The sequence below is a fragment of the Leptopilina heterotoma genome, unplaced genomic scaffold (genome assembly GCF_015476425.1).
Source record: "Leptopilina heterotoma isolate Lh14 unplaced genomic scaffold, ASM1547642v1 Lhet_184, whole genome shotgun sequence".
In the NCBI taxonomy this organism is placed as follows: Eukaryota; Metazoa; Arthropoda; class Insecta; order Hymenoptera; family Figitidae; genus Leptopilina; species Leptopilina heterotoma.
In genome coordinates this window covers 313,210-457,388 of record NW_025110903.1, presented here as the reverse complement: position 1 = coordinate 457,388, position 144,179 = coordinate 313,210, and the positions used below count along the sequence as shown (strand labels likewise).

At 29.3% G+C, this 144,179-nt stretch overlaps 2 protein-coding genes across 4 annotated transcripts; one reads left to right on the top strand and one right to left on the bottom strand.

Annotated features, from left to right (window-relative positions):
• Positions 1-69,761: 69,761 nt before the first annotated feature.
• On the bottom strand, positions 69,762-141,681 carry LOC122500414 (protein deltex). 2 transcript variants are annotated; one of them, XM_043609334.1, is made up of 6 exons: positions 141,220-141,681; positions 99,369-99,561; positions 98,930-99,196; positions 98,296-98,578; positions 94,332-94,668; positions 69,762-72,905 (listed from the first exon to the last, which is right to left on the bottom strand). In XM_043609334.1, exons 1-6 carry the CDS (start codon positions 141,399-141,401, stop codon positions 72,551-72,553), a joined length of 1,617 nt encoding a protein of 538 aa, XP_043465269.1. In that variant the 5' UTR covers positions 141,402-141,681; the 3' UTR covers positions 69,762-72,550. The 2 variants fall into 2 exon arrangements, with proteins under 2 accessions (XP_043465269.1, XP_043465270.1); XM_043609335.1 differs by having other exon boundaries at positions 94,332-94,650.
• LOC122500415 lies at positions 119,790-120,860 on the top strand. Of its 2 annotated transcripts, XM_043609336.1 has the most exons (3): positions 119,790-119,920; positions 120,004-120,166; positions 120,276-120,860. In XM_043609336.1, exons 1-3 carry the CDS (start codon positions 119,870-119,872, stop codon positions 120,548-120,550), a joined length of 489 nt encoding a protein of 162 aa, XP_043465271.1. In that variant the 5' UTR covers positions 119,790-119,869; the 3' UTR covers positions 120,551-120,860. The 2 variants fall into 2 exon arrangements, with proteins under 2 accessions (XP_043465271.1, XP_043465272.1); XM_043609337.1 differs by having other exon boundaries at positions 120,004-120,860.
• Positions 141,682-144,179: the final 2,498 nt, after the last annotated feature.

Below are 144,179 nucleotides of genomic sequence, written 5' to 3'. Positions count from 1 at the left end.
TTCTAATTTCCAAGTTCAAGTTCCAAGTTCAAAAAATATCTAAACATACGAATCCAATTCAAAAGTCTCAAGTCTATTCGAAAAGTAATACGTGTTTTAAATACAAAGTCTCAAGTCTATTTCACAAGTGTTAAAAATAATCAAATTAAAATTCAAGTCTATTCATTATTCTATTGAATCAAAAATCGATATATCGATATCCATTCTCGATATATCTAAAATCGATCTATCGATACAAATAATCAATATTATACAAAAATTCAAATTATTTTACGTTTTGGGAAAAAACAACAACCTTGACATAACTATAAAATAAAAAGTGAGTAAAATTCAAAATGATAATTTATTCTTTAAAATCATCTTTCTCTTTAAAACTATCTGTCTCCTAAAATATTTTTACCCGTGTTACAGAAAACTGCTAGTTGAAGAGACTAGGTTCAAATCACACATAATTCTATTTATTAAATATTAATTTATTTAATAAATTGAATTCAAAATAATTATGTTTAGTCCATAGGACGTAACATCTAATGAAATATGTATCAAATGGATATCATATTAAATGCCATTTATGCAATATAAATTGTATGTTTAATGAAATGTATGTCAAATAAATTTCAAATTAAGTATTTTTTATACCAAATAGTTTTATTGTCAAATGAAATTTATGGTAAATGGTTTTATGTCAAATGACTATTAAGTAAAAATTCCTGAAGTATAACAGCAAATTTTAAGATTCACTGTATTTACTTAGTAATACACGAAAATCAAACTTAATTATGAGATAATTAAATGCCTAGAAGGATTTTTCAAAAAAGTTAAATTTCACTTAGTTATAAACAATTGAAGTTTTTTGTAGTGTTTTACTAAAACATTAATATCTCGGAACAGAATGAACGAATCGTTATAAAATTTGGTATGTATACTCAGAAAATAATGTAATTTCAAATGAAATAATTAAAAAATTAAATTGTTTAATTTTTGTAATTGTTATTGCAAATTTAATTGTTTATTTATAAAATAAACAATGTTCTTAACGTTGTAGGAAGTTTGTTCAAATTTCATCCTAAAGGATATTTTATAACGATTCCATAACCGTTTGAAAATTTAATGTAATTAGAAGCAAAGTTATTAATTTTTTTCTGCCGAGCGGCACGTTTGTTTACCGCGCGACACACTGTAGCAGTGGTATGAATCTGCAATTTGTTGTTCAAAGAAGTGTACAACCCAGAAAATTTGTCGAAAACTCGCAAATTATTTTTTAACACACTCAAAAATAAATGTTTAAGAAACTTAAGAAAGCACTTTTTATAATTTCGATTTTTTATTATTATTATTTTAATGCAAATAACAAATAAGTGATGACTTTAATTGCTTTTCGTCTCATGTATTAGAAAAAAAATTTGTTTTTTCTCGTTATTGCATAAATCTTTTTAGTATTAACATATGAAAGACAAAAAATAATATTTGGACAATAAAATTGGTTTTTTATAATTTTGAACAACTTTTAATTTTCTAAGCTAAATTAACAAATGAATAGCTCGCTTGTTTTTAGTAGAACAAAATTTATTTCTTTTCTACTGGTTTTAGAATTACGTCACTATTAACAGCTCTACATAAATATTGTTCAAAAATTTATGTACAGCTGTTAATAGTGACGTAATTCTAAAGCCAGTAGAAAATAAAATTTTAGTAGTAAAAAGAAGAATTTTAGCCAGTAGAAAAGAAACAAATTTTGTTCTACAAATTAACTTAACAAATGAATTGTTCATTTGTTTATAGTCGAAATGGTATTTTTTTCTAAAAGTTTTAAAATTATGTTACCAATAATATTTTCATAGACATTTATTTTTTATAGCCATTTTTCTTATAATCAAGTGAAAAGTTTATTTTAAGTTAACTTTATTTGTTTATATCCTAATCAAATAATAAACTAATAATAATAATAATATTTTTGAACAATATTTATGTACTACTGTTAATAGTGACGTAATTTTAAAGCCAGTAGAAAAGAAACAATTTTGTTTTACTACAAACAAGCGAGCTATTTATTTGTTAATTTAGCTTAGTTGTTCAAAATTATAAAAAAAAAATTTAGTAGTAAAATAAATGATCATGGGAAGGTGAAGAACTGAAAAATTCAATGTATCGTCAAAATTGTGACGTTTCGTTGGCTAAGGTTTGCCAACCTCATCAGGCTAAATTTATTTAAACAGAAAAACACTTCAATATTTATAAAGGTCTAAAAACAATATTAAACACTATACTGAAAATATGTTTAAGAATATTCTTCCAGATTCGTTAAAACATAAAAATCGCGTTCTAACTCGTCAATATAAAAAAGATGTCATTGAAAAAAAATTATAACAATTTCCACATATATCAAAATTAAAAATAAAAAATTTCTTTATATGCAAGGAAGACATTTCAGCACACTATTTAAGTGTCAACTGAAATAAATTAAAATTTGCTATTTCAAGAAAGTCAAAAGAATCAAACCTTAGCAAACGAAACGTCGCAATTTTGACGATACATTGAATTTTTCAATTCTTTACCTTCCTATGATCATTTATTTTACTACTAACAATTAAGCTATGGAAGGATTTAACTCTTATCACTCAAAAAAATTTTATTGTCGAAATATTATTTTTTGTCTTTCATATGTTAATACTCAAAAGATTTATGCAATATCGAAAAAAAACAAATTTTTTTTCTAATATATGAGACGAAAAGCAATTAAAGTCATCACTTATTTGTTATTTGCATTAAAATAATAATAATAAAAAATCGAAATTATAAAAAGTGCTTCCTTAAGTTTCTTAAACATTTATTTTTAAGTGTGCACAGTGGGCCAGGATCGTCGAATTTTGGCCAAAAATACAATTTTTCAACTTTCAAATATGCACAAAAGAATTTATCCACAGTATTTAATAGTAAATAAGGAATTTATTGCATAAAGGATTTGTTAAATAATAAAAAATTGTGTCTTCTAGAACTATTTAAAGTTTAACATCACCAAACTTAAAAACTCCCAAGCAACAAATTGTAGGCGAATCTCATCCAATCTAAAATCCACTTAAATTCTTACATTAGATTCGTAATCAGCGACCGAAAAAACCCATAGATACCTATGTTTAATTCAAATTTATTGATTTTAAAATTTTAAGTCCGCCATATTGGAACCGCCATTTTGAATTTTTGAAATCTGATTCAAGATTCGTAATCAGCGACCCAAAAAACCTTTAGATACTTATGCTTCATTAAAATTGATGCATATAAAAAAATTTATGTCCGCTATATTGGAACCGCCATTTTGAATTTTTGAAATCTGACATCAGATTCGTAATCAGCGACCCAAAAAACCCATAGATACCTATGTTTATTTCAAATTTATTGATTTTAAAATTTTATGTCCGCCATATTGGAACCGCCATTTTGAATTTTTGAAATCTGACATCAGATTCGTAATCAGCGACAAAAAAACCCATAGATACCTATGTTTATTTCAAATTTATTGATTTTAAAATTTTATGTCAGCGATATTGGATCCGACATTTTGAATTTTTGAAATCTGACTTAAGATTCGTAATCAGCGACCCAAAAAACCTTTAGATACTTATGCTTCATTAAAATTGATTCATATAAAAAATTTACGTCCGCCATATTGGATCCGCCATTTTAAATTTTTGAAATTTGACTTCAGATTCGTAATCAGCGACCCTAAAAACTGTAGGTAGCATACTTTTTATTCGTAAATATCTTGTATTTTTTAAAATAATGATTTTTGGCCAAAAACACTGGGTAACAAAAAAATGATCATGTCGTGTTTATTTCAAAATTTTTATGTTTATTGAAAGTTTGGGTGTCAATGAACAAGAAAATACCAAAAAAAAATTTTTTTAATTTATTCAGACCCCTAAAAAGGGGGGTTAAATTATTAAAAAACGGTGTTTTTTGCACTTTTTGAAGTTCTGTAAAAAGAAAATGGGAAGACATAAAAAGCTCTAATATGGCTTAAAAGAAAGCTCAAACCTTTATCTTTAAGAACCAAAACTGAAAAGTAATGTAAAAATTGCAGGGAACCTGTATTTACCGAGTACCCCCCTAATGTATCATACATTCTGGTAAAAATGACTGGGAATCTAAGCATTGGGGCATATCAATTTTTTATAATCGGATTGGCTTCAAATTTGTTACTCGGGGGTTTTTGGGGTCGCTGATTACGAATCCGAAGTCAGATTTCAAAAATTCAAAATGGTGGCTTCAACATGGCGGATAAAATGTTGAAAATCGTTCGGATTCGCTCGAGACTTGGTTGAATCCGCCATGTTAAAGCCTCCATTTTTAATTTTTGAAATCTGACTTCGGATTTGTAATCAGCGACCCCAAAAACCCCCGAGTAACAGATTTGAAGCCAATCCGATTATGAAAAATTGATACGCTTAGAGTCCCAGTCATTTTTATCAGAATGTATGATACATTAGGGGGGTACTCGGTAAATGCAGGTTCCCTGCAATTTTTACATTACTTTTTAGTTTTGGTTCTTAAAGATAAAGGTTTGAGCTTTCTTTTAAGCCATATTAGAGCTTTTTATGTCTTCCCATTTTCTTTTTACAGGACTTCAAAAAGTGCAAAAAACACCGTTTTTTAATAATTCAACCCCCCTTTTTAGGGGTCTGAATAAATTAAAAAAATTTTTTTTGGTATTTTCTTGTTCATTGACACCCAAACCTTCAATAAACACAAAAATTTTGAAATAAACACGACATGATGATTTTTTTGTTACCCAGTGAAATCGACGATCCTGGCCCACTGTGACGTGTGTCAAAAAAAATTTGCGAGTTTTCGACAAAATTTCTGGGTTGTACACTTCTTTGAACAACAAATTGCAGATTCATACCACAGCTACAATGTGTCGCGCGGTAAACAAACGTGCCGCTCGGCAGAAAAAAATTAATAACTTTGCTTCTAATTGCGAGACACTAAATTTTGAAACGGTTATGGAATCGTTATAAAATATGCTTTACGATGAAAATTGTACAAACTTCCTACAACGTTAAGAACATTGTTTATTTTATAAATAAACAATTAAATTTGCAATAGCAATTACAAAAATTAAACAATTGAATTTTTTAATTATTTCATTTGAAACTACATCATTTTCTAAATATACATACCAAATTTTATAACGACTCGTTCATTCTGTTCCGAGATATTAATTTTTCAATAAAACACTGCAAAAAACTTTAATTGTTTATAACTAAATGAAATTTAATTTTTTTGAAAAATCCTTCTAGGCATTTAATTATCTCATAATTATGTTTCATTTTCATGTATTACCAAGTAAATACATTGAATCTCAAAATTTGCTGTTACACTTTAGGACTTTTTACTCATTTATTATCGTTTTTAAGTAATTATTTTCAACTAAGCAATTATTTAAAAAACTTTTGATCAGTTTACAAACGATAAACTTAAATATATTTATCAAAAGTGATTTAAACGATTGCTGAGTTAAAAGTATTTAAAATAATTAAATAAATACGAAAATAAATTTGTTTGTTGTGGTGAGTAAAAGGTTGCGAATTTCTACAATTAAAACTTAAAAATATAAAAAATGCAAAAAAAAATTTCAAAAAATATGTTAAACAAATTTGTTTCTAAGAAAAATTTTGTATATTTTTTTCTGATTCTATATTTAAAAATGAACAATGTATATTCTTAAACATTTTTTTTTAAACGAACTGTTTTTGAGTTATCCACATTTGAAAAAATGGCTAATTTTTTAAACAAATGATCATATTATACTTAACACTTACACAGCCACACAAAAAAAAAGTTCTGATCTGGGGGTCTCACTATGTAGACTTTATGGTTTTTGGGTCGCTGAATCCGAATCCGAGGTCCATTTAACCCCATCAGATCAGGATTTTGACATAACCTCAAAAAACCAATATGGCGGACACATTTTTGAAAAGTTTATCGGATTCGCTTGAAATTCGTTACTCGGGGGTTTTTGGGGTCGCTGATTACGAATTTAAAGTCTGATTTCAAAAATTCAAAATGGCAGACACGTTTTTGAAAAATTCATCGGATTCGCTTGAAATTCGTTACTCTGGGGTTTTTGGGGTCGCTGATTACGAATCTGATGTCGGTTTTTCAAAATTCAAAATGGCGGATCCAATATGGCTGACACAGACATATTGGATCCGCCATTTTGAATTCTGACTTCAAATTCGTAATCAGCGACCCAAAAAACCCCCCGAGTAACGAGTTTGAAGCAAATCCGATGAATTTTTTTAAAACGTGTCCGCCATATTGGATGCGTTATTTTGAATTTTTGAAATCTGACTTCAAATTCGTAATCAGCGACCCAAAAAACCCCCGAGTAACGAATTTCAAGCGAATCCGATGAATTTTTCAAAAACATGTCCGCCATATTGGATCCGCCATTTTGAATTTTTAAAATCAGACTTCAAATTTGTAATCAGCGACCCCAAAAACCCCCGAGTAACGAATTTCAAGCGAATCCAATGAACTTTTCAAAAATGTGTCCGCCATATTGGTTTTTTGAGGTTATTTCAAAATCCTGATCTGATGAGGTTAAATGGACCTCGGATTCGGATTCAGCGACCCAAAAAACATAAAGTCTACATAGTGAGACCCCCAGATCAGAACTTTTTTTTTGTGTGGCTGTGTTATCGTAAAAAAATTTAAAAAATGCGTTTTAAAGGTGATGAAACTAGCTTTAAAATGATACAAGTGTGATTCACATGCAATGATTTTCTAAATAAACTGTATCGCTTTAAAAAAAACAAAAAAAAAATTGAAAAATTTTATGTTGCAATAACATTTTTTAAACTTTAAGAAATTAATTTTTTTAATTTCTGTTTTATATAGTGTTAAAGGTCAGGAAAAGAGCTTTAAAAAGAGAACTTTTTGAGCTTTTTATCTTTAATAATAAACAAAATACAAAACTTTTTGTAAAGTGTTTTATTGATGTGGGGTGGGCAAAAGTTATTGAGCGGTACTGCATGTTTACAGATCGAAGTGAATAAATCTTTGAAAGCGTGAGGATTCAAATTACGAAAATGGTCATCGAACACTCCGAATTTTTTAAGTGATCTTCAGGTTGATAAGGGTAGTGATTCGAATTTTGTAATTAATATGAACGAAGAATTTTAAACTTTAGGACTTTTACGGAATCCTAAACAAGACATTTTTTTACTGTAAATCTTAAATTAAAAGGTCAATTGATTACTAAGCGACAGATTATATCTTGCATGACTCAAATTTTCAACCCCCTGGATTCTATCACGTCATTTGCCACGGTTGTAAAACTATCCTTCAAAAATTGTGGCAGTTAATGGGACGAGTCAATCCCTTTAGTTTTGCGCGAACTCGATGGTCGGACTTATGTATAAATTTACCTGCACTCGATGAAATTAAAATACCGCGACATGCATTGTGTGTGAATCCTTTAAATGTGCAGCTGCATGCATTTTGTGACACGTCTGAATCCGCTTACGGAGCTTGCATTTATACAAGGGCTTGCGATGAATTTGACAATGTGTCGGTGAGTCTTTTAACTTTGAACTTTCGAGTAGCTTCTTTGAAAAAATCTCAATTCCTCGCCTTGAACGGAAATATCTCGGGATTTTTCATAATAAAATCGAGTCCGTTCCTCATGGTGTCGAATATAGCCCACTTGACAGAATTGCCGGATCATGCTTTCTCGATGAATGCGCCCGCAGCGAGGACAGTTACAAAGAGTAACACTCCGCCAACCGCAATTCTTGCAAAATAAGGTCTTATGTTTGGAATAATTCCTAGCACGATGTTCTTGTTGCCAACAATTGTGGCATGCTCCGGGCGGGGGGTCCAAAAACTGTCCGTGGGAATAGGGTCCAGATTCGAGAACATGGTCCCGGATAAACACAAGGGCATCACTTTCTGAACAAGTGGAGTTGCAGTCAGGCCCGACAAGAGGGGGCGACAGCAGGAGTAAATGCCCCGGGGCCCTGTCGCTCTAGGTTTAGACAAAATTTAGTATAAACCAAATTGTAGGGTTAAGTCCCATGTTAGCAGAAAACGTAAAATCGAAAATAGAATTTAATAAATGGGAAAAGGATAGTAAAAGTAAAGTAAGATTTCATCAAGATTCGCGGTAGAGAATCGCCGCCAAGTAAAAAGTAAAAACCGCGAATATATATTCTCGAAGTATCGACTGTTCATCGATAAAATGGAATAACTCGAACAAATCTTAACCGATTTTGCTCAATTTTTTTTGCTGGATAACGAATGATAAAAGACAGAATTCTGATAAGTTTATTCCATATTTCGGATACTTTTATAGAATTTAAGCAAAGAAAACTGAAAAAATAGCGACTTTTCGAGATTTAGACAAACCTAGAGACTAAACTTCTAAACGGATATGTAAAATATTGTAGAAAATTATTAATTGGGTTAAATCTTTATGTAAATTTCAGGAAATTTAATACATTTCGTATTTTTTAAAATATTTAGATTTTTCTCAAAAAGTTGGTTTTTTTACATTTAGATAAACCTAGAGCGTTCGGCGCCCTTGACCTCCACTCGTGTCACAAAAATCACCTTAAAAATATGGCTGCCTTTATCCTCTTGTTGCTTAATATAGGTACTATTTTTTTATTTAGAAGATAGGAATACGTAATTTAAAAAACATTACAATAGTAAGCCAGTTTCTACATTTATTTTAAGAAATAACACAAAAATCGCAAAGAAACAAGATTTTTTGAGAATTTTTTAAAATTTTACCACAATTAATAATAAAAATAAATCTTCATCTATGGGAAATTGTTCACGAGACCTTAACCCCTTCACATTGTTTGACGTCTATAGAGGCAAAAATAATTCGTGCCCCCAGTGTGTATGACCGCTATAGCGGCATCGAAAGAAAAGATATATAAAATTTAACGAATCTTGCTAAAAATGTCTACTCGGGGGTTTTCGGGGTCGCTCAATCCAAATCCGTTATTGAAAATTTTAAATTCAAAATGGCAGCTTCAAAATGGCGACCAAAAATTTTTTTAAGTTTACGAATTTGGCTGAAAATGCTCATTCGGGAGTTTTTGAGGTCTCTAAATCCAAATATTTAATCAAAAATTTAAAATTCAAAATGGCGGCTCTAAAATGGCGACCAAAAAAATTTAAAGTTCTCAAATTAGTTCTTAAAACTTAAAGCAGAGGAATTAATATGTCCGATGTTTTAAAACCTTGTGAAATATTCAAAATCAATCTATATTAAAAAAATTTAATAATAGTAATTAATCTAAATAATCATAAATAATTAATAGATATTAATTAATTATCAAAAAATTTAAATAAATAATAAATTAAATAATAACTAACAATAAATATTATATTTTTATTACATAATATTTAAATAACGTTAAATAACTTTTTTCTAAGTTAATTAAACTTAGTGAAGATTTCACTATTTTTAAAAAATTCGCGCATTTTTAGCCAAATTCGGAAACTTTAAAAAATTTTCGGTCGCCATTTTGAAGCCGCCATTTTGAATTTTAAAATTTTAACCAGATATTCGAAATCAGCGACCCCAAAAACTCCCCAAGTGAGCATTTTTAGTCAAATCAGGAAACTTTTAAATTTTTAAAGCCGCCATTTTGAAGCCGCCATTTTAAATTATTAAATTTTAACCAAATATTCGAAATCAGCGACCCCAAAAACCCCTAAGTGAGTATATTTAGTCAAATACGGAAACTTTTAAATTTTTAAGCCGCTATTTTGAAGCCGCCATTTTGAATTTTTAAATTTTGATCAAATATTCGGATTCAGCGACCCCGAAAACATAAAATATAATAATATCAAGTAATTAAAAAAAAAATTTTTGCACATTTGTGGCACGAAAAGCTTATTTTGAGTACACTGCTAAGGGGTTAAAGGAGAGAAATAAAAAAAAAATTTAATATCTTAATTTTTAATGAAATAACAGCAACTAACCTACAAAAAAACGAGAAAAATCGAGTTCATTTAAAAACCCTCGACAGATGATTTTCATTTTAGGCGAGAAATATTCTAATTTCACGTGTGAACAAATATCTGTAAAACAATTTTTAGTGACAAGACTTTTGGGTTGAACTTTATCGAGACTCACCGTGAAGGTGGTGAAGTCTGAGAAATTTTTTTGCCTGGAAATTTATTTACTTTTAAGGGTTCCGTACACCTACGGTGTATCGGCGGAACCCTATTGGTGAGACTCTTGTGTCCGTAGCCAAATGGACATGGACTCGAATATTACAGGAAAAATATAGAGAACTTGATATGTAATAATGTTCATAGCGTTGTCAAAAAAAAACTAAAAAATTTTTGAAAAAAAATTTTTTTTCTAACTTTTACATTATTATTTGATCTAATTAGCTGAAAATTGGTATACTAATGTAAAATAAAAAAAAATTGGACAAGTGCGAGTTGTACTCGCACTGCAATAGCGGGTTCCACACAAAAATATATTAAAACAATACTTGAAACATTTATCGGTAATTGGTAGAATTAAAATAAACAAAAAAAATATATTAAAATTATTTGATAAAAAAATAACTAAAAAAATTAAAGTATTGTATATCTAATATTGTAAACAATAATAAATTAAATACATAAAAGAAATTAAAAATGGCGGCATTTCTAAAAAAATTGTTCGGATTTCCTTAAAAATCCATGCTCGGGGATTTTCGGGGTCGCTAATTATGAATTTGAAGTTGGTTGTTAAACATTAAAAATGGCGGACCCAATATGGCGGCCAAAATGTCAAAAATTTATCGGATTCACTTGATAACACAGGTCAACAAAAGAAGACTTACTTTTTTATGAGATAGCGGAATGGTTTCCTATGAATTTTTGGACGCTGAACACGATCCTTACTTCTAAAATTGCCCATCACGTCAGGATTTTCAGAAAAGTGGGGGTAATCCCCACAAACGCTTTTTTTGGGATTTTCAAAATTTTTTTTCTCTTTAACCTGACGTGTTAGAGACTTCCACAAGGTCTTAAATTAAAGCTTTTAATGTGCACTACAAGACTCATATCAATGAAATAAAAAAAAAATTTTTTTTTAAATGGGGTTGAAGACACCAAAAATGTGTGTTTTCGGATTGCTTTAATAGATTTTTTGCAATTCCTTGGATTCGCTTAAAAATGGTTACTGGGGGTCTTGGGGTCACTGATTACGAATCCAATATTAGTTTTCAAAAATATAAAATGGCGGATTTGTAATCAGTGACCCGAAAAACCCCGAGTAACCATTTTCAAGCGAATCAGGTTAAAGAGAAAAAAAATTTAGAAAATCCCCAAAAAAGCGTTTTTGGGGATTTCCTCCACTTTTCTGAAAATCCTGACGTGATGGGCAATTTTGGAAGTTGGGATCGTGTTCAGCGTCCAAAAATACATAGGAAACCATTCCGCTATCTCATAGAAAAGTAAGTCTTTTTTTGTTGACCTGTGTTATCGAGTGAATCTGATAAATTTTTGACATTTTGGCCGCCATACCCAGTGGGCACAGGGACTTCTAAAAGACGTCTTAAAGGCGTCCCTTTTTGTCCGCGGACGATTCGGGGACAATGATGGCAATGTCTCTGAGTCATCCAAAAGACAACTAAAAGACGTCTAAAAGACGTTCTATGTCTGGTCCAGAAGACGTCTAAAAGACATAAAAAAGGATGTCTAAAGTACGTCTAAAAGACGTCTTTTGGACGTCTAAAAGACATAAAAGGGACGTCTAGAAGACGTCTTTTGGACGTCCTTTTTACATTCTTTCAGATCTTAAATAATCATTTCTTTTATTACATTTTTTAAGTTGAAATTCAGTAATATTGTATTAAATATATTTTAAGTTTAATTTTATTTATTCTAAAATGTGGAGAAATAATGAAAAAAATTCCTACGAAGCTGGGATCGAACTCGGATACCTTGGGCTTGAAACACTGCGCCTTAAGCACCTCAGCCGTTCAAGACAGATATGAACCTCTACAAAGTTAACGATCTCACTTGTCAATGAAATGAATTTAACTTAGAAAAATTCCAATGAATTTCACATTCATAAATTTCTAAGTCCAAGTTGAACTTAGAAAATAATATTTTCTATTTATGAAAATTTTTCTATTTTCAAATGTTGAATGAAAAAAACGTCTTTTAAACACCGTAAAGACATCTAATGACCAAGACATAGAACATGTCTTAAAGACGTCTTTTTGTTCAAGTCCAAAAGACGTCCGCAAAAAGACATCCTTAGGACGTCTTTTGAACAAGTGTGCCCACTGGGTATTGGGTGCGCTATTTTTAATGTTTAACAACCAACTTCAAATTCGTAATTAGCGACCCCGAAAATCCCCGAGTATAGATTTTTAAGGAAATCCGAACAATTTTTTTAGAAAACCCGCCATTTTGTATCCTCCATTTTTAATTTCTTTTATGTATTCAATTTTTATGTAATTAGAGTCACGGAATTAAAATCAATAGTAAAAATATGCGAAAAGCATATTAAATATTAAATAAGTAAATAAATTCCCATGCAAATAAATTTCTCAGACTTCACCACCTTACGAGGCGTGTAAAAAATACCAGCACCAAACTTTTGGTCCGACAACTTTTTTCTCTTTAGATACACTTTAAGGGAGAGAATCCACCATATGGCACTCTTCGCAATCGAAATTTTTTATTTTGTGCCTGTGTGATTCTTTCATAAATAACAAATTCTTTTTCTTCTGTAGTGACAATTCGTTGTCCGGGTGATTAAATTTAAAATGTCATTTTCATGTCCTGCCCAAAAATCTGGAATACTAGTTCATATATAAAAGTTTTTGAAGTCAATTAATTTTCTTAATCACTCCTTCTACTTAAATTAATAATTCTTAGTCGCTAGAAATTCTCTGAAAAAATTTGGCACAAGAATTAGAAGCAAAATGTCAGTGGTGTCCCTTGTCTACACTTAAGAAATCAGAACTTTACCTAATAATAAAAATTTTAATTCTCACATTTTTAGTACCAGAAAAATTATTTTGTACAGCTAAGAGTCTATATTTTTATATAGTAATTGTGCTAGCAGAATAATTTTGATCCAGTGCTAGAAAAAAATCAAATTCGCCTGTCCGTAAGTTTCATATTTTTAAGTAATTATCGCAAATTTTGAATATCATGCTTGATATTTAAATAACCTAGTGCACATAATTGCCTTGTTAAGCGTTAATAGTATTGGTGATATGTATAGCTTCTTAAAGAAAAAACATTACAACATTCTATAACATCTATAACTTGTACGGTTGGTGGCAGAAAGCAAGTAACACTTTGTCGAGCACACCATGTCAGTGGTGTCCCCATCAAAAAATTGTTCATAATATTAATATTTTTTAAATATTATTGTATCTTATTTTTAGTTATTACACGTACTTTAAAAACCGCAACGACTTTAACTTAAAAATAAAGTCTTTCTTTTTCGAAAATAAGAAATGAAGCAAAATGTCAGTGGTGTCCCCTCAAAATTCTGTTTCTTGCAGCTTATTATTTTATTTTTAATAAATTTGTGTTAAATTTACTCCTTATATGCAGTTAATGAAGATTTGATACTAGATTGTAATTTATAAGCTGATTTTATTCTCACTATTCAAAAAAAATTATCAGTGAAATCTTTCAAAAATGTCAGTGGTGTCCCTCAATGTTCATATGTCTTTTTGGTCTTCAAAAGTATATTAATTTATGGCAGAACTCATTACAAATATTTTTTAAGCCATTTGAAACATTCATTATTGTAATTTGAAATATTTTAACTTTTTAAAGTTGTAAGAATTTATTTGAGAAAAGAATAAACGAAAACAGAAAATTTCTTATCATTTCTGCCTATCGTTTTTCACCTGGTGAAAATTAAAATTTGCTTCCACCTGCTCGACCACTATTATTTTTGTCCATCATATATTCTAGTCAACCAAAATAGAGTATCGTTAAGTTCAAAATCCAACATCGAAAAATAAAAGTTAGTAGGATCAAAAATGACATTTTAAATTTAATCACCCGTATATGGGGAGTCCTATATGCATTGCCACTGATTGCGTAACGTTTGCCAATAATACCTGATACAGTAACACCTTCATATGTGTATTCAAAAAGTTTTTCTATTAAGTAGAAGGTAGATTCTTCGGAGAAAGCAAGGAGGTTGCAGAACTTTCTGACGATCGCGTCTTTTGCACAATATTCGCTGCCATGGATCATTGCGCTCTTGAAGAAAGTGATTTCTGTTCTATGATGTATTGTCTGCCCTGCTTCTCTCAGAAGATTTATTTGTTCCGCTTCTGGGAATCAAATTTTTTTTTACTGACATTTCTCGAAAGTAGTGTCCTTCGTGCATATTTGGCGGATGTTCTTCTACAATGGAAACCAAACGGTATAATTGCCTTTTCACCTCTTCTGAAATAGCTAATTCCATTGCTGCAACAATGACGAATTGATGATTGTAATATGGTTGCTGTAATATTTCATCTAGGCATGGTAGACAATAATACAGCAACCAATTTCTCCATTCGGAGGCCTTCCACATTCTGTATAAAAGGATGCTTCGTGGTGTTCTAGAAATCCTCGTTGGTGTTTTGATGCTAAATAATCTATTATCAATAACCGAAGTGTCGTTTAGAACGCGACGCGAAACTAAAACATTTTTACACGGAGGTATCGAGATAATAAATTTATTTACATAAAGAGCACTTACTTGAAAAAAAAATCAGCAAACACCTCCTCAAGTTCCGCCGTCCATCCCTAGTAAAAAAGCCTCATAGAAAACATTAGAAAACACTTAAAAACCTTGTAGGTACACAATGGAGGATAAACTAGGTTCTACTATTTTCCTAATAGGTTTTTATAGCAATGATGAATTTACAAGGTTTTAATGTGTTCCTAATAGGTTGTAAAAATAATAATTCAGAATGTTCTTAATGTTTTCTACAAGGTTCCTATGAGTGTAAAATAATTAAAAAATTGTCTACGAGGTTGAACAATGTTTCTAATGCGATATGAAAATAATATTATGAAATTAGAAAAAATGTCTTCTAAGATGATTAAAAAGGTTTCTAACAGTTTTTTTCAAACAAATTTGTATTGATTTTCTACGAACTTTTATGACATTCTATATTTAAGCAATTCTGGATTCGTAATATTGCTTTTCCTAATGTTAAGAAATATTTCAAAGCTATGTTGGACCCTAAAAATTTAATGTTTTATGTTTTTAACGTTTCAAATATATATATATATATATATACCTATATGTCGAAGTTCATTTTCTTGTACACATGGTTAATTTTATGAAAATGCATAAGTTTCAAATTACCTACTTTACAAAGAAGAGAGAATAATTAAAGCCAAACTACAATTTGAGTACTTTATTTATAAAAAAGTAATTTTTATGATTTGTCAAATATTTAAGTAAAACATTGTTTTCTTACCCAGATAGCACAACATTTTGCAGAAAGTTTGCAACAAGTTTGCATTACAAACTTCGCAAATTTGCATTGCAAGTTTGCAGCAAACTTGAGGCAAATAACAAAATATCCGCCTTGTGTATATAAAGTTTGCGGAGCAAACTTGCAGAAAACTTGCGTGACAAGGTAAACTAAAATGTCTGCGCAGTAGTTTTCTGTGACATATAGAGCTGCGCACTACATTTTGTCACCTTCTCTAAGAGGGAAGGCAACAATTCACAAAATACATACATTTTGAATACAAAAAGGTTTTTTTAAAAATTTTTAAAGTTTTCAGAAAGTTTGCTGCAAGTTTGTTACAAGTTTGCTCCGCAAAATTTACACCAGGCGGACGTTTTGGTATTTGCCTCAAGTTTGCTGCAAACTTGCAATACAAATTTGCGAAGTTTGTAATGCAAACTTTCTGCAAAATGTTGTGCTATCTGGGTATAGTCAGTAATTAAAAAAATTTTATAAATTTATTATGAACGTAAAAATAACTTTTTTATAAATTACAAAAAGGTTATTATTTTCATTCCACGTCAAAAAGTAACACAGGTTTTAATATTTTAATTTGTAGTAAAGTAACGGTCATAATTTTTTTTAAATAATCAATTATGGTTACTGTATTTCAATCGTGTTTGGCATTGTAGAAATATATGTCTTTTCTAAAACAATTAGAATACACTTTTCTTTCAGCTCTCTAACAGAAATGAGTTTAGTAGTATTAATTCGTTCTTCAACTTCAAACAAGTGTAATATTGTGATATTATCAATTTGTGGAAGATTAACGTTTAAAACTTGGTTAGAATACCTGTACAAATTCATTGTTGTCAAGGTGAAATACAGAATTATTGGTTTTAAGCGATTTATCATAATTTTCTGTATTTATTGTCATTTTTGAATAAATACACCGTTTGAATGTCATAACCTGTTCTCAATAAGAAGTATCCAGTTTTCCTGGCCCAATTGATACCACATCATTAACTCGAGAAACGGATTTTACTTTGTTTCTACAGAAAAGTGAATCACAAAACTCTGAGTATGTAATTTCACAAACAATGCTTTGAAAACTAATTTTCTGTAACGACTTTTTAGACATTTGATCATAAAGACCTTTTGGCCCGTAAACACATTGTTTTAAGAAATATATTGCATTTTCTGACGGAAAAGTTGATGTGGCCCAAGCGAGGCCACAGTAGTATTCAATACATTTTACAAAGTGTTTAACGCTATGCACATTGAAAGTTACGAAACTTTCTTTCTAAACAATTTTAAATACGTTGACAAACTTTATCAAGTCTTCTTCAACTCTACGCAATTCTTCTCGAGTAATAGATGTTTGTAACAAGGTGTAAAGACTTTTAACGTATTTAAAGATAAGTGATGTAACGCGTAATCATCTAGAATTCTATTTAGACAAGGAATGGAATAAAATAATGTCTAACTACGCCATTCTGATGCCTTCCACTTTCCTTTTTCTGTTGTTATCGGTCGTACGAGTCTATGGATTTATAGGCCTGTGCGGTTATTGAATTCTGTAACCGGTTTCCGGTTATTAAAATAACCGGTTATAAACCCGGTTAACCGGTTACAGATAAATAACCGGTTATTCGGTTTTAACCATATAACCGATTAACCGGTTATTATGAAATAACCGATTAACCGTTTATTCGGTTATTATAAAATATCCAGTTAACCGTTTTTTCGGTTTTTTTGAAGTAACGACCCAGATAACAATTTGAGATTTATATGCTTCTCATATTATCGCTCGCATGTCCCAGATAACAAAATGCGCGTTGTGTGCTACTAATATCATCTGCACGCGTGCCGATTTATCCGCACTATGCGCGTTCACTGGACCACTCAGATGCGTCATCATATGCGATCCATAACTGTCGCATATTGTGATGGGCACATGCGTGACGGTATAATGCGAATAAATTATATTTATACTTCAGCCTTATTTGAATTAAATAAAAAGAAAAGATTATTGACATTAGTAATTTTTTTTAAATTAAAATGTTATTTATAAAAACGATTTTAATTTAATATTTCAGTACAATTTTGGAATTGAAATTGTTAAAAACTTCCAAATTCTTTTTTTGAGGTTATATCTAATACAACAAAAATATATATGTACTTTAAACAAATTAAATTTAACTTTCTTATTTTGCTGCAGTACTAAAAATTAAATCCACAATAATTCCTCACAATAATATCGCAATAAAAAACAATAAAAAATGAAATCACAATAAAAACTTATTTTGATAACACACCACAAACAATGCTGTCGCCATTATAAAATGTGTGATTGCCGATACGGGTGGTTGCGCATCATTAATTGCGTGCGTATTAAGTGCAGTTCACTGCACACGCATTCACAGCATTCGCACTGTGGATGGTAAAATGCGTATGGATTGACTCTTCTAGCAAGTCGCACTTGTGAACGGAACATGCTTATCATTTTGTATCACAGGCGCTTACGAAATGCAGTTCACAACACTCGCATTATTACCAGCGTCACAGACGATAGTAAGATGCGTATATGAACCGACTCATCTGGTAAGTCGCAGTTAGTGCAAGAAACATGCGTTTAAATGCGACGCACGATTGTTATCTGGGTGTACGAGGTTTCTTTTCGCACTCGTGCCTTCACTGATGCAGACAGATGCGTCTTCATATGAGACGCATTATGCTCGCATGTCATAAAGGTGCATGATTCATGAGAGTGAAATGCGAGTCTCGTGCGTTTTTAAGGATTATTTACGATAAATATATTGTAAAAAATTAAATACAAAAAGCTAAGGTTAAATTTAAAAATATTTCATTAAAATTTTTTATTTCAATAATATAAACATGGCATTAATACTGAACATTTTTCTCTTTAGTCTTGAACACACATAACCTCCTAAATAACCTATAATAAACATTAGCTGAGATCATAATTCGTAATAAATATAAACTTTTCAACACAAATTCAACAAAAGTCAACTGTATAATATAATAAATTAACAATTTGGACTGCGTCTAAGAGCCTTTCTATTTGAAGCAAATCCACTTTAAATGCTCTTATTCGATATGATCGTTATAGTTTTTAATTTTTTAATTTTTCAATTTAAAAACGAGTTTAAACAAAAACAAATATTTATAAAACATAAAAGAAACCAAACTGTTATTCGCACACGCACTTTTTATAAATAACAAACAATCACGACATTCACCCAACGATAAAAACACATGCTCAGAGCGAAACTGGACGTCATGTGACACGAGACGAACATCAACAAGTACATTTTCGGCCATATTGGGAAAATTGGCTGCGCACCCTGCGCACATGTGCATCGGTGAGACCGCGAATATTAAAAAATTATAAAGTCAAACATTTTTCTACCTTTATTGTCAACTTTAGATAAATAAATAAAAATAACGTTCTACAGTAAAGTTTTATTTTTTTAAGTAAACATTTTTGTAGTAATTTCAAAACATTTAGTAATTTATTATTATTTAAATTAAATTATAAATTACAATCTATAATAAATATTATATATATAAGTCATTCCATTATATTTCGACTAAAGTCTTTGCCGACTAATTTAAAAAAATTATAATATTTTGCAGGAATGATATTTTAAAGATATTAGGATCATCGAACAAAAAGAATTTCTTAAATATTTTTTATATTTATTGTAAAATAAGCATCTAAAGTATATATAAAGTCGTGAAAACTGTGTATTAGAAAATATTAAAGAAAACACATAATTTACTATGAAAACGTAAAAAAATTATTAGAATTTATTATAAATTAATTATTTTATTATTATAAATTGATAGAAACAATTATTATTAAGAAATATTAAATAAAAAATTATGTTAAAGTTCACCTGGCAAATAACCTATTTTTGCAAATTTCATTCGCTAAATGTGAGAAAGAGAAATCATTAAATTGAATAAAACCTTATGAAATATAAAGAAACTTTTAATAACTTTTAGTGTTTCTTATCACATTCTTCCTTTTTTCTTCACAAATGCTAAAAAATAAGCAATTAAAACTGGCACTTTGCTTATTTTCACGATTTTAAAATGTAAATAACTTCTGCCCAAAAAAATGAAAAATTACGAAAATTGGGCAATAATAATAAAATGCTTATTTTACAATAAATATAAAAAATATTTAAAAAATTCTTTTTGTTCGATGATCCTAATATCTTTAAAATCATTCCTGCAAAATATTATACTTTTTTAAAATTAGTCGGCAACGACTTTAGTCTAAATATAATGGAATTGCTTATATGCATATTATATAAATTAATAAAATTTAAATTTTATATTAAATTTTAAATTGTAAATTATTAAATAATTCAATTTTAAAAATTTCTACAAGTTATCATTAAAGTAATTTTCATAAATTCATAAATTTTATTGATTTAATGTAATACAGTCGAACCTGGATAAGAGAGAACTGGATAAGCGAGAAAACTCTATAAGCGAGAGTTATTTGCTGGTCCCGTGACTTAGACTTCTGTAGTTAAGAAACTGGATAAGCGAGAAACCTCTATATGCGAGAGAAAATTGCCGGTCCCTTGAACTCTCGCTTATCCAGGTTCGACTGTATAAGATTATTTAAGGGGCTGATATAAAGTGGTTTAAAAAAACATTGGGAGAAAAAGTAGGATAAGTGACTTGGTAGCAAAAATGGTTTAAAACAATTCAAATATTTATCAATAAGTTTATTACACGAATGACTTGCAAAATATTAAAGTTTTTCCTTACTATTTTAAATATTTTTTGATTATTAATTATAATTAATTTATCCATGAATTACAAAATCATTTTAGCCCGTATTTGCGCCCAAGTCACTTATCCCACTTTTGCTCCTTATTACCACTTTTACTATCAACCCCTCATTTCAAAGTACTGTCGAACCTGGATAAGCGAGAGTTCAAGGGACCGGTAATTTTCTCTCGCTTATAGAGGTTTCTCGCTTATCCAGTTTCTTAACTACAGAAGTCTAAGTCACGGGACCAGCAAATAACTCTCGCTTATAGAGGTTTCTCGCTTATCCATTTCTCTCTTATCCAGGTTCGACTGTATTACGTTTATGTCCTCACGCATGCTACAAAATTAGCACGAGCTACAGCAAAATGTGTCTCATTGAGCAAGCACGGTGTGACTAAAGTGCAACAAAATCAGAACGAGTGACTGCTAAATGCGTCTCATTATGCACGCACCGCGTGACTCGCGTGTCCTGCGCCCGAAGTGCGACAAAGTGGGAATTACAGGGAAAGAGAAGCATTATTTTTATTTGTGTAGATAAAATTTTTTCTTAAACATCTAATTTGCAAAACGGAAGGCAAAATTTTCAAATCTAAATTTAAATATTTTAATAGTTTCTTAGATTTTTTAATGTAATTTTTCAAAAATGAATTTTTCTTTAAGGGGACCGTACAACACTTTTGCGTGTTTTATTTTACATTTTTATGTATCAAAACACTGGGCTATTTTCACACATATAACCACACATATTGAGAATTAAGAAAAAAATATTTTTTTTATTTATTTTGACCTTCATGGCGACAAAATGGCGGTTAAAGTGGTTGTCCGGAAAAAACTGGTTGACACGTTATCTCTGCTTCAAAATGTCGAAAACAAAAAATCAAAAGAATTTCTTAAAATATATATCAGTGGCTATGGCCTGAACCACAACCAACATTCTATATCCATTTTTAACCCCATTTTTTACCGTTTTAGGGGTGGAAAGGGGTAAAAAAATTTAAACCGCCGCCATTTTCTCATTTTTTATTCAAATTCATTTTTTTGGTTTACTGACATATATTTTAAGAAATTCTTTTGATTTTTTGTTTCCGACATTTTGAAGCAGAGATATCGTGTCAACCAGTTTTTCCGGACAATCACTTCAGCCGCCTTTTTGTCGCCATCAAGGGCAGAATAAATAAAAAAATATTTTTTTCTTAATCCTCAATATGTATGTTAATATGTGTGAAAAGAGCCCAGTGTTTCGATACATTTTACTATGAAAAAATAAATGTTGAAAAAACACGCAAAAGTGGTGTACGGTCCCCTTAAGCACATAGAGTTTAATTGCACACACTAATTTTATGTTTTTTGAAAATAGAAAATAAATAAACAATTGGTTATTCTAAAATAACCGGTTATTCCAAAATAACTGGTTATTCCTAAATAACCGGTTATTTCAAAATAACCGAAAAAAGGTTAACCGTTTGCTCAAAAATTTTATAACCGGTTAACCGGTTATGACAATAACCGGTTTGATAACCAGTTAACCGCACAGGCCTAAACGATTGTTTACTTCAATTTGTTGTTTTTTTGAAAGACGAATAGGGCTGTTTGGATTGATCCAAATTTTCCACAAATGTTGTACAACTCCAATCAAGTCTCCATGAAGGTAATCTCGTGGAAATGACCATACCATATCTAGATCCTTCAGTTCCAATAAAATAGCATATCCCTTCACACCTTTTACTGTTTCAATTATTTTTTTCTTTGACGTTTGTTTTTTTCTTCCTTCTTTCACTGTATTGGCTCTTTTCTTTATACTTTTGTTTTCATCATTACCATCTACATCATCTTCATTCTCTTCATCTTCTTGAGCACATTCGATATTACTTTCTTCATAATTAGTTTCCTCGTTATTTTCCACGATATTTAATTCCTTAACTTCTACATCATCCTTTGGTAGCTATACTTTGGTAGCTATACTTTGGTACTATACTTGGTAGCTATACTCTCTATAGCTTTTATATGTTTCATAAACGAATTATGATTTCTTAAACAAGATTATTTTTATTCCATTAAAAATCAAACACAGCCATGTATATGAATTCCGAAATTTTCGCACCACGCACATCCGAAGTATCCACTATATAATACACAATTTTTCAAAAGAGGTCGAGCGGCACTATCTTCAGTGCATAATAAAGGTTTTAAAAAAATGAATAATTTGATGTTCAATTTTTAAACTAAAGCCATTATTTTTTAAGTTATTAAGTTGTTATACAAAGGGTTTTATATAATAGTTCATAATCGCTGGACTTGGTTTTTTATTACCAATCCACAATGCTGCTAGTAATGGATATCGAAAACGCAACTGCGGAGATAACTCGTTTATAAATAAAAATATTGGCCTAAACTCATTTTTAGAACTTGCATTGACAGGTGCCCCATCTGTAGCAAAAGTAAATGGTAATAAGATGCTATCATTTCTTTTATTGGAACAAATTTTTTGATATAAGGATCCGTCATGAACATCTTTAAAAACTTCTTTTTATCGGACATGTAATTTTTCTAAATTACTTAGCAAATCTTCTTTGATAACTTTCATTTTCATAAGAGATGCAAGTTGGTATTTTAAGTCGATTGATATAAAATATTTAGATGAGCTCTTTGCGAGTGTATATTCGTGTAAGCACTTTTCACATACTACTTTGTGCCTCTTAAGTCCTTTTTTTATACTTGCCTTTTATAATTGCTTACAACAAACTTTACAATAATAATGATATAGAATAACATCTTGAGGAGGATCAAATATTTGATCCTCCTCAAGATGTGCCTTTTATAATTGCTTACAACAAACTTTACAATAATAATGATATAGAATAACATCTTGAGGAGGATCAAATATTTTAGATAAGAAATAATCGCTAATATCCCAGTTTGCAAATAAAGAACCAGCAAAAAGTTTTGTTGCTTCTATTAAAGCACGTCGCGCTTTATAAGTTAAACCAAATCTTGATGATAGTCCTAAAATTACAAGAATGACTTTAAATATTTTCAAACCAGATTCTGCGAACATAATTGTATCACCACCACTTAAAATAAATTCTTTTAATGCGTTTGCGTTAAAACCTTCTTTAGAATTAAAGTCACTTTGTGAAAACTGATGAGTTTCACTAAGATCGGCTGCAGGTGAGTTTGCAGTAAATTGTTTTCTAATTATTTCTGTTTCTTCATCCTCATCTTCTGAAGAATAAAAAGTATTCTCATTAAGAAAGGGATTATTCTGTTGAATTAATGTTTTGCCGCGTTTCTTGGAATACACTGACACAGTTTGACTGTTAGAAGATATTAAAAGAAGCTCTACAAAAAATATAATCTTGTTAAAGTAAACAATATAATCAATGTAATTAGAATCAGTAAAAGGAATATTAATTAGAAAAATTACCATTATTATTAAATTGTGCAGTAGAGGACAAGAAAGATGGTGAATCAATTACTGTATTTTCTGAATCTTCTAAAATTTTTTGTGGTGACAGAGAAAGATTTTGTTCTTCATGTGATGAAAAATCATTAGATGTTAACTATAATATTTCTGAAATAAAGAGAACGTTTCTTTACTAACATTTTGCATAAGCTTACCACATTAACAGTTGTGCCTCGAGATTTTCATGTTTTGCAAGTCTCATCCGCTTTGTTTTTTGAGTTGGTGTCACAGCGCCTGCAGCTATAGCTTGATACAACTTCTCCTTGTTACTTCAAATTGTTGACAAAGTCGATTTCGGTATTCCAAAGTCTTTAGCGATATTACTTTTTGATTTCGCGCCTTTCTCAACTTCTTCTAAAATTTTCAATTTTATAGACAAATCGATAGAAGTCTATTTACGCTTCATGTTGACGGCTAACTAACATAACGCTCATCTGCAAACCGGGGAAAATTTGAGCGTGGGGATTTGATAACACAAATTTTCTAAGCGTGCACGGAGAGAAAAAACAAGGCTTTTCCCCGTGACTTCAATTCATGCCTTTTTCAGGTAGCAGTTTCATCGGATTTCCTGATGAATTTCTTGCGTTTAGCGGTTAGGCCACGCCTTAGCCCTTATTGGTCTAAGCTCGTTGCAAGAATCTCACCGGGAAAACCCGTGAGCGTCCTGCATTTTTACTGTGATAATTTTCACGCGTTAAATGCATATTTTTTCATTGGGAAAAGCCTTGTTTTTTCTCTCCGTGTGGGGACTCGTAAATGTGTTCGAAGTACGTGTTAACCCCTTGACTGTGGATGACGTGTATACACGACATGAAAAAAACTGGCCCAAACAGTGGTTGACGTGTATACAAGTCATGGCCCAAACAAGAAAACATCTTAAAGTATATTCGCAAAAATTCTTACTCGAAGGTTTTTGGGGTCGCTGATCACGATTCTGAAGTCAGATTTTCAAAATAAATAATTTTTCATCCAAAATGGCCGCCAAAAAATTTAAAAAATTTTAAAAGTGGATAAATTCTTTTAGAAATTCTTACTCGGGGGTTTTTGGGGTCGCTGATCACGATTTTGAAGTCATGTTTTCAAAATACATAATTTTTCATCCAAAATGGCCGCCAAAAATTTTGAAAAATTTCAAAAGTGGATACATTCTTTTAAAAATTCTTACTCGGGGGTTTTTAGGGTCTTTGATCACGATTCTGAAGTCATATTTTCAAAACACATAATTTTTCATTTAAAATGTCCGACAAAATTTTTTAAAAATATTAAAAGTGATTAAATTCTTTTAAAAATTCTTACTCAAGGGTTTTTGGGGTCTCTGATCACGGTTCTGAAGTCATATTTTAAAAATACATAATTTTTCATTAAAAAGGCCGCCAAACATTTTGAAAAATTTCAAAAGTGGATAAATTCTTTTAAAAATTTTTACCATCTAAACTTTAAAAAACTAATAACAGATTCGTAATCAGCGACCCCAAAAACCCCCGAATAACGAATTTTAAGCATATCCAATAAATTTTTCAAAATTGTGACCGCTATTTTGGATCCGCCATTTTGAATTTTTGAAAACTAACACTGGAATCGTAATCAGCGACCACGAAAACCCCCGAGTAACGAATTTTAAGCGAATCCAAAGAATTTTTCAAAATCGTGTCCGCTATTTTGGATCCGCCATTTTGAATTTTTGAAAACTAGCACTGGAATCGTAATCAGCGACCCCAAAAACCCCTTAGTACCTAGTGTCATGAAAATTTATTTACAAGAAGGTCTTACACATTTTGGGACCATTTTGTTATATTTTAGCTACACACTGAAGGGGTTAATGAAAGAATTCGGATAACATGAATTTTCCCTATGGAATCTTATGTTATTTTCAAGGGACCGAAACTTTTGTTCGTGCTACAGCGAAATTCGTGTTATAAGAGTTCGTGTTAACGAGGTTTTACTGTATATAAATAGGCAAAAAAAAAAGAAATCTTTTCTAGAAAATTGAAAGATGTGACAAATGTTGTTAATGTTGATCAAATTTAATTTAAGTGCTATATAGTTATTTATTTATTATTATTATTTATTATTTATTTATTTATTATTATTTATTTATTTATTTAGTTATTTATTTTATTTAGTTATTTTTGCTATTTAGTTTTATATAGTTTCATTAATTATAAGGATTAATAGTTTATTAATAATTTGAAACTTGTTAGTTTTGTATTTATGAAATTTTAAACTATAGGTATGTATATTTACATTTCAAGGAAATAAACGATTTAAAAAAAATATTTAATAACATTTATTAAGGTGTATGATTTTATAAAGCTTCTTAAACACTGAAAAGGATTTATATGTATAATACAAAGATGAATTTGAATGACTTCTTTTCGTCTTACTAATAAGTTCAATCATAGAATATATGTATATGGGGAAATCTCACCAAGTGGGGACTTTTTCTTTTAAAAAAATTTTATTTTCAATTTAGTGGCACATTGTTTTTTACCATAAATTATTATTTTTCGACCATATAGAAGTATATTTTAACTGGCGTAACTTATATTTTTTAATTTAAAATATATTAAAATATATTAAATATAAAATATATTATTCATATTTGTGGTTAAGAGTGCAGGTTAAACTTACTTTTAAGAGAAAAAAGTTACAAATAAAGATTGTAATTTCACTACACTCTTGTTTTTAGATAAAACAACATGATCATGATTAAAATAGAATTTTATTTTAAGGAAAGAAATTAGTCTTATTTTAAGTAAAATCATTTTTAATACAGTTTTTATTGAATTTCATAATATATTCTAGTGAAATTCTTATAAATTTTTCTCATAAATTTCTTCATTCATGATTGATTATAATTATTTCATATAGTCAACGTAAATAAAAGATAATAATAATAATATTAATTTTACTGTACTGAAATAATTATTTAATGTTTTTCTTTGTACAGAGTCGAAAAGGACGGTTCGTTATTCTTGAAGTCTGATTTTCACATTTGGTCACTTTTTTTCTTTGAACTTCCTTTTGATTCATTTCAGATTTTTTTCTGTCCTTTTTTGCTTTTTTTCTCTTGGTGATAAATGCGACTCAGTTTTCTGTTTTCCAAAATGTTTAGCGTCTTCCTTTGTTGATTTTTTCTGTCCTTTTTTGCTTTTTTTTCTCTTGGTGATAAATTCGACTCAGTTTTCTTTTTTCCAAAATGTTTAGCGTCTTCCTTTGTTGTTTTTCCATCAGGATACCAAACATTAGGTGTTAGTGAAAAATGAGCACAGGGAAAGTTTCCTAATTTATTTATTATGCAATACGAGCAGGACAAGTAATTCAACCGCAAAATTTCATTTTGCTCTCTGGAATATGTCAGTTGTAATATTTTATTGGAGTGAGGTGCTGGTTTTAGGTCGCTCTTGTTCTTCACTATATTTTACAGTCTTTCATTTCGATTAATGCAATCCATTTTTATTTTACTTGATGTACAGGAAGTAACAACGTCTATGACATCTTTGGCTGATAAAATATCTTGCCCATGAGCAACAGCGCGATCACACAGTCCCTTAACATTTCCTCCGACTCCATCTGCCACACTTTTTCCATGACCAGACGTTGTGAAATTCCAAGAAGCATTCTGTAATTTTAAAAGTTGACAATGGTAATGAAACAAATAAAAGTTTGTCTTGTTTTTATATTGGGTACTTGGTCCATCACTTTGAAAGTAAATTGTAGTAACGTTTGATATCATCTCTTTGAGCAGTGTAAGTATGGGCTGCAAATGAGACCATACTGCAGCTGAATCATGATTCAGCCATTCAGAAACGGTGCAGAAAGTCACACAAGAGATGAGCCCAGAAGTATGTTCTTTATAATAAATTGCACCAGTGTGAAGAGACAATTGTTTCTTGGAAGCACCGAAGTGAACAGCCTGTATTTCCTCTGCATATTTGCATGTATAATTTTCAGAAAAATCCATGACAATACAAACGGAATTACTATCTAAATTTTCTCTTATTGCTTCAATAGCTTTATGCTGATGCCCAGTATTGTACGCATGTCTGAAGAACTCTGGAATTTCTAAATTTGTTGCGATAATTAGTTCCTTTACAGTGCAGTCGATTTTGTCTTTGCTAACAAGTTTCACGTCATACATTTTATTCTGAAGACCTTTCCTTGATTAACTTTTACGGACCCATTTAAAATAAGATGTTTTATCATTATTATCAACAACTTCTATTGCTTTATTTATACATTTGGGACAATCCCCGTAAGTACAATCCTTATTGTTGATATCGCAGACTCGAGATATCATAAAAGATTCTGTACTTGAGTTGTCAACGAGCTTTAAAAATGTTAATTGATTAAGCAAAAGCTTCATGTTTAAGTGAATTTTACACATGCAAGTGTCAAACGTGGCTCGAGAAATTTTAGATGACGTCGTTTCGGTAAATTTTTCATACAAATTGTGCATAGTATTAAGGAGAAATCTTTTTCTTTTTTCAATTTTATTTTTCGTAATTGTATCCTTTACTCGAGGTGCAATCGCTATCAATGGGATAACCTGTTTCATTTGTCTGTACTTTTTTATTATTTTTCCAGCTATTACTTGAACAAATAGTGACTTCTCTTTTTGTGTCTTCATTTCTTGCTTTTTATCCAATAAACTCTGATGTAAAACTTCACAATACAATAGTCGTTTTCTTACTGCACCTTTGCCTTCCGCCTCAATTTTTTTACGTTTTCTAATAGTGGATCAGAAACTTCTTTTTTTTTCAAACCTCTATAATACTTCGATTTCCAACGACCGATTTCGCGATTTTTTTGTTTCAAAGTAAAATTTAATTTTGCAGCTTCCCTCCGTAGCCTTGCTTCACGAGCCTTTACAGTTTTCAATTGTAATTTAGCTTTTATAAGCTTTTGATTGTCATCGTCGCATTTAGTTTATTTAGACCACATTATTTTATCTTCAACTGAGAGCTTTTCTTTTTCAAATGTCTCAATTTCATTCAAATCTGCTGTTGACGAATGAGGTATTTTTGTCGGTTTTTCGATTGAACTATCTCCAAGCAAATTATTAACGGTTCCACATTCCGAAGACGTGTTCAAGTAATCAAATCTAAAATAAAAAAAATTTCCATTAATAAGTACAGACCTTGATTAGGTAAAAAATGTAAAATTAATAATTATCACTAATTACTTACCGAGGAATAGTTTCTTTTCGAGTGGTTTTAATCTTTTTTCTCTCCGTATTATATAATTTTTCTCTCTCTATTTCGTTGAGTTTATGAACCGCGAGTTTTTCACGTTTTAGACGCATTTTATCTCGTTTTAGTGCAAGTTTTGCACTAAGCTCATCTGCAAATTCACATGAATCAATTTAATTTATTAAATTTTAATTAAATAGTTTCATATTATTTCAATGTATTTTTAAACGCGTTGACGATTTGAAAATCTAAGGTAATTAATTAAATGGAATTTGAATAAATAATAAATTAAAATAAATAAAAGATACATAATAAATTGAATTCAATTACTAATTTAATAATTAGGAATTTTGTTAACACTTATGTTTACTCACCCATTCTGATTTTTCAATATATGAAATAAACACGATATGTATTAAAAACTTTTCAGCATTCAAAACGAAAAAACTCACTAAAAAATAACACTTTACATTAAACTGTAATGAACTTAAAATGCTTTTTGAAAAATTAATCTATTATTCGCAGCTGTCATTTATAATTAAAAAATTATTGTTTACTTTATTCTCAAAACAAAATTTTTAGACAGTCATTTGTTAATGTGAAAATAATAACTTCATTACATTTCTAAAAATAATTCAAATGAAAAATAATTAATTTTCGATTATTTAAAATTTGTTTTCAAAATAGGGGTGGATACCACCCTATCAGTGGCTTCACAAATAAATCATTTTTAAATAATAAGTTCTTAAGAGAGATTTTATATTTATATTTTTTTATATATATATTTTTCTTTTAAATATAAAGAGATCAGAAACAAATTTTTAATTTTTTAGGAATTTTTACCTATCTCTTTTATTCTAAAAAATTTAAAATATTTTAAAACCCTTCAAAAAACATCTCCTTTTATTTACCTGAACTTACATTCATCAAAAATCCACCCGCAATATAGTTCAAATAAATTTTTTTCTGCAATGGCCCTATAAACAGAGTAACTAATATATTCAGGTGAAAAATTATTCAATATCAACCCCAAATATTATTTTTAAGGGTGAGCATTTTGCACATATATTTGTTTACACTAAAGCAAGATATTACGCGAAGGTGTATCCATTTTTTTAAAAGTGATTTCTTGTGCTCGTCGAAAAACCATTTTTTGACAACGAGTTACGCACTCGTTGCGCGTTTTCCAAGACCGATTTCATAGATGTATCAAGTGGCACAATGTTCTACCACCCAAAATTCTTTTTCTGAATACCTAAAATTACAAATAGTATATAAGCGAATGTTAAATGATGATCGCTCAACGAGTATTATAAGGAAATTAATGATTTTTAAAGTTTGGTGAAAATACAGTTACAGTTATTAAGAGCTCATTATCTCGAATATTATAACTGGCACACTTGTCCAATTTATATTTTTCTAATCTTCACAACCCATAGATGACTGACGAAAAACTCAAAACATAAAAAATAAATTGCTCAAAAAGTTATCGCTTAATAAAAATTCGATTAAATGCGAGTTACGCCAGGAATTTCTAAATTTCTACGATTTTAATCAAGAAATCAGTTGCACAAATCTTTAATTTCACCTAACAACAATTATTTTTATATCTCATACTCGTGAAAGAGAGTTAACAAAAATATATAAATGAGGCATTATTTCTCAAACGTCCCAGCCCAAAAAAAAAGTCTTGGGATTGGCTTCATATTTTGGGAAATTGTTATCCTATATGAAAGTAATAAATTTGCAAAATATTAGTTCTTTTAAAAAAAAATCTAGAAAGTAGTGTTGGTTGAAGTTTTGACATTTTCAGTAACACTGTGATTTTCAAAACCATATAACTTTTATAATACTTTACCGATTTTAATGTTTCTATAATGCATTTAGAGCATTTTTCATGTACTTTCTAAAAATTTTACAAAAAAATTTTTAAAAAAACTTTTAACCCTCTTTTTTTAAAAAATAAAGTTTATTTTTTAATTTTGACCCAAATGGGTATTTTTAAAAAAAAAATTTATTTTTATTTGAAAGCTGACGTTTTTTCCAAAAAAAACATATATGTTTCATAGTGGGATGGCCACAAGTTTAGAAGATATTTAAAAACAAACTAAGCGGCGCGCCCGCGTCACTGTATGTTACGCTGTCGCTGCGCCGTTGAACGACACAAATATTACTGTTTCCTCTTCATCTGCTTCAGTAAAAGCTCTCTGCATTCTACAGGGTTAAGACTGTCATAAAAATAATGCCTGCATTACTGTTACTAAAAAAAATTTTTAATAATTAATTTTGAAAACAGAAGGGTAAAGCTTAAAAAAATTTTTGACTGAACAATTTTGAATAAATAATAAAATTATAATTATAAATTTAATTGACGAGATAATAAATCATTTATTTTTATTTTTTACTCGGTTTTTTAGAAACTCCTGGAGTAATTCTTTTTACTTTTTTTACGAAAATTATCAAATTCAAAAATTCCATAGTCTTCAATATTCTCCAAATAATAAAATTTTGACTGCAAAAGTTCTTTTTGACTAGACGCAAAAATATTGTAAAGAAACCCAAACATTTTACAGTGGCAAAGACATCTACTTTGAGACAGCAAAAAATATTAAAGAACAAATTTGATAATGCTCAAACTGTACAAGGGATTTGATAATTTTCCTAAAAAAGTAAAATAAATTACACCACGAGTTTCTCAACAACAAAAACGGAGTAAAAAATGAAAAAAATTATGTACTATCTCGTCAATTAAATTAAAAAAAACTCTTTTAACTTTAAACCCAAGTTAACAATAATACTAACGCAGGCTTTTCAAAATTACATATACATATAAATCTTTATTTCGATTGAATCAGAAAAGTATTTGATTTTCAAGCATTAAGCTTTCTTTTTCAAAATTAATTTATTTATTAAAAATAATTTTCTTTATAATTATAATTTTATTATTTATTCAAAATTGTTCAGTCAAAAATTTTTTGAGCTTTACCCTTCTGTTTTCAAAATTAATTATTTAAAATTTTTTTTAGTAACAGTAATGCAGGCATTATTTTTATGACAGTCTCAACCCTGTAGAATGCAGAGAGCTTTTACTGAAGCAGATGAAGAGGAAACAGTAATATTTGTGTCGTTCAACGGCGCAGCGACAGCGTAACGTACAGCGACGCGGGCGCGCCGCTTAGTTTGTTTTTAAATATCTTCTAAACTTATGGCCATCCCACTATGAAACATATATGTTTTTTTTGGAAAAAATGTCAGCTTTCAAATAAAAATAAAAAAATTTTTTTTAAAAATACCCATTTGGGTCAAAATTAAAAAATAAACTTTATTTTTTAAAAAAAGAGGGTTAAAAGTTTTTTTAAAAATTTTTTTGTAAAATTTTTAGAAAGTACATGAAAAATGCTTTAAATGCATTATAGAAACATTAAAATCGGTAAAGTATTATAAAAGTTATATGGTTTTGAAAATCACAGTGTTACTGAAAATGTCAAAACTTCAACCCCCACTACTTTCTAGAATTTTTTTTAAAAGACCTAATATTTTGCAAATTTATTACTTTCATATAGGATAACAATTTCCCAAAATATGAAGCCAATCCCAAGACTTTTTTTTGGGCTGGGACGTTTGAGAAATAATGCCTCAAATGTGGATTGGCAATATGGAGGCTTTTTGTGGCACTGATATGTCAGTACCCAATTTGTCCCCATTTGGTGAGATTTCCCCATATATGTGACACTAAAAAAGGTACATTTGACAAAAAAATCTATTCTAATTTTTGGATATCATTTGATTGATTTCGAGTTGATAAATTACATAAAAAAACGAAAATTTAAAAACTTTAATAATTTTAATAAAATAAGCACATAAAAGAACCTAATCCAGTGTTTTTCCGGACGACTTGTACCTACGAAAACCAACCCCACCACTTTACTACTACTATACTCACTGTAGGCGAAGCTCACGAATATAAGTCTAATGATGTAGTCGTGAGACAGTGGGGAAAATTTTCATGAGCTCTGCCCCACAACCCGAGTTTCCGAATTGCATATAGCAGTCTCGCTTTGATTGATCTCTCTGTAATATTCACTGTTGACGCGATAAAAAAATTTTTTTTTAATTGATAAAACTGAAAGATTTACTTTAATAAATATTTTGCTCAAAGAAAACAAATAAATTACATGAACAAAATTGGTAAATAAATGAAATTTAAGATTGTCATTGCTAATTACTTTTTGGGGTGTTTTCTGTTTAATTTTGCAGTTATTAATGTGTATTTTGATTACATTACATCAGAAATCTGTGTAGATTCTTCTAATATTTTATGCTTTTTATGATTTTTACTCATTTCTAGAAAGTTACAGGGTCAAAATAAGTGAAGCCGGACACTTGAAAAATTTTTGTCTCCAATTTTCAAGTTATCTATGATTTTTGGTAGATATATGAGTACACTTTTTCCCCCTAAAATATTTTTAAAAAAAAAATTTTATTTTTGAAGTAATCAGGTACACTGAACTCTTGCTGTAATGGACGTTGCTGTAATGGACTAGTTTGTAGATGAAGTGGTGAGCGGGGAAACGGGGTCGCTGAGCTCGTCGACTAGCGCCACCTACAAAGTATTCTTTCCTAAATTTTGCGGGTGCACAGTCTCCCCACTAAAATCTTATTTTCAATTTTTTATTATTTTATGAGCTGTTCAGTCATTTTAAAGAAAATATTTTCTAAAATTATGTTCCCATTCCTTAATTACTTGCTTTTAGTAAAAAATTTGGGCATTTAAAAAAAATAAAAAAAAATAATTTAGAATCTATGCTTTAAATCTTCCTACGGCCCTGAATGTTTTGATGACCTTGCTTCAAGGGTACTCTTGCTGTAATGGACCACAGCACATTCGAGTCCATTACAGCAAGAGTTCAGTGTATTGAAGTTTTAGGTCATTTTATTTTCATTTTATTATTACTTTGAAACAAATAAAGATAATTAAGTAATTTTTTTTTAAATTAAGGCTTAAAGTCTATACTTTACACGGAGAAACTTTTAATACCACTAATTCTTAAAACTGGTGAGACATTTTAGTATGTTAGGTTAGATTCAAGGGAAAAACGACATAGGTTATAGAAATTGCTATTGACCCTGTTTAAAATCCAACATTGTATATGACATCGAAAATTACATAAGAAATGATGTCGTAAATGATATCATAAATGATGTCAAAAATGATATCGTAAATAATATTGGAAATGATGTTGTATTTTGGGACTATAAACGATGTCATTTATGATATCATTTCTTATGTAATTTTTTATCATTAATTATTTTGAAAAATTAAAACGTAATAATTTTTTAGGGATTTTGAAATTTTCTAATCGAAATAATGCAAAAAGACGTACATATATACAAGACTATTTAATATTGAATTTAAGTTTTATTCAATTTTAGAAAATACAAATCAGTTTTTCGTAATAATATTTACAGTGAAATATATCATTAATGGTAAATATTCATTTTGAAAGCCATATTTCACTGTTGAAATTAACTTTTATTTGAGTAAAATTTCTTTTCCCAATATTTTACTTTTTACTCCAACCGTTTTTTGGTTTCTGTAAAAAGAACTCGGGAAATCAACAAATCAACCTAATTTTATGAAAAATAAATTCCTTTTGATAAATAAGTGTACATTACAAGATGCAAAATTTATGCAATATTTAGTGAAAAGCAATGCTTATTGATCACATTATTAACATAATGCGAACCAAAACCCTTTGGTTCATTAAATCACCAGGGGACACATATAAAATATACAGCAAAACATCAAACCATAATACATTTACATTAACCACTTCACTGGCGGGGCGTTCCAAATGGCGTTCCACGCGCCGAGGCCCAGACTGGCAAAAACACCGAAATGGCGTTCCTAATAAAACATTATTTTTAAAGAGTGTACACTACTTTTAACTTATACAAAGCAATATTTCTATAGTTTAGACATCATGGAACAAGATTATCACAATAAAAATTTCAGTTTTTGGGATTTTCAATGTTTTTTCAAACAATGAAATAGTCAATTTTTACCACTTTTCACCAAATGGCGTTCCACTTTTTTTCAATTTTTACACAGTAAAACTCATATTTTTTATTTAAAAAATATATTTACATACAAAACATTATAATATAATAATGTAGTAAGTAAAAAATAAATATAAATAATTAATAAATAAAATTTAATAATTATTAATAATAACAAAAGTGGAACGCCATTTGTTAAAAAGTGTTAAAAATCGACTATTTCAACGTTCAAAGAAACATTGAAAATCTCAAAAACTGAAATTTTCATTGTGATAATCTTGTTCCCTGATGTCTAAACTATAGAAATATTGCTTTGTAGTAGTAAAAAGTAGTGTACACTCTTTAAAAATAAAGTTTTATTAGGAACGCCATTTCGGTGTTTTTGCCAGTCTGGGCCTCGGCGCGTGGAACGCCATTTGGAACGCCCCGCCAGTGAAGTGGTTAAACTTCGAAAATATAAAACTTAAACTTCAATAAACACTTAAAACCATCTAAACCACAACCAACGCTGCTTGATTTAATGACGCTATACGCCATGACACTTAACAGATGGGTAGATCAACGCATGCGCATATTGTGATTTTAGGTGTCATGGCGTATAGCGTCATTAAATCAAGCAGCGTTTGTTTGTGGTTTGGATGGTTTTAAGTGTTTATTGAAGTTTAAGTTTTATATTCTTGTAGTTTAATGTAAATGTATTATGGTTTGGTGTTTTGCTGTATATTTTATATGTATCCCCTGGTGATTTAATGAACCAAAGGGGATTTGGTTGAAATCACTTTTGGTTCCTGTAAAAATAATTTGGGAAGTGAAATTAATCTTATGAGAAAAGCTTTTGAAATAAATAAAAGCACATTTCAAGATGCAATTAATGCAATATTTAGTGTAAATCAATGCTTATTTATGTAATTCTTATCATTCTCACCCTAAATGTTAATAATGCGATCAGTACACGGAAAGAAAAAGTCCGTCAATCATTAATAGACTAGTATATTACTTTGAGACGGGACACAAAATCATTGAATGGATAACATACTTTGAGTCACAATCAGTGACGAGTTGCTTGCTAAAATTTAGAAAACTGTCATCAATATATAAAACTCGTTCACTAAAATTTAGAAAACTGTCTATTAAATTTTCTATGACTATCAAAAGCATTCAAAAAATTCAACTTCTTTCAGAATTATCCCTAATTTTAGACACTATTTGGTACAGAATGAACACATTTTTTTCGTTGCACAGTTCCGATATTTTATTTACACTCTTAGACGCTTAAGACCAACTCATTTTCGCACTTATAATAACTACACGTAGAAACGCACACTTATAACACTTTAAGTTTAGAAGCGAACTGTTCTTATATACCAAATAACAAAATTTTTCACAACTTGTGAGAAATGATTTTGCACTAATAACTACTTTTTAATTAGCGAGAAATATAAAAGAAAATATATTTTTATCGAGGTCAATTTCTAAACGCAATTCAACTGCAAATTATTAGTTAAGTTAACGGCGTTGGAGGTCGGGAACTGTCAAGTGTTGCCAACCCACTCTCCCCCAATGTCCAGTATGTTTCGTGTAATTTTCCACTTTGATCACTTTTTAAAAAAAAACAAAGAACTTAATCAAAAAAAGGGCTCTTTACCATAAAATAAAATTAAATAAAGAATTAGCAAAAATTTATTTGGTCTCGACACGATGTTTCTACGAGCCACAAAACGATTTCTACGATTACAATTTACAGATGTAGTTGGCTTGATATGGGGAAAAAATGGCCGCACAACAGAAGGTGGAGTAAGGCGGGGTTGCCTACGTAAAGGCATAACAGTATCATAATACAGGGCAGTAAGTTTTATCTTGTTGAAAATTATAAAAATAACATTTTGCAGTAATAAAAACTAATATAATTAATATAAATAAATGGGGTTTTGTTTATAATAATATACATAATATAAAATATGTTGAATTAAAACGAAAAATATGAAAAACATTTTTTTTAAATCTTGTTATTCATTAAAATAATTTTTTAAAGAGATTAAAAATAAAAATTGCTAATTAGTACCTCTAGAGGTACAATTTATTGAATTGTAATTAATAAAAATAATAAAAATGACAAATATACAGAATTTTGAAAAATCAAATTATTTATAAAAATTGAATTTTTTTTGTATTATTATATGTAAAAATTAATTAATTAGTAATTGGAAAATTATAAAAAATAAAAAATTATTTATTAATTAAAAAACCGTAAAAATATACGTATTATTTTTTTCCTTATATATTGGTTACATTATTAGTAATCATGTTTTCTAGTCTATAAAAATTTATTAATTTTAATCCTTTGTATAAAAATAACTAATGTAATTATGTTTTTTTATTCCTCAATTATATAAGATAATAAAAGAAATTTATCGCTAATAAATTTTCTATTCTAAAACAATAATTACTTATTCTACTATTTTGAAGCCCCTTTCAATAGGCAACCAATTTAGAAGTTTATTTTTGATGTTGAAACTGTCAATAATTTGTATAGCGAAAACAATATTGACGCTCGTTGAAAAATCGTATTATTAAAAACAAATTTTTTCTTAAATCGTTATTTCATATATAATTACAATAAAAAGCCCTCTTTTTTTATAAGTTTCTGCTTTTTCTCTTTCCATTTAAATTATTCAACACTTTCAACTGCTTCTTACAAAACTTTTTACTTTGATAATTTTTTATAAAATAATTTGACACTTTCTCAAAAAAAAGGCTCTTTACCCTAAAATAAAATTAAATAAAGAATTTGTAAAAATTTATTTGGTCTCAACACGATGTTTCTACGAGCCACAAAACGATTTCTACGATTACAATTTACAGATGTAGATGACTTGATTTGGGAAAAAAATGTCCGCACCGAAAGGTGCAGTAAGGCGGGGTTGCCTACGTAAAGGCATAACAGTATATCATAAAACAGGGCAGTAAGTTTTATTTTGTTGAAAATTATAAAAATAATATTTTGCAGTAATAAAAACTAATAGAATGAATATAAATAAAGAGATTTTTGTTTATAAAAATATACATAATATAAAATATGTTAAATTAAAACGAAAAATATGAAAAAAAAATTTTTTTAATTTTGTTATTCATTAAAATAATTTTTTGAAATGATTAAAAATTAAAATTGCTGATTTAGTACCTCTAAAAGTACAATTTAATAAATTGTATAATTAATAAAAATGACAAATATACAGAATTTTGAAAAAATTAAATTAATATATAATATTGACGCTCGTAGAAACATCGTATATTATTACAAACAGATTTTTACTTAAATCCTTATTTCATATATAGAATTTTAATAAAGAGCCCTTTTCTCTATAAGTATCTGCTTTTATTCTTTCTTTTTAAATTATCCAACACTTTCCACTGATTTTTATGAAACTTTTTACTTTGTCAATTTTTAAAAAATAATTTGACACTTTCTCAAAAAAAGAGCTCTTTACCGTAAAGCGAAAATAAATAAAGAATTACCTAATTAAAATTTATTTTGTTTTGATATGATGTTTTTATAAGCCACAATCTTATTTCCACCATAAAAATTGAGAGCTGAATGTGACTTGTGGAAGAAAGTGTCCAGAAATTTTGTGAAGGTTGCCTAAGTAAAAGACTAACAGCATCAAAAAATTAGGAATTAGTAAATTCAATTTGTCAAGTAATTTAAACGATATTTTGTAATAATGAAAGTTAAATATAAGAAACATAAATAAAGGGATTTTTATTATTATGAGAAATGTACATAATATAAACATGTCAAATTTAAAAAAAAAGATTTTGATAAATTTTTTATTTTTTCAATTTTGATATATTCATTAAAATAATTTTTTAAAATGATTGAAAATTAAAATTGCTAAATATTTTCTTTTAAGGTACAATTTATTAATTTGTAATTAATAAAAAATTTCGGAAAATTACATTTATTGTATTTTTACATTCTCATAAAAAATGAGAAAGTCTTGGATTTGTGCGATGTTGAGAAATTTCTAATTTTGATAAATCTTCATTTTTCATGACCCCCTGATGAAACGAAATTCCCCCCCGATGAAATTTTCAAAATTTTGTATTTTTTACAATTTTCAAAAAAAATATTTTTTTCTAATTTTTTTCTTAAATTTTGTACAAAAAAAAACAAATTTACCCTTGGACACTTTTTTGTAAATAAAAAATTAGGAATTTTTTTTTAAAATTTACTATTTAATGCTTTTGCTTCCTCATAAAGGAAGCTTTGTATTAGCAAAATTTTGGATGGTCATTTTTTGACATATTTATAAATTTTTTTTTATTATGCCTAATACTTTAGTACTTTATATATGCACAGGAACTCCCCGTATAAATGTTCTAAATAAATAAAAAAAAATTTCTACGTATTTTGATCTCCGATGTTCAAAAAACGGATTTTAAAAATTTGTCCGGATGTGTGTGTGTGTGTGTGTGTGTGTGTGTGTGTGTGTGTGTGTGTGTGTGTGTGTGTACTAACATTACATTTGCCTCAATATCTCAGAAAGAGAAAGAGCTAAAGGCCTCAATTTTTTTTTAAATTGTAGGTCTCCCCGGGGGACATAAAATGAGAGTATTTTCAGTCCGATTCATGAAGTTTAACTATTTTTTTTTTTGCATTTTTCATTTTGTAAAAAAACGTTTTTTGGACATAACTTAAAAAAATGTTAGGACACTTATAAATCTTTTTCTTTAGTTTTGTAGAGTTTTTTCAGACGCATCTTTTGAGCCCTAATTGAACATTTTTCGTCCATATTAACCGGAGATATTAAACTTTTAAAAATCAAAAATTTTGGAAAATTTTAAATTAATAAATTAATAAATTTTAATTTTAATTTTTTTTAGACTTTTTTAAAAAATTTTGTTAAAAAATGTAAAAGTTTTGTTTTGTTTTGTATTTAGTTTTGTAGAGTTTTTTCAGACGCATCTTTTGAGCCCTAATTGAACATTTTTCATCCATATTAACCGGAGATATTAAACTTTTAAAAATCTAAAATTTTGAAAAATAAGACTTTTATAAAAATTTTTTTAAATTATGTAAAAGTAACTTCAAAAAATTATTATCAACTTGAAGAGCATTAAAAAACGCTTCGATTGACCTATTTTTGAACCCGATTCGGGCAGAAATTATTGGTATTTGAAAAATCAAAAATTGTGGAAAATATCATTTTCAACATTTTTGTTTATTAAATTATCTGTAATTATTAAACAATTATTACCCTCTTATAGAATATATAAAAACACATTTTTTAGACCAAGATTTAATGATTTTTAACCCTTTTATATTTTTATAAAAGGTAATAAAGTAATTCTTATATTTCAATTATTATTATTTCTATGAGGAAGCAAAGTGTTCATGAAATGGACACCAAAATTACTTGGCAGCGGTTTTTAAATTTTATGTCAGCCATGTATAAAGTATAGAATATTTTTCCTAGGGGAGCCGTGTTTATAAAAATCAGTTCATATTATGTTAAAATACATCGCTGTTAAAATTAGAATCCACAATTAAATCGCTTATAACAATTTAAAAAATTTTTTCCAAAAAAGTGCAAAAAATGAACTAATAAAAAATTTTAAAATATTAAGATTTTGCTCCAAAATTACTAAATTGCGATTATCTCGAAAACTAGAACCGACAATATGGTCCCTTTTCATGCGGACGTCCACATAATTATATACATGTACTTGCGTAAATTCTATTCCTGGTATTTTTTCTAAATTTATTTTTTGGGTAGAAATATATTCTTGATCTTTTTATTTTAGCTGAATCTTGAGTTGTATGTGGAACATTCCAGGCCAAATCGGAAATTATTTTGCTTTTGCATCTCAAATTTTTTTTAAACTTTTTTTTCTTTTAGTACTCTTTGACATGAGCTACCTTGATTTTTTTCAAATTTTTTCATAAAGCGGTTCAAGAGATACGGATGTTTGAGAAATTTTTTTTTTTTTTTAAATTTTTTTTAACTCGGTCAAAAATTGATTCAATTGCAACCAAAATTTTTTACAGCAAATGCGTTTTCAGACTAAGTCTCTCCAAACTTAACCTATTTTCTGTGTAAAATTGTGTTTGCATACGATCGGACAAGACTTAAAAATTGTTAATTTAGTGTTAGTTTCTTACAAAAAAGTTTGAAAAAAAATCAACCGATACACACATTGTTAAAAATGAAATTTTATTTTAAAAATTTTAAAATCTTATTGTAAATTATTTGCAAATATTTTTATTGCAAGTTACGCGTGAAAACAAAACTTTTTATTATAAAAACATCCAATTTAATCAATTTTGATCGAGTTTTAAGCATTTAAAAAAAATTTAAGTAAAAAACGTCATTTCTCAAAAATCTATATCTCTTGAACCGCTTTATGAAAAAATTTGAAAAAATCAAGGTAGCTCATTTCAAAGAGTACTAAAAGAAAAAAAAGTCTAAAAAAAATTTGAGATGCAAAAGCAAAATAATTTCCGATTTGGCCTGGAATGTCCCACATACAACTCAAGATTCAGCTAAAATAAAAAGATCAAGAATATATTTCTACCCAAAACATAAATTTAGAAAAAATACCAGGAATAGATTTTACGCAAGTACATGTATATAATTATGTGGACGTCCATATGAAAAGGGCCCCCAGTAAAAAAAAAGTATTCAGAATAGAGAAAAAGTATTGGTGGAGACGTTCGGTGAATGCGTTTTCGCGACAAAACCGTATTGGTGGGTTACGGTGAATACATTTTGCTTACCGTGAATACTTTTTTTTTAAACTCTCGATTTAAAGATTCCTAAGCAAAGTTGAGAATATTTATAAAGAGCGTAAGTGACCTGAAGTATAAAAATGACGATTGCGAGAAGGAAATAAGAAATTTTGAGAAAAAACGAAAAATTAAATTTGACAAACCTACAACGTATGATGATGAAAAGGAACATTGACGATACCGACAGAAACTTGAGAAATCCAAGTAAATGTATGTGAAACAGTAAGTTCCGCCGGTAACGTCAAAGTTCCTTTTAATCATCATACCTTGTAGGCACAGAAAAGCATATGGTAATTGATCAACATTTGACAATCTGTTTGTCACATTTAATTTTTCATTTTTTCTCAAAATTTCTTATTTCCTTCTCGCAATAGTCATTTTTATACTTCAGGTCACTTACGCTCTTTATAAATATTCTCAACTTTGCTTAGGAATCTTTAAATCGATAGTTTTTAAAAAAAAGTATTCACGGTAAGCAAAATGTATTCACCGTAACCCACCAATACGGTTTTGTCGCGAAAACGCATTCACCGAACGTCTCCACCAATACTTTTTCTCTATTCTGAATACTTTTTTTTTACTGGGGCCCATATTGTCGGTCCTAAGTTTTCGAGATAATCGCAATTTAGTAATTTTGGAGCAAAATCTTAATTTTTTAAAATTTTTTATTATTAATCTACATGTTTTGACAACTCGAATCATGCGGTTTTCATTAATTTATAGATTATTTAACTATTTAATTTCATTTGTTCTTTAGAAAAAGGAAAATGGCCCATTTTGTCGGTCATTTGCAAAATTAAACAGTATTTTAAAAATGGAGGTGAGGAAAAATTTAAAACCTCTTGATTTTTCATCTTTAAGGTGTCCTGGACTATAAACAATTCTTATCTGAATAACTTCCCAGAAGAACCAGAGATATTGATATTAGAGTCTTTTTTTGTGATTGTCAAAATGAAAATTTGGATATTGCGTCAATTTTTTCATAATAGAGATTGTCAAAAAATTTTGAATAAGTTTAATATCTATTCTTTTTCTTTAAATGACACAATAAAATTGTACCTAATCATCGATCTTGTAAAAAAATGGTTTTTTAATAGAAAAACTGTCCTTTTTAGAAAAGGGCCCATATTATCGATTTTTCGTATTTTCAAAATTAAGAGAGGGGGATGGTTTTAAAAATTTAAAACCTATTGGTTCTTTATCTTCAAGGTGTCCTGAACTGAAAACAATTCTTATCTGAATAACTTCCAATAAGAGAACTAGAGATACAACAATTAGTTAGTATCGCAATCTTCAATTCCGTTTTTCTCGAAATGAGGTTTTTGACGTTCTAAACTTTGAAATTCCGTAACTCAGCGAATTTTTAACCAAAAAGGTTCTAAGACCACTCAAAATTTCCCAAATTTTGCCAGGAATACGCCCATATAGATAACTCCAATAGTGCCACAATGGGCCCTTTTCATGTCGACGTCCACAGATAATTATGATTCTTCCATGAACCTAAAAAAACGAAGTATCACTGACAATATAGATTAACTTCATTAACTAGCTCATATACACAAATTTGAATAATATATCATATATTCAGACATACATCCTTCAGACTAAGGAAAGACTTTTTATTTGAATGAATCTTAGTATCGAAACAGAAGGAGACTCATGCAATAGTAATATTAGTTCATTTTTTGCACTTTTTTGGAAAAAATTTTTTAAATTGTTATAAGCGATGTAATTGTGGATTCTAATTTTAACAGCGATGTATTTTAACATAATATGAACTGATTTTTATAAACACGGCTCCCCTAGGAAAAATATTCTATACTTTATACATGGCTGACATAAAATTTAAAAAAGCATTAAATAGTAAATTTTAAAAAAAAATTCCTAATTTTTTATTTACAAAAAAGTGTCCAAGGGTAAATTTGTTTTTTTTGTACAAAATTTAAGAAAAAAATTAGAAAAAAATATTTTTTTTGAAAATTGTAAAAAATACAAAATTTTGAAAATTTCATCGGGGGGGAATTTCGTTTCATCAGGGGGTCATGAAAAATGAAGATTTATCAAAATTAGAAATTTCTCAACATCGCACAAATCCAAGACTTTCTCATTTTTTATGAGAATGTAAAAATACAATAAATGTAATTTTCCGAAATTTTTTATTAATTACAAATTAATAAATTGTACCTTAAAAGAAAATATTTAGCAATTTTAATTTTCAATCATTTTAAAAAATTATTTTAATGAATATATCAAAATTGAAAAAATAAAAAATTTATCAAAATCTTTTTTTTTAAATTTGACATGTTTATATTATGTACATTTCTCATAATAATAAAAATCCCTTTATTTATGTTTCTTATATTTAACTTTCATTATTACAAAATATCGTTTAAATTACTTGACAAATTGAATTTACTAATTCCTAATTTTTTGATGCTGTTAGTCTTTTACTTAGGCAACCTTCACAAAATTTCTGGACACTTTCTTCCACAAGTCACATTCAGCTCTCAATTTTTATGGTGGAAATAAGATTGTGGCTTATAAAAACATCATATCAAAACAAAATAAATTTTAATTAGGTAATTCTTTATTTATTTTCGCTTTACGGTAAAGAGCTCTTTTTTTGAGAAAGTGTCAAATTATTTTTTAAAAATTGACAAAGTAAAAAGTTTCATAAAAATCAGTGGAAAGTGTTGGATAATTTAAAAAGAAAGAATAAAAGCAGATACTTATAGAGAAAAGGGCTCTTTATTAAAATTCTATATATGAAATAAGGATTTAAGTAAAAATCTGTTTGTAATAATATACGATGTTTCTACGAGCGTCAATATTATATATTAATTTAATTTTTTCAAAATTCTGTATATTTGTCATTTTTATTAATTATACAATTTATTAAATTGTACTTTTAGAGGTACTAAATCAGCAATTTTAATTTTTAATCATTTCAAAAAATTATTTTAATGAATAACAAAATTAAAAAAATTTTTTTTTCATATTTTTCGTTTTAATTTAACATATTTTATATTATGTATATTTTTATAAACAAAAATCTCTTTATTTATATTCATTCTATTAGTTTTTATTACTGCAAAATATTATTTTTATAATTTTCAACAAGATAAAACTTACTGCCCTGTATTATGATACTGTTATGCCTTTACGTAGGCAACCCCGCCTTACTCCACCTTCTGTTGTGCGGCCATTTTTTCCCCATATCAAGCCAACTACATCTGTAAATTGTAATCGTAGAAATCGTTTTGTGGCTCGTAGAAACATCGTGTCGAGACCAAATAAATTTTTGCTAATTCTTTATTTAATTTTATTTTATGGTAAAGAGCCCTTTTTTTGATTAAGTTCTTTGTTTTTTTTTAAAAAGTGATCAAAGTGGAAAATTACACGAAACATACTGGACATTGGGGGAGAGTGGGTTGGCAACACTTGACAGTTCCCGACCTCCAACGCCGTTAAATATTCACATTACACATAATAGTATATAGGGATATGTATAGCAGACAGCAAAAACACATGGACTATAGAGAAACCGGAAGAAATGCGCATCGGTACACTGCGCAACAATGCGCTAGTGAAGAGCGCCGATTTAGAATACGAGTCAACTAACGTTTCACAAACTTTCACTAATGATTCGTAAACATTCAAACAGCCATTGATAACAATTCAGCATTAAATCTAAAACAATTGGTCACATACTGGCCTTCTAATCAATCCATGACTCGTTTTCAATCGTTAAGTAAAGTTAAGTAACCATCAACGGAAAAAGAGTCCCGTCTCAAAGTAATATACTAATCCATTAATGGTTGACGGACTTTTTCTTTCCGTGTACCCTACTAAAAATAAAATCAAGAATCGTCATGAATGGTCAGAATTTCTGAACATTCCTGAACAGTCTCACCACTTCTGACGTTTTCGAACGTTTCTCACCATTCCTAACCAAAAACTTTCCAAGCTCCTCCCACTTTACTCCCACCATTTTCGAAGCTGTGACCATTTCTGAAATTCTTGACTATTTCTGAAATGTGTGAACACATAACCTATAAAAATTTTGGTACATCTTTCTAATTTTGGTAAAGTGTCATGAAAATTTATATATACATATAAAATCTTTCAAATTTATTTTTTACATTTCAGAATACATTATTCTATTATAAAAATTGTTCTTCTAACTTAACAAAAGTTCTCATTTTTCAAATTCATATAATTATTGAATTAATTATACAGCAAAAGTAGGTAAATAAATCAAAACGTTCGGTCTATTATTTTAACATTATTTAATATGTTTATTTAATGTATATTTATAATATATTAATTTAATATATGTATATTTACTTGTAATTATTTAATATAGTTAATTAATAATAAATTTTGTTTCATAATATTAGTAATTTACTATACCAGTCAGTACTTATTATGAGAAGTATTTGCATTATAATTGAAATACAGTTATATTTAAGTTATTATTAATCATTAATAGAATAATTTCTTACTATAATGATTATTAATAATTTAAATTTAAAATTTATAAAAATTTCAATATTGCATTAATAATTCATTATTATTATAAATTATAATGTTAAATTAAATTAATATTAAATACTAAATTCATTTTAAATGCAGATATAATAATAATGAATTGATAATCTGTATTCGTATTATAGTTTATGAAACATTCCAAATTGTAAAGTTAAGACTTAATTTATTACTGATTCAATTAATAATGTTAATTTTTATTAATTCACATAACCTATTATGACTAAATTAAAATATAATTAATTAATAAAAATTATTTAACAGTTTATTCTGATTTATTGATAATATTGGTAATTGAATTTTACTATTTTACAGTTGCTCTTTATATAGACAGTTGAATCCAGAAATATGTAAGTCGGTTCGGTAGTCGCAGTCGTTAGGGCAGTTAGTTTAGGCACTAGGTTAGGTCATGCGTCGGGGTTCGATCCCCGTAGGGTCCAAATTTTAATTTAATTCCGGGAATTAGTTTCAAGTTGTTCCGTATGTAAACAAACTGATATTAATTAATAAAATATATTTTTTAAAATTAATTTGTTGCAACTTTTTGCATATTGTTTAAGTAAATAAAACAGAAGTGGCTTATAAATATGATCAAAAATGAGATACAAATGGTCTCAAATAGTCACCAATTATGGGCGGGGTCAACAAAGAGGAGGGGATAGTAGCAAACTTGTGACCACTTTAAACTTCCTCCTGATCAGTTGTGATAGATTTCTGACGAGATCCATCCAGAATCGTAAGAAAACTGGATTAAAGTGGTCAGGCGGTCTGACCATTTGTCTGACTATTCCTGATTTTATTTTTAGTAGGGTAAGCATTGCTTTTCACTAAATATTGCATAAATTTTGCATTTTGGAATGTACACTTATTTATCAAAAGGAATTTATTTTTCATAAAATTAGGTTGATTTCCCGAGTTCTTTTTACAGAAACCAAAAAACGGTTGGAGTAAATAGTAAAATATTGGGAAAAGAAATTTTACTCAAATAAAAGTTAATTTCAACAGTGAAATATGGCTTTCAAAATGAATATTTACCATTAATGATATATTTTACTGTAAATATTATTACGAAAAACTGATTTGTATTTTCTAAAATTGAATAAAACTTAAATTCAATATTAAATAGTCTTGTATATATGTATGTCTTTTTGCATTATTTCGATTAGAAAATTTCAAAATTCCTAAAAAATTATTACGTTTTAATTTTTCAAAATAATTAATGATAAAAAATTACATAAGAAATGATATCATAAATGACATCGTTTATAGTCCCAAAATACAACATAATTTCCAATATTATTTACGATATCATTTTTGACATCATTTATGATATCATTCACGACATCATTTTTTATGTAATTTCCGATGTCATATCCAATGTTGTATTTTGAAACAGGGGAGACTATCAAAAACACTCATTCAGTATATATTTTACAGTTCTTCATAAGGAAACTAACGAAAATTAGTATGTTGTTTTAGAAAGAAAATAATAATTTTTGCAAAGTTGGGAAAGCCATGAATTAAAAAGAAACACAACAAATTAATTGTCTATAGATACTCATAGAGACGATAGTGATACTTGGATCTGATGGTAGATGGCATTAGTGTATGTCACTGTAACTGTAGGTAAATATATTTAACACGACCTAAGAACCTAACCTATATTATTAACGCACACACGCACACGCAAGTAAAGACACGACGATTGGTCACGGAAACCGAAAGATCGCACGATTCGTTAGAAGTACACAGCTGAATCGTCCTTATATATTAAACGAGTGGAAAAATATGTACCTTCGAGAGAGAGCATTTTTTTAAATAACTTTCTAATCAAATTATGTAAATAAGTAAAAGTCGTGAAAAAAATTATGTTATATTGAGGAACAGTTCTTGAATTTAATTTGGCATGAGGAGACATTCACGTTTATTAATAAAAGGTTTTTTCTTTCATACACGTGTGAATTTCAACTTCTTCTTCTTTAGAATTTCAACTTCGAAAACATTATAGGGTTAGTTCGCGACGTCAGGTGATGGACTCGGTGATGCTCGGGCGAAATCGGTTAAGTCCGCCCGCAGTCCTTCCAAAATTGGTATGTTACGTTAGAATGTCTGTTATATATTCTATCTATATGTGGAAAAAGGTTAGAATTACCGTATTATTTCACAAACAAAAACTAGCATTTTATTCTTTTCTAAAGAAAAATAAGACTATTTCTAATGCAGATAGTAATTTTTGTACACCGAAGGTTGCTTAATATATAACGAATTTATCATATTTTCGTATTAATGTTGAAATTATTAGCACAACGCACGAAAAATCCTCACATTCTAACGTACTTTTAGAATAAACATAACCAAATATATTTAATATTATAAGAAAAAGTTTCTCCGTGTAAAGATGAAATAAAGCGATTGCTAAAAAATGAAAATTTATAATTGTTATTAACAATTCTTTTAAACAATTGCAAATTGAAGAATGTTCTCAATGTTTTTGAAAGAATTAATTACGATATATTGATGCGCAAAGCTATAAGGATTTAATTAAAAAAAAAGAAAAATGAGTAACCTCCAATATTATAGAAATTATGTAAATTTTTCTGACAAAATGCAGGCGAAAATTGACTCAAGTTCCTGGAAAAAGATAAAATTACAAACGAATAAATAAGATCTTCTTTTGTTTTGTTAGAAACTTCACGCTTTCAAGCGGATTTTCAAGATTAAAAGTCGATTTTCACCTGCATTTTGGCAGAAAAATCTACATAATTTCTATAATATTGGAGGTTACTGATTTTTCTTTTTTTTAAATGAATCCTTATAGTTTTGCGCATCAATATATCGTAATTTAATCTTTCAAAAACATTGAGAACATTCTTCAATTTGCAATTGTTTAAAAAAATTGTTAATAACAATTATAAATTTTCATTTCTCACCAATCGCTTTATTTCATCTTTAAAGTATAGACTTTAAGCTTTAATTTAAAAAAAATTACTCAATTATATTTATTTGTTCCAAAGTGATAATAAAATGAAAATAAAATGACCAAATCTTCAACACCTGATTACTTCAAGAATAAATTTTTTTTTGAAAAATATTTTAGGGGGAAAAAGTGTACTCATATATCTACCAAAAATCATAGACAACTTGAAAATTGTAGACAAAAATTTTTCAAGTGGCCGGTTTCACTTATTTTGGCCCTACAATATTATCCTTTTATATTCTTTAAATAATTTTATGCTATTACATTATTTTGAATATTTTTTCAATTCTTTTTATGAATGCAACAGAATTCGAGTTTTGAAATAAAATAGGTTTAATATCATTTATAAGTATATATATATATATTTGTGACGTGATTTAAAAGACAAGAAGAAGAAAAAGAAGAAGACAGAACCATAATTATTTGGAGCGTAAATAAAGATATGTACATGATTAATTGAAGGGCTTCCTGTAATAATGTGATGAGCGTGTGATCAGCATGGGATAATACCAGACAGGTAGCAATGAACGAGTTTGCACCGGGCCGCTTACTTGTGTGGCGTGACGTAAAGTAAGCTTTTGTTAAGATTGGGTCAGTGAGAGTGAGAGAGACAGTTTTACGTATTCTACTAATTTGTAGTTGGCAAATTAATATTATAAAATGTTAATTACTTTATTATTTATTACTTCTTATTTAAATAATTTATTTTTATTTTAAAATAGTCAAGTTCATTCAAATATAGAGAAAATTAGCTTAAATTCAGCGGAAAGAGAATACTCTTTGTTTTCTTCTAGAGAATAAAGAGAATATAATATAACCGGACATTAAATTGGCGAGAATATTGAACAAAAATTTTCTTTGTAAAAACTTGCGCACGCAAGGTTGTATTCAAGCATGCGCTACGACGGTGAAGTTTACAACGTTTATTATCAACGATTGCAAAAAATAAAATATTTTTCTTGACAAAAATAATAATTTGTTTTGTTCAGAAATTTTTCTATTTCAAATTATTGATGAAAAAATTCACGAAAGTGTTTTTGTGCAAAAATATATGTAAAAATTTAGATAGAAAATATTTTTTCTTCTAAATCGTCGATTATAAACGTTGTGAACTTCACCAACGTCATGCCCTCTGCTCTCCATGAGGAACACGTTCAAATTGAGAATAAGTTGAAATTCGTTTGTTACCTCGTGCTCGTGTTTTCATTATTAGCAGTGTTTCGCCGGTATTAAAAGTTTTGTTTATTCGATATAAAAAATTCTATTGAATTTGAGTAATAGGATTTAAATAAAAAATGTGGATATATTATAAATATCTTGAAAGAATTTGCAGAGACATGTCGCAAGAGTGATGAAGGAGTGGAACACAGTATTACTAGTAAAATAGCCAGTGGAGAAAAATTACCAGTGGGTTACGAAGATCATGTTAATTGGAAAGTATATATATATATATATATATATAACAAAACCAATATGCATTATTATTTGTATGATAGTCAAGTTCCCCTCAACAAACATTTCTTTACAGGTTTCTGCGGGAAATGGTATTTGGATTGATAAAGACGATTTCGACTATGTCAATTTTTTATAATTTAGAATTAAATGAAAGAAGAATTATGTTTTCTAAATGTAACTGAATATTCAGTTATTATTACTACATACTGACTTACTAAACGTGTTGAGTAGAATTAACTACAACTTTTCTCTCCGTGTTTTTAAAGATTACAAAAATTTTTTTGTTGTTTTAAATTTCAGTTATTCTCAATGGAAGTCGATAATTATAAGGAAACAACTGAGAAAAACATGTCTAATGTTTAAATACTTTTAAAATTCCAAATTCTATTTCATATTACAAGAATCATAAATTGTGACGAAGAGTTCGCCACTTAATTCATTTTGTTCATGCAAACTGTTTATTATTTCTATTTTGTGAAGTTAAGTCGTTTATTGAATTTAAATATTGCCGGTTTTCGATGAGTCGCCAATTGCAAATTTTGGACAAGTTTGAGGAATTGCAGGTATGACCATAGGACCGACCGTAAGAGGGGAGCAGTGCTGAGTGCAGGCGAACTAAAGGCATTTACTGCAAAAAGAAGTATCTTAATTTAAGATGTTTTAGTAGTCATTTCTAAGATGTTTTGGTAGACACTTTTTAGTTACTTGAAACATCTTAATTTAAGATGTTAAAAGTATCTTCGTACACATTTTCTATGGTATTTTTGGGGCAAAAAGTTTTGAGGTTAACTATGGGCTCTTATGGAAAACACTTTATGCATCTTAGTTTTTAATAACTTACACTTATGGCGCATCTTACGATTCTCAAGTAACTTATCGCTAAACATCTTATTGCAACAGAAACATCTTAATTTAAGATACTTTAAAGAACTTACAAAAGTATCTTACTTTTCTAAGATGGAAGAAATTTCTTCATCACTGCTAAAACGTATAAAGCATCTTAAATATATATTAGTAAGATGCTTTAGAAAACATCTTATTTTAAGATGTAAGATACCATTTTTCCATCTTACATCTTATTTTAAGATATCAAAAAAGACACCTATTTTTGCAGTGTTCCAGTTTCCGAGCTGAGAGAAGACTCATTTTTCCCAATATCGTTTATTTTAATTATTAATTTTAGTTTGTTTGAGTGATTGAGTTATTGAATAAATATTATAGTTTAATTTAATTTCGTATTTGATTTCGTATTGTGTTGTGGAGTCTGTAGCTGAATTAATCGTACGAGATCTGAGAAGCAAGAGTGTTAATGTGAGTATTAAACCATTTTTTCCTGTCGCCGTCGATCCATCACGAACGTCGAAGGTATCCGACGTTAGTCTCCGGCTGGACCTCACCTGAGATGTGTTTTGTCGATTTCGTGTTTTTGAGTTGTTATTAATTGACCGACTGATACTGAATTCCCTGAGTTAAAGTCGCGTTACAAAATTATTCTTAATTATACTTGTTTTTTTAAAAACTTGAATATTTATATATTTTAGAATATAAATGTATGTGTATGCATAACATAAAGAAGCTTTACTGAAACAAATCTTTAAAATATTTCATTTCAAAGCATGGAAATTTCCCAAGTTCATTGATATTTAAAAAGTCGTAGAAACAACGTAGAATTATATTAAAAATTAAGTAGATAAAAATTACAGAAAAATGTAATTTAATTTAAAATGTTGTAGGAACTTCGCAAAAATAAAATAAACGTTACTTTTGTCGATTTCAGTTTTATTAAAAACATGTTAAAAAAAATTTGCAAAATATTAGAACATTATTAAAGTCTCAAAAATGATAGTTGGATATATGTTAATTCACATTAAAAACATCGTTGAAACATCTTTGAAACCTTGTAGAAAAAGAATAGGCAACCACTATAGTATCGCATATTAATAGTACATTATGCACCAAAGATCGTAAGTTCATCTTTATGAACGAGCCCGACGAGTTCTGTGATCACGCGAGTGTCATGAAGATGAATACGATCCGAGGTGCATACGACTGTTTATGCAACACAGACTGTAATAAAAAAAGCTTATATCGAAAACACTTTTTTATTTACAAACACCTGAAGAGAAAAACGAGATAATATGTGACATACTACTAGTGTACCGATATACATTCAAACTTACTAAAACGTTTTATCGCGCGGGGGGGTTCGGGGGGTCTCCCCCAGACGGGGTCCAGGGGCGGAGCCCCCCGACCACAAAAAACCAACTTAAAAGAATAATAATAATTTTTGGCATTTCAAAGAACCGCATTTAATAATACCCCAAGCCACCGGACGCGTCGTCGAAACCTAGTCGTGTGCTTCGACGTATTAATAAAAATAATATCATTAAAGAACAAAAACAGAATTTTTCACACGAGCGATCGCGAATCTTAGGTTAGGTAAGTTGACAGTAGAGTTGGTTGCCAGGGACCCTCACCAAGCGCGAATGCGCATGCATTTGGTAAGTCCCTGGGAACTGTGCGTCTGACAGCATCTAGTTACATTATATCCAACTTTTGTACAGAAATAGTAACATTATAACCCGGTTATTGGGTCTATAATGCAACTAGGGTCTATAATGTAACTAACACGAAATAAAGTGTACTCCCCTCCAGCATTATTCGCATCGGTCTATAATAAGTAACTTACAACCTGCAAAACAGGTGGCGTAAAGTGCGTATTACAGTGCTGTGTTGCATAAAAGAAACATTATAAAACCTATAGGAACTACAATCTCTCACAGAAACTACTAGAAACCTAAGTTCCTACAGTTTCTTTAAGGTGGTTTTTTAGCACTGCAGTGCAGTTTTTAAAAAGTTAAAATCACAGCCTACGAACATTCGAAATCACAGCCGACGTGGTCCATGCACATGGCTAGAATAAAGGAAAAGGAAACAGGAAACTGAGCAACCACCAGTGGTCAAAAAACCATCATTGCTTTAAAAACGTTCCAAAAACGTTTTTAGAACGTTTCATGTCTGCCAAATAATGTTCCAAAAACGTTCCATTGCTTTTAAAACGTTTTAGGAACATATAACGTTTTTGGGACGTTATTTGGCAGACATGAAACGTTCTAAAAACGTTTTTGAAACGTTTTTAAAACAATGATGGTTTTTTGCCCACTGGGCACTAGTTGCGTTGCAGTTAATTTTTTCGCCTATTGGCGGCGCTGTTATAAGACAAAAAGTTTACTGACCAAACAGTATTAATTTGATAAAATATTTTCATTTGATAAACACCTTTTCTCTTCTCTTATTATTATTATTAGGGACCGTCCATAAAGCATGTGATATTGTTAGGGGGGCTAGGGGTTAAGAAAATAGTCATGGTTTATCACGAGGGGGAGGGGGGGTATTGGCCTTCTTGTCATGTGATATAACTCTTGAATGTGGTTGGATGATTACCTAATTGATGAAAGTTTTGTGGACAATGAAAATTTAGGCTTTAAGGAGAAAGAAAACGTACAACTATTAAGCATCAACGATAACTGCAAAACCCTTGGTGTGAAGATAATGTATAATTCAGAGAAAAATAATAATATACACTACCGGTCAAAATTGAGAGACCACCCATTTTCAGACGAATGGAAAACGTTTTAAAACATAAAATTTATTGAAACTAAACTTTTTTTCTATTCATTTTTTTAAAGATGATAAAATTTTGAAAAGAACAAGATTAAAGGTCATTTGCTACACTATAAGAATAACTTATAGGCATTAACGTGTAATTTTTTTCTTAGAAAATGCAGGCCATCAAACTTAGACCAAAAAAATTCAAAAAATTTGGAATAATTTTTTTGTACTAAAAACTATTCTAGAAAATGTATAACATATCATACAGTGTAGATTTGTCAAGAAAATTTTATAAAAAAAATATTAAAAAATTTTTTTAAATAATTTTTTTGTTAAATAAGATTGTTTCAAGTTTTTTGAATTATTTTGGTTCAACTTTGACAACCTGCATTTTCTAAGAAAAAAATTACACGTTAATGCCTATAAGTAATTATTATAGTGTAGCAAATGACCTTTCAAATAACTCTAAGATCATTAAAAAGCGTTCATTATTTTAGAACTTATTCAAATTTTTGTAAAAAAATTAAAAATGACGATTTTTTAAAAATATCTAAATAAATTATTGGCCAAACGACTTCTAAAATATCTTGTTCTTTTCAAAATTTTATCATCTTTCAAAAAATGAACAGAAAAAAATTTTAATTTCAATAAATTTTATGTTTTAAAACGTTTTTCATTCGTCTGAAAATGGGTTATCTCACAATTTTGACCGGTAGTGTTTTTGAAATAATATATAATAAATTAAATAAATAATAAAATAAGTATTAATATTGAATAATAAATTAAAAAATATTCTTGCTGAAAAACGTTTGTTATTTTTATAATATTAAAATTTAAATTGATTTCTTTGACATTATAGAGGGGGGTGTAAGTAAATTATCACATGCTTTTTGAGGAGGGGTTTGTAAATATTATGACCTATCACAACCGGAGGGAGGGGGTCAAAAATCAGAAAAAAATATCACATGCTTTATGGATGGCCCCTTAATAAATTAAAAAAATTAAGAAATAAATTAATTAATCAATCAATAATAATAAAAAAATTAATAAATTTAATATTAACTAATTTCAATTTTATTTAATTAATAATACTACATAATCTACCTGTCAGATTTTATTTTTCTCACATTTTAACAAAATTTTATATTTCCTGTTCGTAATTTACATTTTTATACTTTAAAACAATCAGTCGTATTAATAATGAATAAAATTGGTGTTATTTATTTTTTAATTAAACAAGAAAAATGAAAATGAAAAGCAGAAAAAATATTTTTTCAAAAAATAAATAATTATTGCCCCTGTATATAGACCATCGGAAAAGCATTGGTGGTAAATCGGTACAAAATTAAATCATATACACTAAATATTGAGACACGGAAATCGAAAGTATTGCCACCTACCGTGTGTTGAGCGCGGCTATCTATTATTGTTATCGACACTTTACATAAAAAGAGAAAATTATTACTTTAATTAATGTTTGTATTATTAATATGCAATAATTAACAAAACTAAATAATAAATTAAATACTTTAAATATTAAAGAATATTTATTGGCTGCTATTTTTAACATTTCATACTAATTTGCATTAAAAATTAATAAATTTCACACACTACCCTGTAAAAAAAAAAGTATTGGGAGGTACGGGATTCCGTATTGCAAGTGCCAACCTGCCAATGCGGTATTCGCGAATTACCGCATTGGGTGTCGTGGTGAATACGGAAATCAAGGGGTCCCAATGCGGTGCCAGTTTTAAGCTTTAAAAAAACGAAAATACGTGACAGGAAGAAATAATTAGTGTCAGTGGAGAAATATGCGAGTTAAAGGAATGAGAAAATAATAATAGTGAGTGTGAAAATGAAATTTTAAGAAAAAAAGGTAAGTTGAACTGTCAAATATGGGCCCAATGCGGCATAGGCTGATTTCAATGCGCCACAGCAAAAGCAACTTTGACTGGTTTGAATGGCGTGAAATAGGTAAACAAACATTTTCTAACACATTTGTCTCCGTACACAGACACTTTTCACTAAATCTGCCAACGTACAATTGGTAAGCATCTTCTAAATTACAATAATCGAAAATATTGTTTAGATTCATGCAGAAACGTGGTTATAAAATAAAAAATTGGAAAGTAATGTAATGCAAATCATATGTCAGCTGGGCCACTGTGTTCGCTCGATTCGCTCTGCTTGCTTCTGCCCTCTACTGGCGACTTGCACTATGTACCGATTGTGTACCGCATTGAAAGCAGCCTACGCCGCATTGGACTCATATTTGACACACACTGTAAAAAATTCTGGTGTATTAAAACATACTGAATGTAATTTTACACAGCAATATTATAGGCTGGACGTAGTAAATTTACTAAGTTTCAAAGTAGTTTTACTATTTTTAATAATTTTACTTTATATGACTATGTAATTTAATAGTTTTGTGTAAATTTACTACGTCCGACGTAGGAAAATTTGATCACTATGTCCAGCATGTTGTATTACACTCGTCTGTTTTTTTACTTTATTCTGTGAATTTACAATGGTCATGTAAAGTTACCACGGATACGTAAATTTACGTTGTATTGCATGTAAGATTACATGCCGCGTGTATTTTTCCTTTAGCGCGGAGTTAAATATATTATATGGATGCTTGCACATGCTCAAAATAAAGTGAACTGCCAACACCGACATTTTGCCTTTTTTGTGTTTTTATTATTAGTATATATATTTTAGTGTTTTCAATTAGTATTATTTAACAGATTACGCATTAGTTAAATTACATGCGGCATGTTTTTGAACAGAACGCTATTTGAAGCAACCCATTTTAACATTGAGCATGTAAAATAACATGCAGGTTATGTCAAATGATCAGCCATTTGTAAAATTACACGCTTGACGTAGTGATTTTCTTTTCCTACGTCGGACGTAGTAAATTTACATGAGAATTTTTTACAGTGCAGTTCAACTTACCTTTTTTTCTTAAAATTTCATTTTTACACTCACTATTATTATTTTCTCATTCCTTTAACTCGCATATTTCTGCACTGACACTAATTATTTCCTCCTGTCACGTATTTTCGTTTTTTTAAAGCTTAAAACTTGCACCGCATTGGGACCCCTTGATTTCCGTATTCACCACGACACCCAATGCGGTATTTCGCGAATACCGCATTGGCAGGTTGGCACTTGCAATACGGAATCCCGTACCTCCCAATACTTTTTTTTTACAGGGTATGTCGACTGTCAGGTTAGCTCTTTCACACTTAACACATTAATATTTAATTATTCACAACATGATTTATCCTAATTATTGGATAAATTAACACTTTAACACTTTATTTCTTATTTTCAATGGTTTATTTCAACATTTTATGCTTTTTTATTTACATTTTCGACCAAAAACCGAACGTATACCGAACGTCTACCGAATTCAGTAGACGTTCGGTGAAAACCGTCCGACAGGGATAAAATTGTATTTTTTACAAGGTCGGGTAATTCGAAAGCAAAGCATTTTTAATCTTTTAAATATGGCAATGCTTGCGTTGGGTTTGAGGATGAATATCTTTATTCGTGTGTTCCATTTCACAAATCGTGCTTTTTTTTACCTGCAGCGAGAAAATTTATTGGATCTGCTAACACTGCAATCAGCTCAGTGCTGAGAATAATTTATTCAATGAAAACTAACTCATTGGAGTCATGTTTAGAGAAAGGTAGATTATGCGATTGCATAATTGCATAATTTTTTAAAATCAAGTAGAAACATTATAATATTATGTTAATTCATGTTTTAAACCTTCTACAACATGTTTCTAGAGCGCATAATATTGCATAATTTTTTACTTACTGCATAATTGTACTCTTTTTGCATAATGATCGCATAATAGGATCAAAATTTTCAAAATAGTGTTTTTTTAACTAAAAACCATGAAATTTTTTTCAGTTTCTTTATTTTTAAAATATTTTTTTAAATTAAATAATAAATAAGTTTTTAAACTGTTAACTAACTTGTTAAATGTTATTGAAAAATTAAATAAATCTTAAATTTTAAAAAGCAGTAAGTGCTATATATGATGAGTAACATCGTTTCCGGTCATTTTCCCGAATACATTTATACAAAATTTTGTATAAAGATGTTTCCGTTGTTAAATTTTTTTTCAGAATTTTAAAGAAACCACAGCAAAGATTTGTTTAGTGTTTGCCTCATTCAATTTCGTTTGGTCGTTTAAAAGTTATTTAATTATTATTTAATACCTGTTTTGTTTATAAAAATTTGTATAAACATAATATAAACAATTTTTTCGTTTTTTGATGAATTAAGTGTGGTGGAAACATTTCTTTTTATGCGTAGATTAAAATTTCTGAATTTTATTGCAAACACTTACTCCGAAAAAACTAAATTCTTACTTGGAGTCGCACATATATCCATTTTTTAATAAAAAACAAAAAAATTTTTGGGTACATAAATCTTCGGAAAATTAGATTCGGGAAAAAGGTATTTGGGATTTAGACATTCGGGTAGGGACGTAACAACCACACAGCAAAACCCCGCATTGCGGGGGGGCCTCTGGTTACAGGGGGCCTCGGCAACAATTTTTGTTTTAAATTTTAGACCGAATAATAAAATTATATATAATTATATATATATAAATTTTGCACTGAGCTCTCAGTACTTATTCCCCAGTACAATTTCAGTCCATTCTTCCGGCAGGGTTGCTGAAAATAACATAGTGACATACAAATAGTATAATCTGTGTAAATCTCTGGAATTTTTCTGTTATATATAATTACTTAAAATAAAATTATACTTGTTCAAAACTAGAAAAAATAACTGTCTAGCTTTTCGTCATGAAAGCATTTGTCTTGTCTCAAATGTTCTGATTTTTATAAAAGCGATTGCTTCAATAATAGAAAAACATTGTAAAATTTTTTACTAAAAAATGTAGAACGCTCTTTTACTTATTTCTCTAAAGTATAGGATTTAAGATTTTACTACAAATTTAAAGATGTCTGAACCAAAAAAAAGGTTCGAAAGCGGAGCTGCCAAACGAAAAAACAGAGAATTAGAGGACCAGAAAAAGAAACTGCCAAAATTGGATAATTTTACGATAAGAATTCAATCATCGGAGGCACCAGTCCAAAATAGTTCAAATGTTAGTAAAAATGTAGAAAAAATATAATTGAGATTCAAATTCCCAAACAACACTTAAAATTTAGTAATAATCAGAAACAAACCCACATAGCACAATAGTATGAGGTAAGGTTATGTTGAATACTAATCGTAAGGCACATAAGGTTACACGATATTGCTGTGGTAGACCTAAGGTGAACTAAAAACTTCCGCCATAGAGGTGAGGTTACATGTTAGGGTGTGGTGACTATATATGATAAGGCCATGGTAACCTTACACGTTGAGGTTGAGGTAACGTTACATGTTAAGGTTGAGGTAAGGTTACATGTAAAGGTTGAGGTAACGTTACATGTTAAGGTTGAGGTAAGTTTACATGTCAAGGCTGAGGTAAGGTAATTATTAAGTTGTAAGGTTGTGATAAGTTTACCAGTTATAGAAAATATTGAAAAAATAATTAATAAATAAATATTCAATTAAAATGTTAAGTTTGTTGCTCTTCTCTATTTTGGAAACCTGACATGAAGCAGAAAATTTTGAAAACAAATTTGGGGGGACTGGGATTCGAACCCGGGATCGACGCGCATAAACCTATCATTCTAACTAACTGAGCTAAGTAGAGAACTGGCAGAAGGAAAATTAATGTTGCCTTTAAGGTAAACCAAGAAGATGATTAACTCCTTGCAACATTAATTTTCCTTCTGCCAGTTCTCTACTTAGCTCAGTTAGTTAGAATGATAGGTTTATGCGCGTCGATCCCGGGTTCGAATCCCAGTCCCCCCAAATTTGTTTTCAAAATTTTCTGCTTCATGTCAGGTTTCCAAAATAGAGAAGAGCAACAAACTTAACATTTTAATTGAATATTTATTTATTAATTATTTTTTCAATATTTTCTATAACTGGTAAACTTATCACAACCTTACAACTTAATAATTACCTTACCTCAGCCTTGACATGTAAACTTACCTCAACCTTAACATGTAACGTTACCTCAACCTTTACATGTAACCTTACCTCAACCTTTACATGTAACCTTACCTCAACCTTAACATGTAACGTTACCTCAACCTCAACGTGTAAGGTTACCATGGCCTTATCATATATAGTCACCACACCCTAACATGTAACCTCACCTCTATGGCGGAAGTTTTTAGTTCACCTTAGGTCTACCACAGCAATATCGTGTAACCTTATGAGCCTTACGATTAGTACTCAACATAACCTTACCTCATACTATTGTGCTATGTGGGAAGTGTTAAACAGGTTTAGTATTATAAGCTTATCTGTTTTTTCAATTTAAAAATGTATTGCAAACTTCATAAAATGTTTAAGTTAATTAACTATTTTAATCTAAAATATGAGAAATCTACATAAATTTTAGAATTCTTATTTTAGTTTTTTACTTGTTCAAGAATTATATCAGAGTACCAGGTAAATATAACTTAAGTTAATAATAGCGTTGGAAGCTAATAATGAAATGATTTTACTAATTGAAATTATTTATAATTATTATATATAATACGCAGGATGAAATTGTATTTCTCGAAGAAGAGACGAAAATTTCTGAAGAAAGTGGAATCAATTTAAATAATATTAAATCAGGATCGGAATAACTTAATACTGTTGATATATGTTCGAAAGTTTAAAAAAAATTCCCAACTGACGTAGGTCATTTTAAAGACAGGGATTTAACAGATTCTGTTAAACAATTCATATTATCATATAGGCCTTGTCGGTCACAAGGGCCATTTGTGAAAGATCTACTCAAGGAAACAGACATTTTTCTGAAACGTATTATGCAGTTACAAACAATTCTGGCCAAACAATTCAAAGATTTTGGTTATGCTATTCGCCAATTCTAGATGCAACCTACTGCGAATCATGTTGGCTTTTATCTACATCATCAGACAAGTGGCGATCAGGAATTCGAAATTGGAAGGGCTTGGCAAAGAGAATTTAAATGACAATTTCAATTGAAACTTCCTGATGATGGTACATTTTCTTGCTAAGTATGATGATATACTTAAACAAGTAGTCAGTTTGCCGAAAGGCTCAACAAAATACTTGAGTCCACTGATACAAAATTAAATGATAGAATGTTTAGGACAAGAGTTACACCAAAACTTAATTTCTGACATTAAAAACAGTTCATTTTTTTCATGTATGTTTGACACAACTCAAGATATAACTAAAACAGATCAATTAAGTTTAGTACTTAGATGTTAAAATTGATCGAAATGAAAACGGCGAAGCTAATAATTTCGAAATTAAGGAAACTTTTCTTGGATTTTATGCGATAGTAGATCACACTGCAACAGGCATGACTGATAAAGTTCTAAAGCTTTTTTCGAAAAATTCGATTGATATACCTACACAAATGTCGTGGTCAAGGTTATTATGGAGCAAGCGTTATGAGTGGTATTTACAACAGAGTTCAAAGTAAAATAAAATCAATTGAACCAAATGCTCCATTCGTTCATTGTTGCAGTCACAATACCAATTTAATTATAAATTATGCTGTCAATGGAGTAGTTGAAGTTAAAAATTTTTTTTTGGTTATACAAAGTATATACCTCTTTTTTGGAGCTAGTATAAAAAGGTGGGAACTTTTATCACAATTCACAGGTGAATCATAGATTACATTAAAAAAGTTAAATCCTACAAGATGGTCTGGCAGAATATCTTCCTTAATGGCCGTAAAACTCAGATTCGTGGATATAATAAAGGATTTAACACAAATTCAGTTAACTGGTTCCAAAAGTGATGAACGCCAAGAAGCTACTAGAATTAAAAAAAATATGGAAAATTTTGAATTTACAGAGAAGACTACAATCAATGTAAAGAGGAAGCTACGCTTATTTCTAAAAAATAGAGAATGGAACCATTTTTCAAAGAAAAAAGAAGGCCTAAACGCAAGAGATTTTTTGATGAATTAGCAGATGATCACCACCTTTACGACAGTGAAGAAGCTTTTAAAATCAACGTGTTTTATCGCATTTTAGACATAATTAATGCACAGTTAATTAACAGATTCAAAGGAATGTACGAAATTGCTAATCTATTTTCTATTCTCGAACCAAAAATTTTTTTTAAACTAACCGAGGATCAAATCTTTGATTTGGCAAACAAATTACAATCACAATATTCTACAGATTTAACAAAAAAATTTCCAATTCAACTCATTAATGCAATTGCATTTTTTAAAAATGACGAAATCAACGAAAAATCAACAGTGGTTGATACTTTCAATACTTTATTGATTAAACATAGCTTTATGGAATGCGAATTTTCAGAAGTAATTACAGCTTTAAGAGTCTATTTGACTCTTTCAGTAACAGTAGCTTCGTGTGAACGAAATTTTAGCAAATTAAAGATTATAAAAAGTTATTTACGAAATAGAATTGGAGAAAGTCGTTTGAAAAATCTTTCATTATTAGCTATAGAGGAAGAAAACGCAAAAAAAGTAACAATAATGTTTTGATTGATAGATTTGCCAAATGTAAAGCAAGACGTGAAAAAATCTAATAAGTTATACCTTTTATAAATAAGTCTAAGCTTCATTTTTAAAATGTAATTCTTAAATTGTTGAAACAATTCAACGAAAATTTCTTCATAAAAATGTGAGTATAAATATTTAATTTTTGAATGCTTTTCTCAATTACATAAGTTAAAATAATTTTTGCATATTCAAATATAATTACTTTTATATTTTTAGTGCATTGAATTAAATAATATTAGAAATATTTCAAAAATTACGTTTCATTTTTTCATTAATAATTGTAAATTTGAAATGTTTGTCGCCTTAAGAGGGCCTCAAGAGGAATGTTGCGGGGGGGGCCTATTCGTTCCTTGTTACGTCCCTGATTCGGTTTCGGGAAATTGGTTTCAAAAAATAGCCAGTAACCGTTTCAAATCAAAAATTTTTTTTAAATGCAACATAATTTTGTAAAATGAACATTTTTAGCGCATAATTGAAGCAGAATTCTTTTTAATTGCATAATTCTGCATAATCGTGCTCATTTTAACGCAGAATTCATCTTTTTAGTCGCATGATTCCGCATAATTATACACAATTTAAGCGCATAATTCCGCATAATTAGAGGGACTCAAAATGCATAATCTACCTTTCTCTAGTCATGTTCTAATCTGTTTCAGAGCCTAGCTCTTAGCGTTTTGTTTTACTGGTGTCTAGTTTGGGGACTGAATTTCCTGGAAAACATTGAAAAAGTTCAATTGTCTTTTTTCAAAAAATTACTTGGTCTCCCTTATGCACTCCTAACTACGCTGTAAGGGTAAAGTCCCAAGCCACCGTTTTGAGTTGCGTTTTGTAACTAGGCCATGAGTGCAAATATAGCCAACATATATCTCTATCTCTCTCATACTCATGGCCTAGTTACAAAACGCAGAGCAAAACGCTGCCATTGGACTCCACCCTGAGACTATAGAAACGGGTAGCTTACATCTAGCTTACAAAGTTTTTAAACTCAACCTTTTCTGGCTAAATAAAATTTTTTTAATGGATGATTCGCGGTACCCCAGGATATATTTTGTTAAATTACTTAAACTATCAAGAAACAAACCGAATAATAAATACCACTCTTTAATAAAAGAATTCTCGCTCAATGTCGCTTACCCTGTAAAAAAAAAGTATTGGGAGGTACGGGATTCCGTATTGCAAGTGCCAACCTGCCATGCCAATGCGGTATTCGCGAAATACCGCATTGGGTGTCGTGGTGAATACGGAAATCAAGGGGTCCCAATGCGGTGCAAGTTTTAAGCTTTAAAAAAACGAAAATACGTGACAGGAGGAAATAATTAGTGTCAGTGAAGAAATATGCCCTACTAAAAATAAAATCAGGAATAGTCAGACAAATGGTCAGGCCGCCTGACCACTTTAATCCAGTTTTCTTACGATTCTGGATGGATCTCGTCAGAAATCTATCACAACTGATCAGGAGGAAGTTTAAAGTGGTCACAAGTTTGCTTCTATCCCCTCCTCTTTGTTGACCCCGCCCATAATTGGTGACTATTTGAGACCATTTGTATCTCATTTTTGACCATATTTTTAAGCCACTTCTGTTTTATTTATTTAAACAATATGCAAAAAGTTGCAACAAATTAATTTTAAAAAATATATTTTATTAATTAATATCAGTTTGTTTACATACGGAAGTTGTTCCAACTTGAAACTAATTCCCGGAATTAAATTAAGGTACTAGTACCGGTTAGAATTTTCAAAAAATCGAAATTTTTTTTTACGTATTCTTATTCCAAATCATCTCAAAAATACCTCTGTAAAGTATTAAGACGAAATTACAACTCAGTAAAAAAATATAACGTTATTTATAACTGTTTGCATGCGCGTCGCAAACTTTGAACCGGTTTTTCTCAAAATGAACTTTTTTCGCGCTGCGGACAGTTAATCTCTGGAACCGCTGAACCGATTTTGAAAATTCTTGGTGCGTTTTGTTTGTTAACATGTCGTGCATGAAAATTTACCACAATTTGACTAAAACATCAAAAAATAAAAATTTGGCAACGCAAAAATGGTGAAAAAACAGGCCATTTTTCCATCTAATTTTTAAAAACTTGAGCCAAAATTTTTTTTATCGATTTTTTGATAACGGTGGTAAAATGTCACGTAAGAAACCTTCCTCTTTAAGACCCAATTTGATTTTTTTGTTTCAGACTTGCCAATCCGGAGATTAACTGTCCGCAGTGAGATAATGCGTTTTTGACGTCGCTACTTCAGCGCCATCTACAATTTATCTCAAAGATGAAAACTAAAAGGACTAATTTTTTTTTTATTCTAGAATAATACAGCAATATGTAGAAAAAAGTTTTAATTGATAACTAATAAAGAGACTGAGAAATTTCGTTTTGAAATATCGCGTTTTGTAGCCTTCTAACCGGTACTAGTACCTTAAAATTTGGACCCTACGGGGATCGAACACCGACGCATGACCTAACCTAGTGCCTAAACTAACTGCCCTAACGACTGCGACTACCGAACCGACTTACATATTTCTGGATTCAACTGTCTATATAAAGAGCAACTGTAAAATAGTAAAATTCAATTACCAATATTACCAATAAATCAGAATAAACTGTTAAATAATTTTTATTAATTAATTATATTTCAATTTAGTCATAATAGGTTATGTGAATTAATAAAAATTAACATTATTAATTGAATCAATAATAAATTAAGTCTTAACTTTATAATTTGGAATGTTTCATAAACTATAACACTGTGTGACAAAATAAAAAAAGTTGCCAGCACTTTTATAGAGACCTAATACAAGTCGTAGGTCTAGTAAAACTATGAACAATGATGTGTGAGAAATTCCCCCAACACCCCCAAAATTTAATTTTAGGGGCAAAAAACCGTTTTTTGTGTTTTTATGTAGAGAATTATACGTAACTTCCGTAATTTTCAACCGATTTTCAAAATTGTTCTTTTGTTTGAAAGGGGAAAAGCACACCTTTTCAACCGTGTCTTGCTCGTTTAGTCAAAATAAAAATTGACAAAACCGCGGTTAAAATATTTGCGATTTAACGATTTTCATTACATTTTTTCAACTTTAACGAGCTTTTTAGAATAATATTAGAATTTACACATTTTTTTCATGATAATTTCTTAAAAGTATACTTAATTCTGCGTAAAATGAGCATTTTTTTAAAAAAATTTAATACAAATTGAGGGAGATACGTGAATTTTAAGATTTTAAAATTTTTTCGCTAAATTTACAAATATTTCAATTTTGTTGTGGAATTTACATCAGGGCACTTTAAATTTTGTATTCAGTAAATTTAATTGATTAACTAAAATGGCATGCATGTCAAACTTGTTTTTGATAGATTTAAATAAAGACAGAGTCCGTATTTAGAGGGGGTCCGGTTAAATTTTAACTTTTCTATAATTTATATTGTTTAAGTGTGTCAATGTTTTCAAACATTATTTAGGATTAAAATCTATTCTATAATCTTCAAATAAAGAATAACAGATAATTATTTGACAATTTATATAAGAATGCCTTAAAATTTCGTAAAATATAAATTTGAACTTCTACCACATTTTTTAATTATTTTTTATTGTCGAACTTTTCATATGCTTTTTTCGCAATACTGAAAAATTTTATTAATTTTGATAACATAGAATAGATTTGAATCCTAAATAATGTTTGAAAAACATTGACACACTTAAACAATATAAATTATAGAAAAGTTAAAATTTAACCGGACCCCCTCTAAATACGGACTCTGTCTTTATTTAAATCTATCAAAAACAAGTTTGACATGCATGCCGTTTTAGTTAATCAATTAAATTTACTGAATACAAAATTTAAAGTGCCCTGATGTAAATTCCACAACAAAATTGAAATATTTGTAAATTTAGCGAAAAAATTTTAAAATCTTAAAATTCACGTATCTCCCTCAATTTGTATTAAATTTTTTTTAAAAAATGCTTATTTTACGCAGAATTAAGTATACTTTTAAGAAATTATCATGAAAAAAATGTGTAAATTCTAATATTATTCTAAAAAGCTCGTTAAAGTTGAAAAAATGTAATGAAAATCGTTAAATCGCAAATATTTTAACCGCGGTTTTGTCAATTTTTATTTTGACTAAACGAGCAAGACACGGTTGAAAGGGTGTGCTTTTCCCCTTTCAAACAAAAGAACAATTTTGAAAATCGGTTGAAAATTACGGAAGTTACGTATAATTCTCTACATAAAAACACAAAAAACGGGTTTTTGCCCCTAAAATTAAATTTTGGGGGTGTTTGGGATATTTCAAACATACTACTTTTTTCAGTTTTTCAACACGAACAAGTTATTTAAAGTGCCATTTTACTGTCACACAGTGTAATACGAATACAGATTAATAATAATTATTATATCTGCATTTAAAATGAATTTAGTATTTAATATTAATTTAATTTAACATTATAATTTATAATAATAATGAATTATTAATGCAATATTGAAATTTTTATAAATTTTAAATTTAAATTATTAATAAAATCATTATAGTAAGAAATTATTCTATTAATGATTAATAATAATTTAAATATAACTGTATTTCAATTATAATGCAAATACTTCTCATAATAAGTACTGACTGGTATAGTAAATTACTAATATTATGAAACAAAATTTATTATTAATTAACTATATTAAATAATTACAAGTAAATATACATATATTAAATTAATATATTATAAATATACATTAAATAAATATATTAAATAATGTTAAAAGAATGGACCGAATGTTTTGATTTATTTACCTACTTTTGCTGTATAATTAATTCAATAATTATATGAATTTGAAAAATGAGAACTTTTGTTAAGTTAGAAGAACAATTTTTATAATAGAATAATGTATTCTGAAATGTAAAAAATAAATTTGAAAGATTTTATATGTATATATAAATTTTCATGAGACTACCAAAATTAGAAAGATGTACCAAAATTTTTATAGGTTTTGTGTTCACACATTTCAGAAATAGTCAAGAATTTCAGAAATGGTCAGGAATTTCAGAAATGGTCACAGCTTCGAAAATGGTGGGAGTAAAGTGGGAGGAGCTTGGAAAGTTTTTGGTTAGGAATGGTGAGAAACGTTCGAAAACGTCAGAAGTGGTGAGACTGTTCAGGAATGTTCAGAAATTCTGATCATTCATGACGATTCCTGATTTTATTTTTAGTAGGGTGCGAGTTAAAGGAATGAGAAAATAATAATAGTGAGTGTAAAAATGAAACTTTAAGAAAAAAAGGTAAGTTGAACTGTCAAATATGCGAGTCCAATGCGGCGTAGGCTGCTTTCAATGCGGTACACAATCGGTACATAGTGCAAGTCGCCAGTAGAGGGCAGAAGCAAGCAGAGCGAATCGAGCGAACACAGTGGCCCAGCTGACATATGATTTGCATTACATTACTTTCCAATTTTTTATTTTATAACCACGTTTCTGCATGAATCTAAACAATATTTTCGATTATTGTAATTTAGAAGATGCTTACCAATTGTACGTTGGCAGATTTAGTGAAAAGTGTCTGTGTACGGAGACAAATGTGTTAGAAAATGTTTGTTTACCTATTTCACGCCATTCAAACCAGTCAAAGTTGCTTTTGCTGTGGCGCATTGAAATCAGCCTATGCCGCATTGGGCCCATATTTGACAGTTCAACTTACCTTTTTTTCTTAAAATTTCATTTTCACACTCACTATTATTATTTTCTCATTCCTTTAACTCGCATATTTCTCCACTGACACTAATTATTTCCTCCTGTCACGTATTTTTGTTTTTTAAAGCTTAAAACTGGCACCGCATTGGGACCCCTTCATTTCCGTATTCACCACGACACCCAATGCGGTAATTCGCGAATACCGCATTGGCAGGTTGGCACTTGCAATACGGAATCCCGTACCTCCCAATACTTTTTTTTACAGGGTACTTAACACCCACATTCCTAGAATTATTTTCAATAAAAAAAAGTTTATTTTTCACCCTGACGCAACTTGTGCTTTTTGCAAACTTGAAAACGAATGTATGTATCACATTCTGCCCACGTGACCTTCCTGTTTGCTACTATTACTTGTACTGAAGTTAGTAACCTTCCGCCTAAGGATAAGTGGCTTTATGTTTTGTTATCTAGCAGTTGTGCATTAGTTAAGCAATTTGTTAACAAGCTCATTAAAGTCTTGAACACACGTTTAAGTCGTGAATAATTTAGCAATTTTTTGTTTTTTATTTTAAAACGAAATAGATTTATTATTTTTAAGAAAGCAAATTACAGGTCTTTACATTTTGGCTCCTTGAGCAACACTGACTCCTCTACAATTTTCTTATCGGAAGTCCTCCCCTTTTCCCTTCCCCTACCATTTACTTCCTACTACTTAACCCCTTCGCAGTCATGACTAAAATCTCATAAGTGGGCTAAAAATGTCGACAACTTTTTAGAAAACTAAAATTTGCGCACACGGGCATACTATTAATGAGTGTAAGACAAATATTATATAAACAATTACTAATTTTTGTGCCCGTTTCGGAAATAATAATTTTAACAACTAGTAAAATGAGTGCTCAATGTTTACTCCGATATTTCAGATAAAATTTTTCATTGACGCATAAAAACACTTAGCAACTAAATAAACAAATGAATAGATTTGATTATCTTCAAAAACTCCCTAGTTCTACGTTTGTAGTTGGATCTTGAACGCTGTTGTGTGCAGGAAAAGAGTAAATGAACAAAAATAATAAATCAATGACAACATTGAGTAAATATATATGATTTATTATAAGGTGCAACAAGAAGATATACCCTCAAATTAAAATTGACGTTGAAATATATGTACATAGAGTAAATGCACCAGTGGTAAATTAATTAAGCTCATTAAATATCTTGCTTTGACTTTAAAGACCTATGAATTTTTCAAACAAAAAAATAGGTAAAAATTTACTACTGGCTGGGCTAAAAATGACGTCATAAATATCTTGTATTTTTTAATTCTCTGTAACTCTCACATAGTCTCCATCCACTTTAAAAAATAAGTGTCTTTGTTTAGTGCTTTAATCCACTTCAGGTGCACTTACCCTATTGTACACTTACATCATAATCTTAAAACAATTAATTCAATTTTTATAAAACAATTCTTATTTTGTAAAAAAAATAACATTTTTTAAATTTTTATATTTGTTAAAGCTCACTAAATAAAATTGGAAAAAATTTAAAATATTTAGGGTTCCGTTGTACTTACAGTGGGTTTTCAGTTAGTAGTGGCAAGACTGACATTGTAATGTTAGAAAAACACTATAAAATAAATATTTTGAAACAGATAAAGAGAAATCTTCGTAATTTATCGACTAAAAATAAGTACACTAACATGTATTTTATAGCCAATTTATAACCCATTTACTCCCAAACCATTTTTAAAAGATTTAGAATTAAAACTTAAGCTACCCAAACCAGTAATTTCCCTGAATTCTCTAATAATTTTGACATGTTTCGTGTTTATGTATATTATCAACTTTATAAAATTGTGAATTAATAATGTAGGACATAATTTACTGTAATTTCATTTAGATTTCTCTTTAAACAGTTTCAACTAAATTGACTCGAATAAAATAAATTGTATTGCACATTTGTAAAGTATTAAAAAACTTACTTAAATTTGAGCGAACTTCAGTTTTTCAGCACATGTATGGAATGTTCCTTTTCAGTTAACTACATGTTTACAACATAAGTAAATATTGATATAATAAAAATTATAAATAAAACATGATATAAGTTTTGCTGCTTAAATTTGAACAAATATAGTGTCAAACATATTGAAGAATGTTCACAAACTAGACCACGAAATTTTGGACTGATTTTACACTCAATCCGTATAAGGTCACTTCTTTGTGTTAGCCTTTTCCATATCAGGCTAACTAACACTATATTACTTTAATAAATCCAAATTACTAACTCTACACCGGGTATAAGATGGAGAAAATTTTATATTTTCTTTTTAGAAATCTTGATTCTCCTCTTTTATGAATGTGACGTAGTTTGTGAATAACCCCACATTAACTATCAAACACACAACAAATTTTTTTAATTTGGGCTTCTCACTATGAATACTATATATGGGCAATTCTCCACGAAGTGGTAACTTTTGACTACGGCTACTTTTTTATTAAAACTTTCTATTCAGAAAATTAATTTTTTTGGAAATTACCAATGTAGATCTTTTTAATAAAGCTTGAAAATAATTATTTTGTTGATATTTGAGCTTAAACTCTTTTTTTAATCTTTTATAAACAATTTCAAAATTTTTAGTTTAGAGATTAAAAAATAAATTTAAGAAAGTCAAGTTTTGTCCATTAATAATAAAAATAATGTAAAAACAGATAAAATCGAAGAAAAAAATCCACGAAACCCGTTAAAATTAATAAAATCATTATTCTTTACATAATATTAAAGAGATTTGCTTACTCTAAACCACTATTATTTTTATTTTTGTAATTATGTATTAAGAATTCAGTTATTTTCGCGGAACTGGAGTTTACATATACCTACCATTAAAATGCGCAGTAAAATACTATTAATTTTTGTAGTTTTAAAACTAAAAATGCTATTTCTTTATGCAAATTTAACATAAATAGGTACAACTTGTTAGCTTGATAATATAAATAGTAGGTAAAATCGCATTAAAAATTTCAATAAAAATAATGAAAATCCATAAAAATGTAAACTCCGGTTCCGAATAACAAAATAGCATCTCCACTTGAAGAAAGTATTAAAAAAAATATTTTTACACAAATTTATCATTGAAAATTGGAAATAACATATAGAAACTTAATTTTGGAGATGAACTTTCGAATGGTGTTTTTATTTATATAAAAACACGATTAAAATAAGCTTTGTGTAAAATAAACCATATTAGACTTCATGATTTCTGTGTGGAGAATGGAGAAAAGTTTAGCCAATTCCAATTAAATCATAACTTTTGTTTCGAAAAAGAAATTTTTTCGATTATGATATTACTAAAAAACATAGTAAAGATTAATTGTCTAAAAGTTCGAAGCAGATTTGAAAATAATTTTTAAAGTTTTATTAAATAGGTAACAGTTAGGAATAAAAAGTGATCATTGAGTTAAGAATCACCCATTTTGGAGTTGTTGAATCCGAATCCCAGGTTGCGTACATTTTTAAAAAGAAAAATGTCCCAATATGGACTTTTGGGGTTGCAAATTACGAATATAAGGACATTTTTCTTTTTACTCAATTTTTTTAAAAAATTATGCAGCCTCGAATTCGGATTCATCAATCCCGAAAACATAGATGCCCAGATCATAAAAAGGATTTTTTGTGTGTCTGTGATTTACCTTTACAGTAGTTTATTATATAAATGATACGAGTTTTTGTACTACGCATACACGAACTCAAACAACTCTATCTCCATTCCAACCATATTGTGAAAATAAACACAAAATTTCTAATCAAAATCGAAACGAAAGAAAAATCTAAATATTTGTACTATAGTTTCGTAGGATTCTTTGAATTCGATCGATAAGAAATTAGTGAAGTTCCTGATAAAGAGTGGAATATGGTTGAAAGTCAGTTACACCTTGAGCAGCTAACTCTGCTATGGTACGCTCTAAATAATTTTTATCCGGATATCCGTGTCTGGAAATCGAGGGTCCTAATTCTGTTTTGTGATGAATTTTATTCCACGTAACAACGTCTTCTCGTCCTGTTGTTACGGATCGTCCAATAGTGAAAATCAGTCTTCGATCAAATGCAACCTGAAGCAGTCTTAATACTTTTCGTCCCAATTCATTGTCTGGAAGATAACAAACTCTTGGAAATCCCACTGCGTAATACATTTCACCTGGATTAGGATGTTCTGGACCTTGGATTCCTGATGGAATGCTATTATCAAAATAAAAACATATTATGTACAACCTGATACTAATTTTAATATAAAATTATAATATTTATATTATTATTATAATATAAAATCTAATACAATTATAATATTTAAGGGATAACATGACAAAATTTTTTATCATCCTAGATGAATAAGTTTTCATCAAATATTTCAGTTTTATAACCTTCTTTCGAATTTTTCTTTAGTGATATGATTAAAAATTATTAAATGCTATGGTATGGCTGTCATAAATTTTAATAGTTTAAATGGTATTGAGTCAAAAGTTCCAATTCCGAAGGACCCAAATTATTATTTTTCCAACAGTCGTATTTCCAAACATTGTTTTTTTTATTTTTCAAATTTCAAAGTGCAATTTCAAATCAGGAAACTTTCAGTTATTATCGTTGTTATTTTTATAAATTGTCATTCGACGTTTGCTCCTTCCAAAATTATGTAATGTAATTAAAAATTTTATTCAAATTTAAAAATAGTAAACAGTGAAATTATATTAAATTGTAAATTAGTGGAAATACAAATTTTATTTGAATTATAAAATAGTGAACAGTGAAATTATATTAAATTGTAAATTTTAATTATGGCAGAATTAATACAAGTCGGAAGAAAATTATTTACATATCGAAGGATTTCTGTACTACAATCATTCAGATAGAAAAAATAATGTGAAATATTGGAGATGCCTTATTTTTTCAAACAACTCCAATGCTTTTTCACTTATTTAACAATTCAACACTTTTTATTTTTAAATTTCATACTTTGGTAAATTTATATTTTGGGCTTTGGAACTTTTGTACTTGTGGAAAAATAAATTTTGGATCTTTTCATTTTGGAAATTTTTTCTTGTAACTTTTCGATTGGAACTTCTGTTTTGGAACTTTTGTACAGTTGAGGTAAATCCGGACAGGGGGTAAATGCGGACAAGAGGGTTTGGAGCTTGAGGTAACTTTTTTTAAAACCTTCCTTAGAAACTAAGCTGTCCGGATTTACCCCAACTTTTAGGAAATTTTCTAAATCGTGGAGTGAATCCGGACAGTTAGTTTTATGCGATTAAAGCTTATCTAAATTTTTTTCTGCACCATAAAATTAATCTAGGGAACTCAAGGAAGAAATTAATGCAATTTTATTAATATAAAACCGAAGAATAGGTATTTTGTCCAGATTTACCCCAACTGACCCTAATTGAATTTTGTGATAAGAATTTTATTACTTATCAAAATAATTGAATGTCTGCAAACATTTGTAATTTTTTCAAAATTCAATTTTTAGTGTTTTTAACTAAAATTCTTCTATAAATCTATTATTTTTAATAATTAATTAAATACATATTAGAGTCATTCCATTATATTTCGACTAAAGTCGTTGCCAACAAATTTTAAAAAATTGTAATATTTTGCAGGAATGATTTTAAAGACATTAGAATCACTGAACAAAACGAATTTTTAATAATATTTTTTATATTTATTGTAAATTAAGCATCTAAAGTATACGAAGTCGTAAAAATTATCACTTTTCCATCTATTAGAAAATATTAAAGAAAACAAATAATTTACTATGAAAACGTAAAAAAATTATTAGAGTTTATTAAGAATGAATTGGTTTAGTATTAAAAATTGATCATTAAATTGAATAAAAAACTTATGAAATATAAAGTACCTGTGATTAACTTTTAATTTTTCTTATCACTTTCTTTTTTTTCTTCACAAGTGTGAAAAAATAAGCAATTAATATTGGCACTTTGCTTATTTTCACGATTTTCATATGTACATAACTTTTACCGAGAAAAATAAAAAATATCGAAAATTGGATATTAGTAATTACTTAATCACTAAATACACACACTGGAAAAAAATTTTCTTTGGTCCCGATGCTATTTTTGGAAATAATTAATTTTAAACTTTTCACTATTTTTATCAGGTTAATACAATGTGATTTTTTTAAACTGAAGTTGGTTCAAAACGATAAAACAAGAAGAGCTGACTTCGTCCTTTAGAAAACACATGTATTAACCTGATAAAAATAGTGAAAAGTTTAATATTCATTATTTCCAAAAATAGCTTCGGGACCAAAGAAAATTTTTTTCCAGTGTGTGTATTTAGTGATCAAGTAATTACTATCCAATTTTCAATATTTTTTATTTTTCTCGGTAAAAGTTATGTACATATGAAAATCGTGAAAATAAGCAAAGTGCCAATATTAATTGCTTATTTTTTCACATTTGTGAAGAAAAAAGGAAGAAAGTGATAAGAAAAATTAAAAGTTAATCACAGGTACTTCATCATTTTTCATTTAATATTTTTTATTAATAATTGTTTTTATCAATTTATAATACTAAACTAATTCATTCTTAATAAATTCTAATAATTTTTTTAAGTTTTCATAGTAAATTATTTGTTTTCTTTAATATTTTCTAATAGATGGAAAAGTGACAATTTTTACGACTTCATATACTTTAGATGCTTATTTTACATAAAATATACAAAATATTTAAAAAATTCTTTTTGTTCAGTAATTCTAATGTTTTTAAAATCATTCCTGCAAAATATTATAATTTTTTAAAATTAGTCGGCAACGACTTTAGTCGAAATATAATGGAATGACTCTATAAAAAATATTTATTGCTTAACCGGAATTTGAATTGTAGGTGCGCTTGCGCAGTATTTAGAACGCAGTGTGAGAGCGCTGTGTGTATGTGTGCGATGGTAAATGTAAGAGTCTCGAGAGAGAGAGAAATTGCGTTCTCTTTGAACCACCTAACTGTATGGTCACATAAGTTGTTTTTTTTGTTTTCGGCGTAGTTTTTTTTGCGCCAATTTCTATATGTGTGTTTTATAATAGTTTTTCTTTCTCGAACCCGGAGCGGATTTTATTAAAATTTATCGTTAAGAAGTATTTGGATAATTGTTGTTAACAATTTGATTTTTTCAATTTTGTTCACGGTATATTTGCGAATTTGAACTCAGCTTTACACTTGTATATAGCCAAGATGGCTAAATTTTTCGTATATCAAAGCACATGTTTTTTTTCTTTTGGTTAAAATGGATTTTCTGCATTTCACTTTATAAAATATTTATTTTTATAATAATAATATTAATATTAATAATAATATAATATAATAAATATAATATAATATATTAATATTAATATTTTTTTTTTGCTTAGGGAATTTTGGGAAATCTGCCTACAGATACCTTGGATTCCGCACTTTTGTACTATGAAACAAAAGAGAATATTAAAAAAAGATAAATAAATAAATGTTATAATAAATTTAATAAACTGGCGACCTACTACCAGCCCGACCCACTAAAACCCGTAACCCTTCTTCTGGAGCCCTTTACCCTCCCTCGGAACTGTCGTGAGACTTTAGCCTTCGAGGGTGGCGCTCCAACTCTGTCGCTAATGCGACCTTCTTCTTTTCTCTGCGGTTTTTCTGCGTACGTAGTTAAAAAAACTATTACAAAGTCTAAGCGGAATTTACAGCACAACAATAATAAAAAAATAAATTTTTTTAAGAAGTGTAAAAAGTCAAAAGATAAAATTGTAAACGGATATAAAAAAGAAAAGAAAAAAAATAAACACGTATATAATGTTGAAAATAAAAAAGAATAAAAAACACAAAACAAATTAAAAAATGTATAAGGACAAATAAATCACAAAATAAATTAATAAGAAACGAACAAACAAATTAAAAGCTGTTTAAATTACGCTTTTTGGCGGCCGTCGAGATCCTTCCTCGACATAACCGAGATTATAAAGTTCTCGACCTGCCGCCAATTTTCTTTCGACTGGGTCATCAGCGATACCATGTTCTCCGGTGTAACGTGACTGTTTACACCTTCGAACATGGCCCGCCTCTCCAAGTTCCATTTTCTGCATGAGAAGAAGGTGTGCTCCGCGTTGTCCTCAGGGAACTGGCAATATGCACACACCTCGTCCTCGCGTAATTTAAAGCGACACAGGTACGAGTTAAAACACCCGTGACCTGTGAGCGCCTGAGTCAAATAATAGGAAACCTGACCGTGTTTCCTATTTATCCAGGTGGCGAGTGCCGGGATAAGGTGATAAGTCCATCGACCTTTTTCCTCACCATCCCATCTTTCTTGCTATCTTTCTATGAGCCTGTGCCTCGCTTCTTTGCGGATCAGGCCCTTGCTTGGTCTTATTTCCTCATCCAAGGAACTGCTTTCTTTAGAAAAGAGAAACATTTCTTTCCTTTCCCTCGCCAAAAGATCTGCTGGCGGGACACTTGCAAGGACCTGCACAGCACTCGTAGATACCGTCTTATATGCAGAGATGATACGCGTTGTTATCGATCTCTGCGCCGACAGTACCTTTTCACAGATGGTCACACATCTTTTAGTCCTCAGGGATGGGGCCCACGCTGGTGCTGCATACAGCATTTTAGCGTGGGCGACACTCGCCACCAGTCTTCTTTTTTGTTTACGGGGTCCGCTAACATTTGGCATTAGCCGTGAAAGATTAGCCGCACACTCGATGGCCTTATTTGACGCCGTAGCCATGTGGTGGTGGAAGTTTAACCTTCCATTCAACTCCACACCAAGATATTTAATTTGCTTACTCCACTTAACCTCGAATCCGTCTATCACGATTCGTGGAAGCTCGTAACAACGTCTGTCTGTGACCAGCAGTGCCTCGGTCTTTTCCAGGGCCATTTCAAGACCTCTGGTATCCAGCCAGCTTTTTGCTAGTCGCAGACATTCGTTCACCAATGTCCCAAGAGCCTCCTCACTTTCGGCAGTGCACACGAACAACGCGTCGTCCGCAAAGCCGATGATCACCGCACCTTCGGGATCATCGTAAGATACATTCCATACAAATGGACCCACCCTCGAGCCTTTAGGAGCCCAACGCTGCATCTCTTCCCTGAGTGTGCAGGTGTCTCTCTCATATATAACCCACCTGTTGCTAAGATAATTATTAGAGCTGTGCAAAATAATTCGAACCGAACTGTTCGAATATTTTCTCGTAGTTCGAATGTCGAATGTCGAATATTCGACATTCGTACTAGGCGATGTCGAATGTCGAATGTTTAACATTTAATCCCTGTACTTAGAGTAATTTAAGATAAAAATATATACACTGGGAAAGAAAAGGAAATAATTTGCAGCGTAATTTTACATTTTCTTCTTCTTTTTTATTACAAATCAGAATTACTAGAAAAATATTTTCTAGAATTATTACAAAAATTCTTGTTTACAATGAATTTTGAAACAATACCTTTTTCTAATTTCATTAAATAATTGAATTTTAGAATAACTTCCATCAAAATAATAATTAGAATTAACTTAGAAAATTTTTTAGTTGAAAACAGTTGCAATTTTCCAAATTAATTTAAATTCAGAAGGTTTTAAACTAAATTTTAAAGTGAGAAGAAAATTCCGCTTAACAATTATTTTGACATTTTATTTTTAATATACGAATATTCATCTATAATAAAGAGAAATTTTTGTTTATATTTGAAAGTTTTTTAACTAAAAGATAAATTTTAATCTTTCTTCTTTGATTGAAATTATTCCTCTCAGTCTCACAACTGGAGACTCTCCCCTTCATATATAATTATTTATTTAAAAAACTATTTAAGTTTTAAATAATTTTATTTGAAATTGAACCAGTTTAAGCAATTGTTGTTTTTTAAGTATTACTTATAAAAAAATTGTAATTGTTGTTTTTTAAGTATTACTTATAAAACAACAATTGCTTAAACTGGTTCAATTTCAAATAAAATTATTTAAAACTTAAATAGTTTTTTAAATAAATAATTATATATGAAGGGGAGAGTCTCCAGTTGTGAGACTGAGAGGAATAATTTCAATCAAAGAAGAAAGATTAAAATCAGGGACCGTCTCGAAAGTTTTAGTGTTAAATATGAAGAAATATGTTATATATGAAATATGTTATATATGAAGGGGAGAGTCTCCAGTTGTGAGACTGAGAGGAATAATTTCAATCAAAGAAGAAAGATTAAAATCAGGGACCGTCTCGAAAGTTTTAGTGTTTGAGTTGACACGAAACTAAATTAACAAAGTGACTTTAGTTTCAAGTCGACACGAAACTAAATTAACAAACTGAGTTTAGTTTCGTGTCGACCCGAAACTAAATTAATAAATTAGATTTAGTTTCGTGTCGACTCAAAACAAAAGATTGAAAAACATAATTATTTAGTGTCAATCATAGAAAAATTGTTTCCCCTGACTTACGTAACTAGAGCAACGTAAGTAATTAATGTAAGTTATGTAACCAGAGTAAATTACGTAACTATAGTAATTTACATAATTAAACGAAGTTACGTAACTAGAATAACTTACGCAATTAATCAAACTCACGTAAGTTACGAAACTAGAATAACTTACGCAATTAATCAAACTTACATAAGTTACGTAACTTACGTAAGTTTGATTAATTACAAAATTAAGTAAATTTGACCTTTTACGTAACTTACGTAACTTACATAAGTTTGATTAATTGTGCAAATGGAGTAATTTTGACCATTTACGTAAGTTACGTAACTTACGTAAATGTGATTATTTGAGTTGACGGTGTAAATTCCACCATTTACGTAAGTTACGTAACTTGCGTAAGTTTGATTGATTGCGTAAGTTATTTTAGTTATGTAACTTACGTAAGTTTGGCCGTTTACGCAAGTTACTGTAGTTACGCACTTTACTCTAGTTACTGTAGTTACGTACTTTACTCTAGTTACGTAAGTTATTCTAGTTACGTAACTTCCTTTAATTATGTAAATTACTATAGTTACGTAATTTACTCTGGTTACGTAACTTACATTAATTACTTACGTTACTCTAGTTACGGATGACAAGGGAAACAATTTTTCTGTGATTGACACTAAATAATTATGTGTTTCAGTCTTTTGTTTTGAGTCGACACGAAACTAAACTCATTTTGTTAATTTAGTTTCGTGTCGACTTGAAACTAAAGTCACTTTGTTAATTTAGTTTCGTGTCAACTCAAATACTAAAACGAAAGTAATTTCTATTTAGTTTCGTTTTAGAAGCGGTCACTTTAAAATTTTATATTTTTCGGCATAATTTTCAAAAATATTAGTTTAAAACCTTCTGAATTTAAATTAATTTGGAAAATTGCAACTGTTTTCAAATAAAAAATTTTAAGTTAATTCTAATTATTATTTTGATGGAAGTTATTCTAAAATTCAATTATTTAATGAAACTAGAAAAAGGTATTGTTTCAAAATTCATTGTAAACAAGAATTTTTGTAATAATTCTAGAAAATATTTTTCTAGTAATTCTGATTTGTAATAAAAAAGAAGAAGAAAATGTAAAATTACGCTGCAAATTATTTCCTTTTCTTTCCCAGTGTATATATTTTTATCTTAAATTACTCTAAGTACAGGGATTAAATGTTAAACATTCGACATTCGAACTACGAGATAATATTCGAACAGAGCTATCCATGAACCATGAACTATCAAAATATGAAAGGAACATTATTATTTATTATTCAAACAATACTTTGAAGTTCACTTTAGAAATAATAATTCTGCGAAGTATTTTCAGTAAAAAACCACGAAATATAAAGCATGATGCAGCCTAATTGGCATGTCGAAAATTCGACATTCGAACTAGCCTTGTTCGAATGTCGAAATTTCGACATTCGAACTAGGCGATGTCGAATGTCGAATATTCGACATTCGAACTAGGCGATGTCGAATGTCGAAAATTCGACATTCGAACTAGGCGATGTCGAATGTCGAATTTTCGACATTCGAACTAGGCGATGTCGAATGTCGAAAATTCGACATTCGAACTAGGCGATGTCGAATGTCGAAAATTCGACATTCGAACTAGGCGATGTCGAATGTCGAAAATTCGACATTTGAACTAGGCTAGTTCGGATGTCGAATATTCGACATTCGACATTTTGGCGCCCCAAAACCGAACTGAACTCGATTCGGTTCGAATTTTGCACAGCTCTAATAATTATCCATTATCCGCAACAAGTAGGGCGGCATGATTTTCTTTTTCATCGACTCGATGAGATCTTTCCATCTTGCGGAATTAAACGCGTAGCGTATGTCAATTGCTACCAACGCGCAGAAGCTCTTCTTTTCTCCAGGTCCCAATTTGTTTTTTCCTGCTTTGGCTATGTCCACATCTGCCTGGATGGCATCAACTGTGGACTTGCCTTTACGGAAACCAAATTGGTGATTCGATAGACTATTCTCTCCGGTTAAGTGGCTTTGCATTCTCTGCAGAACCATATCCTCTAGAAGTTTACCCATCGTATCTAACAGGCATATAGGCCTGTATGATGAGACTTCTAGAGGTTTTTCACCTTTCCTCAGGAGGACTACCCTCTGTCTCCAATACGAATTCCTCTCTTGTCGAGTCTCGTCTCGCCCTACTCTGGCGACTTTGCGTTAAAATCACCAGTGATGATGACATTCAGCTTGGATTCTGTGAGGCTCGCTTCTAGGTCTTCGATATTTGCTTCGAATCTTGTCAGTGGGTCGTTGGGTGAAAAGTAGCAGCTATACATACGTATATTAGCCATCTCTATCCACACGAACCCACTGCTCGTCTCCAGAAACTTGTCAACCCGCAATTCTGGGTTGCACAGCTTTATGGCGGCTCTCTTCGCCTTATCTTGATACCAAGGGGCAAGGTCGCTTCCTTGATACTGCTCACTGCAGAACAGAATATCGACCTCATTTTCCCTTGCTGTTTGCATTAGAAGCAACTGTGCATCCTTACTTGTATGCAGGTTGACCTACAAAAATTTTAAGGATTTGCCCTTTTAATCTTTTGCAGTTCTTCCCAGTAAACCGGGCAGACTCTTTTACCGGACTCATGATCCGTTTCTGGCTCTCCCATGTCCAAGCAAGTAAGGCACTTCGGCTTAACGTTACAGCTCTTCGCGAGGTGTCCCTCTCCGCCGCATCTCCGACAGTTTTTACTTCTGTCGGGGCCTTTGCAGGATAGGGTTCTGTCTCCGTAACCTAGGGACTTTTGGCACCTAGCTACTTCAACATGCTCGCGAATTTGAGCATTTATCCAGCCGATTTTGATTCGGCCAAGTTTAAGCAGAATGTCACTTTCTGCTTCTGCCAAGTGGATTAGAGCAACCTTAGTTCCTCTGTAGCGCGGCAATAATTTGCACTCCATAGTCAGGTCGGATTTACCCAGCTTTTCTTTCAATGCTGAAGTCACCTCACTCTCTGTAGTGGCTTCATCCAGGTCTTTGATTTCTAGAGACCTCTTATTTACTAGAGGTATGACCTCGGCCTCGCCATGCAGGGCTACGGACAGACTCTCTGCAAATTTTAAGGTCTCTCCACCCTTTCTCACTATCAGGAGAACCTCCTGTTTAAAGGTTCTCCTGATTTTTTGAATCACGGTACCAGTGTCTTCTGGTTTAACCTTTGATTTTATCAGCGGCAAGATACGCTCATAAGATTTTGGGTCTCTTGCCGTGATCTTTACCGCTTCCGTGGTTCTAAGCTTCAAAGGGTGTTTTGGGAGCTCTTTTTCCCGCCTGGTGACTTTTTTCTTAGAGCCCGTTCCCTTCTCTTTCCAACAACCTTAAAGCCGTCCTCACTGTCCGCTCTGTCTTTCAAGACGGTCTCAGCATACGTCTGGCTGGGACTACTTGAGGACACCTCTTTTGCTCCAACTAGCGACTCAGAATTAAGCGTTGGAGCATCCTTTCGCTTAATCCTCTTTCCGCTCCGAGTCGCTTGTTAAGGACTCTTATCTGGGCTTACACCTTCTCTGGGGCGCTTACTTACGTTCTTTGCCTTATTAGAATCTGTATCTGATGCACTATCCAAAGTTGCAGCAGCACTCCTCGTTTGCCTTGGAGTTCCTACAGCTGGAGTCCGTGGCTCCTGATCCCTGAACGGTTCAGGGATAAAACGCAGATTCCTACAAATTGTATAGAACGCACTCTCCAAAACCGCCACGCCATTCTGGATGTCACGACTGACGTTCTTTTGGCGCTTGAATGCCTGGTGCACGCTCTTAAAAATCCCGGGAATAGCGAGGAACTGATTTGAGACATTTGATTCGTAGCATGTCAGCTGGCTATCTATTTGGCTCCCTCCAAAATCCTTGGAGCCATCTGCACCGACTATCGGGGCTTGCACCCGATCAGAATCGGTGGTGGGATTACCCTCTTTCGAGGTACCCACTTGAAGTATTTCGTTTAAAATTTTGTCCATTTCATTTGTTTTTTTAACCCATTAACGCCCACCAGGACGCAAAATGAACCATGATTTCACGACTCTTATTTTGTATGAAATAATTAGTTAAAAATTTTAGGAAATACCATTTCCGACGTAAAGTTTATCGCTCTTTCTGAATATCAAGCAAAAATGTGTTTATAATTATCTCAAAAAAATTTATAACAATTTTATTACAAAAAAACACACTTTTTTATGTAAAAAAAAATTTTTCAATTATTATTTTAACATGGAAAACTAAAGAATATGGTCTCCAAAGCACAAAATATCGCGTCCTCGAACTCTCAGCTATAAAAATCCATAATTACTTTTTATTAAATTCAAGATGGCGGATATGAAAATGGCCATTTTTCCAAAATGCAAAAGGCTGAAAAAAATTTTCAGGTAATGTTTTTTAAAAGTTATTAGATTTGATTGAAAATGGTTACTTGGGGGTTTTTGGGTTCGCTGATTACGAATCTGATATCACTTTTTCAAAATTCAAAATGGCGGATCCAATATAGCGGACAATTTTTTAAAAAGTGATTAGATTCGCTTGAAAATAGTTACTCGGGGGTTTTTGGGGATTCTGATTACGAATCTAATGTCACTTCTTCAAAACTAAAAATTGTGGATCCAATATGGCTGACAATTTTTTAAAAAGTAATTGCATTTGCTTCAAAATGGTCATTCGGCGGTTTTTGAGGATATTATTTACGAATCTGACTTCAGAACAATATTATGTTTATCCTCCACGTCCGTAAGCCGTCAACAAAATTTTAATGACGTTGCCCAGCTTTTACGACAAGGAGGTCGACGTGCAAAAAAGCTACTTTTTTATTTTATTTAAAAATTTTTTATTTTATTTAAAAAATTTTTTTTTTATTTAAAAATTTTTTTTTGTATATTTTAATATTTTTTTAAATAAATAATATAAAATTTTGATTCGGCTTTCTAAATCTGAATCAACGATAATTATGACACTTATATAATTATGACATTTTTTTATACAATGGTAAAAAGAGACTAACACACCACGTGGTTTGATTGAAAACAAGTGACGCACATATATATACCACATTAAATGCACAATTTTTGTGTCCTTTTGTTGCACTTTGCATGATAGTGGCTATATTTTTTGAGGCAAAATAAAAAAAAATTTTAAATAGAATTAAAAAAAGTGTCTTTTTTGCACGTCGACCTCCTTGTGGTAAGAGCAACGATAAACCAAATATTGTTCTGATGTTAAATTCGTAATCAGCATCCTCGAAAACCCCGTAATGACCATTTTCAAGCAAATACAATTACTTTTTAAAAAATTGTCCGCCATATTAAATCCGACATTTTGAATGTTGAAAAGTGATATCAGATTCGTAATCAGCGACCCTAAAAACCCCCGAGTAACTATTTTCAAGCAAATCCAATCACTTTTTAAAAAATATGTCCGCCATATTGGATCCGCCATTTTGAATTTTGAAAAAAGTAACATCAGATTCGTAATTAGCGACCCCAAAAACCCCCGAGTAACCATTTTCAATCAAATCTATTAACTTTTGAAAAACATTACCCGAAATTTTTTTTCGGCTTTTTGCATTTTGGAAAAATGGCCATTTTCATATCCGCCATCTTGAATTTAATAAAAAGTAATTCTGGATTTTTATAGCTGAGAGTTCGAGGACGCGATATTTTGTGCTTTGGAGACCATATTCTTTAGTTTTCCATGTCAAAATAATAATTGAAAAAATTTTTTTACCTAAAAAAGTTTGTTTTTTTGCAATAAAATTGTTATAAATTTTTTTTTGAGATAATTATAAACAAATTTTAGCTTCTTATTCAGAAAGAGCGATAAATTTTACGTCGGAAATGGTATTTCCTAAAATTTTTAACTAATTATTTCATACAAAATAAGAGTCGTGAAATCATGGTACATTTTGCGTCCTGGTGGGCGTTAATGGGTTAATTCTTTGTCCCGTGTCGAGGGACAATCGGGCCTTAACAGGGTACTACCATCTGACCAGGATGGGCCCTGAACCGCCTCCGTTAGTTACATAGACGTTATAGCATTGCCGGAGCATTGATGCGACGTCTATGATATCCCAGGGCACGTGAACATGTATGTTTTGCCTTTTGTTGCTCCGGGTACTGTTGCTTCTAGTATTTTGGACGATCCTTCTTGTTCTTCTCTACCTACTCAATTGGAACAATCTCCTCATTTCTCTCGTCTTGACTCTCGGCAAGCTCGACTAACTGCTAGTCAAACTTCAGAGGTTGATGATGTAGACCAAGCCGATAATAATGATGATTCTCATCTTCCATTGATAAGTACTCCAGAATACTTGTCTTGGAAGAGATCATCCCCTGAGGTTTTGGAAAGATTCTCTCAGGAATCCTCTCCTCCGTTTATTGTTTTAATTGAGTCCTCAATTCCGAATAGGAACATTGGTAAAATGAAAAAGATTGGTGTGGGTGTCTTAATTGGCGGCAATATTCCCGGTCAGAAGAGAATCACTCCAAATGGACAGAACCAGCTGAAGGTCTTCTGCAATAGATAGCAGGATGCAAATGCCTTAGTTGACTCTCCGATTCTTATGGAAAATTTGGTATTTGGTACGCTAAAATGTCGAATTCTGAAATTCGACATTTCAGTCGCCCAGTTCGAATGTCGAATATTCGACATCCGAACTGGGCTAGTTCGAATGTCGAATATTCGACATTTCGGCGCCCAAATTTCGAATTTTGCACAGCTCTATGAAAAACCTAAATTATTGCGTAAAGGAGATTTAATTGGCGAATCAGTATTTTCGGCCAAAGAATTGACAGAAGTAAAACCTCTAGTTTCACCTATTACAGTAAATGACATAGTGACAGAGAGTGATATTACATTCGAACAAAAACAGAAGTTAATTAATTTACTTAACGAATATCGTTGTTGCATAGCACAAAATCTTTTCGAATTGGGAAAAACCGATAAAATAACAATGGACATTGCGTTAAAGCCGGGAACGTTGTCGTATATTTCTAAGCCGTATAAAATGACACCGTGATGTCAAAACGAGCATTCGCCTATTGTGCTCAAAAGAAGTGATCGAAATAGACAACCGCCAATTTATTTAAGAGACTACGATTTGGAGTAGTTTTATGTCAATTTTTTTAATGTTTATTTTCAAATATTTTAATGTGTATTTTGCATTTTAAGTTTAAATTTACTTATTATATTGCAGCTTTTGTTATTTAATTATTTTATGATAAATGTAAGTTTGAGGACAAACTTAGTGTCAGGATGACCGACTGTTATAAAAAATATTTATTGCTTAACCGGAATTTGAATTGTAGGTGCGCTTGCGCAGTATTTAGAACGCAGTGTGAGAGCGTTGTATGTGTGTGCGATGGCATGTGTAAGAGTCTCGAGAGAGAGAGATTAGAATTAAATTCGGTTCGATGAACAATAGTTGTTTGGGTCGTAGGTCCGTTAATATCTGTAAATGGTTGTAATAGTGATGTGTTTCTCTAAATTAATGAAATACAAGTCACAGTGGGCCAGGATCGTCGATTTTTGGCCAAAAATCATTATTTAAAAAAAACCAAAATATTTACGAATAACAAGTATGCTACCTACAGTTTTTGGGGTCGCTGATTACGAATCTGAAGTCAGATTTCAAAAATTCAAAATGACGGATCCAATATGGTGGGCATAATTTTTTTATATGAATCAATTTTAATGAACCATAAGTATCTAAAGGTTTCTTGGGTCGCTGATTACGAATCTGAAGTCAGATTTCAAAAATTCAAAATGGCGGATCCAATATGGCGGACATAAAATTTTAAAATCAATAAATTTGAATTAAACATAGGTTTCTATGGGTTTTTTGGGTCGCTGATTACGAATCTGATGTCAGATTTCAAAAATTTAAAATAGCGGATCCAAAATGGTGGACATACAATTTTTAAAATTAATCGATTTTTATGAAACTTTGTATCAAGGGGTTTTTTAGGTCGCTGATTACGAATCTGATGTAAGAATTCAAGTGGATTTTAGATTGGATGAGATTCGCCTACAATTTGTTGCTTAGGAGTTTTTAAGTTTGGTGATTACAAAACTAGTGTCTGTAAAATTCAGAAAATAAAAAAAATTTTCTCGTTTTTAGTCTACAAAAATAAAACGTACTGTAGTTTCCAGGATCTACCACGAGGAAAATACAGGTAAAGATCCCATTTTGTATTTTTTCAGATTTAAAATTTTTTTTTCGTTTTTTTGGTTTTTTTACACTTGATGTTTACTTATAGGTATAATTATAGTTTCTCGCGTGGGTATATCAGGTGCGCATGTAGTCCTATTGGAGAATCAGCTTTTATTTTAATGGATCAGTTAAACTCTCTATTTCATATCTAAATGTGATTTCAGAAACACAGTGCTCATTTTTACATTTTTAAAATCTGACAACAGATTCGTAATCAGCAACCCGAAAAACCTCTACATACCTATGTTTCATAAAAATTGATTAATTTAAAATTTTTTATGACCGCTATTTTGATTTTTTGAAATCTGACATCAGATTCGTAATCAGCGACCCAAAAAACCCATAGATACCTATGTTTAATACAAATTGATTAACCCTTTTAGTCTCAGTGGTCGATGTATCGACCACCTTTTAAGCCACCGATTTTATTAACATAACTTAAAGGAAAACTTTAAATAATTGCATATTTCTTATTTTTATGCTTCTACAAATAGGGTTTAGTAGTTTTTTTTAACAAATTAATCTATATTATTTATATTTTTTTGTTATTAACAAACTTATACACGGAAACGCATTATTTCAGGTTAAACTTGACTGTAATCAAATTAAATCAGTAACATATACTTTAAATTATGTTTGTTTTCTCAATTCTCGGGGTTTGCTGAATATTAATCTAAAATTAGATATGCAAATTCAAAATGATGTATCCAATATTACCGACAAAAATTAAAAATTAAACAAAATTTGCTTTAAGGGGAGACCCCACCTTAATTTTGACCCCTTTAAAATAAAATTATTAAACGAGGTAATATTTTTTTTCTTGCATCATTTTTAACCTGAAAACATATAAGATGGTCAAAAATATTTAATTTTAATTTTTGAAGAGGTTAGAATTTTTTTCTTTTGACCTATTGCATATTATTGCAAATCCATGCGAGAAGTTGTTTAGAATGGTAAAATATGCATGGAAAAAAAATTTCGTGAAAAAATATTAAAAACTGTAAGAGAAGATCGATTTTTAATATTCAAATTTTTAAATTTTGCCGAAATTTCGGAAGTCCTGAACCTTTATTTTTTTCCAATTTGATGCTCTGAGTCGAAAAAACATCGTTAAAATTGACGATTAGCTTTTTTTCATGGTAAAAACTATAAAAATCATGCCTTTTTGCATTTATTTCGGTATATATAAAGTATACCATAAAAGCTTCGGACTATGATTTTTATGGAATTTACCACGAAAATGAGCTAAATATAAATTTTAACAATGTTTTTTTAATAGCAGCATCAAATTACGTAAATATACACAATTTGGAAAAAAATTAAAGATTTACGGCTTTCGAAATTTCGGCAAAATTTAAAGATTTGAATATTAAAAATCGATCTTCTCTTACAGTTTTTAATATTTTTTAACGAAAATTTTTTTCCATGCATATTTTACCATTCTAAACAACTTCTCGCATGGATTTGCAATAATATGCAATAGGTCAGAAGAAAAAAATTCTAACCTCTTCAAAAATTAAAATTAAATATTTTTGACCATCTTATATGTTTTCAGGTTAAAAATGATAAAAGAAAAAAAATATTACCTCCTTTAATAATTTTATTTTAAAGGGGTCAAAATTAAGGTGGGGTCTCCCCTTAAAATTGTCTCTCGGGGGTTTATGGGGTCGCTGATTACGAATCTAAAGTCAGTTTTTTTTAAAATTTAAAATAGTGGATCCATAAATCCATATGGCGTACATAAAAAGATACGAATTTGGAAACACCTTCCTTTTTTTTAAAGTTAGAAAAACTGACTTCAGATTCGTAATCAGCGATCCCAAAAACCCCCAAGAGACAATTTTCAAGTAAATTTGTTTAATTTTTAAATTTTGTCCGACATATTGAATCCGCCATTTTGAATTTTGAAAAACTGACTCCAGATTTGTAATCAGCGACCCCATAAAACCCCCGAGTGACAACTTTCAAGTAAAATCAAATAATTTTTAATTTTATAGTCCGCCATATTGACTCCGCCATTTTGAATTTTCAAAATTTTGAAAATCTGATTCCAGATTCGTAATCAGCGATCCCGAAAACCATAGGTACACGGAAAGAAAAAGTCCGTCAACCATTAATGGATTAGTATATTACTTTGAGACGGGACTCTTTTTCCGTTGATGGTTGCTTAACTTTACTTAACGATTGAAAACGAGTCATGGATTGATTAGAATGCCAGTATGTGACCAATTGTTTTAGATTTAATGCTGAATTGTTATCAATGGCTGTTTGAATGTTTACGAATCATTAGTGAAAGTTTGTGAAACGTTAGTTGACTCGTATTCTAAATCGGCGCTCTTCACTAGCGCATTGTTGCGCAGTGTACCGATGCGCATTTCTTCCGGTTTCTCTATAGTCCATGTGTTTTTGCTGTCTGCTATACATATCCCTATATACTATTATGTGTAATGTGAATATTTAACTTAACTAACAATTTGCAGTTGAATTGCGTCTAGAAATTGACCTCGATGAAAATATATTTTCTTTTATATTTCTCGCCAATTAAAAAGTAGTTATTAGTGCAAAATCATTTCTCACAAGTTGTGAAAAATTTTGTTATTTGGTATATAAGAACAGTTCGCTTCTAAACTTAAAGTGTTATAAGTGTGCGTTTCTACGTGTAGTTATTATAAGTGCGAAAATGAGTTGGTCTTAAGCGTCTAAGAGTGTAAATAAAATATCGGAACTGTGCAACGAAAAAAATGTGTTCATTCTGTACCAAATAGTGTCTAAAATTAGGGATAATTCTGAAAGAAGTTGAATTTTTTGAATGCTTTTGATAGTCATAGAAAATTTAATAGACAGTTTTCTAAATTTTAGTGAACGAGTTTTATATATTGATGACAGTTTTCTAAATTTTAGCAAGCAACTCGTCACTGATTGTGACTCAAAGTATGTTATCCATTCAATGATTTTGTGTCCCGTCTCAAAGTAATATACTAGTCTATTAATGATTGACGGACTTTTTCTTTCCGTGTACTATACCTATTGTAGATATTTTTCAATTGTCCTAATTATTGGACTTAAAGGGTTAATTTTAAAATTTTTATGTCCGCCATATTGGATCCGCCATTTTGAATTTTTGAAATCTGACATCAGATTCGTAATCAGCGACACATAAAACCGTTAAATACCACTGTTCATCATAATTGATTAATTTTGAAAATTGTCTTTATATACACGGAAAAAAAAAGTTCCCAGATATTTCAGGAATTATTTCCTAACTCTTGGATACGTGGTAACAGCTCTGAACTAGCGTCGAACATTCAATGGTAATCAATGAATGTTTAAAAGAAATTCGGGAACTGTATTAGAAAACGCTGTAAATAGTCCAATAGTCTTTTTTTCATTTCTTTCTCATGTAAAGTCCATGGCACTGGCCGCAACTGTTTCTGAAATTTTCGGGAACTCGTCAAGGAATGTGCGTTTCGAATGTGCAGTTTCGTGCGCAGAAACTGTGCGCACCAGTCTCAACGTCAGTAAGACTTGCGTGCCTTATATATTTATTTTATGCTGAGGTATTTAACGCTCCTGTTTAGCTCACGTGGATAAGACGCCGGACTTCTATTCCTCGGGTACGCGAGTTCTGTTCCAGCCGCCGTCGATTTTTCCCTCATACGGTTTTTTCTATTTCAGAAACTTAATAAAAAATAAAAATTGTATGTGATCTTCAAGGATAAATGTGTGTGTGTGTGTGTGCGGACGTGTCAAGGAGGGGAAGTGGGAGGGGGGAAGCAGAATCCATTTTTTCTTGCATTCGCCTAACTTTTCGATTTTCTTGAACAGTTCCCGACTTTTTCAAGAACAGTTTGCCGAGAAGTGGTGAAATAGTTATAATTTGTAGAGAAATAGTAAATGACATATTTAAACGAGGCAACCTTTAGTTCTCTGTGAACTACCCGCCGTATCCAAGAGTTAAGAACGAAGTTCCCGAATAATCTTCGAACTTTTTTTTTCCGTGTATTTATTGCATATATTTATATGTTTATTGCAATATTCTTTTTATGTTGAAAAAATATGAAAAGGCGCAAAATGGCACATATTGGCGTCAAAGTATAGACATGCTAAGTAATCGTTCTATAACTTGTTTTTCTAAATATTATGCGGCTCGTAGGAGCTCGATTAACTGAAAGTCGGCACTCTATTGAAAAATCCACTATTTGTTAACTTCAATGGAGCTACATTTTAATAAATTTCCTTTTTTTGAAGTAACTATAGGTTTTTTTACTTCAATATATCTGTTGATGAGAAAAAATAAGTACTTATACAAAAATAATTTATTTATTTCTAGATATACCCGTGTAGAAATCACCATGCTATGCCTAAAATGATTATTGGCCCTAGCTTGGACCTAACTTGGCAACCCCTTTTTATATATCCTGGGCTGGTCCTAACTTGGTACTAGCTAGGAGATCCAGTTATGACTTAGAAAAATTTTTAGGAAAATAAAGAGTCAAAATTGATACATGAAAAACATGTAAAAATTGATAAATATTCTTAATTAATATTTATAAAATTAATTGATAATCATATTTGTTTAAACAATTTATTGTTTGACATAAATCAGAAAGTTATACAAATACTATAAAATAAAGTTAATTTTCAAATTATTATTTATTAATTCAGCAATTGTTTAAACAAATAATTGTTATTTACTAACTTTTTACACAATCAACCTAGAAACTAGCAGTTTTTTCTAATTTTGCAATAAGTAAATACTCAGATTAGTTAATTGCAAAATTTTAAAAGACTACAAAGTGTCTAGGCGCTTTATTGTCTTAAAAATTAATAAATAACAACAATTTTTTGTTTAAACAAATGCTGAATTGTTAAAATTATAAATTATCTTCATATTTCACTACTCAAGTGTAATAATCGCGAAGTTAGATAAAAAACTGCAAATTTTTAAGTAATTTGTTACAAAAGTTAATAAAACAGCAAAATTTATTTATTTATTTAAACAGATACAGACTGCAATATAATTATCATTAGGAAAATATATTTCTAATTTCGTTCGCTGATTTTAAGTTTCGTTTAAGTTGGTGCTAAACACTAAGAGATATTGCAATTCGAATGTGGGCTGACCCACCCAGGTCCAACCCAGGACCTACCTGGGCTTCCTAGTTTCATTAGCAAAAATTTCTAAGTCCAAGTCTAAAAAATTTTTTGCAACAAAAAATTAATGCTTAAAATGATTTAGAATAATGAAAAACGTGTTTTTAACATAAATTTTTTTGACATTTTTTTAAAAAGTGGATCACCCGCTTAATTAATTAGGAAAAATTTCTAAGTCCAAAAGACGAATATTTTTTTTAGACCAAGAAATTAATGTTAAAAATGATTGAGAACAATGAAAAACCTGTTTTTAACGAAAATGTATAGATATTTTTTTTCTTGATATAATATAAAAATATTAATTTTTGAATTTTTATATTTGGATATTATTTTATTATTATTGTTGTTGTTAAACTATTTTTTTTTATTTATTATTGTGTATTAGTGTCAATAATTACTATATTGAATCATCAAAAGCAAGTCCACAAGTCACTGACAATAAAAATTTTGATCTCAACTAGTTTCATTAGCATAGTGGTTAGGGCGTTAGTCTCGTAGTCCGTAGGTCGTAGGTTCGATTCCCGCGTGCGTTAGATTTTATTTACTTCTTAGGTTTGCGTTTATTCCGATTTTTCTGCATTGTATTCGTATAAGTATGCAATTTAATGATTATATATACTGTAAAATAATTTAATTAACAAAATTCTAATTTTTTTATAATTTTTAATGTATATATTAGAGGAATATATATTAATCTCTACATATACTAACATTATTTATGAATTCGCTTTTGGCCATCATTTAATTGAAAAAAATAATAATTAATTAAAACTAATACTTATTATTAATAATTTAGGTTATTTCTTTAGAAAATATTATAAACTAATTAAAATTATAATAAAATATATAAATAAACTGGTCCTAACTAGGCTCCCAAGTTAGGACCAGACTAGAATCGCATCACCAGCCATTGTTGGTCCAACCTACACTGCCAACCTAGGACCAAGCTATTAACAGGGCAAAATAGGTAGGACCTGGCTAGGACCAATTTTCATTTTCCACACGGGTATTAAGTATTTCAATCAAAAACATTTCATTATTTTATCTTAAATGTTAAACTTTAAATAGTTCTAGAAGACACAATTTTTTATTATTTAACAAATCCTTTATACAATAAATTCCTTATTTACTATTAAATACTGTGGATAAATTCTTTTGTGCATATTTGAAAGTTGAAAAATTGTATTTTTGGCCAAAATTCGACGATCCTGGCCCACTGTGCAAGTGCTCAATATTAATTCGATTAGTTCTCATTTAATCCTGACAAAATAAAATCATTATTAAATTTCTAATTAAATTCATTCGACATTGAAATTTTATAAAATTTCAAATTGAAACCGTTTGATGTTCATTTATTTATGAAAATTGTAAACGCAACTCTTTAAAATTGAATTAATTTTCAACTTTTTAAGAAAAATTATTCATTAAATAATTTATTTATTTTATGATAGTTGTTCAAGATTTAAGTTATTTGAAAAGAAATTTTTGTTAGAAATTGAAAAAATTGAAGGTTTTTTATTAGAATTCGTGATAATTTTATAGTTTATGAGTCAAACAAAAAAGACACAAAAATTCAGAATTTTCTTATGAATTCTAAAAATTGAATTTTTTAAGTAATTTTAATAAAAATTCCTGACTTTTCCCTGAATTCCATAGCTTTAAACGATTAATAAGTTTATAATATAATATAATAATAATAATTTATTCTTCTAACGTATTGTGTCTCAAATAAAAATTCAAGTAAATAATTAAAAATGTTCTCTCGTTCATTGAATATAACTGTTTAATATCATTGTATACTCACTCGTACGTAATTTGAATGGTATTTGAATTTTGAAATCCAGAGAGCGAACGAGGAATTCTGGTCCAATTCATGCTTCCAGGGGGCTGATTTCCTCTTTTTTCACCATATATTAACCCACATACGGGACACTGAATATAAATCGGATGTTTTTGATTGTGTAACATTACATTAAGACACGCCAAGTGCAATCTATGTCTACAGCGTGTCAATTCTACTGTTAATGGTTCTGGTGGTCCAAGACACACTGGACAAGAGTCAGATTCACCACTTTCCACAACTTTGACATATTGCGATATTACATCAGAAGCCATATCCACTCCTGCATTGTTTTGAAATTCTGTCATGATATAAATTTTTCTATACATAGATAGTAAGGGGGTGTTCAGAAAATTTGAATCAGGGTTGCCACAAAAATTTCATTTAATTTTTTCCTGATTTACAGACAAAATTTTCACTTTTTCCCTGACCCTAAAGAATATTTTGATTCACTCCAAAATGATTAAAGATACTCAAAAAAAATTTTTAATTCTTTGAGAATATTCTTTGCAGATATTCAAATCCACTTGCTTACAATTCAATTTTACGAAATTTTGATTATTCGGAAATTTTTCAATTAAATATATATTAGAAAATAAAAACTTTAAATAATTTTTAAAAAATTTGAATTGAACTTTTTCAAATCTACAGAATTGTTAATTAAAATTACGAAAAATTCAGATTTTCAAAGATTTTAATTTGAAACCTATTCAAAACTCAATTATTTATAAAAATTCATTCTAAAATGCTTCTAGAATTCAATTATTAATTAAATTTTAAACTAATTTTTATTAGGAAATTTTACGAGATTTCTACTATTTAAACACAAAAATAAATAAATATTGAATAATTGAATGGTTCTTAAAATTCAGTTCTTATAAAGAATTTTATCAACAGATTTTTAAATAATTGAATTCTTTTGACAAATTTTTATAAAATTTTTAAGAATAATTGCATTTTTCAAGGAATTTAATTAAAATTGTATTAAAAATAATTGAAATTCTGTGATGAGTTTTATTATTTATAAAGATATTTGAATTCCTAAAAAAAAATTTATTAATTATAAAAATAATTTAATCCCTGTAACAAATTTTTATATTTATGAAAATAATTTCCAAATATTCTGTCTTAGGTTTTGAAGGTACATACCTCAGGAAAATTTATCACTATTTACTTTGATGAAATTGCAAAGCATTTCTTTTAGACAAATATTAATTCTCAAAATAGGTCTGTGCAGCAAACCGGTCAGTTTGCAAAATTCTTTAAAGTTAACACAGCAATTAAACAATAAAATATAAAGTATAGGTGTCTTTAGGAAAAGTTGCGCATTTAAATGATCTTTCAGACAAGCGAAAGAAAAATTATATCGGTTGGTTCTTTTCGTCATAAAAGTAAAAAGGCTTTAGTATAGCCGGTTTACCCCACTCTCCCCTATGCCAACTTTTTTTTAAATATTTGAATTTTCTGTGAAATTATTATTATTTTGAAAATAATTGAATGTTTATGTAGAATTTTATTAAATTTTTTTAAATAATTGAATTCTATTGGAAAATTTCATTGAAACAGTAGATATTAAAAATCATTGAATTCAGAAAAATTTTTGAAAATACATAATTGAAATTTTTTATTTTTGAAAATAATTTAAGGTATTTGTCGCGAAAATTCGTTTTCGACAGAATTTTTTTAAATTTCACATAATTATTCTTTGGATATTTATCTACAAAATAAGGCCTATTAAAATAAAATTGACCGTCTGTAAGTCTCAAAAAATGAAATCAAAGTTTCGATTTTTAACATGTACGGTATAGGAAAACCATATGAAAACCACAGATTTTTAATTTTTGCACTTATACTAATCGACAGATTTTTTAGAAAAACTAAAGTTTTATTTATTGAACCAAAATGAACTTTTATAAAAAAATGAAAATTTTTCACCGTCTTGTTTAAAAGATATTTAACATCAAACTTGAAAAATTATTTTAACATTTACTGTAAATGACAGGTGAATTTGTAAACGTGGCAATAGCGCGCTTGTTAAATACTACAGCTTGTCTGCTACTTTTGGCGCGAAATTTTAAAGACGGCCATACGCCAAACTTGCGACGTTGCCACGATCGTTTTTGCATGCGAGAGGTTATGAATATACTTTGAGAACATCTGTGTGTCAAACTGTACGTCGGCAAAAGTTTTTCGGAAACTCGCATTCATAATCGTTTCATAAGTACAGTCAACGGATACAAACTTTTGACAGTGACCAGTCGCGCGACAAATACCTTAATTTCGGCGATGAATTTTGCTATTTATAAAGATAATTGAAATCTTGACAAGAATTTTATAAAACTTTTTGAAAATAATTGAATTTTGCAAAGAATTTTATTAAAGTTCCTAAAAATAATTCTGAATTTTAGTGAAGAATTTAAATATTCATCAAGATAATTCAATTCTTTCGAAGAAGTTTATTAAAATTTTTGATAGAATATTAATTAATATATTAATAAATACAACTAATTTCAACAGAATTGAAATTAAAATTGTTCAAAAAAACCAGTTCTCAGAATTGTTAATTAAAAGTATGAAAAATTCAGATTTTCCAAAAGATTTTAATTTGAAATCTTTTCAAAACTCAATTATTTCTACAAAATTGCAATAATTTGTAAATTCTCAAAAATTCAAATCTTTTTTAGAGTTTTTAAATAAAATTCTTCTCTAACTCAATTCTTTTTAATAATTAAATATTGTTAAAAAATCAACTAATTTCAAAAGAATTTGAATTAAAATTTTTTAAAAAACTAAGTTTTTAAAATTTTTTTATTAGGGGAGAATGAGGTAGCCCCAAATACTTAAGCTTTCAGGTGAATAATTTGTGTTCATACATATTATTGGAATATTAATTAAATTTTGCTATATCAAACAGAAAGCTTCTTTCAACCTTTAACATAAATTCATTTGTAAACTAATAAATTGAAAAATCAATTAATTTTCACAGAAAGTCAATATAAAATAAGGTTTTATAAGACGTTCAATGTGACGTACGTATACATTTTTTAAAGTGTCCGGAAACTTTCTATATATTATTGGGATTAAGCTTTCTGTCTATAATTTCAATTAAACAAAAATAATCTAAAATTATTTTTCTATTTCATTTAAGTATAATGTTTTCTCAGTGGATTCATTCAAATATGAAATTTTCTAAAATTTCAAAGTGAAACCTTTTGAAGTTCATTTATTTATGAAAATTGCAAGAGCAAGTCTTATAAAATTCAATTAGTTTTTAAATATTTAAGTAAAATTATCATTAAAAATTTATAAGCAATAATTTTATCATAGTTTATCTTATCATTCTACTTCTGATTTAAAATGAATTCGTTGAAAGAAAATTCGTGCCAACAAAAAAGACTAGAATTCAAAATATTCTTATGAATCTAAAAGTTTAATTTTTCTCCAATACTTTTAATAAAATTCTCTGATTTCCCTGACCTGTAGCAACCCTATTCAACTTAGACTTGCAGAACCCCTAAAATGGTTCTATTTTATGAAAATAAAATTTCATATTTTACAAAATTCAAATTAATTAATATTGAAGCAGTGCGCAAAGCGAATTTCTATTTTTTTCAAAAAAATTTCTATTGATCTGATTCGGCTGCATACATATAGAAAAAATTATTAATTCTATCTATTTTTATACAAAAAAAAACTATTAAAATCAGCTAAAATTCGTTTTCTATAAATTCTTAGGTCAATTCTTTGTGCACCGCTTTAAATATGTTTCAATTTATCTTTTACATACTGTTTTTTTTACAAAAAGCATTACTTAAGCCATTCTGCAACTCAATATTTTGACTTTTTTGTTCCATTAAATTTTTAAACACCCCTAATAGTTATAGATAAATTGTCTTTATAAAAGAAAGAAAAATCTTTAATTACATACCAACAATAGATTCTTTGTAAACTTCGTCACTACCCACACTGTTGTCCAACAAGTCAATAGGGTTCTCATGACTGAGGTAAGTAGAAACTGTATCTACACTGGGTCTTCGGCCACTCTTTGTACTACTTGAATCTGCATCTAAAATTGCGTCCCATGACTTTTTCTTTTGATCACACGAAACTGAATTCTCCGAATTGTTTTCTACACCATGTTTGCTGCTAAAGATGTTGAAATTGCTTAAAATTACTTTAGCAATGTTTGTTGGACCCGTTTCATTTTTACTCTAAAAAAGAAAACAGAAATGAATAATTAAATTTTCTAATCCAGTTAATATTAAATTAATCTTCAACACCCGAGTTGATTATCTAGTGATTTTGTTATTAAATTTTGCTATAACGTTCACAAATCTAAACGATTTTCTTATCAGGAACGTTCTAAAGTAATCTTCGTAATAATGCAGTAAGACCTCTCAATTGCAAGGTTGTGAAATTGAAGTATCAAAGAATATTTAAAAACTTGGGAATAATGTTTTAAAATGAGATTCGAATATAATTAAATCGTATTTTGCTTATTAAATAACATTGCAATTAGTTGGCCTTTTTCCTGTATATCACAAAAGAATTAATTTACTTACTTTCTTATTATTTTTCTTATTACTTGAAGTCTTCTTATTGACTGTTGACTTAGAACTTCCAGACTTTGAAATAGAGGACATAAATTTCTTTTCGGTATTGATGTGTAATTCTTCCAGAGTTACTTTGACTAAGGGATAAGGTGCTTGTAAAATTCTACGAATAGACCTTACATAACCAGTGCAACATCGAACTTGAGTTAAATTACAGAAGTTTATAATATATGGGAAGCCTAAATACGTTTTAGAAACGTCTATAGTCTTATCACCCTGAAAATAAAGAAATATAACACAATATTAGTAAACGCATAAATCTATTAATTACTTATAAATATTTATTAATTATTATTTAATTAATTTCGGAATGTAAGAAAGTGGTAAATAGGCTGCAGTATTGCAGTATTTAGTGACAAAGCATAACGAATAATTTTCGAAATATTACCTTTGCCCAGGATTCTTCAATAAGACACTGTACTTCCATATCATAAGTATGCCAATCATCAGTATCGCCAGCCCATTCCCACTTAGCTCCTCTACCAGCTGGAGAACCAGGAAGATAAAATTTTCTTCTTACTTCATGGCAGTCGTCAACCTCTTCTCTACATTGCATTTTAGTTTTTAAATTTATGTAATATCTGAAAAATAACAGGGTGTAACTATATTATAAAAAATAATTGTATGAAAGACAGACTTATGGGCATATCTCTAGAACCTTTAACTTTTCAATGAGTAAAAATTTGCTAATTTTTTTTAGCACAGTACTGAAACTCTGTCTACATAAACTGTAAGAAATAAGCTTTCAAAATATGCAAGTGGACAGTAAAATGATTCGTCTTTAAAAAGTTATAAACTATTTAAAATTGCGAATTATTTTCAACATGCAACAAAAAAATATTTAACAGGTGTTTGTTTTTTAGAATCGAAAACAGTTGAAAGTAATTAACTAAGGGGTTATAATTTATAATAATAATTATATTATTATATAATATATTACTTTTATATTTATTATATTATTACTAGTCATTAACATTACTTTTATTTTTTGTTTGAATTACAGTACCGTCCGAAATTGTCAGTCCGCCCATTTTTAAAGGAATGAAAAAATTTTTTTAACATAAAATTTATAAAAACTAAAATTTTTTTTGTTTTATATTTTGAAAGACGATAAAATTTTGAAAAGAATAAGACCTTACAGAAGTCATTTGGCCAAAATTTGTAGAAGATATTCTTAAAAATCGTCATTTTCAATGTTTTACAAAAATTTGAAAAACTTCTAAAATAATGAACGCTTTTTAATAATCTTAGGTTTATTTTAAAGGTCATTTTCTACGGAATAAGAATTACTTATAGGCATTAACCTGTAATTTTTTACTTGGAATAAGCATGACGTCAAAGTTGGACAAAAAAATTCAAAAATTTGAAATAATATTATTAAAAGAAAAATAATTTTTGAAATTCAAACATATAAGATTCTAAAAAAGCGTTTATTATTTTAGAAGTTATTAAAAATTTTGTAAAACATGGAAAATTACAATTTTTTAAGAATATCTTCTACAAATTTTGGCCAATCGAAAAGTTCCAAGAAAAAAGTTCCAAAATGAAAATATCCAAAATTTATTTTTCCACAGTACAAAAGTTCCAAAATCCAAAATGTCCAAAATATAAATTTACCAAAGTATAAAATTTCCAAAGTAAAAATTTCCAAAATAAAAAGTGTTGTTTGAAAAAATAATGTTAAAAATGTAAATTGTATCCGATGGCCCTTAGATATCCGAAAATGTCATTATTATCCACGTAATTTTGAAAATTTAAAACTATATTAAAAATCCTGTCTTCGGCGATTACGGTGCGAGCATCACGCGACTTTTTAATTTTTTGGCCCAGGGAAAGCTGTCTCAACATTGTTTCGGTATCTGCTTGTTCTTTTCGCATTTCAGCAAAAAACGCATATAAGCTTGGGTGGTTACGCCCAGTAACCACTCTGAAACGATTATGCCACCCTTCCGAAGCATTGTTGGTCCGTGACATATTTTGGAGAACAGATTCGTAGTGGTTCCAAATCTTTGGATGGTACCGTACAGCTAATGCTCTTCTTCTTCCTCTAGCTGCTTTACCGCGAACATAAGTAACCTATAATGTTAGTTAATTTTAGTAATATTACTTATTTTTAGTAGGTTAGTCATCGAAAGGTATCTTCGCTGCATTAACAATTCCCAGTTCGAAATCCGACATTATTAACTGTGGCTTAATGAAGTGATTTTCATGTCGTTGAATTTCATCTCGCGCGATTTTAAACACTTTTAAGTACCCTTCCTGCTCTTTACCTTCGAGAAGAGCGTACAGTAAAGGGAGAGCAAAAGTTTCTTCGATGCCTTTTTTTACTTGAGTTACTGACCCCATTATGACGAATAACTGAAAAAAAATTGGCAGACATGTCTTAAACGTTCCGTCCACGTACCACACCTTAGATTTGGAAAGAGTACATTGTTGTTCGAAATTTGTCCGGGATTTCTCCTAACTCGTTAACGTTTTGAGGGTTTGCAGGCATATCCCTTAAACGCTCGCGCTGAATACGTTTTCTAATATTCATACGATCCGGCAGTTCCGCCAAAATTGATGATGGAACATTGTTCAAGCGACGCATAATTTGAGCTGGCGGTGCTTCTAGATGTTCAGTCGCTGTCCTCTTCATATCGGCAATAACCTTCAACGCATCTACCTCTTCTCGATTTGGAGCATGCTCGTGACCTTCTGGTTTACAGTTTTTACGTATAGTTATAGCAGGGATCACAGTACCTATTATCATGAAAAAAGGTGAAAAGGTACAATTTTTTTCGAAAATAGGTAACAAATAGGTAACAATAAAAGTACTGTAAAACATGAATAAACATGTAATTTAAGGTTTATTAACATTTTTATTGTTAAAAGAAAGTATTTTTTTCAAATATCTAAATATATAATTACAAATTTTAAAGTATTTTTTTCAAATGTCTAAATATATAATTATAAATTTTAAAGTATTTTTTTTCAAATATCTAAATATATAATTATAAATTTTATAAATTTGTAAAATATATATAATCAAAATTTACTCCAAATATATTTATTTCAGGGTTGCCACAAAACATAGATTTTAAAATTCCATGACTTTTCCAGGTTTTCCAGATCATTTCTTTAAAAATTCCAGACCCAAAAGTGAAATCGTTTTGATAAATTTTTTTCTAATTACGACAAAAAGTTTAAAAATCTCCAAGTAAATTATAAATAACATAAGTTATTATTTTTTAATTTTATGAATAATTGAAATTAAGATTAAACTTTGCTAGATTATTTGTGACACACTCCAAAGAAAAGTCCTATGAAAACCTTAGAAGCAAATCGTTGTTTGTGTTATTTTCAACTTAATTAAAAGTAAAAAATTAAAAGTTATTGTTTAATTTTGTAAAACCAAATTTAATTTTAATTTATTATGTTAGTTGTAATGAAGATTTTAATATCAGTTTTTTATATTGAGAGTTAATCCCCTTTGTGTAATTTCATTCAAAAAATTACAACCATAACCTACAATCTTTTGCTTCTAAAGTATCTTTCTTCAGAGCGCATCACACTTACATAGTTTAAAGTAAACGAAAAAATATAGATAAAAATAATAAGAATTTAAAAATTTATTTTTGTTCAGAATTTTTCACAATTAAACGAGTATTTTAATCATTTTAATAACATTTTGAGTTTCTACAGGGCGTCCGCTGAAAATATGAAATAAAATTCCCGTATATTTCCCACATTTTTTACAAAATTCCCGTACATAAAATATAAGGGTTTATACAATATTGTATATAAAAGGTAAAGTATTAAGAAAAAGTAATAGAATTTTAAATGTTTATTTTTTTATTATTTAAATAACATTTAATCAGTATTAATATTTTTATAGTACATACTGGGGTCACAAAGTTTCAGTACATTTGGACTGATTACATTTGAATGCTCGCTTCACTTCAAATTCAAATATTTTAGTAAAAATGGGTGTAACAGATATCAAGCCAATTTGAGATATAACAGATATAACCAATTTAATCATGTCAAAATTAAAATATAATTAATTAAAGTTAAATAAATAATATTTTTAAGCTTTGACAATTGTACAATATGAAGTATTAATTATATTCTTTAATTCTAGACCAAAATTATTCACAAATATTAAGTATTTTCTTCAAATTCTATAAAAATAAATTTTCTTGCTCTAAATTTTTCGCAGAATATAAATTGCAAATTTGTCGATTCTATTCATTCATTTGTTTTATTAATTAACCACACTTTTGAAAAATATAGAACCTCTTGATTGTAGGGAATTTAAGATAATTATTTATTATTAATTGTTATAATGTTACAAATTTTAACTGTGTTATTGTTACTTATTTCATTTCTATGTAACATCCTTCTTGTTTTACAATAAATAAGAGATAAATGTTTTTCAAAAATGTGGTTAATTGATAAAACAAGTGAACGGAAAAGGCGAATTTGCAATTTATATACTGTGAAAAATTTAGAGCAAGAGAAGTTATTTTTACAGAATTTGAAAAAAATACTTAATATTTGTGAATGATTTTGGTCTAGAATTAAAAATGGAATTTATACTTCATATTGTACAACTGTCAAAGCTTAAAAATATTATTTATTTAACTTTAATTAATTATATTTTAATTTTGACATGATTAAATTGGTTATATCTGTTATATCTCAAATTGGTTTGATATCTGTTACACCCATTTTTACTAAAATATTTGAATTTGAAGTGAAGTGAGCATTCAAATGTACTGAAACTTTGTGACCCCAGTACATATTTTTTAAATTCAAACAACGAAATATAAAATTATTTTAAATATATATCAAACAAAATTATTTTTTTAAGTCTTTTTTTTACTTTGAAATTCTACTTCAAGCAATTATATTGTGGACTCAACCTCAATTATATACTTTTAGGTGCTTGCACATTTCCAAATTTTTTCATTATTACGACCATTTTATAAGTAAAAAATCCCGTTGAACAAAATAATTCCCGTACATTTCCCGTACAATTCCCGCATTTCCCGCTTTTTCCCTGTATCTAAAATGCATTGAAAAATATTAATTTTAAAATTATGCAAAGGAAAATATTGACCAGAAGAAACTAAACTTTAGAAACGATTTAGATTTTAACTGTAAGCACTAAATTTAAAATCAAAAAGATATTGTACAATAACAACTTAAAACTTGAGATTTTGAATATTCAAATAGAAAAAATTGAATTTTCAGAATAAGAATTTATAAAATTCCCTGACAATTCAAGGTTTTCCAGGTCTGTGGCAACCCTGTATTTCTTTGATGACGATCTCTTTAGCATGATTTTTTACTGATTTTGCATTGATTCTGAATTTTTGGCAAAAAATGTAAAATTACATCGTCCAACGGGGGAAAAAGTGACCACACGTCCAACCGATTAATTAATGCTTTATTTTAATGCTTATTAAATAAGGGTTAATTTTATGTAAGAAAAAAGATATTCAAACGCAGAAAAATAATTATGAAATAAAAAATAATTTTTAAAACTTACTGTGATAACTTAAAATAGGTAAAAAAGGTAACAAATAATCAAAATAGGTACAAAAGGTACCAAATTTCAAAATAGGTACAAAAAGGTAAATAGGTAACACTCTGTGATCCCTGTTATAGTTTGCCCACAATGTACGGTTATAACTCGTACTGAACACGTTGATTTGTTCCGACATCTCCAATATTTCACATTATTCTTTCCATTCGAATGTTTATAATATAGAAATCCTTCGATATGTAAATAAATTTTTTTCCCGACTTGTATTATTTCAGCCATACTGTTCACTATTTTCTAATTTAAATAAAATATTTAATATCACTACTAATTTCACTGATTACTATTTTTAATTTGAACACAATTTTTAATTTTACAACATGAATTTGGAATGAGCACACGTCGAATGACAATTTATAAAAATAACAACGAGAATAACAACTGAAAGTTTCCTGACGTGAAGTTGCACTTTGAAATTTGAAAAATATTAAAAAAAACAATGTTTGGAAAAAACGACGATTGGAAAAAAAATACTTTGGTAAAAATGGTCTTTGGAAAAATAATATTTTGGAAAAAATGTACTTTGGGAAAATAATAATTTGGGCCCATCGGAATTGGAACTTTTGTTTTGGAACTTTTGACTCCATACCTAATTTGCAACGTTAACAATTAATAAATAAATTCATTACTGTAATTAAATTTTTAATTATTTTTATTAATTTATTATAAATTATTATAAATATTTATTAATTAATTTTATTATTAAATATGATTAATTGATTATTAATTAATAATAATGAATTCATTAAATTTTTAATTTATACACTGAGAAAACAGGATAGTCAAACTTAGAGGGTTAGGTTTTAAGTGTTAAGCCTGATTCTCTGGATAGTTAACTTTTCCCTCCGAGTGAGTCAAATTAATCATCGGAGTGTCTATTTATCCCTCCGAGATGGTTACGAAAAACTTAACCTCAAATATAGTCTGTTTGTCCCTCCAGATAGTTAGTTGAATACTCCAGTTTTCTCCGTGTAGAAAATTATAATTAAACTAAAATGGAATTTAAAAAATTAATTTTAAACTAATTTTATTATTTTTATATTTATTATAAATGATTGTAAATATTTATTAATTAATATTATTAATTTATTTGATTAATTATTAATATTATTAATTAATTTTATTAATAATTATTAATATTTTTTATTATTAATTAATTTTATTAATTAATATTATTAATTTATAATAATAAATTAATTAAATTTTTAATTAATAACAAATTAAAATGAAAAGTTTTAAAATATTGGAAAGCATAAGAACAAATTTATCTCTAGCAAATAATCAGTCGAGCTGTCTAGTTATTAAACATTATTGCAGTGTCATCGACATGACAAACTTAGAACTATAATTTCTAGGAGTACTTTAAAGTAACATTAAAAAAACTAGACAGAAGTTATGTCTAGCCAATATCAAATTCTATAGTGTCTGTATTGGCCTGAATTTTTCGAAGCCACATTAACCCTACCAATCATTGGAAGGGAAAGAAGAAGAAGAAGAAGAAGAAGAATATCAAATTCAACTTGAATCTTTGACGAAGAGCGTTGGTCAGCAACTTTACAGTTATTTACCAGTCCGCCTAGAATCAGCGTCCGTGACAAATACTGTCCAGTAACTTAACGTTTGATGTCATTGCATTCCTTATTTATATAAGTGGTGCATATTCCTGTAAAGGTTCAAATTACTTCTTATTATATATAGATAATGTAACCCCCACGGTGCGCGGGAAGGAATTTAGGAATGGTTTTTACCCCCAATTTTCTTAAAATCCTGACATGATGGGCAATGTTAGGACCCAGGATCGTGTTCAGTGGACAAAACTACATTTGAAATAACTCCGATATAAAAAATATCTGGATTTTTCTTCAAAAACAGATCTACAAAATAGATGGTGAAACTGAAGTAGATGTACCTTGTGTGGTAAGTCTTATAAAAGATTTAGATGAGTTTTAAAAATTGTTTTCTTTAAAGAGTTTTTGAAGAATAAAAAGTCATTAATATGATTTCTTAGATTTTATTTGATGCTCAATATTGTCAAAAGTCTCTACTTTTATAGAGAATCCTTGATCTTAAATTTTTTGGGCTTTAGAAACTTCAGCAAAGTTAGTAATTTTATGAAAAAATGGTAAATTGAAGTATATAGACCGGTAATTCATAATAAAATTTCATAAAACTACATTTTTATAAGCATTTAATATCGTTTAATACAAAAATAATATTGAAATTTAAAAATTCAAAATAGCGGATTAAAATACTACAATTTCTCAAAATTGTCTAAACTGAATAAGACTTGGTATATTCCAATGTTTTTAAGGTCTCTGAATTAAATTAAATTTTTAAAAAATTAATTCCACCATATTGGATCTATCATTTTGAATTTTTTGGCTTCAACGATTTTCAAAATGTTAAAATTTTGTTCAGATACAAGTATTTTTTAAAAGTTGTTTCCGTCATTTTGAATTTTTAAACAAACCATTATAATTTAATTCAACATTAGAATTCCAAGTTTTGTTTAGATCAAACAATTTTGAGAAATTTTAGCAATTTCATCCCCCTTTTGAATTTCCAAATTTAAATAATATTTTTGTATTCAGAGATATTAAATACTTTAATTTATCACTTTTCATAAAAAATACTAACTTTACTGAAGTTTTTGAAAATCCAAAATTTTATCTTAAATCAAGGCGGACATCCACAAGCCAAGGTGTCGTGAAAGTAGATACAGTTCATAAATTAAAATCGGAAATTAACAAAGGCAACGGCTTGGAGCCAGAAAGCGCAGATGTGCAAGATCTGATGCAGTTGTTCTTATATGAAAATAAATTGAATGATCCTTACATTCAATCTGTAAGATTACCCCTTAGGGTAGTAATGTTTACAAAGAAACAAATTAGAACATTATCGAAACTCTGAATGTTCTAATTGCACACTTAGACTCGACTGGAGGATTTATTCGTCTGTTTTTCCACCTGCTGAAATGATAACATGTCAACACGACACATCTTCTATCAGTAAATTTTTAAAAGATTTTAAATTCTTTGTTCGTAGTTTGTATCCAAATAATGACAATATATGGCCTATATTCGCAGGAATAGTATTTGATTGGTCCTGGGCAACTGTAACCTCAATATTGTTCGAATGGAACGAAAAGTCAGTCGAAACGTATGTACAATTAACACATGATTATGTAACTGAAGGAAAAATATCCTCAAGAATGACATTTTAATTATCGTGTATTGCTCATCTTATGCACACCGTCTTGCGTTATATAGACAAAAATTTTCCCGATTTGAAATAAAAAAAAGAAATATTTTTAGAGTTTTTCAGCCTGCTATTATTATGCAAAAATGTAATCGAACTTGATTCAACTTATGAAAATTTGGCCTATATTCTTTTAGCTAAAGATAAAATGAATGTGGCAGAAACATTAGCATCTTTGGATGGAGCTACACTGAGGAAAGAAGGTGAAATTTCCTATCTTGCAAAAGAGTTTATAGTGTATGAGAAAGCAAAAACAGAAATAATTGCAGATGCGGAATTTGATTTCATATATGAAAAATCCACAGCAAAATTCAGTACCTCGCCCTTATTTATAAAATGTATTATTCGAAATTCATTGCGATAGAAAAAGTTTTATCAGAGGAAGCTTGAAAACTTCAATAACATCAAAAATGAATCTTCATTCAATATAATCACGGCTTTATTCTGGACCGAAAGACAATCCTTTCATTAAAGAAATATGGAGTTATGGGAAAGAAAAGAAAACGAAAAAAAGAACACTCTCGAATGAATTCGATTAAACGAATGGCGAAAAGGGCAATAGAAGAAAGCAGAAAGGAAATATTAGAAAAGCAGTATTTACGACAACAACAAAATTTACAGAGGAAAGCAAAGTTAAAGACTACGGAGGAAAAAGATAAGGGGACAAAATTCAGAAGACTTACTTACAGATGTTGTAGAAAATGTAGATAATCAAGTATTCACAAATCTTCTAAGAATGGAATTTGAATCGAAGACATTTTTAAGACATTAAAAGAAGAGAAAGGAAGAAATGTTAAAAAACGTAAAAGAGATTCAAGTTCATCAATGTCAGATTACTGTTCTTTGGAAGATGATAAAAAAGAAATTGGAGTAAAAGAAAAAATCAGTGAGAGAAGCAGGCGCAATGCGCCTACATCTTAGGGTTTCATGGCCTAAAAGGATAAAAAGAATAAATAATAAAACCAATCTTAATTCCCAAAGACATTATTAATTTTTAATAAGTAGAAAATTACCACACATTACCACATTGCCATGTCAATGGTTGCTATAGAGAACATTACGGACGGACACCAGAGTCTCGCTATAAGGGTTTCGGCCCTTGGTCACGAAACCCTAAAAATAATAGCAGAAAACAAAGTCGATTTGATGTATTTCAAAAATTATCAACTGAGTGACATAAACTATTACAAAAGTGCACCTTGTTCAGTTATGGAAGAAAACAATTCTATGTCCGAATAGAATCTTTCGAAGGATTTAAAAACTAATATCACTTACGTTAATGATGATATACCTATTATGAAAAATTGCAGTGTAAGCGACCCATTATGACTGCAAGGGAAATGCAAAGTTACGATTTCTGAGACTTGTAAATTTGATAGTTTTCTGGTGTTAGTCCTGCAAGATTTGACTATAAGCAAAGAAATTAATAATGTTATTAATGATTCGAATGTTCCAATTGGAAATTTATCCTTAAAGATTCTCACGAACGGTATTATTGAGACGGAGCATTATGAAGATAGGTTTGAAATTTTAACCCTTTAATGGCTGAGTTTTTTGCCGTTATTATAAATGTATAATGTTTAGTAAATACGATTATTCTATTATTCAATATAAGAAAATTTTTTTTTAACATGTTCCACCCCTTAAAACTACCCCTAACGTATATTTCTACCCAAAAAATTGTTAAATTGTTAAACACCCTCCTTGGAACCCACCCTTATTTCATAATTATTCTTACATACTGTCAATAGTTTTGGACAATTAAAAAAATATTTTAATTGATTTCATTCGATTCGAAAATACGAAAAACTATTTTTATGATGACTACACGGAGAGAAAAAACAAGGCTTTTCCCTGTGACTTTAATTCATGCCTTTTTCAGGTAGGAGTTTCACCGGATTTCCCTATGAATTTCTTGCGTTTAGCGGTTAGGCCATGCCTTAGCCCCAATTGGCCTTAGCTCGTTGCAAAAATCTCACCGGGAAAACCCGTGAGCGTCCTGCATTTTTACTGTGATAATTTTCACGCGTTAAATGCATATTTTTCATGGGGAAAAGCCTTGTTTTTTCTCTCCGTGTAGGTAATGATAGTTAATGTAAACTACCCTTTAAAAAACAACCCTAAGGTCAAATAACCACCCATTGTTAATAAGAGTTTTTGTGAATGATAAAAGAAATCTACAGCTTCTAAATGCTTCTAAATTATAAAAAAATGTTTCTAAGAAACAGCGACCCCGAAAACCTCCGAGTTTAATTTTAGGCGAATTTGGTAGATTTTTTAATTGTTTCGTTTTTTTGGGGTAGTTTTCATTAATTTTTTTACTCTGAGATAAAATTTTGTTATTAATTTTTTTTACAAAGTTTACAATATTTTAAATCATATGTTACTTTGAAAGACAAAAAAAAATTTCTTGAATTTATACCTCTTTTTAGTTTTTGTCATTTTTTGCGTTTTTTGAAGGGGTGTAGTTTATAAAGGGTAGTTTTTTGGAAAATGGCATTCACATGTATTTGTTACTCTCGCTCACCACCTTCAAAATGTGTACCAGTGGTACACGTACGTACCACCTACTTCAAAAAATCATAACTTTCTTAAAACTTAACGGATCAACTCCGCTAAGGTCTCAATTTAGAAGCATTTAGAAGCTATAGATTTTTTTTATCATTTACAAAAACTCTTATTAACAAAGTACAGTATGTAAGAATAATTATTAAATAAGGGTGAGTTCCAAGAGGGGTGTTTAACTTTATTATCCATATCTGTGTCACTTAGAAACATTTTTTTATAATTTAGATGCATTTAAAATCTATAGATTTTTTTAAATATTCACAAAAACTATTATCGTCAAAGGGTGGCTATTTGACTTTAAGTTCAAGTGGTTATTTATAATTATTTCTCATTTTTTAATAACCAGAGAATATTTATGGATAATTATAAAGCAGACAGGAGCTAAAAAATATTTAATTTATCACTTAGATTAATTATCAATTTTTTTGGGTAGTAATATACTTTAGGGGTAGTTTTAAAGGGTGGAACATGTTAAAAAAAATTTTCTCATATTGAATAATAGAATAAGGGAGCGTTCATAAATGATGTCACGCAATTTTTCAGGATTTCAGCCCCCCCCCTGTCAAGCAAGTTCATGCAATTTCACATGTAAAAATACATTGTGTCAAGTTTAGTAGAGACCCCCCCCTACCCCAAAAAACGTGACATCATTTGTGAACACTCCCTAATCGAATTTACTAAACATTTTACATTTATAATAATGGCAAAAAACTCAGACATTAAAAGGTTAAAATGAACCTAAGAACATTCACACTCCCATCAACGTGAAAATAGTTCTTTCAGTTAATAACAATCGCATTCAAAGATCAATCGACGATATTCGCAATGATCTTGGAAGCACTTGTCCTGACTGCAAAAATGAAATTATACTAAAAAAAGAATACGGTTCTCACATTTTGATTGATTTATCGCTCATGTCAAATGATGGTTACTTGGAAAATTCGGAATCCCGAATACCTTTTTTTAAAGACGATAGATAAAACAATAAAGGTAGAAACAGAACAGTATTTACTTGTTGGAGCCATTAATTATATTTCATACGAAATTTTGAAAAACAATGGTCATTATACTGCATTTATTTTTAATGGTCTAAGTTGGTGTGAATATGATGGTATGACACAAAATAAATCAATGGCCAGTAGTGATAAAATGATAACACCTTAACTATTGATGTATGTTAAAAGCTAAAAAAGACAATTGGGAATGAGTGGGAATAGTTATTTCTAATCAAATACATATTTCTTATAGCATATAAAAATGGAAAGGGTAAATAATTTTGACATGTGTTTAAAATTATTTATTTAATTTTTTTATTAACGATGAAGCAAACCTCTCGACAACAGAGACTCTATTTTACGTGGATGATCTTAAAATTTTCAAAAGAATTAAAACAGAAAATGATGCAATTTTCCTACAATCTAGTTTAAATATATTTGAAGGTTGGTGCTCTGACCATCATCTTAAATTGAATCTGGAAAAGTGGCATGTTGTCACTTTTGCGAGAAATAAAACTCCGATTTATTATAACTACTCCATCAATAAAATTAACCTGTCCAGAACGGACTCAATTGTTGATCTAGGTATAACCTTCAATTCAAATTTAACTTTTGAAGATCACATTAGAAATTTAGAATTAAATGCTTCTAAGGCCGTGGGGTGTTTATACCGAAATACCAAGAATTTCAGAAACCTTAACACACTAATCCTTTTATTTAAAACTTTTATTTTATCTAAGTTCAATTATGCCATTTGCATATGGAATCCATCTTTCGATAAATACATAACTACACGGAGAGAAAAATCTAGCTTTAATAGTATGACACTACCTATACTAATTTCGCATGACTATAGTCACGCTTCAAACGCATGAATTCGTACTCAAAAACCATGGGTCCACGCTTCACCATGGTTTTTCGGTATGTTTTCATGCGTTTGAAGCGTGACTATAGTCCATGCGAAATTAGTATAGGTAGTGTCATACTATTAAAGCTAGATTTTTCTCTCTGTGTACGCCTGAAAAAATTCAAAAAGGGTTTCTGAAGTTATTGACCTTTCGAAGAACTGGTTGCTATCCGCCGCGAGGTTCCGATTACCACATATTATGTAATAATTTTAATTTTCTTACTTTAGCTGAAAGACGTTTTATAAATCAATGTATAACCATTTATAAATTAATTAACTACTCCATTGACTCCGCTTATTTGTTATCTTTAATAAAATTTAAAATACCTAGACTGTCCTCTAGACTTCTGCCCTACAATGGAAAAACTGCGGTAAATGATATGTTTATCAAAAATGAGTTTTTGGTATCAATGGAATCGTAATGAAAATTCGCATCTAATAAACATTGTCAAAATTATATATTTTTAATAAAAAATTAATGTTTCAGTTTGTAGAATTAGTGAAAAATGACGAATTACAGTGGAATAAATTAGGTAAGCGACTTTACGCTTGCTAAATATTGAAACTTCTGTGAAATACGTCACAAAATATCGAATAGAAAAGTGAGCTAAGTGCTTTGCGTACTTTTCGTTTGGGAAAAGTTGTCGAGATCTGAGCTCCATACAAATGATGAGTTCGCATGTGCTTATGCACAGTTCTTCTATTTGTAAACAGATGGAGTTGAACTAAGAAATATACAGTGAAACAGTGCGCAAACAGTAAATAAGCACTTCGGCTGAGTTTGGGAGAGTGTTCGTAGAGATGCCAACGACCGTCCCCAAACGCAACTGCGCTTGCGCTACAAAAATGCTCTTATTGGTTGAATAATGCGCGACTATTTAAAACGCTTTATACACGGAAAAAAAAGTTCCCAGATATTTCAGGAATTATTTTCTAACTCTTGGATACGTGGTAACAGCTCTGAACTAGCGACGAACATTCAATGGTAATCAATGAATGTTTGAAAGAAATTCGGGAACTGTATTAGAAAAAGCTATAAATAGTCCATTAGTCTCTTTTTCATTACTTTCTTATGTAAAGTTCATGGCACTGGCCGCAACTGTTTCTGAAATTTTCGGGAACTCGTCGAGGAATCTTGGTGCGCAGAAACTGTGCGCACCAGTCTCAACAAGTCTCACCGTCAATAAGACTTGCGTGCCTTATATATTTATTTTATGCTGAGGTATTTAACTCGCCTGTTTAGCTCAGCTGGATAAGACGCCGGACTTCTATTCTCGGGTACGCGAGTTCTGTTCCAGCCGCCGTCGATTTTTCTCTAATATGGTTTTTTCTATTTCAGAAACTTAATAAAAAATAAAAATTGTATGTGACCTTCAAGGATAAATGTGTGTGTGTGCGCACGTGTCAAGGAGGGGAAGTGGGAGGGGGGAAGCAGAATCCATTTTTTCTTGCATTCGCCTAACTTTTCGATTTTCTTGAACAGTTCCCGACTTTTTCAAGAACAGTTTGCCGAGAAGTGGTGAAATAGTTATAATTTGTAGAGAAATATTAAATTACATATTTAAACGAGGCAACCTTTAATTATCTGTGTACTACCCGCCGTATCCAAGAGTTAAGAACGAAGTTCCCGAATAATCCTCGAACTTTTTTTTCCGTGTATATAAAGCATTCGAATGGACAAGTTTTATTCAACCAATAAGAGCATTTTTTGTAGCGCAAGCGCAGTCTTAAGTGTTACGTTGACAACACAACACACAACGTTTAGTTTCACAGTGTAGAAATGTCAATTTCTTGTTTTCTATAAATATTATCTTTTTTAGTTCCGGAAAAAAGATATTCTTAAATTTCAGTCATGTGGGAGGAAAATACTTGTCAGTAACTACATTTATGAATATATACACATATTCCATTCAGCTTATTATATGTGTCACGATAGTTTCATCTTATTAAAAAGTGAGGTTATGTGTGACGTCACTATTCGATTTTTCTAACAATTTATCAATGTTTTTTAAGAATTATTTCTAAGATCACTTTTTCGTAGAACCTAAAATTCGCTTGAATCAAAAATATTTTATTAAAATCAAACATAATATAAATATATATAAATAAAAAAAAATTTTAGGTTATGTTTCCAATTTTTGAAATGAAAATACAAAAAAGAATTAACTGTCAATATTAATCATTGATGTTTAAGTCTTCATTACAACTAAAATATTTAATAAACACTGATTTGAATTTGCAATAAGTATAAAAGCTTTCAATCAACAAAAAAATAGCACTAACATAACCTTAAAGTGATTTGCTTCTAAGGTCCCTTTCTTCAGATCGCGTCAAATTTATTATGAAAAAATTCAAGATTGATTATAAAATATATTATTATAAATTATATTATATTTAAAACATTAAAAGAAATAATAAAATAATAAAAAAATTTTATTTTATACACGTCCGACCATTATGACATGGAGTATTCTTATAATAATATTGGTTTATAAATTACTGAGAATAATAATATAATATTAAAAGAATATCAAATTCTGGAAACGAGAAATTCCATAATCCTTTGAACGTATTGCAGGAATTAGGATGTACTCAGTCGAAAGTTGCTGGCGATAATTACAATTTTAAAGACCCATCAAATATTCCAATCGGGAATTTCACTAATCCATCGAACGTAATACAGGAATCGAGAAGTTTTCAGTCGACAGTTTCTCACAGTGGTCACAATTTTCAAGGAACATCGAATATTCCAAACGGAAATTTCGCAAATCCATCAAACATAATAATGCAAGAATCAGGAAGTTTTCAGTCGGCTTGTTTAAAAAAAAAACTCAACTGAATTTGAACCGCTTAACCGCTTATCATTTTTCAAGGAAAAATGATCATCTGCTTAACGTAATCGAAAGAATTGTTGATCAGCAATTACAAACCGGCGACGATAATGATAACGACAATAATACTGAAATTCCCAGATTCTCAGAAAATCAAGACGTTCTTTACAATAGTAATCCCGAAGTTCATATCTGCTCAGAAGATAATGATGTACTTAACGATAATAATCCAGAAGTTGCCAGCTTGCCTGAAAAACACGACGTTCTTCCTCCTTGTAAGGACTATTGTCGTTATAAATGCGTCAGTCATATAAGTTTGGAATTGCAAAAGAAAATTAATACTTCATTTTGGAAACTGAGCTGGATTGAAAACAAATTCTTTATATCAAGACATGTAAAAAACAACGCAATTAAACGAAGAAAAGTCGCAAATGATAAATATGTAAGGAACAATCAATATAGTTATCATTTTATGATTGACGAGGTTTCAGAAAGACAAGTTTGTAAATTATTTTTTCTTGGAACATTGGGCTACAGTGCGAAAAATGATTTTATAATAAGAAACACTATGAAAAATGTGGAACCTTCTACTTTGCTTCCAAATATGTCAGACGGTCGAGGAAAAACAAAAAACTCCAACCCAAAAATTCCACACAATCAAATAGAAAACCATATTGAGTCATACCATCCCAGTGTATCTCATTATCGCCGAGCTCATGTCCCCAATAGACGATATTTATCAACGGAATTGAGCATCACACAAATGCATAAAAATTATAATGACAAGTATCCTTCACAGAAGTGTTCCTACGAAATGTATCGTTCGATTGTACAGAAAATGAATATATCGTTTACAAAATTAGGGCACGAAGAATGTGAAGTATGTGAGGAGTTCAATGTGCATAACCCTGATAATTCGAAGGACAATTTAAATTTAGAATGCGATATTTGTGTAGACTGGTCAGTTAACAAAAAAGAGCTGCAGAATCTCGACAAAAATATATGGATCACGTCAAGAAATCTAGTGAATTACTCGATACTGCTTATTTTTCCGTGGATTTGCAGAAAGTGATAATGTTACCTCGAATGGATGAGTTGAAAGTTTCGGTATTTACAAAAAGAATAGTAGCCTTGAACGAAAGTTTCGTGCCGCTAGGATCTTCCAAGGGTAAAAATAAAATTGTGGCTGTTATTTGGCATGAAGAGGTCTCTAGTCGAAAAAAGGAAGACATCGTAAGCGCCTTCCATGCATTTTTTTGGAAAATCGCGACGTAAAACGTATTGTATTGTGGATGGATAATTGCTTTGGCCAGAATAAAAATTGGTGCAATTTTGGGTAAAATTTACGATTTTTCCGACTTCCAATCAACAGTGGCTAATGCTAATTCAGAGAGAGTTACGGTTAAATCTTTAACGCCAGCTGATTTTTTTAAGTGGAAGGATCATTCATCTGCACCAAAATTGGAAGCTGCTAATAGACCGTATATACGAGATATTAAACAAATTAGAGTAAAACGAGGGAGCTACGAATTAGAATATAACTTAACTTATGAGGAAAAAACTACTTTGCCGAAACTGGACTTTTTAAAAGCTAAATGTATTAAAAATGGAATTCCTCTGCCCGAGTGCACTAATCAATGTCGTGGTATTCCTAGTAGTAAGAAGCAAAACATTATCGACAAGCTTCTTCCTATGATGCCGAGAAGCAGACATCGCTTTTGGAAAAATTTGGAGGTATCAGATGTTTCCGACTTAATTGAAACTTATGATGATGGTGAGAGCTAAAATATTAATTTCTATTATAACTAATCATGAAATATTAATATATATTTCATACAGTATAAACTGTCGAAAATTGATGCATAAGACTGTTATAACAAAAGATTCTAAATCTAACAATAAAAAACAGTTTGAAAAACATTTGAGTCAATAAAATAAGACGTTTTTTCCTTCCTATTTTACTCTCTAAATAAAAATTAGTAAAAAAGCTAGTAATTGGTAGTAGTTTTCTACTATTTTAAACAGTCAGAAATGGTTTACCGTGAAATAGTAGAAATTGACTATTTAAATTAGTAAATCTGAGTGTCAGATTTTCATTACGAAAGGATATTTACTTTCTGTTTCAAAAAATAATGTTACTACAAAATGTATAGTACACGGAAAAAAATTTAGCGATGCGAACGAGCGATTTTGGAAATTAAGCTAAAATGAAAATACATATAACTCATTTTTGAAATCAATTCAGCTATTGTCAATAAATTTTTTATAAAGAATTGGCATTCTTGATGTTATTGCTGAAACGAAAAATTTCATATATTAAGAAATTACGCATTATTTTTAAATAGAAGAAATAAACAAGACTTTCGAATAAAGCAGCTAAATATACCTCTAGAAGCGCCATACGTATAATCGCTTTGATTTTGTGAACATCAGTGATTTGGCGATATTCAAAATCCCTGACATATATAGTGCATTGATATACAGCATAAGTTAAAATGGCCGTCATCAGTCGTTAGTGGTCGTTAATGTGACACTAATAGCTTGTTTTTTTCGAGATGTGATTGTGGATTAATTTTTGTGATTTTAAAGAACAAGTAAGTGTTGTGTTTTGTAATGCAATAAGAATACTATTTTTCTCATAATAATCAGTGCATTCACAAATATTGACGGAAAATAGTGTAATTATTTCTTATGTTCAGCACGTGATTTCCATGCTTTTAACCTTTTGAATAATGCAATATTTTGTTCTAATTATTTGAATGTAAAAAATGTTTACAGAATTAAAAATTAAGATGGATTCTTTCGTCAAAAATATTCTAATTGCCTGGAAATTGGAAAAGTATATACCGGCTTTTGAAGGTTAGGTTAATATATGTCATGCACTTTATTATATATTGTGTATATATATACTTGTGTGTATATGTATAATTAAAATATCCTAAAATATTAAATTTTAGAAAAAAGAAAATTAGTTTAGATAAAATTTTACAGAAGAGGAAATAGACGAAGAATCATTTCGAGTCATAAGTCCGGAAACAGTCGAAAAAATTTTTCCTAAGCATGGCCCACGTGAAAAATTTTTTTCTAATTGGAAAAGAGAATTTGCAGTTGTAAATGTCATTATATCGGGTGATCATCAATTTGTAAGTAAAATTTTATATTATGAACTCATTAAAAATATTTATATATTTATAGGTTATGTAATATGTTGCGAAACCAAAACATTTTGTTTATTGTTATTATAAGATAAGCTATAACTGTCAAAACTTTTTTTTAGTCTTTCGAAAACGAAGAAATAAATGAAGATAATAATTTAAGAGCATCGAGTGACGCGAGAAATCAAGCAAATTCGAATGAGGCTGAAAAATCCAATGATAATTTAAGTAATCCTCTATCAGGTATAAAATTTTTACTCTAATTAAAAATAGAAACAGTTATATCAATTATAATAAGGCAGAATTATTTTTATACAGCTAAATATATATTTAGAATAGAATAATACTTTTGCACCTAATTTTTACTAAGTTAAATTTTTTTAAAGTGAAATTTCATTTTCATTTATTTAATCAAGTGTTTTTAACAAAAAATTTTACCTATAATAAAATTCTCATTACATAAATTTTTATTGCATTCAATTCTTTTAATAGTTTCTGCTTAGTAAAATTATTAAATTAAAAAATTTTTAATTCACCAAATCACTTGTCATGCAATCTCTTATTATTGTCATACATTGTTATTTTTTTGGAACATTTTAATTTAAATTTTCATATGCTAAATCTTTTAACTGTCAAAATAAATTGACAGGAATAATATTTAAGTACAAATCATATTATTAGACCATTAGAAATGCAATAAATAATACATACAATTTAATATTTAAACGTAATTGGTTTAGATACTAACATCGAAAACATCTTAAAAAATTCTTTGGAGGGGATTGCTGCATTAAAGTATTACAAGGAAAACAACATTTTGACAAATGAACAACGTCTCGACATTGCAGACATTTTAATTCGCAATGAGTTAAATGCTCAAAATGATTATACGTAATTATTTTTTATTAAAATGGTTTTAAGGTTTAATGGCGAAACAAAAAAGCATACAACAGAATTTTCAAGTTAATCTTTGCCTAATTCCATTTTAAACTCTTAAATTTTTTTTAATATATATTAATTATTTTTTTAGCATTCATTCGAAAAGATTAATTGAACTTGCTGATTGTATTGTCAGCACGTTTCCTACTGAAAACGCTTCGACCTTTTACATACCATTTAAAATTAATTCCGTCACAAGACAACCATCCTTAGCAAAAGGAAAGCTTCAAAGTAAATATTATTCGTTGAGAAATAAATTAAAAAGGTCTGGAATTACAATCGGTAACATTAAAAGTATTAAGCCGCCAGGAGTAGAAAATTTGTTAACGAGATCACGTAATGCTATATTAGCAAACCCTGATGAACTTCAATTGCAAGGTATATTGATTAATTAGAAAATACTTTTTGATATAATTGAAATTAAATTGCACTAGGCCTACACGAAAAGAAAAAAACAATTATTATTTAGGTTATCTCTATAATTATTCTTAAATGTATATTTTATTTTATAGAAACAGAGGAATTAAGCGCATCAGTGCAATGGTTGAAAAATCACATAGGCCCTTGGGAACAAGTAATTGAACAATGGATTTTAACCTCAAAATTAAGAATCAAAAATCTAATTGAAAGTGACCTAACGAATGTAATGTACATGTCTGTGTACAAAGCACTACAACAGCCTTTAGGATTTCAATTAGTGCGTAACGTATTCTTATTAAATTTTTTAATTTGCAATTATTTATTTTATAAAGTTAATTATTTTTTGTTTATGATTTTTAGATCGATGAGGATTTTAAACAAATGCATCAAAATAAAAGTGATGCCTTGAACAACGAGTGGGACTCTTTTGAAAAAGAAATAATAGGTTGCGCGAAAACTAGAAAAAGTTCTGAAATATCTGCTCTGCTTGCCGTGTACAATTTGATCAACGATGATACTGATGGTTAAATTTTATTTTTATCAAAATTTGTTTTATAAAACTTCCTAATATGTTACATTTTTAACTACTCTTGTTTGTGTGTTAAAGATTATTTATTCTATTTATTTCTCAGCTTCAGTGGCTGTCATCTTTAGACTAATCCCTTTACTTCTACCTACTTTAAACGTAAGAGGATCGTCTAAAAAACGGGTGTGGAAATTAAGTAAACCAGAAGTTCAAGACGCTTTTGTAATGCACATTACTGTAATAATATTTTTAATAATATTAATATATTTTTTTTCATATGTATTTAAAATTTATAAAATGTTTAAGTTTTCATTTAATAAATTTCATTTACTTTTTACAGAATATAACTCAATTACAAGGCAGATTGGAAAATCGTCGTAAGAAACTCGAAATGCATGGTCTTACCGAGCAACCATTACTTGTTCTTGTTGGCGAAACGTTACTTCAAATAACTGCATCGTATGTATGTATAAATGATATTCGATATCATTTTGACTCACCAAAGAAAGCTTTCGACATCACATTCAAAAGTTTTTATGCTTTGCAATTAAACTACCCAAAGGAAGCAGAAAATTGTTGGTTAGTAATTCAGAATAGAATTTATAGTATAATCGACAGAACTGAAGATTCTTTAGGAGAATCTGTTTTGACTCTGCTCGGAGACATGCGAAACCGTGGTACATTAAACATTGAACAGTCTTAAATATTGTTCAATAATGTGATATTTAAAAGTAAGACATTTCTTTTTTTGACGAAACTGTTATATTTTAAAAATATATCAACTAACTAAAAGACTGGTAGTAGTCTGTGATACGAAGAAAATATTGAAGTATTAATTAAAGTAAAATAAATATATACAATATATTTAGAGTGTATAAAAAATATATTTTATACAATTGTAATACTTTAAAAATAATTAATCTTTTTTAAATACAAACAATTTGTCACCATGCCGACGTGCTTTTTGTGCAAAAGTGTTATTGTAGATCTCGAAATATACAAGAGTCACATTTACGTTGATCATGGGTTCGAAAAAAGAGGTTATATATTCTGCGGTGAGTTAAATTGTCATCGACAATTTTCGTCATTTAAAACATTTAAGAGACATTGGGGTACAGAACATTATAATTTACATGAAATTAGTAGCAACACATCTAACACTCAATCTCAGCCAATTGAATCTGCAAAAGTTAATAACATCCCTAAAAATAGTGCATCTACTTCCGATACAAATGAAGCATCTACTTCCGATATTAAAGCACAAAAACACTTATCTGATTATCGTTTAGATTTAAAAAACATGTTTGAAATAGAAAAATTAAAAGAAGAATTGCATTCAAAAGCATTAAAAAAAATAACGGAGTTATACGCAGACTCTACTTTATCTAGAAATAAAGTGGGAATTTTTATTAATATGTTCAATACAATGGTTAGTGAAAAGTCAGAAATTTATTCTTTGATTTTAGATCGTTTGAAAACTTTAGGCGAATCCGAAGAAAATCTAAAAAATATTGCAGATGCTTTAATTTGTACTCAAAATCCGTTTCAGAAACTCGAAACTGAATATTTAAGGTTCAAACAATTGGAAGATATTGGTGTTTTAATTCCTCCTGTTAAAAAAGAAATAGGCTGTAAATATGTGCCTTGTGCTTCTCACAATTTAAATGTTATAGAGTCTCATAAAGAAGTCCACGCAGAGTTCATTCCATTAAGACAAGTATTAAAATCTGTTTTTGAAATGAAAGGGGTTTTTCAATCAGTGATGGCATATAAAGAAAAATTAGAAAATGAAAATAGTATACTCTCCAATTTCATACAGGGAACTTTATGGAAAAATTTAACCGAAAGATATTATGGAACAAAATTGGTCCTACCACTGTTCTTATTTTTTGACGACTATGAGACGGGAAATTGTTTAGGTAGCCACGCGGGAATGTACAAAATAGGTGCTTCTTATATTAATATTCCTTTATTTCCTCCAGAATTTGGATCTTCCTTAAGGAATATATATCTTGCTGAGTTATTTTATTCCGACGATAGAAAAATTTGCGGTAACCATTTCTCATTTTTACCCTTAATTGAAGAATTTAAATTTTTACAAGACACGGGCATCGAATTAAATCTCCCTGACTGTAAAGTACAAGTATATTTCCAACTTGCATTAATTACAGGTGATAATTTAGGATTAAATTCTATTTTCGGAATGACAGAATCTTTCAATTCAAATTTTCTTTGCCGAATGTGTAAAATGTCCAAATCGGAATTGCAATATTCAAATAGAGAAGATTCAAGTAAATTAAGAACAGAAGAATCCTATGATGCTGACTTAATACTTGATGACATTTCTAAGACTGGAATTAAAGAAGAGAATGTTTTTCACAAAATTAAAGGATTTCATATGACTTCAAACATTGTTGTGGACATTATGCACGATCTGTTTGAAGGTGTGTGCGACACAGATATGGCGGAAATTTTGATTTATTTTATTTTTGAAAAAGAATATTTTACTCTTAATGACTTAATTTATAGAATGCAATTCTTTGATTACGGGGCAATAGATAAACAAAATATTCCTCCTCCGGTTTCCGAAAAATTTGGACCTAAAAACACTTCTATTAAAATGTCAGCTAAAGAGATGTGGATCTTTACACTCTCTTTTGGTCTCATGATGGGTGACGTTGTACCTCATGACGATCCAGTCTGGAGGTTTTATTTAATTCTTCGTCAAATTATCTGTCTTGTAACTACTCCAAGTATTCAAAATGAATGTACTTACTTACTAGATACTCTTGTCGAAGAACACAATTCTTCATTTACGAAGCTTTTCAAGAAACCTTTAAAACCAAAAGCACATTTTATGACACATTACGGTAGAGTCATTAGAAATTGTGGTCCTTTAGTCTTTTTTGGGGGATGAGAAATGAAGCCAAACATCAAGAGTCAAAAACGACAGCTATTATTTCATTCTGTAAAAAGAATCTTTTATACACTCTTGCTCTCAAACATCAATTGAAATTAGCAAATATATTATTGTCTAATGAAGGTCTTGTTGAAAAGTTTGAAGTTGGTCCAACAAAATCAACGAATTTACAAAATTTAATTATTTTATATGAAATCAGCAATTATAGTTTTCCGTCCATTCAGGAACCAATATTTCAATGTAATTGGGTTAATAAGTCTGGCGTAAAATACCAAGAAAATTATGTAATATTGTTAGAAGAAGCAAATGAATGTTTACAGTTTGGCAAAATCCAACTTGTCATTATAGATAACGATAATAAAATTTTTTTTCTTTGTAGAAAGCTTCAAATCCTTGATTTTGATGAACATTTTGACGCATATGAAATAGAATATTCGAATGCAAAATGCATTGTGAACTATGATTCTCTGTTAAGGGGATCCCACTTATCGACATTGCAGATCTAAAATGATTAAAAATCTGCAACGACCGTTTCTTGGAAAATATAAGATATTATTACCTATAAATTTGGAAAACTCATTTTTTATCATAAATACACAGGATGAGTATTTTATTTGTTGTAATTATTTGAAAAAAATTATCGTTAGAAAGTTAAATATGGGCAGTTTCCCTGTAACACATCTTTGACTACTAGCTCAAACTGCAACGACCATTTCTCGAAAACGAGACGCATGCATATCCCCTAATCGCCAAGTCGTCGAATGATCAAATAGTCGAATGCCAAGTATAATCGAATGGACAAAAAGTCGAATGCTAAAAACATCGAATGGACAAAACGTCGAATGCTAAAAATATCGAATTGTCAATACGTCGAATGTTCAAAACGTCGAATTATCAATTCGTCGAATGTTAAAAACATCGAATTGTCAATACGTCGAATGTTCAAAACGTCGAATGATAAAAACGTCGAATGCTAAAAACATCCAACCGTCATGTAGTCGAATGCTAAAAATATCGAATCTTCAGTTAATCGAATGCTAAAAACATCGAATTCTCAATTCGTCGAATGTTCAAAACGTCGAATGTTTAAAACTTCGAATGGTAAAAACGTCGAATGTTCAAAACGTCGAATGCTCAAAACGTCGAATCGTCATTTAGTCGAATTATAAAACCATCGAATAGTCCATTCGTCGAATGCTCAAATAGTCGAAACGCCATCTGTTCGAATTATCAAGTAGTAGAATGGTAAAGTTGTCGAATGTTCAAAACGTCGAATCGTCATTTAGTCGAATGCTAAAAACATCGAATCTTCATTTAATCGAATGGTAAAAACATCGAATTCTCAATTCGTCGAATGTTCAAAACGTCGAATTATCAATTCATCGAATGTTAAAAACATCGAAACGTCAACATGTCGAATGTTCAAAACGTCGAATTATCAATTTGTCGAATGCTCAAAAAATCGAATTTTTAATACGTCGAATGCTTAAATCATCGAATTTTCCATTCGTCGAATGTTCAAAACGTCGAATGATCAAAATGTCGAATGCTAAAAAGATCGAATTCTCAAATCGTCGAATGCTCAAATAGTCGAAACGCCATCTGTTCGAAATGTCAAGTAGTAGAATGGTAAAGTAGTCGAATGGTAAAGTAGTCGAAATGCCATCTGTTCGAATTGCCAAGTAGTAGAATGGTAAAGTAGTCGAATGTTTAAAACATCGAATGATAAAAACGTCGAATGCTCAGAACATCGAACTGTTAATTTGTCGAATGCTTAAAACGTCGAATGATAAAAACGTCGAATGCTAAAATCATCGAATCGTCAAAAGTTCGAAAAAGTTCTTTGTTTTAAGTTAATGTCTACTGAAGACAAAGAACTTTTTCGAACTTTTGACGATTCGATGATTTTAGCATTCGACGTTTTTATCATTCGACGTTTTGAGCATTCGACGAATTAACACTTCGATGTTCTGAGCATTCGACGTTTTTATCATTCGACGTTTTGATAATTAGACTACTTTACCATTCTACTACTTGGCAATTCGAACAGATGGCGTTTCGACTACTTTACCATTCGACTACTTTACCATTCTACTACTTGACATTTCGAACAGATGGCGTTTCGACTATTTGAGCATTCGACGATTTGAGAATTCGATGTTTTTAGCATTCGACGTTTTGATCATTTGACGTTTTGAATATTCGACGAATGGAAAATTCGATGATTTAAGCATTCGACGTATTGACAATTCGATTTTTTGAGCATTCGACAAATTGATAATTCGACGTTTTAAACATTCGACATGTTGACGATTCGATGTTTTTAACATTCGATGAATTGATAATTCGACGTTTTGAACATTCGACGAATTGAGAATTCGATGTTTTTAGCATTCGATTAAATGAAGATTCGATGTTTTTAGCATTCGACTAAATGACGATTCGACGTTTTGAACATTCGACAACTTTATTATTCTACTACTTGATAATTCGAACAGATGGCGTTTCGACTATTTGAGCATTCGACGAATGGACTATTTGATGGTTTTACCATTCGACTACATGACGATTCGACGTTTTGAGCATTCGACGTTTTGAACATTCGACGTTTTTAGTATTCGACGTTTTGAACATTCGACGAATTGAGAATTCGATGTTTTTAGCATTCGATTATCTGAAGATTCGATATTTTTAGCATTCGACTACATGACGATTCGATGTTTTTAGCATTCGACGTTTTTATCATTCGACGTTTTGAACATTCGACGTATTGACAATTCGATGTTTTTAACATTCGACGAATTGATAATTCGACGTTTTGAACATTCGTCGTATTGACGATTCGATGTTTTTAACATTCGACGAATTGATAATTCGACGTTTTGAACATTCGACGTATTGACAATTCGATGTTTTTAGCATTCGACTAAATGCCGATTCGATGTTTTTAGCATTCGACTTTTTGTCCATTCGATTACTTGGCATTCGACTGTTTAATCATTCGACGACTTGGCGATTAGGGGATATGCATGCGTCTCTCGAAAACAACGAAACAAAATAATTTTTCCATTTGGGAAATTTAATTTTGTAGAAAAATACGGAGGATGAGACTCATTTGCCATTCAGGAATAAATAAAAACTTTATTTTTTGTAAAGTGTATATGTGACAGCTGTTCGGTGGCACTTGATATTTAATTTACTAGCATTAACTTTTCTTTAACAATTTGAACAAAATAAATGTCTCTCATTGTGTGTCTTTCATCACTAATGAATTTTTCCTCGAAAAGAAAACATTATATTTTATTGTTGCTAATTTAAAGCTAAAAATAATCAAAATTGGTCAGTTTTAGAACCTTTGGCGCCATCTCTTGGTTCTATGAACTACTAAAAGCTGTCACATGTGTTCTTCTTGTTGTAAATTGCTATACAAAACAGTTTACATAAATTAAAGTTTTTTATTGTTGTTTTCATATGTAATGAATCTTATTATGTGTATTTTTTATTAAAATTAAGTTTGCTAAATGGAAAAATTATTTTGTTTTGTTGTTTTCAAGAAAAGGTCGTTGCAGTTTGGGCTCTTGGAAACTGACCATATTTAATTTTCTAACAATATATTTTTTTTAATAATTACAACAAATAAAATACTCATCCTATGTATTTATAATAAAAAATGACTTTCACAAATTTATAGGTCATAATTCCTTATATTTTTCAAGAAACGGTCGTTGCAGATTTTTAACCATTTTTGATCTGCATTGTCGGTATGTGGGATCCCCTTAAGTCCTTTCCCGTTGAACATAATAAAAGAACATGGTAAAAAATATATTTCGACAAAACACTTACCGTAGAATAAATAACTTTCTTTTCGAGAGAAATATTAAGTTAAATATACGTATTTACTGATTCGAAACTTACTTGTAGTAGATATGATCTACAGCTTTTGTACGACAATTAAAATTGTATATCGCATAATATTTTTTATTTCCATCTGTTATAGTACGAATAACAATTCATAGTTTTAAAAATTGTTAAGTTTCTTTCGAAAATAGTCAATAAGTTCTTCAATACTCTTGTAATAATTATAATTTTCACGACTAAACAATTCCTGAATTTTACTTTTATATTCCACCTTTTGTATAAGGAGAAGATTTATAAACTTGTATTTTTTGCAATTCTAATTATATTATAATTTAATATATTTAAAGTTTTCAGATTTTTAGTTTAGTATAATCAGAAAATGTTCGAAATGTGTAATTGCAAGACTATATAGTGATAAAAAGCTGTTTTAAAAATGGTATTTAGACTATTTTATTTTTCGATGCAAAAATTGTTTAAGTTAAAGAATAGTACCAATGATTATTTCCAGTTTTATATTCGACAGCAAAAATTGTATTAAATATATTCCGATTATTCATGCATGTTAAAAGAAATTTTATGTTTTTCTCTTACGTTTAAGTAAAAAAGGTTTTGTATTATTTGAAAAAAAGAGTGTAAACTTTTAGAATGTAAAATGACTTCAAATGTTCACATTTTTTAAAATTTGGCTGCTACAATTGTAGACCAAAATCTGTTCAAGTTTTCAATACATTTAATGTATTCTTGTTTGTATATTCGTTCATTGTCAATAAATTTTTTCTAAATACATAGAATGTAAGTCAAAGTTTATTTTTATTATAAGAATTAATTTCCAAGGACTTTGTTAATAAATATTTTTCAGCCTATATTAATATTTAAATATAACAATACAATATGATAATAGTTAAATAATAATAATAAATAATATAAAAATAAAGTACAATTATAATAAACTTTTTATAGATTACATATTACTTATTAAGATTTAATAATTAAATATTATACTCTAAAAAGTTTCCACATATTGTAACAATTATCAGAATGTTTATTATTAAAAGAAAATTTTTTTCTAAAAGCATTTTTGTGCGTTATCAATAAAATTATTACAAGAAACTTGAACTGACATATTAATCATTTTTTGTTTACATTATATTTCCCACACTGATTCTAAATTAAATTTTTTCAAATTTTAATTAAATAATCAGGGTTGCTACGATTTCAGCATTTCAAAATTCCCTGACTTTTCCAAGTTTTCCAGGCCATTTTACTTCGAATTCCCTGACCAAATTAATAGTTGTTGTTTGCTTTTTTGTTTCCTAACATTTTTAATATTTTTTCTTTTAAAAATTAATGTATTGAACATCATTGAATTCTTGCAAAGAATTTTATAAAAAAATTTGAGAATAATTCAATTCCTTTGAAGAATTTCTTTTAATTTTTTTTTAAAAATGGAATTTTTTTAATAATTTTAATTGATAATTTTTAGAATAATTGAATTTCATTCATTCTTTCGTGAAATTTTATTATAATTGTATTGAAAATAATTGAATTTTTGAAGAGATTTTTAGGGGAGACTGGGGCGAAAAGTTAAATTTTGCATAAATGATTTTTTTTTTTGCAATATAATCCGCTTAGATGCAAATATTTGTATATCAATATTGTAGGGCAACTTGTCCTCTACAACTTTCAATAAAAAAGTTCCTGATATTTTCGCAAAAAATACATGTTTTGTCCTTTTTTGAAAATTTTGTTTTTTTTAACTTTTCGCCCCACCCTGGGGCGAAAAGTTAAATGGCTGGGGCGAAAAGTTAAATTCTATTTTTAGCCTACTAAAACTATTTTCTGATAGGTGGTAAGTAGTAGATAAGTTAAAGTATACGTAAACAAGTAATTTAGTAAATAAAAGATCTTTGTTTACTTAACAAAAGCTTTAGAATAGTTGTAAAGTTAAAAAATTTAAATTTCAAAAAAAAAAAAAAATTTTTTTGGTTTATTTCACGTAAACGGTCTTATTTTTTGACAAAGTACTTGCCCAATGTCAAATAAGTCATTTTTAAACAAATAAACCCAAAAAAACGAAAAATAAAAAAAAATTTTTTAATAACATGTAAAAATACATTTAACTTTTCGCCCCACCCATTATTTAACTTTTCGCCCGAGGGTGCGTTTTTGGCTTCAACAACAAATATAAAAAATCTGACTAAAGATATTTAGCAAATTCCTTTTGATATCTCTTCAGGGGACCCAAATAATGAAGTAAAAAAATCGCGGTGAGAATAAATGCAAAAAATATACTTAAAAGTTGATATTTTCTTTTTCGAAAAAATTTTCAAAAGTAGGTTGAAAAAAAAATTTCAATATCGACACCACAAAAATAAACAGAATTGCACACATCTCCGGACATTTATTTAGGGTGATAACACCCTTCTATAATTAAAATTGCAATGCTCTAACTATTTCCGTTCGAAAGATAATGAATTTTTTAACTGTTTTCACAATTTAACTTTTCGCCCCAGTCTCCCCTACTATTTAAAAAAATAATTTAATTCTTGCAAAGAATAATATTACAATTTTTGAAAATATTAGCTTATATGTTCTTAGGAAGAAAATTGAACAATATTAGGCAATAAAACATTTATATAGTTATTTCCAGGTTTTCCCTGACTGAGAAAAAATTTCCTGACAATTCCAGGTTTTCCCTGTACTGACCGTAGCAACCCTGATAATATTAAAATACGGAGGAAAAGTATCGTATATTTTCAGTTCTTTAATTACTATATAAATTGTGCCTCTTTTTAATCATAAAACACTACTGATAAACAAAAAAATGTAAATAACATAATCTCAGATTTTACAATCAGTATTAGATTATATTTCGTAAACACAAAAGGTGTGTTTTAATAAAATTGAAATTCACAATTTGGCATTACATGATCATTTAATTAATATATTTTGTGTTTTACATAATTTTATAAAAACTGCACAAATTTTATTTGCTTTTAGTTTAACTTTTATAACTATTCACCAGAATTATGATTTTAGCTATACATTTTGAATACTTAAAGCGAAGAATTTCAACATCTTTCTTTTAAACTGACATAAAGTATAGGTTAGCAATACACTTTCCCCAATATAGAGATATTGACCAAAGATTTTCACTTTAGCCAAAACAGAGATATTGACAATATCGCTCGCTCGTTTTTGACGAAATGTTTAGTTATTTTGAAGAAAAAATTCTCTGATGTAGTTGAATTTTTTTTTCCGTGTATAATTTACTTTCAGTTTTACATTTATTGAAGTTTTTTTTTACTTAAGGAGGTTCTATCGCTTGACGCAGCTAGTCAAAACAGTGACAAATATTTAATGATTTGACTCACTTGGTAACGTAAAACGTTTGGCAACGCCGAATTATTTCTAACCTGTGATGAAAATTATCATTTAAATTTCGCGCTCAAATTTAATGTGTATAGTGCATGCAACGTTGCCAAACGTTATAAGTGTTGTTTATATTATCAGATGAAACGTAAATCTTGTTTACAAATTGATTTATTGTAAATCTCACAGGTACCTATTGACAATTGTTTTTACAGATATATAATTATTGCATATCGGTTTAGTATTTAAAAAATTTAGAACAATATCTGTTCATTTAATACGTTTAGTATTTAAAAAATTTAGAACAATATCTGTTCATTTAATACTTTGCAGTATGTAAATATATATGACAAATTACTCAATTTCCATAAGACTCAATGTTAAATGTTAAAAACCAAAAATGTTTATAACTTTTTTCATAGGTACCTAGAGGTCACAAAAATTTAACTACACCTTTATATTAACTTTATCTAGCTGCTCATCAAGTTTTAACAAAATCGGTTCATTAAATCAACTATCGATAGAACCTCCTTAATTCAGTAATTTTTCTTAAAGTGCGTTAAAACTTGAAAATTAAAAATATATTGAAAGTAATTTTTAAGTTAAGTACATGTTTCCCAATTTTCCCTTCAAATTTTATATAGTTCCACTTTTTAGATATGTTCATATAAAAACACTACAAAAAATATACAATTTAGTAATAAGTATAAAGTAAAATACTATTTCTTTGTAATAAAAAACAGAACATTGTAATTATTCTTTTACTAATTGAATTAGTAACCACTCAAATTTTTAATTAGGGTGATGTGGAGTGATGTGCAACGTTTTTTTTCGTTGGACGAAAAACATGTCAAATAATTAAATTTTTAAATATTTCAAAATTGAATGACTTAGAGGTATTATAATAGAATATTCCTGCATTATTAGATTTTCAGAATTTTAAATTTTTCCTACAAATTTTTCGCTTTTTCAAAAACGTCTGTTTTTGCATTTTCCAAAAAAGTTGGGGTGATGTGCAACACCAGTAAAATTCAGGTATGTAATGCATAAATATCGATGAAAATCTCTTTAATTATTAATTTTAGGCTTTTTTAATGCAAACTAATCGAAATCTGCAAAAAAAATTTACTAAGGTATAGTTGACCTCTAAAAAGTTGAGACTTCACCAAAGAAAAAAAAAATTTTTTTTGTTTAATTTTTTATTTATTCATAACTAAATAAGGAATATAATTAAAGGAAAATAACTAAGAATTTTTTATTCATCACGTGAATCGCAGTTATAGCACGTAAAAAGTAGTTACATCCACCCCAAAAAAAAGTGTTGCACATCACCCCAAATATGATATTTTGCGAAAAATAATTTGTACGCAATACAATGCAATGGAAACACAAAATATAAACAGATATTTAAAAACACTTAAAAAACCAACAATAAACACATTCTTATCTATAAAATAAATTAAAACCCTTCACGAAACGACTAGAAATGTAAAGCGCGAGAAATATTTCCTTCTCGAGAAATTTAAGCCAACTTACGTACAGCAAACCTAGCTGCGAGCTGTCTCGTGAGTTTTATATCAAAAACAAGCTACTGAGGACACAAACAAATGACAATACTTGGCTCTGTTCAATATCGAACTGTAGATCAGAAATCAGCGGTGTTGCACATCCCCCCATGTTTCACATCACCCCACATCACCCTACTGCTTAAACTAGTCGAAATTCTACTAATTCAGATTTAGAGAGTATATAAAAAAGACATAATAATTATTAATAAACAATATTTTTCAATTAATAACATTCTTTTTAATATCATTTTTTTACTTGAAAATAACTTTCTGTTACGTAAGATAGACATTTAAAAACTTAATTTTTATCCTATTTCTATATCTGCAGAAATAAAAATATTTATTAAAAAATGTAAGAGAAGTTTAATATTTATAATTAGTAAAGTTGTTAAAAAAATAATAATAATTAATAGCAAAACTATGGAAATTCAACTCCTACCACGTATTAAAGTGTGCTATGCGTAGTTCTTTCGCTGTACCGTGAGCCGGTGCTCGAGACTTTTACAACGCAAGGTACTTTCCTCACTTTTAAAATGGGAATTCGCTTATAAAAATTTTATAAATTATATTCTACGATTTCCTTTATATACTACAATGTAATGTAATAATCCTTTAATGGTTTTCTAACCGTGGGTTTGATAATTTTGCAAATAAAAAAAATTACTTTAATATTTATAGACGTTGCTGGACATTAAACATTCCATTAATAATATGTCTAGTGTACTTAAATTTGTTTGAATATTTCTTAAATATATACATTTTTGTTTTACTAAAGCGGAATATCTTTTTTAATCAAACATAAGTATTCAAACAAATCATATTTTTAAACAAAGGTAGAAAATATTTTGTTTATATTAAGATAAAAATTATGAGTTTAGTTGAAACAAAGTAAATCACGCAAACTTATGTTTGAATTTAAATTAAGTATACTTTTTTTCAATGAACTAATTTCTTTTCATATTAAAGATTTTCTGTACCAAATTTCAAGTTTGAAGATCAGCTGTCTGTGTTGGAGAAAAGAATAGTTATTATCTTCTATCTCAGATGTTGATTTTCATAATACACATTAGTAGTAGTAGTATGTAGTTATATTTCTTATTCTAACTTTCATTATTCCAATAAATACTTATTTTAATATTTTTATTATTTTGTATCATAATTTTCAAAAAAGCATAATATATAATATTATAATCATAATTATTTGATTACCACGCTAAAAGAAATGTATAAATAAGAAATGAACAAAGTGATTAAAATTAAAAAACGTTTTTAAAAAAGATGAATATACTATATTTCTGCCTCAAAACATCGTATTTTAATTTTAACCCAAAATTTTAACAATTTGAAAAAATAATTTTAAAAATAATGCATTAAATCGCAGCCTTGTAATCATTTAAATAAAAAAATTTTTTTCGGTGTTCCTTTTAAAATTTGTATTTCTTCAGTAATTTAATAAAATACCTACGTAGTGGTAAAATAAAATTTTTACGAAAAGACAAAATTTAACTTTTAACATGAATTTTGAATTAGTAGGGGAGAGCGGGGTTTAAAGTGCCATTAATTATATCAAACCAAAAAAAGATCTTAAAAAAATCCAAATGTGGGAAGCACTGCGCAGGCACTAAACAATACTTTTCTTATTTGAATTTTTTAAAAATCTGTTTTTGTTTTTGAGATATAATTAACGGCACTTTCAATCCCGCTCTCCCCTAAAGTAATTATGAATTAAATAAATATTATCTTAAAAACTTTTTGATCATTTAAAATAAGTTTCTTTGTCGTAGTCAAAATTTTGTTGAGTAAAGGAACTATTTTTCTATGTTTTCTGACGATTACCGAGGTTTTTGATTGTCATTAATAAAAGATCTAAAGAAAAAGCGAAAATTTACGTTTTTAACTTTCTCAAAATGGGTGGTACGAAACCGACCCCCCATTTTTTTTTGGAAAATCTCAAGAATAATTAAGATATCAAATTCTGATAGTAATTAAAATAAAAATCAACAGTCTGTAATGAACTGTTAAATTATTTTGACTTCATTTAAATACATTTTAGAACCTTTTTCTGAACAAAAAGGTAAATAAATAAATCATTAGTAACTTTACTCTAAGATTATTTATGTCTTTAAGTTATGTTGACATAGTTAAACTTGAATTAATATTATTACTTTATTTAAATAAATTTTAAAGCCTTTTTTAAAATGATAATAAATATAAATTGTTAAACAGCGTCTATTTCCAATGTAATGGCAGCAATGGTTTTTTCGCCTTATTTCTAATAAAATATATACGAATTTTGTTATTAATTATTTTTCGTCCTTGTACTTAAATGCTTCCAAAGATGTCGAAAAGTACACCCTTTCTTAATTCATATCGCCTTGTCAAGAACATTTTTCAACTGACAACGACTAAAATATTTAACCAACAGAGAATTAAAGTTAAGTAATAAATGCTGTGATTGCTATAGGAATCACAGAATTATAATGTAAAAATATGGGGGTCGGGTTCAGACCGCCCCCACTATTCTCACAAATTGTTTTGCCAGTCACTTATATCAATGAAATCAATTTAATTTGACACTGTTAGCTCGAATTCCGTATAGGTCAAAAATTAATTTAACCAATGCAAAAATCTAATATTGCTTGAATCTCCAAAATGAAATCAAACGCATTGATAAAACCTGTGGCCCAATTACACAGGCACACAAAAAAAAAAAAGTTTCATGGCCGAGACACTACAGTAGTATATTCCCATGTATTTTTGGCCGCTGAATCCGAATCTGAAGTCCGAATGCTCAAATTGGTTCTTTTTTTTGAGTTATACTCAAAAAACGACTCAAAACACGAATTTGAACCAAAAAAATTAAAAAATTTTTTTGTGAGACATGACAATAGCATATTTCCATGTATTTTTTCCCGCTAAATCCGGATTCAAAGTCAGAATTGACAGATGTGCTCAAAATTTTGAGCTAAACTCAAAAAACGACTCAAAAAACCGAATTAAAATGACGAAAATGAAAATTTTTTTCTGTGACACTGCAAAAGTATATTCCTATGTATTTTTTCATGCTGAATCCGAATTCGAAGTCAAAATTGACAGATTTGCTCAAAATTTTGAGATAAACTCAAAAAACCACTCAAAAATCCGAATTAAGATGAAAAAATTTTTTATGACACTACACTACTATATTCCCATGTACTTTTTCCCGCTGAATCCGAATTCGCAGTCAGAATTGACAGATTTGTTCAAAATTTTGAGATAAGCTCAAAGAACTGATAAAAAAAGCGATTTAAAATAAAGAAATGGCAATTTTTTGCTATGACACTACATTACAGTATTTCCATATATTTTTATACTCGGATCTCGCATTTGAAGTCAGAATTATTATAATGGCTCAAAATTTTGAGACACACAAGAAAATCTGTTAAGTTACAAAAATTAAAGTCAAGAAACTCTACTTTTCTTGCTAGTACACTACATTAGTATATTCTCATGTTTTTACATCTGTTTCTAAATTCACAGTTAAAATTATTAAATTGGCTCAAAATTTTAAGTTAAATCCAAAAATGCTCAAAATTTAATATAATGCAAAAGAGTTCATTTTTTTGGTATTCGGTAGTTAGTGTTGCCGCGATACGAGACGAGGCGATAATTTTAACTGTCTCGTCTTGTCTCGTTATTATAGGGCAATTTATCGTCTCGTCTCGTGTTTCGAAAATATTACATATTATCGTCTCGTCTCGTCTCGTCTCGAGTGTCGAGAATGCTACACATTATCGTCTCGTCTCGTCTCGAGCGTCGAGAATGCTACACATTCTAGTTTTCTCTCGTCTTTTTCAGCTTTCTTTATAGAAGTATAGTATTGTAAAAAATTTGACGTGTTAATTTTTTTTAATGTTAATATTTATCTTAGATATACATATATGTCTGTAAAATTTTGTTCGCACATTACGAAAAAATGACTTGACGATTAAGGTGAGACTTGGTAGTCTCTCAGGTATTAGTCTGGTTTAAAATTTTAGCTATATTGGAATAAAAAATGTTAAGCTGAATAATAGTTACAATTTATTTTCAAATAATCAAAAATGCAAATTTTTTTATTTTTTGCATTAAAAAAATGTTTTTGTCTCCAATAACTGATTACTTGTTTTGTTTATTATCAAATAAATTTTATTTGCTTCAAATTCTGAATTCATTGGTTCAAAAATAATTTATTTCAGTAAAATAAAAATTATTTCATTCAAGTTCAAGTGAATACTTTCTTATTTGATTCAAATCAAATAATTTTTAAAAAGATAAATATAAAAGTTGCTAACTTTTTTAGCTAAATATAGAACCCATTTTCACAATAATATTTAAAAATAAGCAAAGAAACTGAATTTATGATCCAAACCCAAATTTTTTTTTCACAATTTTTTTAAATTTATTTTTCCGTTAAATATTGCTCATTAAAAAAAACACTGAAAAATGAATTAAATTTCAACTTTTAGTTAAGAAAGAATTTATTTACTAAATATTATGTATAAAAAAAATATAATTTATATAAAATATTTATAATTTCTTATATTTTGTTTAAAAAGACTATTAAATGCAACGTAAACAATAAAAGATTTTAGTATACATATATCTATCATATTTTATATATATATGTTAACCGTAACTATATATTTTCAGAATAAAACTTTGCAATTTAAAAAAAATTCTCATCGAGAATTCTCGTAATTCTCGTCGAGAATTCTCGTCTCTCGTGACACCTCTCTCGTCTTGTATCGTTTTAGCGATAATTAAAAAAATACTGTCTCGTCTCGTCTCGAGTCAAAGTTCTCTCGTCTCGTCTCGCCTCTCGCCATTATCGCGGCAACACTATCGGTAGTGTATTCTCATGAATTTTATATACGCTGAATACAAATTCGAAGTTAGAATTATCAGAATGACATAAAATTTTTTAGAACTCAAACCCTGGTTACAGGTACAAGCATGCATGTTTTTGAGCACTTTTAATGAAATCCAAAATTTTGAGCCACTTTGAAAATTCTGACTTTGGAATCACAGTGAAAAAATACATGGGAATACACTAGTGTAGTGTCATAGCAAAAAATTTCCTTTATTCATATTAAATTACATTTTTATCAGTTTTTTGAGTATATCTCAAAATTTTGAGCAAATCAGTCATAAATCTGTCAATTATGACTTTAAATGCGAGATCCGATATGGAAATACTGTAATGTAGTGTCATAGCAAAAAATTTCCATTTCTTTATTTTAAATCGCTTTTTTTATCAGTTCTTTGAGCTTATCTCAAAATTTTGAGCAAATCTGTCAATTCTGACTGCGAATTCGGATTCAGCGGGAAAAAGTACATGGGAATATAGTAGTGTAGTGTCATAAAAAATTTTTTTCATCTTAATTCGGTTTTTTGAGTCTTTTTTTGAGTGGTTTTTTGAGTTTATCTCAAAATTTTGAGCAAATCTGTCAATTTTGACTTCGAATTCGGATTCAGCATGAAAAAATACATAGGAATATACTTTTGCAATGTCACAGAAAAAATTTTTCATTTTCGTCATTTTAATTCGGTTTTTTGAGTCGTTTTTTGGGTTTAGCTCATAATTTTGAGCACATCTATCAATTCTGACTTCGAATCCGGATTCAGCGGGAAAAAAATACATGGAAATATGCTATTGTCATGTCACAAAAAAAATTTTTATTTTTTTGGTTCAAATTCGTGTTTTGAGTCGTTTTTTGAGTATAACTCAAAAAAAAGAACCAATTTGAGCATTCGGACTTTAGATTCGGATTCAGCGGCCAAAAATACATGGGAATATACTACTGTAGTGTCTCGGCCACGACACTTTTTTTTTTGTGTGCCTGTGTTATTGGTGTTGTGACAGTGTTCGACGGACGGTACTGACGAATTTTTTTAGTGGTACCATCTTTAAGAAACACAAGGGGGTCGGTATGGTACGAGAGGTCAGGACCACCCTCCCCTAATTTTAAAAAACTAAAATTCTAAAATGTTATAATTTTTTGTATGTATTTGAATTTCCGAAAATATTTAATTGAAAATATTGAATTTTAAAAAAATTAGAAGCTAATTTTCATAAATTTTTATTCTTAAGTTTTACATTTAAAGATTTTCCATTAAAATTTTTGATAATTCAATTATTTTCAAAATTTGCAATTGAAATTCTTGAAAAGTTGATTTTTAAAAATTGTAACATAAAATACTTGAGAACAATGAATTACTTATTTTTAATTAAATTTTACAAAATTTCAATTATTCAAAAAGATTTTAAAAAAATGATATATTTGAAAAATTTAATTTTTTTAAAAAATGCTTTTCTAAAAATAATTTTTGAAAGATTTTTTATAGTTATTTTTTGCACTACAAAAATCGAAATAAGTTGCATTTTATACTAAAAAATGTGGTATTTTGTTGCAATATTAGAAAGAAAAGTCAAAAAATCTCAATTTTTGAAAATAAATCGAAAAAAGTTTCAATTTTTTTAATTTCTCTGATCTTTATCATTTAATGTGTTATGCATTTTTTTGTATATAATTATATTCGTAACATAAATAATAATAAATTAATTACCATTTTGAATTTTACTGTAAAATGTAAACGCAAAATAAAAGTAAATTCTTTTTAATTTATAAGAAAAGTAAATTTTTCACTGTAATTAAAATAATATTATAGTTGATTAAGATTTGAATTATTACAGGTGTTTAATTATTTAGATTAATTTTAGCTGTGATTTAAAATAATATTATTTGTAATTGAATAAAATATTGAAAAACACACTTTCTCTATGCCAAATTGATTAAAAAACCAATTTGTATTTGGTTTTTTTTCTCTGAATACACTAAAAGTTTGAAAATAATCTTTGGATGGTAGAAACTAGAGAATTCAATCTTTCCTTTAATAATTTTTAAAGAAATAAAGTTTACATCACAACATTATGGTTAATTACTGTAAAACTAGATTCTTTAGAAATATTCAGGGTGGCCACTTTTTTCATAAAAAAAAATTCACTGTCATTTCCCGGTCCATCCCCGATCATGAATTATTTTTCCCGGTCATAAAGAATAACTCTAAAAATAAATTATTCTATGAAAGATTGAAAGAAGTTTCAGATTTTTAGACAAAACTTTGACTTTTTTTCAATCCCTAAAAATATTTTAGTTTTCTCTAAAAATATTTGATATTCCGAAATATGTTTATAATACATTTTTTTGAATATCTTTAATTGTAAAATCATTTGGAACTTTAATAGATTTTTTGAAATAAATATTTAATTATTATCCATTATTTTTCCAACTTCTTTAAAATCGAATAATTTTCAAGAACTGCTACTGTAACTTATTAAAAATTATTTTAAAATTTCAATTCAATTATTTTTTTAGAAATTTTAACTAAAATATTTTTAAAATTCACTTGTTTAGAAGACAATTTCATGAAATTTTGAATAATTTGAAAGTTTTTCAATTAAATATTATACCTAAATTAAAAAATATAACTAATTTGAAAAAAAATGTGAATAAAAATGTTACAAAAAACTAACTTATTCAGAATTTTTAATTAAAATCTTTTACAATTCTACTTTTTTAAAACTTTAATTTGAAAGTTTTTAAAATTCTATCTAGGGGAGAGTAGGCTACATTGAACCAGCGTCAACAGTGAACCACTTCAATTTTCTGAGAAATGACTGAGTGAAATTTTTTCTTATTTAATATATAAGTTAGTTTTACTGAAACAAACTATGTCCAAAAATTTCGGGCACGTAGGTTTATTATTTACAAAGAAAAACTAAAAAAACTGTTTTTCACGTACAAAACAAAAAATTTGGTGGAATTATAATGACGTTTTTTTATTGAAATAGGAAGTTTTAAAAATTAGTAAACTTGCGATTTATTTCGCTTAGGGTGTCAACTTCAATATTCCGATGTGATAAAGAACTTTAAATCTTACACAAATTTATTATAAACAATTTTTGTTGTGAATGTCATGTGAATACAGTGAGTGCGGCATCATTGAACCACCCAAAAAAGCAAAGAATTTTCAATTTTAAGAGTTGTAAAATTGTCTGCTCTACTAATTAGTAAGCAAAATACTGGAAGACATGCTTTCATCACAATTGTGAACGAAATAAACTCAAACTGTCACTTTACCTACCTAACCTGACATCAAAATATATTAATCTCCTATATTAACAAATAATAACTCTTTAACAACAATTTTCTATTTTTTTGAGTGAAAAATAAGATTTTTCACAATGTGTAAGTGGAAATATTATTTTTGAAGTAAATTGTAGTGTTTTATTAGAGGTGGTTCAATGTAGACACACATCCTTCAAAATAAGAAAAGTGTGACTTGTTAGAAAAAAATTAAATTTAATTATTTAATCATAATAATTTGTGTTTGTAACGTGTGTATTAACTAAAGGAGTACTTCAACTTAATTTTGATACAAAAACCTGATCGAAATTAGTAAAATTTTATTAGTTCTTGGACTTTATAAAATACCCGGTTCAATGTAGCCTACCCTCCCCTATATTAATATTAGTAATATTAATTTAACATTATGAAATATAGAAATAGTTGCTTATGAATAATTGTAAAAAAAACGAATTGATATTAATGCAAAATACGATTTTTTTAAAATTTATTTTCTAAGAAAAGAAGTTTTATTTATTTTTATTTACGTTATTTATTATTATTTAAAAATTAATTTTTATAAATTTCTTATCACTTTTGTTCTAATTAGTTCAAATTTTTATAATTTGAATTTTGTTTTGTTGAATTTGAGTTTTGTTACAATATTATTACAAACAAAATTTATAAATTGATTTATTTTTCACTATTTTATAGGATGTGAAACTTTTTCTCTTTCAATATTTTTCGACGAATTTAATTAAAATTATATGTATTTTTTTTAATTATTGTTAGAAATAGAAAGAATTTAAAATTAAATTGATTATTTTCTTTTTTTAAGTCTGTTACATTGGACAACAAAATTCATAATTTTCTTATAAATTCTAGAAATTGAATATTTTTATAGTACTTTTAATAAAATACCCTGACAACATAATCAGGGTTTTTAAAAAAAAATTTCCAAAATCCCGGTCAAGTTCAAAATTCACTGTCATTTCCCGGTCCAGTGGCCACCCTGAATTTAATATACCTACAACAATTTTTATAACAATAGTGTATATTACATTCGTTTTAATATATTTTGACATTTGCTTTTGTAGCACAAAAATGCACTAAAATAGAAATTAAAAATAAAAAATGTTGAATAAATAATTAAAGAAATAATAGAAAAAAATAAAAATTACACACCCTTCAAGATTCGGATCGGCATCGGTGAGGAAGACCCTCGTGAGTTTTTTGTAGTGAGCTCTTTCCAAGTGCTGAGAAACAGCAGGACTGTAGGGCCTCCATCTCCCATGTCGATTTTCCCATTCCCAAACAACCACCGCATGACCGTGCTCCGAAGCTGAACCTTGAGAACCAGCACTCATTTTTCTACTAGATAATTATTGCATTCATTGCAGTGGGTACTGACACAAAATAACTTGTAAAAGAAAAAAGCTGCTCCATTTTCCTCTTATTTTATTACTGTCATTTTCACGAAAACACTAGATCTTCATTATACAAACTAAACAATCTAAAAACTGGTCATATGGCGGAAGCATAAGTATTATTATTTATTAATTTTATTAATAAATAAAATAAAACAACTGTTGTTTACTCAGAAATTGACAGATATGCACAAAGATGAGTCGAGGTCGACTCAGGATGCAGGGGTGAGAATGCAGGTTGCCATGGTAGCGTTCAAGAGTGAGAGAGATAGGAAATTATTCTTTCTCTCTCACTCTTGAACGCTACTATGGCAACCTGCATGCATAAGTTTTGCATGAGAAGGTCTGAACGCTCCCTTAGGATGCGATCCCATGTGAAGAATACGTCGACCGAAAGCAGAAAATCATGAGTGCAAAAGAGACAGGTAGATATTGTTGTTCTTCTCACTCTCATGATTTTCTACTTTCGGTCGACGTATTCTGCTCACATGGGGTCGCACCCTAAAGGTGCGGTTACACCTCATTAGGCAGACAGCCTGCCTACAGGTTGTCATGGTAACATGCAAGAGTAAGGCTGCGGTTACACCTCTGCAGGCTGCCTGCTTACGCAGGCAGGAGCAACGAGAGTAAGGGAGAAGTTTGAAGTCACTGACTCTCTTACTCTTGTACGTTACCATGACAACCTGCAGGCAGGCAGGCTGCCTGCAGAGGTGTAACCGCAGCCTAAGAGAGTCATTGAATTCAAATTTAATGCACTTTCTCTCTTACTCTTGTTGCTCTTTTATTCATTCTGTTTAACAATAAACTTTCATGAACATTAAAAATTATATTATTTTTACAAACGTTCTCATGCACCTCGTTGAACCCTACAGTCCAAAGCACAAGATTCGCGAACAAGATGAATGAGATAGAAAAGAACACAAATATATCTCTATTCTTTTGTAACTCATACATAAGCAGTTGTGCTTAGGCTGGAGTCCCATGATAGCGTTTTGCGTTGCGTTTTGTAACTGGGCAATGAGTGTGAGAGAGATACAGATATATGTTTGCTCTATTTGCACTCATGGCCTAGTTACAAAACGCAACGCAAAACGATGCCATGGGACTTGACCCTTAGGCCATAAAGGAATAAGATACACTGTAAAAAATTCTCATGTAAATTTACTACGTCCGACGTAGGAAAAGAAAATCACTACGTCAAGCGTGTAATTTTACAAATGGCTGATCATTTGACATAACCTGCATGTTATTTTACATGCTCAATGTTAAAATGGGTTGCTTCAAATAGCGTTCTGTTCAAAAACATGCCGCATGTAATTTAACTAATGCGTAATCTGTTAAATAATACTAATTGAAAACACTAAAATATATATACTAATAATAAAAACACAAAAAAGGCAAAATGTCGGTGTTGGCAGTTCACTTTATTTTGAGCATGTGCAAGCATCCATATAATATATTTAACTCCGCGCTAAAGGAAAAATACACGCGGCATGTAATCTTACATGCAATACAACGTAAATTTACGTATCCGTGGTAACTTTACATGACCATTGTAAATTCACAGAATAAAGTAAAAAAACAGACGAGTGTAATACAACATGCTGGACATAGTGATCAAATTTTCCTACGTCGGACGTAGTAAATTTACACAAAACTATTAAATTACATAGTCATATAAAGTAAAATTATTAAAAATAGTAAAACTACTTTGAAACTTAGTAAATTTACTACGTCCAGCCTATAATATTGCTGTGTAAAATTACATTCAGTATGTTTTAATACACCAGAATTTTTTACAGTGTAGACAAGAAAAGAGACAGTCTTTATCTTTTTCTATCTTACTCCCTTAGGGTACGCTCACACGACTTTCAGAAAAAACATTTTCTTCTTTCTTTCTCCTATGACATTGGCATAAGTTTGTCTCACACTACATATTCTGTTTTTGAAGAAAGTAAGGGTGGAGTCCCATGGCAGCGTTTTGCGTTGCGTTTTGTAACTAGGCCATGAGTGCAAATAGAGCAAACCTTAGGCTGGAGTCCCATGGCAGCGTTTTGCGTTGCGTTGTAATAAGAGAGAATGCAGCAAACGTATATTTGCGTCTTTTTCTCTCCCATTACGACGCAACGCAAAACGCTGTCATGGGACTGCACCCTTATATCTGTATCTCTCTCACACTCATGGCCTAGTTACAAAACGCAACGCAAAACGCTGCCATGGGACTTCAGCCTCAGGGTCAAGTCCCATGGCACCGTTTTGCGTTGCGTTTTGTAACTAGGCCATGAGTGCAAATAGAGCAAACATATATTTGTATCTCTCTCACACTCATGGCCTAGTTACAAAACGCAACGCAAAACGCTACCAGCGTTCGAACGCTGCGTTTTGCGTTGAGCAGTGAGTGTAAGAAGGAGAGAAATATATGTGCTTCTTTCTCTATCTCATTATTCAACGCAAAACGCAGCGTTCAAACGCAAGCATGTAAACACCGCCTTAGCGCAGCGAATTTTCACGGTCGTGAAACTTCACGTCACTAAATATGATTGGCCCTGCAAAAAGCTGCGTGAAAATTAACTTTTGTTAGAGCCAATCATATTTAGTGACGTGGGTTTTCACAACTGTGAAAATTCGCTGCTCGCCCAAAAATTTGGAAGTGTACAAGCACCTTCAGGCCGCGGTTACATGCGTGCGTTGAACGCTGCGTTCTGCGTTCTACGTAAA

Bases quoted from the DNA above. Each gene is read 5' to 3' on its own strand.
- LOC122500415 (XM_043609336.1), top strand. From the start codon at position 119,870: ATGTACATGTCTGTGTACAAAGCACTACAACAGCCTTTAGGATTTCAA. The intron at 119,921-120,003 runs GTGCGTAACGTA...TATGATTTTTAG, and splicing joins AGCCTTTAGGATTTCAATTA to ATCGATGAGGATTTTAAACA. The intron at 120,167-120,275 runs GTTAAATTTTAT...TTTATTTCTCAG, and splicing joins GATCAACGATGATACTGATG to CTTCAGTGGCTGTCATCTTT.
- LOC122500414 (XM_043609334.1), bottom strand. From the start codon at position 141,401: ATGAGTGCTGGTTCTCAAGGTTCAGCTTCGGAGCACGGTCATGCGGTG. The intron at 99,562-141,219 runs GTGTGTAATTTT...GTTATTTTTCAG, and splicing joins GCCGATCCGAATCTTGAAGG to ATATTACATAAATTTAAAAA. The intron at 72,906-94,331 runs GTGAGTATACAA...TTTTGATAATAG, and splicing joins ACCATTCAAATTACGTACGA to CATTCCATCAGGAATCCAAG.